Source organism: Pogoniulus pusillus, chromosome 6, assembly GCF_015220805.1.
Source record: "Pogoniulus pusillus isolate bPogPus1 chromosome 6, bPogPus1.pri, whole genome shotgun sequence".
In the NCBI taxonomy this organism is placed as follows: domain Eukaryota; kingdom Metazoa; phylum Chordata; class Aves; order Piciformes; family Lybiidae; genus Pogoniulus; species Pogoniulus pusillus.
Window position 1 is genome coordinate 14551442 of NC_087269.1, and position 133806 is coordinate 14685247.

General features: G+C 47.5%; 4 protein-coding genes and 1 long non-coding RNA gene across 7 annotated transcripts; 2 read left to right on the forward strand and 3 right to left on the reverse strand.

Moving 5' to 3' along the window:
* Positions 1-748: 748 nt before the first annotated feature.
* On the reverse strand, positions 749-12785 carry POLL (DNA polymerase lambda). 2 transcript variants are annotated; one of them, XM_064144535.1, is made up of 9 exons: positions 12449-12785; positions 11149-11292; positions 10587-10881; positions 9881-10049; positions 6075-6398; positions 5303-5476; positions 5036-5164; positions 2884-3052; positions 749-2519 (listed from the first exon to the last, which is right to left on the reverse strand). In XM_064144535.1, the coding sequence occupies exons 2-9, from the start codon at positions 11261-11263 to the stop codon at positions 2155-2157; spliced, it is 1740 nt and encodes a 579-aa protein (XP_064000605.1). In that variant the 5' UTR covers positions 11264-11292; positions 12449-12785; the 3' UTR covers positions 749-2154. The 2 variants fall into 2 exon arrangements, with proteins under 2 accessions (XP_064000605.1, XP_064000604.1); XM_064144534.1 differs by lacking the exon at positions 12449-12785 and adding an exon at positions 11936-12430.
* Positions 12786-12860: 75 nt separating this feature from the next.
* On the forward strand, positions 12861-20370 carry DPCD (deleted in primary ciliary dyskinesia homolog (mouse)). The gene is made up of 6 exons (XM_064144536.1): positions 12861-12968; positions 13206-13286; positions 13942-14066; positions 14898-15031; positions 18993-19095; positions 20166-20370. Exons 1-6 carry the CDS (start codon positions 12905-12907, stop codon positions 20268-20270), a joined length of 612 nt encoding a protein of 203 aa, XP_064000606.1. The 5' UTR covers positions 12861-12904; the 3' UTR covers positions 20271-20370.
* Positions 20371-23351: 2981 nt separating this feature from the next.
* Positions 23352-89160, reverse strand: FBXW4 (F-box and WD repeat domain containing 4). The gene is made up of 9 exons (XM_064144537.1): positions 88625-89160; positions 76732-76827; positions 73892-74077; positions 72645-72777; positions 70041-70135; positions 38833-38898; positions 24214-24354; positions 23924-24065; positions 23352-23681 (listed from the first exon to the last, which is right to left on the reverse strand). Exons 1-9 carry the CDS (start codon positions 88888-88890, stop codon positions 23565-23567), a joined length of 1242 nt encoding a protein of 413 aa, XP_064000607.1. The 5' UTR covers positions 88891-89160; the 3' UTR covers positions 23352-23564.
* On the forward strand, positions 88669-92354 carry LOC135176001 (uncharacterized). The gene is made up of 2 exons (XR_010302533.1): positions 88669-88758; positions 89664-92354. It is a non-coding gene; the product is annotated as an uncharacterized LOC135176001 (long non-coding RNA).
* A 24155-nt stretch (positions 92355-116509) lies between these two features.
* Positions 116510-125756, reverse strand: FGF8 (fibroblast growth factor 8). 2 transcript variants are annotated; one of them, XM_064145608.1, is made up of 6 exons: positions 125471-125756; positions 124673-124818; positions 124550-124586; positions 122310-122457; positions 118064-118170; positions 116510-116932 (listed from the first exon to the last, which is right to left on the reverse strand). In XM_064145608.1, the coding sequence occupies exons 2-6, from the start codon at positions 124702-124704 to the stop codon at positions 116645-116647; spliced, it is 612 nt and encodes a 203-aa protein (XP_064001678.1). In that variant the 5' UTR covers positions 124705-124818; positions 125471-125756; the 3' UTR covers positions 116510-116644. The 2 variants fall into 2 exon arrangements, with proteins under 2 accessions (XP_064001678.1, XP_064001677.1); XM_064145607.1 differs by having other exon boundaries at positions 122310-122490.
* Between the last annotated feature and the right edge of the window lie 8050 nt (positions 125757-133806).

The window sequence follows — 133806 nt, forward strand, 5'->3', positions numbered from 1 at the left end:
TTGGGGCAGGACTATGCCCAGCTCTGAACAAGGCCAGTTGTGACCCTGCCCAGCCAAGCCTGGCTGACGCCAAGGATGGAAATCCCCTGCTCTAGGCCTGGTCCCTGGGTGCATTGCTCTTCTGGGGAGAGAGTACTTCTCCTGGACCTGGGCCTGGTCTGGGATGGATCTCCTTTGCTCCTGGATAACCCAGACCAGCCCTCGCTGGCTCTGTTCCAGCCTCTGTCCATCTCAGCAGCCCCTGTCTCTCTCCAGCTTCTCTGTCTCCCTTTAGAGCCAACAGTTCTTGCTGCTCTTTCATGTGCTCCCTTGGCTTTCAGGCTATTTAGATTCCCCTCAGACAACCAAAGCTTTTCCATGCTCAGGAGACTGAACTGTGTTCCAGGCACAGAAGACAGAGCAGCAGCCAACTTCCATATACCCTCTTTGAAATATGGAAAACCTGACAGCAAACCCTTCCTGACTCCACACATGAAGAGTTCAGCCCAAAGCTCAGAAATTGCTCCTTTCTCTCAGCATGGTCAGTCCCAGCTCAGCCACGTGGGCAGCTGGGTGTCAGGACAGAGCCAGATCCTGCTCTGCCATGAAAGGATGGTGGCCAGCAACTCCCTGCTCTGAGAGCCAGCAGTGATCCAACAGCATCTACAATGCCTTCTACCTGCCTGTACTGAAAACAGGGAGACAGACCAGGAGGAGCTCCTGGTTAGAGGGAAGAGTTCCAACAGGTACAGGGCAGAGAGTAAAAAGATGAGAGACACGAAAGAAAGGATTTTTTATACTTCAAAGTTTCAAAGCAGCAAGACATGACAGAAGACATTCATTTCCATTAGGTGTTCAGCAGAAAGGCTGGGCTGAGAAATGATACCAGTGGGGTGAAGGTCTCCCCAGCACATGCCTCAGCCCCACTACTGCTGCCCAGCAGACACAGTTGGCACTGCAGCAGAGTGCAGAGCCAGGGTGATGAGACATCCCCCACAAGACAAGGGAGCAGACCAGGCCAGGCTCAGAAAATGGCTAAAAAGGAGGCCCAGAGTCCTGGCACAGAAATACCCACCATGGCACTCCCAGCAGTCCATGCTGCAGAGCAGCACCTCTGCCAGAAGGACCCACTGCAATACCCATAACAGGGACAGAGCATTGCAAGTCTCTGAGAAATCCATTTCCAGCACTTAAAAAAAGCTGAAGTTTCCTGAGAGATAAAATTCACTCCTGTGAACTGACTGTGCCAGCCACAAGTATACTCAAACACACACTCTATGATGACTCCATGGCTTCCACACATACCAAATGGAAAAGCTTAGTTCTAACCCAGGTGAGGCAAAACTATCTTCTTGTGTTTCTCTTCTCCAGGCCCCCTGTGCACAAACACAGCCCTGCTGAATTACACTTCCATTACATTCAAGCCCTCCTCTGAGCCATGAGGTCTGCTCCTCTCCTGCACAGAGGAAAGGGAGCCCTTGGGACCAGAGCAGAGGGTTCACAGCTCCACACTGGAGGATCCTCAGCATATGACCAGCTGAGAGTGAGCAGGTCCAGCACATTGGGTTCCTGGGTCTCCTTCAGGGCTTACCTGACACTGGGGGAGGCTGGTGGCAGTCATAGCAGCCCAGCCCTGTGCAGTGAGACCTACCAGAGGACACAAGTCAGATCAGATGAAGAAAGAACATAGCAGCAACACACAGGGACCCTTCATAGTTCTGGTAGTAGTGCTGCCAGCAATAGTGAGAACAGGAAAGATTGTTCCAGGGTGAAGCCAGACCCCTGCTACCTTCACATGTAGCTCAGGACAGATTTTGGGGTGCCTGTGCTCAGATACAGAAGAAGAAGCACTCCACTTCTTCTGTTTCCAAGCACTAGGAGAGGCTCAATCACAAGGCTCTGCATATCAGCCTTTTGAAGTTTCCCAAAGGACAGCAGGACCAGGGTAGCTGAAGGGCAACCTGTGGCAGCGCTTCCATAGTGGTTTCAACCCACAGCCTCTGCCAGGTGAAGTCAAACAGCTCTACCAGCAGCAGGGCCTTGTGCTTGCAAGAAGCCCCAGTTTGCTGTGGTATGTCTTAGTCTGTAGTAACCACAGAGCAGCACTGGGGAAATCAGTATCCTTCAAATCAGCAGCATGATAGCAGGCCCAGGGCGCTGGGTGATAACCGAGTGTCACCAGTCTCGTTCTGAGGGCTCCCGGTAGGGCAGCCCCAGCTGAATGAAGACATCTCTCTCAGTGGGAGTGGGCAGTATGTGGCCAGATGCCACCTTGGTGCCTCCAGGGCCTCGCACCACGGCCGAGCTGAGGGCATGCTCGGAGAGGCTCATGCCTTTGGTCTTGGCCAGGGCCCGCATAGAGCGGTTGAAGTGAGCCGAGCCGGTGAAGTAGAGCAGAGCGCAGGCAAACTCGCTGTAAGGCACCACGATGATGTCAAGCCGGCGGTGACGCTGGGCCGGCCCAGGGAGGCGGCACACCCCCAGGTACTTCTTCTGATCACCATTGTCCTCCTGACTCACCAGGTCATCCGTAAGGAAGCCTGGGGAGAGAGAACAGGCAGGAGCTAAATGGTAGAGACTGACACTCCCACTCCAACTCCCCACTGCCCTGAGAGCAGCTGAGATACCTCATCACAATGTGCTGTGGGACAAGGACCACTCAGCCTCGGTGCCAACAGCCTCACACAGGCATATGTGCTACAGCAGTATTCCCTTCTTTGCTGCAGACCTGCTGCTGGCACAGGGCCAGACCCAGGGGCAGCACTCTTAAGGATTTACAAGAAGCCCTGTCCTTGGGAAAAGCAGTCACTTGCCTTTCAAGAAATGCCACTCTCCTCACTGCCTCCTCAGCCTGGCCACACTAAGAACAGCTTTGAGCACCGTGTGGCAGCCCCAGTTTCTTACCACTTCTGTGAAGGCTGTCAAGCAGCTTGCTGAACACTCCACGGTGAGACTGCCCATCTGGGTGAGTGACCAGCACATCCACATCTCCACAGGTGGGCTTCCCCCGACGGTAGGACCCACATGCCACACACACGAGTCCAGGCTTCAGGGCCAGGGCAGCTTGTCTGACCTCCAAGCAAAGAAAAAGGGATGAGGAGTCAGAGATCAGTCTCTTCATTCCCTTTCCACCAAAGCAGTAAAGGATCTTGTGCCTGCCTGCCCTGCACTTTCAGGGCCTCCATACAGAGCAGACACTTAGCAGGCATGATGAACTGTCCCACCAAGGAGGCTGGCCCACTGTCAGTAGCCACAGGAGCACGGGTGGCCTCCATCCAGTCCTACAAGTGCCTAGCACACTGCCGAACAACACAATGATCTACCAAGGTGCTACTATCAGCTTCTGGGGGCACAGTACTGGAATTGGGTTAGGACAAACAGAATGATGCAGCAGTCATGAGGAGCCGAAGTACGGCAACAACTTTTGGTTTCTGTCACAGAAGTTTTTCAGCTCAGCTGTAGGCCAGGAGGGCAAAGCTCACTAGCTCTGCACACAAAGAGAATCACTCCAATACAAGATGGTCACACATCCAGAAACAGAGACAGGCTCACAGAGAATCTCTCCAGCAAGACCCAAGACAGCAGAAAATATGCAAGTGGTCCTTGGAGGCCACTCTTGACAGAAGCTCTGCTTTTGCAGGAGAGTTGGGCTTCCTGACCTGGTAAAAACACAAATGTCCTAGCATTTTAGACCAAACAGATGCCAGCCTGCTGCTGCCAGCTATACAGCTGTATAGACACATACAAGTGGAATCTCTTTAGGCTGGACCCCAGCTCCTGTTTTGTATGGACAGTGCTAATTCTGATGGCTTTATTCATTAAATGCTTAAGAAAAGTTCCCAAATCCTTGGACAGGAGTGAAGTATTCTTGGTCTGATTGTGCCAATCACCCTGCTGGCAGCAAATAATCAGGGGCTCAGCAATTCCCAGCAATGAGACCATCACAGAGGCTGGGGTTCAGAAAGGCAGTGTCCATGCCCACAGTCCTTTGTCCCTCTTAGGGATCATCCTTCATTAGCAAGAGATAAACTCATTAACCTTTGCCCCAGAGGTGCTCCAAGAAGCCACAAGCCTTTCTCATGCGAAGCAAGCCCTCCTCTGGTGTCCTTGCCCCCTTTCTGGCTTTAAAATGAAGATTTCTAGAAAACTCTCGGCCCCACCTGAGAGTCTAAAAGCTCCACAGATCTCACTGTGACAGGCAGCACAGACAGTGACTAATCCCTCATTCTCCTGAGCCTGGATCAGAGGTGTGTGTCTGTGTATGGAGAGGAGCGCAGTAATCCCATCAAGATAACAATAGGCCCATCCCCAAGAGCCAGCTCCTCGACCCAGCCTGCCTGGAAAAGGGACCACTCACCACCAAAATGCCTAATCCTGCACACGGGACTGACACCCCAGCAGGAGACTGGCAGGACTGTATTCTTCATGGCCAGTCCCTGTGGCCGAGTGACAGGGTCATGCTGGCTGCTGCTTCCATGGTGATCAGAGAGCACAGGGGTAGCAATGACAGTGTGTCCTCCAAGCTCTTTACTCACATTAGAGTACACTGTCTTAGCACCCCATAATCCTGGTGTGCTAAAGCAAGCAGCACCCATCTGCAAGCCCTCTGCCTCCAGGGAGGATATCTACGCTCTGTCCTCCCATGGACAACCAGATCAGAGGGTGCTCACAGGTTCCTTTGGAGAAGCAGCAGTAGGCAGATAGCTCAAGGGCTTCAACTGAAAGCAGAGGCCTCAGAGAAGATGAGAGACAGGAAAGAGGATCTTTGAACCTGCTCATTCCATCATGCCACATGCAGCCTTTTTCAAAGCACTGGGTAGGACTGACACCTGTGAGTACCCTCCTACTTGCCAAGCACTCTAACCAAACATTCCTACAGGGCAAAGTAGGTGCCTTGTGCGCTCATGCCCCCAAACCATTCCCCAAACACAGACCTTTCTCAAAGGAAAGGCTGAAGGGCTCAGCTACAACAGCGGGGGACATTACCACAGCACGCACTCTCCCGTCAGGTCCCAGCAGGTGCTGCACCCCGAGGACCCAGGGCTGAGCTACTCACGGTCTGCTCTATCTGTGCAGCTTCCTCTCGAGGCATGCGCTCCTGGAAATCGGTGTAGTGTTTCAGCCCCACCGCCTGCTGGCTGCTGAGCGTCGCCTTGCTGCGGATATCATCCAGCGTCCGGAAACCCTAGTGCGCACCGTGCGCACCGTGCGAGGACAAAGCCAGAGTCAGGTCCCATTCACAGACACAGGCAACTGGAAACTATTTGTGACAGTAACTCTCGAACCGCAGCCTAAGAACTCTCGTGTCAGGCACTAAACTCACCTGCTGGTACCACATCTGAGCTGTCTTGACCCCTGCTCCCCAGATGTTGGAAAAGAGCTCCAGCACAGGCACACTCTCACTGATGTGATCCAGCTTGCGCAGGTGCCCGCTCTCCAAGATCTCCAGGATCTTCTCCGCCATCCGTTTCCCAACCCCAGGGATTTTACAGGCTTCCTAGCAAGAAACCAGAGCCACTACTGGAAAAGTGAAGATCACAGACAAGCTGATGAGCTGCTACCCACTCAGAGCCTAGTTTGCCTTTCGATCAGTGACTGGTTAAATGGCAGGACTAGTTTTGTCTGATGGCGTCCTCTCTACCTCAGGCTTACATAGGCTATGTCAATTCACTGCCAAGTGGAAAAGGACAAGTACACAGAACAGAACTGAAACACCAACACACTGAGTGGCTGGACTCTCACAGTCAACAAGGCTCAGATCCAGTTAGTTTTATAGCTTATCTCAAACGGTGCCAGCTGCTGATGTTTAAAGGAAAGATGAAAATGTCCCTGCATTGCGCCTAAGGAAGGCATTTATCTCATGACTGCTCAGATCTAGTCCCAGACTCCACTTTTCTGTTGCTCTGGAAACATTGCAATTGAAGGGAACATTGAAGAGAATTCCAACTTGAACTTGCTACCCAAATTCCATCAAAGCCACCACATAGGAAGGAATTCCCAAAGCCTGAGGTTAAGCTATTCCATGCACAGAAAGAGGAAGAGATCAATCCCTGGGTATGTATCTCTTTGCTACACCACCCAGGGAAGGTGTTTACCTGGTAGGAGGTGATTGGTTTGTGGTAGCTCTTAAGGGCATTGATGGCTTTGGAGTAACCCAGAGCTCTCCATTTGTCCCCCTGGACAGAGTAGGCCTTTGCCAACACTTCCAGCTTCTCTGTGATGCATTGGTTGTGATTCACCTTCTTGCTGTTGGAGGACTGGGCACAAACCCACTTGCTGACAGGCTGGGCCACTATGGCAGAGCTGTCGCTGGTCTCCTCTGATGATTTCACAGGGTAGTGGCCAGAAATCAATGCTTCCAGATCTCCCTGGGTGACATTAGCATCTTCTCCTTCACTGTCTTCATCATCAGAGTCTTTCTTTAGGGAGAGGTAGAAAAGCAGCCATGTGAGAATAAGTGCATGCTTCACATATGTCCCCTTGGCATAGGCTGCTCCTGAGAGCAGGAAGTCAGAGCAGGAACTAACCTCTGGGGTATGCAGTGTGCAAGCTGCCATCTCTAAAAGCAGCTGGTTATGTACACACCACAGCTCTTCACACCTCACATTATACATGCACCCCTTGAAGCTATATACACAGCTCACAAAGCACAGGAGACTAAGACTGCTGTCCACTTGTGATCCGAGCATGCATGCACCTCCCACAGCCAAGTACCTGAGACCTAACCTAGGCACTGGTTAAATTAGCAAGTGCTGCCCGCAGCATGGTATGACAACGCAGAAACCCCTGGCTGAGGGAGATCCTGACTTCTTACTCGCACTAGGAAACCCTTCACTGGTTTGGTGGCTGCACTGACACATCTCTTATGTTGAGACTGCACCTTCCACCTCATGATGCAGATGACAGGAGATAGGCACTGAACTGTGTTACAGACAAAAATCTTAACAGAGTAGTAAATTACAACCCCCTCGTTTTCCCCATGGCTATCTGCAAGAGAAAAGGAGGAGGAAGGAACGACACAAAGGACTCCACATTCCTCAGTGACAGAAGAAAGAACCAATGTATACATTTGCTGATACCCTTAGCATTAGGATGCCTCTGTGTAGACCTAAGAAACAATGAGCCTTGGCTTCAGGTAATGAACAAAAAGTGATAGAAGTGGAAAGCCACAGAGAAGCTCTGTAGGCTGCTTTGTTCGTGGGGTCCCCCTCTCTCCTGACGTATAAACAGAGGAGTCCATGAAGGTGCAAGAGCTTCTGTGCTCTGCAAGTAAGCCTGAGTGGCACAGGGATGTTTGGGATCAGTTCAGCAATTACATGCGGCACACAAATCCTGTTAGGAGTTTCTGTAGAGCATCAGCCTAAGTAAGTCAGAGCCAAATTCTCACAACCTCTGGTTCTGCTGGCCAAGGAGGTCTGAAGACACAGTTTCAGCAAGACACAGAGCTAAAGTCTTCAGACAGAAGAGGCAGAATGTTTTTCTTTTGCAATCTTGTTTTGTAACTACGAAAACTAGGTCAGACTAAGAATCAGATAGACTAAAGTGCTTTTATTTGCCCTGAACCCCTTGAAACAGAACTCCCTTGAGGCACTGTTCCCTCTAAGAGCAGCAAAGCCTCAGAGCACTCAGATCAGTTAGTAAGCCCTTTAAAAGCATTTAAGGAGAGTGTTATCCAACCACTACCCAAACAACTCTGCAGATCAAGCATGCAATTCCCATCCTCTTGGCCAGCACTGGCATACAGACAAACAGCATATAAAGCCCTGAGTCTCTGTGCTTCACCAAGGCAGCTGATAAAACATGTATACAAAAGTCCCATTAGCTTCTAAGATACTCTGGGAGTCCTACAGCAGCTGACTTGAGGTGGGTAAGACTGAGATGCACAAGGTTTGTCCGGAGCACAGCACAGGAGCCAACATAGCAGTAGAAGTTCAGTAACACCAGCTGAAAGAGGGGTAAGCACCTTTGTTTAACAGGCCAGGGTTCAGCCAGTGCATAATCGGCACTGCCTGCAAAGGCTGCCTTGTGCAAAACTACTGCACCCAGATGTCAGTCATGCAGTGGTTGCTGCAGTCTGATCGGTAAGTTTCCTCACAGGAGTTTCCATCCAAATGCAGAACTCCAAGAACAGCTCCTGTTCAGTATCAAACACTGGTCTACTCATTGCGTCCTAGAGAACAAACACCCACTCGAGCTAGAGCAGGCTGTGCTTAAATCGAAGCTATTTCTAAGCTGAGGCTTCACCTTTATCATTGTAGCTGGGTCTCAAAAGTGGGTACTGTCTTTTAAACATATCCCATGGGTCCTCCTCCTCTCCTCAAGCTCATAGTCCTAAGCCTGGGACAAGGGATTTTACTGAAGCATCAAAAACCATTGAGTTTGTGCACAGACTAACAGGAAATATCATTGCTTGAGAGGATTTAAAAGCACAAAGGCTTCAGACTCCAGAAGCTGTCTGATCATCCAAAGGAAAAGTGAGCAGAAAGCAGGGCACAGAATCACAAAATCGACCAGGTTGGAAGAGACAGTATCACACAATATCACAGTATCAACAAGGTTGGAAGAGACCTCACAGATCATCAAGTCCAACCCTTTACCACAATTCTCAAGGCTAGACCATGGCACCAAGTGCCACGTCCAACCTTGCCTTGAACAGCTCCAGGGACGGCGACTCCACCACCTCCCCAGGCAGCCCATTCCAGTGTCCAATGACTCTCTCAGTGAAGAACTTTCTCCTCACCTCCAGCCTAAATTTCCCCTGGCGTAGCTTGAGGCTGTGTCCTCTTGTTCTGGTGCTGGCCACCTGAGAGAAGAGAGCAACCTCCTCCTGGCCACAACCAGCCCTCAGGTAGTTGTAGACAACAATAAGGTCACCCCTGAGCCTCCTCTTCTCCAGGCTAAACAACCCCAGCTCCCTCAGCCTCTCCTCACAGGCCTGTGTTCCAAGCTCTTCACCAGCTTCATCACCCTTCTCTGGACATGTTCCAGTATCTCAACATCTTTCTTGAATTGAGGAGCTCAGAAATGGACACAGTACAGATAACACAGGATCCATAACACAGACAGATAACACAGGATCCATAAGAGTACCAAAGATCCTTCTTCCTGATAAGTGTGAGGTGTGCTAGTAACAATTGCCACTAATTCAGTTACAAGAAGCAGCAAAGATAGGGTAAAGGCAAAGGTGATGCAGTTAAGAAGCAGTCAGCTCTGCCTATAGCACACTGGATTGTAAGTCTGGGGAGAAAAGACTTCCCCCCACGTACACATTACCAGCATCACAAGGCAGCTGCTGGGATAACTTTGCTGCAGATAGACTTCAATTATGCCAATGCCCCAAAAGAATTCAGCAAATTTAAGCAAAAATAGAAAGAAAGGAAAGAAACCTAAAGGAAGTCAGACAAGCTGACTCACAGCAGAGACCACTAATAACCCAACACAGGTATTTTGAGTACAGCAATACAACCGTTCAAGTGGCAACCTGATCCACTGCACGTGTCTGAAGAGGGTGCTTGCCAAGGAGCAGGGAATGGGTCAGGACAGCTCAGGCAGGAACACAAGATGAAATATCAGAGATGGCTTCCTGGTATTCTCAGGCAGGGAATGTTCCTCAAAAGGATGCAGGTAAAACATGATCACCAGAGTGAACCTTGGCTTGATCAGAGCACCAAGACTGTTTCATCTAGAATTGTTCTGATGGAGATGAGAATTTTAACACTGAAAGGGACAAAGCGAAGTAGTAACCACACTCACAGCCTGAGTCTATCAGCACCAACCCACTGAAATATCCAAACACCCTCCCTTTGCCCAGAAAACTTGGCATTGTATCCCTGCTCTTCTCCAGCAAACGCAGCATGCAGGATCTGCTCTCAAGAAGAAGGGACTGGACAGGAAATCTCACCTCAGCCAGCTGCTGCTGTCCAAGGGTGCCCAGGTCTTGCTGCAAGGTATCCTCAACCTGTGCTTCAGTATTTGGTTTTGCTGCTCCCTCATCTGCTGGGGACTGGATCTCTTCACTGCCCAAGGCCTGCCGCTGTTGCTCTTCCTGTAGTTCTCCCTCCTCCAGGTACCTGCCGTGGATCAGAAGCCTTAGTATAGGAGAAGGACAATTTCTCAGTTCCCCTGTTTCCACCCGTCTCAGTAATCTGTGATTTCCAGTCCATTATTCCTCACTGTCAGACTCTTTCTATGCCAAATATTTTGATCCTAATTTGAGGCTGCCTGATGCTCCTTTCCTTATTTCCTCTTGTACTTAGTTGGCAATTCTCTCTCTACTTTTAATATGCAATAAGGAAAAAGCAGCATTTACTCATCATCATTTTAATCTCCTTATTATGACTGATGGACTAGGAAGAGCCGCCTTTAGCATCTGTAGTGAATAACAGGACTTCTCTAGGCCCTGTTCTATGCTTTGCTACCACACAGAATAGCAGCTGGTCACAAAGTCACTAAAATTCAGTCTGTATGGGGAAAAGTGACTTTGAGTCATGCCCAGAGCAGATGCAAGGAGCTGCAACATGACATTTTGAGCAGGGTTAATATTTTAGCGTCTTTCAGCATAGGACAGCAGCACTACAAGGAGAAATGACAGCACGGCACTTGCCTACCTGCGAGAGATAAAGACACCATAGCCAGCAGTACTCAGCAGCTTCTGATCTCTGATGCAAGCACTCAGCCACGAGGCCTTCACTAGCTGCAACCCCGAAGGTAGCCTGGTTAATTTAAGGAGCCGAAAGGCCCGATCACAGTCCATATCTTCAGCCACAATGATGTGTGTGACCTCTGAGGACAGCTGGTTGTGTACAGCACCCCCATTCTGGAGAATCTGCTCATGGAAGATCTTGGCCCTGGCTTGGCCAATGCCAGCTTGCAACACATAGGCAGTGACTGGCTTCAGCCACTCTGATGAAGAAAACACAAGGGCAGGAGATCAGTGACAAGTGATGCAGTGGCCCCAGCCAGTCAGGCTAAGTATCTCACAATAAGACTTGATGGTAGCAACAGCAGCTGGCAGTGTGTGGACACCAGCAGGACACACCGCAGCAGCCTGGCCATGGCTTCTACAAAAAACACAACTGGGGGCCAGACATTCCAGCCTTTGGGGAAATGGCACTTCAAGTTAAAAAGCTAGGACAGAAGTATTGCACCTCACAGGTATCCAGGACTCACCCTCAGGTACTTCTGTTCCTCTCTCTTTTGGGATCTTTGGAGGGATGATTCGCCCTGAGTCATCCCTCACCTTCTTCCTTTTGGGAAAAGCTTTGACAATCCCTTGTGGCTCCATTGGCTTTATGTGAAGTTCAGCTGCAACTGCTAAGTACCGGTAAGAAAGAGCAAGTTTAATTAGAACAATGTTAAACAATCACAACGACTTAAGATTCACTCAGTTTGCTCATTGACTGCATTGATTTGGGCTTTGGGTTCTTCAGTTGTTGTCTCCCAAAAAAGCTTGCCCTAAGAGAGGCACCTGGAAACAAGAATTTCAGCCCATATTATCAAAAAGAAAGCACCCAAAAACCTTAGAAACCACCAAAAAGCTGTTGAAGAAGACCCTACTTGAGTGTCTGAGAAACTGCTAAACCTGGGCCCATATAATAGAAAGCATTTAATTAATTTTAAGACATTGGAGATCCTCCCTGCTGAGCCAAAAGAAGTAACTTTATTTTCTAGACGTTTCTTAAGCACATTCCTATGGAAAAGGAAACACTTCTGCCAGGGCTGAAAACCAGTCACCAACAAGGAGAGCTAAAGCAGCTGATCAAATGTTTCATACAGCCTCTAGAGGAAAAGCTCCAAGCCAGTTTCAGCAAATTAATAAAGATTAACAGTTGCAACTGTAGCTTTACCATCGCAAACCATGCAAAGGTGAACCTGGGAGCTTAACTACCAGCAAGTTCTGCATTGTGCTGCTCAAACAAAACCCTGAACAATCACATATCCCAGAAGCTCCTTTCACCTGGCTGCAGCATTAAGTCAATGTCAACTCGGTTTCCTTTCTGTGCAGCACTTCACGTTTTGCTTAAGGGTTTTCCCACACAGAAGACAGTACAAGTCTAGTCTAGAAGAGCTGAAAATGGTCCCATCTGGCCACATCTTCTCCCTGTGGCCTTCTTCTCATCCACACATTAAACACAATCCTCTGGAACACCATCCCAGAGCTGGGCTGGAGTCCTTGCTTCTGTTAGGGACAGTTGAGACTTGGGTTAGAAGAAATGCTGCTGTACCTCCTACAACTCAGATTCAGAGACATGTTTCCAGTTCCATGATATTTTGACCCCCCAAAAAACCCACTCTGCAAACAGCAATACTATTACACAAAGGGAGGACAAAAACAACCAAACAAACAGCTATCAACTCTTGCCCAAACTTGTAGGTGTCTACGTCCTACTTCAGGACTTGGAAGAGCGTTTTCCCAAGCAGCACCGCAACTCAGCTACGCCAAACCATGGACACAAGGTACCGAGCTTGCCTTGTCAGCATCCTCAGGCCAGCATCCTCAGTGCCACCGGCCCGGCTCTCCCCAGGACAACTGGCACTCAAAAACTCAGGGCAGGAAACCATTCCCCGAAATCGGGGGCCCGCCCCAAGGCCGGGGGGGTGTGGGGAGGCCGAGGGCCAAGGCGTGGGAGCGGGAAGCGCCGCGCCCCGGCCTGAGGGGCGGCGAGGGGACCGGCGCTTTCCGCACCAGCGGAGAAGCAGCCGGAGGTCCCCGCGGCCGCAGCGCCAAGGAGAGGAGGAGCAGCACACCCAAGCGCCCGGCCCAGCCCGGGGCGGGGGAGGCTGCAGCCCAGCGCCGGCGCAGGCACTGCCGCGGGGCCGCGCTCCCCGGCGGGCCGGACACGGAAGCGCTTCCGGGTGGCGGCCGGAAGTGTCGGCGCGGAGGCCGGAAGTGTCTGCGTTGCCGAGGCGACGGGGCCTGGGCGCCATGGCCGTGCCCAGCTGGCTGGAGAGGCTGCGGGCTGCTAGCAAGACAGCGCTGGTCCAGGACGGTAACCGCGGCGGCGAGGCGGGCGGGATGGCACTCCCCTGCCCCCGGCCCTGCTCCGTGCATCGCAGCCACCCTGAGGCGGGCGGGGGGAGGCAGCGCTCCCGGGAAGGGCCCAGCACCCGGCAGCGATGGGGACCCGACGAAGGACACTGGGACATGGCCCCAGACAGCAGCACGGAGCCATAGGCCCAGGAGCGGGTGTATTTTTATTTAGCCTCACCACCTGCCTTGCCTCTAGGGAGACGGAAGATCCACTACCTGTTCGAGGATGGGAAGGAGATGGCTGAAGAGTACGATGTGAAGAGTGGTCAGTTAGTGAGTAAGTAAAGCTCCCAGCTGGCCCCCGGCAGACACGGGGTGGGGCAGTATGGCAGTAGGTCTGCACTCGCAGGACTGGGGTGTTGAGGGACCTCCTGGTTGGGAACAGATCCCTCCTAGGTGGTCTGGGAGATAAGCTTGCCTGCAGCTGAATGGTGGAGGGGTGTAAGTACGGCTCAGTTGGCACACAGATCTTTCAGACTTCTACGGTGTAGCAGATCTCGCTTTAGCCCAGGATCTTTCCCAAACAGTTCACCTGTCACAACAGGCTTGGATGGAGTAATCAAGATCAGCATTTTGCATAGCTAGGCATGAAGGCTGGGGCACGTGCTGGTGTGAAATGTGCTTTTTGATGGCTTCTGTAACCACAGACAAGCAAGGCGGTGGTTATGGCATTTGTCCAAAACCACATCAGCTGCAGCATGGCACCTGTGGCAACCCTACCCTGGCTTCAGCACAGAACAGGAAAGAGACACTTTGTACAGAATTTCTGGCTTCAAGACTGGGCCAGCAAACAGATCCACTCACACCGCAGTGAAAGGGACAGGAATTAGTATGTGTATCTTCATATCTCAGTGTGCTGTGCAGCTTTGGCAGCCATTTGCTGGAGTGTTAAAAGAGGAGAATAATTGAAATCCTTCTTTTCCCTTCCACAGGTAGAAAATGGAGAGAGAAGAACACCCTTGGGGGCTCTGGCAAGTGGCAGGTTGAAGTGGGAGACCCAATCTCACCACTCCTGGGAGCACTGGAATCAGACCTGATAAAGGAAAGTAGCTCCAATGTATGTAAAGATCCACAGGCACCACTACACCTAAAACTACCTATTCTTATGCTTACAGTAGAAGTTAAGAGTGCAGATAACTCAAAGACCTAAGAGACAGCTTTAATGGGTGTAGCACTCAGCTACAAATCATCCCAAAGATGCAGGGTCGGGGTAGAAGGGACAGGGTGGGTGCTTTGAGAATCTTCAGCCTACTTTTAGTTTCTTTAAGTAGTGAAACTATACTGCTGTGTTGCTGGCCAACTGCTGTTCTGGCTTCCAGAAATGTAAGCTGAAAGGAAAGCTGGTGCCAGGACAAGTCCATGGGTGGAAATCAGAGGCAACAACAATGAAAGGCTGACACAGGCAGTGCTTACCACACTGCTCCTTAACATAGCAGAGCCTGTTTAATCTGCACATCTCACTGGCTTACAGGCAGAGGCTTTAGTCTCTCACCATCTTTTCTACAGACCTGAAACACAAGTATGGTCCTGCACAGCAAGTTGAGGCAGAGCCAGGACTGAATCTAGCAGGTCCCTAGGGTGAGCAGAGCTCACTATTTGGTTGCCTGTGAGGAAGAGGCCCCATTTTCCTTTAACCCTGTACTGTAAGACTCTCTTGCTGAACACTTTTGGCCACCTTCAAGCAGGGCAGGCAGTGCCCTGGGTAAAGGCAGAGCAGCATCAGCTGTAGGAAAGCAACACTCAGGCAGTTTGAGTTATTCACTAGTTCTCCAGTATGAAAGAATAGCTACTCTCAAGTGGAGCCTCTTAAGGTAGTAGAGGAAGAAGGGGGACAGGGATGAACAGAGACTGTTGGGGTGGCCTTGCTAAAGGTACCTGTTTGCTGTAGCCTGTCTTCATGAGGAAGGATACCCTGAGCAGCTTCCAGTGGCGGATCCGTAACCTGCCCTACCCCAAGGAGGTTTACAGCATCTCTGTGGAGAAGGAGCAGCGCTGCTGTGTCATCCGGACCACCAACAAGAAGTCAGTAAGGACAGCACTGCTGGTGCTTACAGTCCCTCAGGGTGGGCTGGCACAGAGGGTAGGCTAGTGATTGCATAGGGAGGTTGTCCTCTCTTGCCTTCTACCTCTAGTGTGCAAGGGCGTGTCTGCTGCTGCTCCAGACATATTTATGGTAGAGCCCCTCCAGTTCTGCAGTAGCCTTTGCAAACTTACTTCATGGTTCCAGCAGCATGGTGCTTGCTGTTCTTTCCCTGATAAATGCCATTCTCTTAGAAAAATAAAGAGCCTTACAGACCTTTTGAAGCTAGAGCATGCCCCCTCTTCTCACTCTGACACAGTACTTTGATCTAGCCATTGTATCTCAGAATGCATGGAGCTGCAGGATTCAAGAGGTACGGCAAAGCTGTGGGCACCCATGCAGGCAGACCTCCCTGTGTAAACCTGTTCTTTAGTCACAATGACAATGATGTCATTTGGCATCAGCAAGAGGAAAAAAAAAGTAGACTGAATCTGGAAAGGAAGCACCACAATATTCTGCTGAAACCTTTTTGAAATGGGAGGGAAAAAAATAGAAAAGGCTTTTAAGCACCATCTTATAGTGTGTCTCTACCTGGCCTCTTCTCATAGAATGAGACACACACTGTGCCCCAAAGCACTGACGGCCTCAGAGAGATAAGCCAGAATGAGCTTGGGAAGAACTAGCATGGAGCAAGCATTGCAAGAGCAATGGAGGATATTGGAAGATGAGCAAAAGCTACTTACAGACTGAATTAATGCACCGCTATGGAAAGCTGGGCATGCTGCTCTCTGCTTGCATTTCTTCTCCAGCATTGCTGCAGAACCGAGAAGGATAAAATCCACGGGAAAAATCAACCCTGCTGTTTCCCAGTCTGCCCCTTGCCCTCTTTAAGCCGCTCTTTGTGGCTGGCTGTAGGTGGTGCTGTTGGCAAAGAACTGCTCCACTTTGGCTGCTGTCAGATCGCAGAACCCGCAAGTCTCCAGGCAAGTGTCTGCCACATCAGAGGCCACGGCAAGAGGAAGTTTGAGCTCTGCAGATGAACAAACCTGTACGATCAAAAGCAGGAGGCAGCTAGACAGGAGGAAACCGTGAAAACGTCAAGCAATGGCAGTTCTAATACAGAAAGATGCTGGCTGGAATGCATGCAGGGGGATTCACAGGAGAAGAGTAGAGAGACCTATGTAGCAAAGATGAATGAGGTTCCCACCAGCCACCAGTGGATACACATGGAGCTAGGACGAGGGAGGAGTATGTGAGCCTAAGTCCAGCCACATAATACCACAGACATGCTTATCTACTCCCAGCCCTTCTAATCGTAAGGTATACGTAGGAACTTCCTTGCCTGTGTAGGTGTTGTAAGGTTATATTGTACTGCTGAGACTTCAGCCGTGCTCCACCTGACAAAGATTTTTTTGGTACCACTCTCAGGAAATCAGTAGGGTCCCCCAAAAGCAAGTGACACCCATGTGCTTGGGAATAATGGCAGGTGGAGTTGAAGGACCTGACAGGGGCTCACAGCCTGCACATGAAAGTTAAAGACTTTTAAAATTAAAGCTGGAAGTCACCTCACTGGGGACAAGAATGACTTTAGTGTCAGTAGGAAGAAGGGACAGACTTCAGCAACAGAACACTTAGTACAGGTTCCAGTATATCTTAAATCGTTTCTCCTGGGTCTTGGCCAGGGCAAAGCACCGCTCAGCAACTAATTCTCAGATAGCAACAAAGGCATGGAGTCCACAGAGAGAATGCACATCACTACAGGAGAGAAAGGAAGCCTCGGAGTCTCTCCAGCCCTTGGAAGTCAGCCACACTGCTTCTGAGCAAGAGAGCTGTGCTGCCTGCCAGCCAGAGGCACAAGCAACAGCATGCGCTGCCAAGTCACTACCGAGTAGCTCGGCTCAAAATTCTCAGCATACCAGTAGCAGTTTTCCTTACAGGCTGACAGAAAGTGAGTTTCCAGTAGGAAAATTATAGAGGTGACTTCACATACACACTGGATCTCGGGCCAGGACCCCGGCTCAGGGTGCAATACTGCTCTTGGCCATGGGGTGAGGGGCGAGAGCAGAGAATCTGTCTGCCTCAGCAGGGACAACAGCCCATCAGCTACCTTCCCAGCCCAGACAGGAGCTCTTCACTTCCACCAGTCGCTGCCGTTCCCTCTGGCCACGGCAAGGGCTGCTCAAGTGGGATTTGTTTAAAACCTCTTGCTTTAAAATAAATCCATTAAACTAAACTCTAAAAACAAACCCAGAAAGCCATCTCCCCAAACGCCAAACCTGATTCAATTATTGTAGCAAGAGGCAGCGGTAATATTAGGAGGGGGATGAGGGGGTGGCCAGGCAGATCTGGTTTCCTTTGATCTTGTCACAGAATTTAGTTTGAGGCCAGCCAAAGTCATTCTTCTCCCCTTCTCCTTAGTCCTGGGGCAGCAGAATACTGCTGTTTCATTGATGACTCCCAAGGCCCTTTGAAACAGTAGGTTTTTTTTTTCCTGTGTACTGCCTTTTTTTTTTCCTCCTTTTTTTTTTCCCTTTTTTTTTTTTTTTTGTCTAATCGGTAAGAAGTTAACACTTCCTTAACATGTCTTTGTGTTCATCTAATCTCTGCTGTTTAACCTTTGACATCTCCCTTATTATCCATGTCTGCCACCTTTTCCAAATACCGACAGCAGTGACAACACAGAATGGTCTGAGCCCTGCGGTAACAAGCTGTGTACATTCCTCCCACTGCACCAGGAGAGCCATTTGGCCTTTGTAGCTGTTTTCACCATGACTTGGAAAATAAACTGCAATTTGGGCAGAGGTAGCTAGAGAGGCCAAGCCTTACACACAGCTGGCTAAATGCAGAAGAAGCCTTCATGGCATGACAGCAGCCACTGCCTGTTCTCGCTCTACTCTGGGCACCTCAGTGCCAGCTACAGGCTAGTGCCTTGGAGGGGACTGCCCATGAGTGTGCTGGAAGAGACTAAGAACCCAACCGTACCTATAGACAGGCATAGGACCACCAACTAATGCTGGTGCAGCCCCAGAGAGAGAGGCAGCCAATGCAGGGCAAGCCATGCCAAGCAAGAAGGACTTTGGGCAAATGCAGACACAGGTCTACAAGGTTCTGGTCCTCAAATGTTTGGAAATCTGTCAGCTGCCCAGACAGCTTATAACCATAAGTTCTGAGGCATATCCCCATTGCTACCGAGTAAAGCACAAGGTTTGGTCAATGAAGAGACACAGAGTGGATAAGGAGCAGGCAAAAACCTCTCTGTCCTCCACTTGCATGTGAGACTTCATTGGGAGATTGGAACAGACATCAGGGAAAGAACAACTAGGGTAGCAAGGGGTGCAGAGGAGAACTATGGCCACCATGAATGTGGCATGGAGACTCTTGCAGAGCAGAGGCTCAGATGACTGTGGCAGCTACACCCTGTGCCTAGGGATATGCCCGAGTGCCATCGAAGCAGGACATTAGGAAAGCACTGCAAGAAGTCAAAAAGATAGGTTTAGGAAGGATTGCAACATAAAATGGTGCATCACTCAGGAAAGTAAGTTGCAGAGCACAAAGGCTCTGACAGGTATTTTGACAAGAGCTAATGGGAAATGGTACTTAATGGGAATGAAGGGCCATAAGCAGAGACAATGGCAAGGGATACCTCTTGGTAGGACTGAGGAGTCTGTCTCTAACCATGTCTGACACTACTCAAGGGCAAGCTGGAAGGACCAAGCCTCCTTTCACACACCAAAGCCCTTCAGGACTTTGCTAACTCCCAGTTTGGAGGTTTGCTTCCAGTGCTTCTGCCAGCCTGGGACCACTAGCAGGCACAGGACTTTGTGCAGGGTCCGCCTGCCAACCCTGAAACACCTGCTATCTTCATCTACATCTTGTAGAACAACACCCCCTGGCTTAGCATTGCTAGTTGGGAAATAGGAACCATCCCATCTTCCTCATATCTGTCTCCTCTCTCATTTGTAGGTACTACAAAAAGTTCTCTATTCCTGATCTGGACCGATACCAGCTCCCTCTGGATGCAGCTGCTCTCAGCTTCACCCATGCCAACAACACCCTGATCATCACGGTGAGGTTCTAGCCACATAGAACAGCACTTTGCCCTTCTCTGTGTCCACAGAGAAGCTAAAATTGTTACACGTGGGGAAATGAGGCAGAGCAGGGAGGTGTGCTGAGGGTCACTGATGCCCCTCCTGCTCTGTCAGAGGAGTTTCAGATTACACTGGGCATGCTGACACTAGCCAGGACAGTCCAGGCCACAGGAGGGGCCCTGCTTGCTGCTCAAGGTGACTTGGCAAGTGGAAGAGTGTCTGTCGTGCCCCATTTTCCACGTATCCCCTCTCTCAGACCTAAGCAAGCCTCTGCTCTCAGTGACAGCAAATTTCTCTTGCCTTAGAACATAAGTCTTAGGAGTCCGAGGGCCTGCTGCACTTAGAGGTCTCACAGTCTTAAAAAAATACAAATAAATCACCTGCTCCTTTATGTCAGAGGACATATAGGAAGGACACACTTCCATGCAAGAGCCTTCCACACCAGACACTTACTTGTAGTAAGGAGCAGACACTTTAGAGCATCAGGTATTTTTGTTCTTAAATGTGGAAGTCAGGTACCCAGAGAAACCTCACAGCAGAGCTGCATGTGCAGAGGAAGTAAGTCAAGAGAAGCACTTTGAGTCCTGGGTTTGTTTGCTACAGGCCAATCTCTTGCCAAAAAGCACCTGCACCCACCACTAAACTGCAGCTGGGTGAAGGAGAAGAGATGAACTGCAACTCTTATTTCTCTCTCTGACTCCTAAAACATGCATATTTTTATGTGCATGTGTAACATGTGTGAGCATACAGTCAGTGAGCATGCTAGGGATCTGTGGGACACAGCTTGCCAGCATTTTCCAGAGGGGTTGATGGGGGCCAGATCTCTCCTGGAAAGTTTTACCTGCACTGTAAAAGACACTCCAGGTTTCAGCACATGTCTCTAGTGTGACAGCACCACCTCTCCAAACAGGCCTTGGAGGCAGATGGTAACAGAAAGGCCATTCTTGGCAGGGGGCCCCCAGCTGTGCTGGTAGCACATGGCCCCAGCTGGTCTGCTTGGAGTAGAGGCTGAACAGGAGCGCTAAGGGCATTCCTCTCTGTCCTGCAGTACCAGAAACCAAAAGAGATCCTGGCTGCAGAAGAGCAGCTGCAGAAGGAGCTGAAGAAAATAAAGGCAGCTAACAGTGGGGATAGTGACTGCAAGACCCAATAGGCAGTGGCTGCCGAGAGGCTGAGGTGGGGGGCAGCTCTATGGCACAGCTTTCCAGTATTCATTTTGCCTTTTCTAATAAAAATTAGTCCTGTTAATAGAACCTGTTGGAGGAGTCTTTGTGGGTTCAGGGAGACTGCAGGGTGGTCAGTTGCTTTACTGCTTGGGCTGCTGATTCACACACACATTTATGATCCTTCTACAAGTTGTGGGAGGCTGCAGCACGCCAAGGAAATGCACCGTATCCACAGCCAACAGCTCTCTTCCCATCCTCTATGAGCAGAAGAGACATGTCTGACACCATTGCTGAAGGCAGTAACAAGTGAAAAATAAGACCCCTTCCTTACATCCCTTACATGCCTGGGTTATGCTTGGAAGCAACTTCCTCTTGAGCTGCAGTGCAAGGTTCTCTGTGCCATTATCAGGATGCCCTGGTGACCCTGGTACTGTGTGAACAGCATCCACAATTAGACCTGCATGGGCACAGCCTGTGAAACAGGGAGAAGAGGAGGATACTCATCTGCTTCCTTACCACCAGCCATGTGCAACCTGACGTGCAGGGCACAGGAACCAAAACACAGTTGCTTTGTTTGCATGGAGAGGAAAGCAGCAACAGACAAGAGTAGCAGTAACATGCTCCTTCCATGAGGGCATGAATGTGGCCCATCAGAAACCTGGCAGCACAGACAGCACCCCATGCACTGAGACAACCCCAGCAGTGTGACTCCAGCAACTCGCTCTCCAACAAGCAGAGCCTCTATTCTGCAGGTGCCATCCCTGTGTCTACATGTCCTTCCATCCCACTTCATATTTGAACAAATTCTACCCAAGACCCTCATACTTTTAAGGGAGCTGGTCATGGGCTTCCAGCATAGCTCCTCTGATGAAGACTGTTTTGAAATCACAGAAAATTCTTAGAGCCTGGGTGACATCTCTAGTTAGAGCCTTGCTGCTGGGTGGCTCTAGGACTCGTCTGCAGAGGCAACATTGACTGGCAGAGCTTAGGAAAAGGCCAGTGCACCAGTCCCACTTGCAGCTTCCCCATTCTTCAATGTCACCTGAAATATGAGGGTGTACCCTTCTACACAACAGAACTGGCACCACCACCATGAGGCTCTGCACCTGTGCTCCAGCCAGAAGGAAACAGGAATGCAGGACCCACCAACATAAGCTGCAGAAGGAAAATGGCAGGACTGGCAGCAGACACATTGCAGGAGACTCCTGCACCAGTAATACTTGTTCACCAGCTCAGCTGATACGCTCATTCCTATTCTGGGGCCTTGCCCAAGTCCCAGTGCAATAAAGAACCTCTCCCTCCCACCCCACAGTTACTCAGGTTCCTTTACAACCTCTCCCTGAGGACACTGCCAAAGACATTTAATATCTCCACCCCCTCCTCCCAATTTCATTAAAGGACTTGTAATACACCAGGGCCTGAGAAAAAACAGGCCTCCTACACTCCCAAGCTTTGCCAGCTTCCTCTCTCACTGGTCTTCTATCTCATACCTAATCACATGCAGAGCCCAAGGTTCTCCAAGCAACACAGCAGCAGTATTTAGCAACCCCTCTGTGTTACCAATAACCCATAGGTCCCCCTAGAATCACTATCTTGGGTGAAAAGTCTTTGAGATCTACAGCTCTGAGCTGATCAAAGATTGTTCCAGCCATAGCATCTTCTTTACAGTAGTAGGTCATTATTTGGGGCACTTACACATCAACTGCCACCTATACAAGGAAAACAAGTGGCACCATGGTCACTACAAGAGAGAGGACAGCAAGCAGGAATGAGTGGCAGAAGAGGAACAGGCACAGATCAGGAACTGTGATAGGAAGTTGCACTGGAAAGACCCTTCTGGGAGTGTGATCCTGCAGCAAAGCCATGCTTTTAGGTTACTCTGCACCCTGAGCTGCTGTCTCACATCTGCTGGAAACAGAGGGCTACATTCAAAAAAGTGAGAAGCTGGTTAATTCCACTCCCTCTCTGCTCAGACTGAGACTCCTGTAAACATCTTCTTCTAATTTTTGTGCATCACAAGGTAGAAGGAGTCTCTAAAGAGCAGAAATTATCTACTGAGTTCTAACAAAGCACCATGCCAGGTTCTTCACCCTAGAAGTGCTCCATTTGTGAGACAAAACCTCTCTCTTACCTATCCGGGACACTGAAACTCACAGCCAAGTTTGGTTCAGGCACCTCCTTCCCCACAGAGGACCAGACCCCAGACACTACTACATTCACCCACAGTACACTGATCTACAGACTTCCACATTCATCCAGACATGCTGAGAACTTATTCTACAGCCTAGCTTGGGTTCAGAAGGCTGATGCAAAAAGGAGCAGAGCTCACTTAGTTGTGCCTATGGGATCAAGGCCTTGGGGTTGCACTAGTCCAGTTTTCAGCTTCATTACACAGGCAGACAGTGAGCTGCAGATCTTACTTTTTGAATTATTGTTTGGAAAAGTGACTTGAGATCCAAGATCCCAGGAGCTGCCTTCAATGGAGCAGTGCCACAGACTCCAGCTAGAGAAAGAGAGATCTATTAGACGTGTAGACAGTATCTGAAAACAGGGCCAACCTCATCCCCCAGTCATGCCTCTGCTACCAGTGGGCAACATCACTGCCACTTTGGAACTTGAAACAAAAACATACAGTCTCTCTTTTTTTTCCCTTTAGAGTTTTATTTAGCAAAATGCAATTGTTTCAGCCCTGCCAAGTGCACAGCCTGACCTGATGGCCAGCTTGGGGAGGCAAACACTGTAAACAGGGCTGGCTCTGCTTTTAAGCTCAGTTCTTGCTCTCAGCTGTGAAGAACACCAGCAATTGTCAGGAGAGCAAGCGTGGGTGAAAGGTGGGCCCCACTCAAGGTACCTCTCAGCAAATCAGTCCACCCCACACACAGCCTAGGCTTGCCTCACGTGGCTCAGAGCTTGACTGATCTCAACCTGTCCAGCAGACATAGCTGACAGGGCATCATGGCTTACCTTGCCCTGAAAACACTGTGTCCACAACAACAAGAGAAAAAAAAGAAAAGAAAAAAGGGATGAAAGAAAAGTTATTAAACCAAACCTGACTTGCACAAAATAAAAAAAGGTAAAGACAATTGGACTTTATTTCTACCAACAGGCAGATGAGGCTGAGGAAATTAGGTCCTTTGTGCACTCTTCGTTGTAGCTTTCTGGCAGGCAAAATAATCCTTTGGAAACCTTGGGGACCATTCTCACCTCTCCTGCCCTCCAATTCCCTGAGCCAAGTGTCAACTCTTTCGAGCTGGGGTGACCAGAAGTAGCTGTGGTGTCCTTCATGGGGCTGTGAAGTCCAGGGCATGCAGGGCTGATGCCAGGGCAACATACAGATGGGTGGTACTGAAACGGAGGCAGTACACGGGGCTGCTGGTGGGTGAAGACAGGTAAAAGCTCTGCAAGAAAACAGGAGAATTGCCTTTCAAAAAGGTCAGCCCAAAGACCCCAACTGGTGTTAGAGACCCAATGGCCAAGATGCCTGAGCAAAGCAGGCTTTTCCCTATATACAGGTTCCCCATGCTGGGCTCACCGCAAAGGCAGCCTAGCATCCCCTCTCTCTTCTGAAGGGACACAGGCACCGTGCTGGCAGAGCACGACTCAAAGGCTCTGCTGCTGCCTGGCTGCAGCCAGCCCTCACCTGCAGGCAGCGAGTCTGCCGCTTATCCCAGAGGCGCACCACGCCGTAGTAGGCCGAGCCGCTGGCAATCATGTGGTTGTTGTCGCTCTGTAGGCAGTACAGGGCACTGTCGTGGGGCTCTTCCCACTCCTGCACGCACTTCCTGCAAGGGCAACACAACCCAGAGAGGGGCTGAGCTTCCGCTCCTCCACCACTGAGGCCCAGTTTGCCTGCACCTGAGCCCCCAGACACCACACTGGGAAAGCCCAGGAGCCTCACATGAGATGCAGGTGTCAGCAGGGTAGGCTCACCTGGTGCTGGCCCGTATGTCCCAGTAGCGAATGTAGGTGTCATGCCCACAAGAAAGGAGAAGGGAAGGTGTTTCATAGAAGACATCAAGGACTCCAGCTCCACAGTGGAAGTCAGTGCCTAAACAGGTCAACAGCTGACCACTGCAAGGAAACACAATAGCAGAAGAGTTATTCAGAGCAAAGCACCCTTCCAATTCAGCTAGCCAGAGCAAAGACAGTGTCACAGAAGTCTCCTAGACCTCATTTCTGTGATTTAACAGAATGTAAAAGGCTGTAGTTTTCCTCTCTCTGCCCCAGCCACTAACTGTCATGGAGGGTGACCAGTGCGAGTCAAAGCTGTGAGAGTAAGAGCCAAGGAATAGGTACAGCTGCCCCCAATGGGATTGTTTTCCTTGGGAGAAGTACTCTGAATAATGGGGCTCTGCTTCCAAGTATGACAATTCTCAATTTAGTCAAACTCCAGGTGATCTGCAACAGCCACTTACTTGGTCAGGTCCATCTCATTCCATGCTCTGTCCTTCAAATACCAGGGTATTTCCCTGTACCTTTGACACACAGCTCAGACTGACAGGCAACTCATTCTCTCTTGACCCAGTCTGACATGGCTGCTCTCCTCAAACCCCTCCAGTTACGCTGCACAGTGCAAACAGCATATCTAGGGCTGAATGTGACAGATCAAGGGCAACCACTCCAGGGCTGTCTGAGGACAATTTTCCAAAGGTTAGCTGCTTCTTTTGTTTGTTTGTTTGTGACTCCCTCCTCCTTTGAGTCCTTGCTTGCTCTGAAAGAGCAAAAGCAAGATCTCCATGAAACTCTAAGCCAGATGCTTTGTGGCTCTATCATTCTGTGACTTGTTCATACCCAGAACCAGCAGCTCACTATGTGGATAGTGCCTGGTGAGCACCTACCCTACCAAACTGAAAGAGCAAGCTTGAGCCCCTTCCCCAGGCCACATGAAACTGCATCAGGCATAGGGCACAGCCCATCTCCCGTATCACTACACCTGCCTCAACCACCAGCAATACCCAGCCATGGCAGACTCTTGGGGTATGATAATCTGCCCAGGTTCTTGAAATGGCCACCTATTGCAAACTCTCCTTTTTTCTCTCTTCCTCACACCCTCTAAATCAGAAATGCTGGGCACAATAAACCTTGAAACACCTGCTTTTCAAATCCTGCTGCACAGCCACCCCTCTCCAACAGGCTCTTGGTTCTCAGGACAATGAAGCAGTCCTGAAAGCCGATAGCACGGATCCCACAGTGGGGTCACTCCCAGCATCTCCCCCCATTATTTTGTTACATTCTGCTCCTTGATCCAGCATCACACAGTTCTGAGGCACATCGCCAAATGCCTTAATTCTGTCTGTAATCTGGGCTAAAGCCCTCGTCGGGGGGATAAAGACCACACAAAAGGAGAAATAGAGTCCCAGGAGATGTTAAAACAAGTAAACACCTTTGTGTCAGGAGAGAGAAATCGCTGATAAAGCAGATTAGCGCCTCGAGCCCTGGTGTCCCCGGATCAGAAGGCGAGCCCTGGCCGATCTTTGCAGCCAGCACGCTTCTATGATCACAGAGCTGGCGGCATGCTGGGGCCAGCCTGTTTCCCCACAGTCACTCTCCAAAGAGCAGATTATGTAGAATAACAATTTCTTTGTAGCTGTGTAATTCCCTCCATGACCGTGGCTGTGGGCAGCTACATTGGCCCTTGATGCCAGGCCCCTAGCAACCATTTAGAGAGGCCAACCAGCCCTAGCGATGGCCCCCCCTTGCAAACCTCTCGGACAAGCTTTAACATCAAGTGCATGAATTAATCCCCCCCAACATGAATCCAGGGGTGCTGGCTTATTGGACTTTGTGTTTCTCTAGGCAAGGGATCGAGAGGATTCCAGGCTTCAGCCCTTTGCAATCTTCTCACAATACATTAACCCTTGGAAGGTTACTTGCAAACCAACCCAGCAGCAACTCTGCACCTGTGTGCAGGTTGAGAGGTTGAAGCACTCAGAGTCTGAGCACTGGGAACAAGAGCTGTGGGGTCCAGCTGAAGCAGATGAGTCTTCAGCTTCCCCACAGAGTGAGATATGGATGGCCATCTCTGAACTCTGGCAATCCCCTGCCCTTCTCAGCACATAGATCACTTCATCTGCTGTTCTACACAGCCAGCAGAACAGACAGGCATGCACACAACTCCTATTAAGGGTTCCATAAAAACTCCATCCTGTGAGTTTTGTGTGGCTCAGACTAGCAAGACACACAACAGAGGAATGAGGAGGAATGAGCTGCTCTGCCAAATAAGAAGTCTTGGACTACCTGTGAGATGCATAAGAGGTCAGACTGCTCAAACTGCAGAGCCCTCTGTTAGTTGCCCAGACAGAAGCAGGGAGGTACTCCCAGCAGATGAGCCATCTCAGTGAGCTCTGGGCAGCACCACCAGCTTGAAGCCCTCTCCCCATTTCCACACCCTACTGCTTTTTGTTTCACCGGGTAGCCCCTGGGGACTGGTGCTCTGAGCACATGTCACTTCAAAGGAGGAAACTAGGACAAGCATCTGCACATGGGCCATGCAGACCAGTAGCACACCTGGTGATATCTCCTGCTAGCTGGCTGAATCCTCTTGGTGTTATTCTCCTCCACCATTTTTCCTGCTAAAACACCTTCAATATGTAAAGGACTATGTGAGCTCAGTGAGAAACACTGTGCGGAGGAAAGGCAGCAGGATGCAAAAGCACACCCAGGGATCTTTTACTCTGGGATCAGCCCTCTTCATCCTCTCAGGTGACTGAAGTGGGTTGCAGCAGATCTCACAATCTCCCACCCATCACATCCAGAGCAAGCCTGACCACACTAAAGCTTCTCTTCCATGTCTCAGATCAGACCTCAGTCTGCAGTGCTGTAAGACAGCAGAAATTTTTAATGGCAGCTTGGGTCAAAGGGACCAGGACAGGAGAAACCAGAGAGTCTGAATTCCTGCTTTCAGAGCTTTCTGTGTAGCACTGAATACCACTACCCAGGTGCCTTGCTGCCAGTGTTTCTCCATGCTTTCACACCTCAGTGCAATGGTATCCAAGCAGCCCAGCAGTCACAGTTGTCTTCATCCCTCCACTTCCTAACCTAAGCAACAACAAAAATTAAAAAACCTCAAACAAACAACAACAAAAAAGCTTTTATCTCTAGGCAGGAAAAGAGCACAGATACTTGCAAGTTATGAAGCAAAATAAACCTTGCTTTGCTGGTTTGTTAATCAGTTCAGTTCTCCTGCCTCAGAAACAGGTCAGCCAAAGCATCTTCTGAGTACGAGGTCCAGCCCCTGCATACAGCAGCAGTCCTCCAGCAGTTGCAGAATCACACGTTAGTTGCTACAGCAAAGCTCATACAATCTCACACCAGGGGAAAATCAGCCTGTTGTAGGCACACAAACCAAAATATCCAAGCCTTCTGGCACAGAAGATGCAGAACATGATGAACGCTTCCCCCATTTTTTCAGCAGATTAAGGTGTCTCTGGATCAGCTACCACCCTGCCAGGCTAGCTCCACATCCTCGCAGCGTACACAGCCACGCTGAGTCCATGCTGTCTGCAACCACAACACTCTCAGCCTTGAGATCAACACAAATTGTGTGTCCACAAGTTGGTCAGTTTTCATTATTTCAAATACTCCCTACCAACAAATCCCCAGTCTCCAACAGCTTCTACGTTCTAGGGAGCAAAATCCACAGCTAATTCTTAATAACCCATTAAAGGATCAAGATAACCCATCAACGGGCAACAGAAAAGCAGCAGATAGAAATCCATCAGTGATGTGCTGGTCTAACAACTTGAATGGGCAGACAATACCTACTCAATGAGAAATTTGAAAGAGGTATGATAGCTAAGAAACCTTGTTTCTCATCAGCTTGCAGAGATCATCAGCACCAGCTAAATGGAGCAAGGAATAGCCTTCTCCTTTCATTCGTGGGCCCTTTTTCACCCTCTGCACACCTTCCGAAAACCAGGTAGCTGATCCTCAGTGCTTCAGAGGCCAGTGTGCCCTGTCCTTGTTATGTGCCACTGTGGCTGTTCGAGCTAGATTTCTATCTCAGACAACAACAACCAAAAAAGAACAGAGAAACTTGGAAGTGAAAGAGCACTGAAGTCTGAGTGGAGAGGTGAACATTCCACAGACAGGCCATAAAATGGCAACAATGGATAGGTTAATATCCTTTCATTGGAGCATCAAAAGCTTTAGGTCTGGAAGCGCAGCTTGTACCTCACTTTTGCTTCACCTGCTGCTATCTTCCCCTGATGCTGTTTTGGCTGCTGCTTGCTGCTTCACTGCCAACTGACCCCATCCCCATCTTCTCTAAGATTACTATATTCTGTAATAGTTTATTCTGTCTATACTGATATATTTAGCTTAAACCACAGAAAAATACTATTTCATTCTTCTGACTTTTCTACATTCTGAGTTGTAGCAAACTTACTCTCTTTGGGGTACGTTTATAAGTTACTGGGGAAGTGATCCACTGTAATGCATCATAGCCACAAAGATTACTCAGCAAGTGACTGCAAAGCCCAAGCATGGAAGATGCACACCACCTTCCCACCATACCCTAGCCCTTCAGCAGTAGCAGGCAGGGGCTGTTTCACTGCCAGGCCTTCTTCAGACAAGCCAGGTAGTGCAGATGGAGGGAGTTTTGTTCTGTTTTCTGTACTCAACAACCCGAGCCAATAGTTCCAGAGTTTTGTCCCAGCACTGGGTGGCACTGACAGAGACAGCTCTGAGAACTGGTTCCTGTAAAGTCCAAGTTTCCTGTAAATGCCAATCAAGAACCAGAGCTCCCTGCTTCAGCACCTTAATGACAAATCACTCAGGCCAATGCAGCACCTACAGACACACAGGTAAGCCCCCAATACTGATCTGGAAACCATAGATATTCCTAGCTTCTCCGACTTTCTCTTAAGCATCCAGACAGACTAAAATCATATTGCCAGTAATCTGGTACCAGCCCACAAGGAACAGAGCCAGAGCAAATGCAGCAGCCCATTTTGTCCCCAGCACAGGAATGCCAGGTTAACACCACACTCAGGACTCTTTGCTGATAGGACAAGATGTTTAAACAAGTCCCTGTGCCTGGGAAACTATCGAATGGATAAGCCATAAATGAAAGGCATTACAGAGAATCCTTTGATTCACCTCCACCAATTCCCATACTCTTCAGAAAACAAGACTTAAAAAACCCTACTTTTTAAGCTATTTGTTTGGGATTTCTGTTTTTCACCCTTTCCAAGAGGGAAATATAGCCATAAGCACTGCTACCATGATACCTTCAGAAAACAAGAACCTTCTAGCCTGAAAGCAAAGTGAACTAGCAAGGAATGGCAGAAAGAAGCTGGTTTAAGTTGATTTTTCTTTTCACTGCAGCACTGTGAAGACAAACTAAGATAAATCATGGCAAAGCCCACGTGGTTAGTTTCCAGATAATGCATGAGATGCTGCTGTTACCAAGTTAAAGCCATGTACAGCCTCCCAAGCCACAGTGAATATTTGTGTAACTGTCCAGCTCAAAATTTCCATGGACTCCAGCTACCAGTGAAGTCTCAAAAGAAATCTGTGCATCCTTCCTGGTACCCTGCTCATTTGTTTTCTGGTCTTGGTCAGTTGTTTCTAATACACAAGAACTAGACTCCAAAAGCTGGGATGAAACAATGAACACTTCCCTCCCCTCCCCCCCCCCAATTTCTGGTGACCTATATTCAGTAGAAATTATATTATACAAATATGCAAATTCTAGGAAACTGCTGAATTCAGAACATCTGCTGAAAACAGATGTGCAAAACTGAGGACATATTTGCTCTGGAAACCTCATCTGCAAACTGTGATCATCCATCAAAGAGAAGGCGCCATTGCATGTAAGCAGGTAACTACTTAGAAACTAAGCAGAGCTCTAAACCAGTATCTTAATTCCAATAACTACTTAAATCAAGCCAGGTGGGAAGCATATACTTTAAAAAAGTGGAAAGAGCACTGTTCAGTTCAAAACACTGGGGTATTTGAATTGAGTATCACACAGCGCAAGGAAAGGAAATCCATCTGAAAACAATAATCCAGAGCGTGGCATTTGCACAACTTCTGTCATCCAATTTGGAGAACACACCAAATCCAAAGAGAAGAGCTGAGCTGTCATCTTTTCCAGGTGCTTTGCAACAGCAGCTGAGGCACCCAGGAGACACAACAGCTTATGCTAAGAAGGGAAAGACTTGGTCAAACAACATCAGTAATATCCATAGGGAGAAGCACAGGTCCACAACAAAGTTATTCTTCTGAGTTATTCTCCCCAGAGGCAACCCTTGTATTTAATTAAGGCTACTAATTCCTGCAGTGAGATGGGAGACTGGCTTGGAGAACTGATTGAGCACCTTCATGTGAAATGGCTCAGAGATGCTGTTATGACTGATTTTCAGGAGAAATGCCTCTTTCAGCTTCCTCAATGCAGCTGAAGGGGCTTGAGGCAGTAGGGGGGAATGACACCAACGACGGTTTAAGATTGTGTTGCGGGGGGAGACACAGAAGAGGGAGTTCTGCCTCCTTTTCTTCTGCTTTCTCTGAATTGGCCCACACACGCTTTAAATGGTCCAATAAAAAGATACAATTTCTTTACCTTTCCAGCTCTGGGACCCTGTGAGTTTTTGTTGTTCGGGTTCCCGTAAGGTTAAGTTCAGAGGATAAACTGACACACTGGGCTATGGGAAAAAGCCAGTTTCTTCAAATAAAGCCACAACAGTGCAAAAGAGACCCTGCTGGGGCTTTTATTTGGGAAAACAAACAGAAATGGCACCAAGCCCTTCTGCTTTACGAACCAATTTAACTATAAACCCAATGTTCTCTCTCTCGGGGGTGCAGAGGGGAGAGAGACAGGACGTGACAATAGTCCAAAACCTTGGGGCAACACAGAAAAGAAGATAGGACAAAAAAGGTTGTCTGTCCCCTTTTCTTTCTTGTCCATGGCTCCTTTTCTTAGCACACGTGTGTTCTTGCAAAAACGATTAGATTGCAATTTGTATAACATGGTGACCCCCAAATTCAGACATTTAACCCCTTTTCTCTGCAAAGAATGCCAAGAATGTCTTCTCTGTCTTTCTTTCCAACAGGAGGAGTAGGGGGGAATTCTCTCAAACTGTGATTTCTTGGGGGAAGAGAAAAAGAAGGAGGCGAGGAAAAGAAGCAGGGAATTCTCAAAGCCTCTCGCCTTTCGCCCCACTTGTGTGGGAACAGGCGGCTGTATTGCTCCCTTTCTGGACAGAGCTCTGCAGGTCTCCTTTAGTGGGCAGACAAAAAAATGGAGAGTCCAAATCAAAACAAAGCCATCTGTTTAAATGAGCCACAGCTAGCCAGTGGCAGAGGGGGTTCCTCATTCACTCCTTCCTATTCTTCTCTCCTGCCTCTGTTGATTCTCTCTCAACCCAGGGAAAAATAAAGATTGCTTTTGCTTTGGCTCAGAGGGATGAAACTGATTGATGCGCTTGGAGTGTCCAGCCCCTACTCACGCTCTCCAATTGTTCAGGGTCTTGTAAAGTTGTCATAAATACGCCTGAGCAGGAGTGCAAAGGCCACAGCATGCCCTGGACATGCACGTATTTGAGGGGCAGGAGCTGGCCTTCTACTCATCTGTAGTGAGACAGGCCCAAACTGCCATGGAGAGGAAAGGATTTAAGATAAATATCTAGATGTTCTTCCTCTTACAAGAGCTCCACTTTTAGGTTAAGATGCACCAGAGCCCTCCTCACAAAAGGAAGCTGGAAGAGTGCAGATTATATGAGGTGGTTCAGAAATATGATGTTAAAAAATCCCACAGAAATCAGTATCACAGTATCATCAGGGTTGGAAGAGACCTCACAGATCATCAAGTCCAACCCTTTACCACAGAGCTAAAGAACCACATGGCCCCAAAAGGTTTTAAGAATACATGTGTACCACAGGCAACACACTACACAGGCAAGACTGAAGCTATCCAACACAGCCAAGAGACAGAGCTCTAAACACAACAAAGTCTGCTAAAAGGAACAGTCAACCAAGAGACAGGCACTTAAAAGGCTCCCTGCAGCAGCAAGGTTTCTCTAGCACTACCTCAAGTAGTTGACCATAGACGTAGTGTCCAGCCTCCAACAACTCCCAAGATCTCAAGAACAAGGGAATGAAATCCTGCAGTTCAGAGCTGCAGGACTGGAGTAGGAAATCTCATATGTACAAGTGACTAATTCATGCCTGAAATAGGAGACCTCTTTATATGTAGTCTTGCTGCTCATGTCACAGCTGGGACTGACAGCTCCATGAAGATGTATCTGCTTTGCTCTTTGCTTAGATCTACATCCACCTCCCTATTTTTTCTGCCTTACTGCAGACAGAATGATTCCCAAGGACAAAATCAGAAATCCAAAGACAGTTGTTGTGCCAAAATAATTTAACATGGATCAACAAAAGGTCACCTGAAGACAGGAATTCCCCTACAACAGACTTCAACTCTTCATCAACCATTTTGAATTTCAGGAAGAAAGCATGGTGTTTGTGTTTCTGATTAACCAAAGGATAAATGGGGATACCTCAAACTAATCATTTGAAGGAGCAACCAAAGCCATCTGTAGACAGGATCGGGAAACAGCACAGGAAAACACCAAGCAGGAGAACCTCGGGAAAAGGGAATGAGCAGTGATCTGACAAAGAGCAACCATCCATAGATCACTCCACTGCATGAATGGTGGCAGTAGAAGGCATGTTTGCATTCACTTACCTGATGTAAGTGCATCCCAGAAAGCTGTTTAGCTCACTGTTGGGCAAGTTTTGGATTGTTTACTGGAATTTAAAACTGCACTCAGCCAGGACAGAGATGCTGAGAAAGAAACCCAAGCCTGAAAGGAGCAAGGAGTCTCTTTCCCACAAAGCCTGGAGATAATTTCTTCAGAAAAAGATGATACTTGGCATGATGAATCTACAGAAAATCAAGGCATTCTGCATCTACAGAATGGTATTATGATTATTTTGCCTATCAAATCCTGTGCAACTTAATCAGTGCCATGATAATACTTGCTATCATTTGTCTCTCCTGTTACCAGAGATACCCACTCACTTCTTTGCAACTGGATAAATTCAGTTTAAATGCCTCTGTGACTCTTAGGAGACTACTCACTTTTTGAAGTCAGTTACCTTTCATTTTATCTAGCAGCTCCAGTTCTGAATCCACCTGCTGCCTTCACTGAACAAACTCCTTTTGTTATTAAATTAGAGGGTCTCAAACTTGTTTAAACCTTGGATTTCAAAGCTATGGAGAAAATGGTCTTCTACAGAACTTATCATAGTATCATAAGGGTTGGAAGAGACCTCACAGATCATCAAGTCCAACCCTTTACCACAGAGTGCCACGTCCAACCTTGCCTTGAACAGCCCCAGGGACGGCGACTCCACCACCTCCCCGGGCAGCCCATTCCAGTGTCCAATGACTCTCTCAGTGAAGAACTTTCTCCTCACCTCCAGCCTAAATTTCCCCTGGTGCAGCCTGAGGCTGTGTCCTCTCATTCTGGTGCTGGCCACCTGAGAGAAAAGAGCAACCTCCTCCTGGCCACAGCCACCCCTCAGGTAGCTGTAGACAGCAATAAGGTCACCCCTGAGCCTCCTCTTCTCCAGGCTAAACAATCCCAGCTCCCTCAGCCTCCCCTCATAGGGCTTGTGCTCAAGGCCTCTTACCAGCCTCGTCGCCCTTCTCTGGACACGCTCAAGCATCTCCATGTCCCTCCTAAACTGGGGGGCCCAGAACTGAACACAGTACTCAAGGGGTGGTCTTGTTTCAGAACACAACACTAAGAAGACTACTTGTGCATCATAGGCCAATCTTCTATGTTAAAAGCTTTTATTGAAAACATTTAACCACTTTTATAACTGAAAACTAGCATTGCAGATTCTAATTTCATTTAACTACTTCCCCACTGAAAAAAAAAAAAAATACAAGCATGACAGAAGGCCAAGAAGGACTGGAATAAAACAGGAAAGCATCACTAGTGATCAGCTAACCAGGGTGTTCAGTGTTATACAAGGCAACTGTCAAATTACACTTAAGAACAGCACAAGGAGACCAAGTTTTAAAACTTTTCGTCTTTGTCGACAACTGTTCATGTTCACTCACTCAATGTCTCCAAAGAGCAACCAAAGTGGATGCAGATCAAGATACATCAAAATCTGAAAGACAGCAAATAATTCTTGCCCAACTCAGTGAAGAGACAGATGTAACTCAGCAAGGGTCCCATGGAAGCATGTACCAGAGAGACCAAGCAGCAGCAAGTTATCAAGCCTCATGCCAGCTCCTTATCATGGTAACACTCACATTGGTTCTTGGAGAGAAGAAGCACAATGCAATAGCACTAGAGGCAAACATGGATTAGTAACCTCCTCAGTAGCTGCCTGGCCAACCTGTAAGACTCCTCCCCACCCTGTTGCTGAAGGCACCAGTCGCACACCTGAATCTCCCTTCTCCTCCACTCACCAGCTACTGCCATGAACCCTCTACCTCCAGTCTCCTCAAAATTTATAGCCAAAGGCACCTGCCTTAAACACCTGAAGAACAGGAGAGGGGGCAACAGTCAAGAGACAACTCTGTATCTTCCCTTTCCATGCACTCTACATTTTTCCCCCCCATCTCTTTGAAAAAGGTGGCAGAGATAAATGGAGAACAAAGAAACAAGAAAAAGCTGCAGCTTTGGCCGACACCCTGCCTATTACTTAAGGGGGAAGGAACTCTTCCGAAAGAGGAGGAAAAGAAAAAAAATGTGCTCAGACACAATGGCTCAAAAGGCCAGGCAGCAAACCGGGCCACTTTGTACTGCTAACAAGGGAAACCTAATTACAGGAAGAGGGCAAAGAGGGACAGATAAAAGGGATACAAAATTTCAACATCTGTTGCCATAAAGGGATAAGAAGTGGGGAAACGCAAAGTGTCAGCTTGGTGTCAGTGACAGCGTAAAGCCACTTTCAAAGGGCTCGGGAGAGGGAGAAAAACCCAACAAGAAATTAGAGGGTTCTTAAACAAAAAGAACACTCTGCCAAAAATGCTTTCAAAAGGGGGGAGGAGATGGACAAAGACTGGATGTTTAAAATGTAGAGGAGCTGGGGTGGCTTTCAGGGCACAGCTAACTTTGGCTCAGTTTTCACAACAGCTCTCATGCCCTGCATTTGTCATGTTGTGTCACAGGAAAAGAGAACGAAGTACTTGTGCATTCAAAGTGTTCACAGTATGAGGACTACCATGCCAGACAACACAGTGGTCCATTTCAAGGTCTAGGCTTGGCAGAATAGCTCCAAAAACTGCTGCAAAGCGAACTCTGGAGTATCCTACCTATGAAGAAATATCCTTTGTAGTCCACCAACCTAGGCTAGGGAGCAACAGTTCTCTGTAGGCAAACGATTAATGTTACATGCTGGCCTTGGCTTTGTTTCCAGTGGTGTGTCACCCTCCTTCCCCAAGGAGTTTAAACTCCAACAGAGCCAGAATATGGGGACAGACATACAGACAGATCTGAAGATTTTTTTTTTCCTCTTGCTTGCCATTAACTGGCTGTTCAGATGAACCCCACATTAGCACTTGTAGTGACATATGAAGGACTCAGCAGGGAAAAGCGAAAGGGAGAAGAGGTCCCTGGCTTGCAAGTCAGGTAGCTGCCACCATATGCTTTACTAGCAGAGAGAGGCAAGGGGACTTGCAAGAAGTCATCAAGGCCTGATACTTGATGCAAGGGTACAGGTTGGTATCCAGTAGCCCACACAGCTAATCATTTTCACTTCCTGTGCAGACCTCTAATCACCAAAGTTACTCACAGCTGCCCTCAATCCACACACCTTGATCCTGAGTGGCAACATCCCCAGCAACTTCCCCACATCTAAAAGCAATCAGATGGCACAGTGTAGCACCTGTGATATGAGATATGTCCTCCATAGGTGCAGCTAGCTAGCTTCAAAAGCGTAAGGGAAAAGAAGAAAACCCCTCCTCATTAAAGGAGAAAGGGCCAGGTGTAGCAGCAGCTGGAATTCCAGCCATCAGAGACAGTGTCTTGGCATTACGCGGTCATTCCCCTGCTTTAGACTCCCCTTGACAATTGCTTGTTGCTGCCTGTTGTGGCTTTGATCCGACACCATCATTTCAGTGGAGTTAGAAATGAAAGACAGTTGTGGGGGTGGGATGCAGCAAGAGGCGTTTCCTTTCCTCATGAAAAAAAAATCTCTCCTTGCCATCCAACACAACCAAGCCCTTTTCAAAGCCCAGAACATACTTCCAGGTGAAGACATTATGTTCTTACTCGTGGAAGGGGTGAGAATGGCAGCTCCAGGGTCAGGGAACAGCAAAGGTCATAAATACAAACACATACCAGGACCAACAGCTACAAGCACCAGCCAAAGACTTATCTGGCCTGGAACTAAGACGATCAGTACACAAAAGGTTATTTAAGCTTTAAATCCTTTTGTTACGTGTTCCAGCTCTCAGCTGTTGGGGAAAGAGACCACCTACTCCAAGGGAAGAGAATGCCACAGAAACGGTTGCAAAGTTACACCCCCACGTAGTAAAATCCCAGGTCACTCAACTGACCAGTCTTGGATAGTACTAAACATCTAAGTGGACAAAAGAATCCTGTGGTTTTAAAGAACACATCTGAAGCATCGCTCTATTCTACCTCTTTTTTGACAAGAGCTTTGCCCAAACTCTGCTCTTACGGATAGCATCCTTAGGTTCACCCTTTGCAGGTCAGACTCTGGCCCTTGTGCCCACAAAGAAGAGATAAGCTGAAAACTCAGGGGGCCTGTCTCTCCCTTCCAGATGTTAGCAGGGAACACTGGGCACAGAAGGAGCTTTTCAGTCCTGAGTAGCTTTAAGATGGTTTTGGCAACCACTGGAGCCTTTGAAAATCAATCCAGAACTCTGCTGGGCTGAAAAAAACAAACAGTTTATGGAGAAGTCAAGAGCTGGAAGGACAGCCCTGCACTCCCTCACTATGAACAATCACATCAAGCTTCATTTGCTGGTTTCTTGGCTGTGCTCCCTACTCAGTCTCCTGCCTTGCACGTGCTGACAAGACTCCCAGTTCACACACAGGCCCCCAGAGAGGAAAAGACCCACTGGCATGGTGCATTCCAGCTGTGACAGGTGAAGAGGGAAGAATAAGTTTGACACTCCAGCCACTGCATCAGAGGCCCAGTGGCCTAGGTTGCCTTGGCTTTTTTATTTGCCTGTCACTCAGGCTTTGACATTATTGAAAGATCAAACTCCGTTGTGCCTGTTCATTACCTTAATCCCATTTTCTACACAGCTTTATTATCTCTTCAAGCTTCCTTGGGAAAGGCTGTCAGAGAGGCTGGGATGGGGGGGAGAGGGTTGCCTATCTCCTCACTCCTATTAGGTACCTCTGTTCAAGGACAGCCCTTGTGATTCTGTGACTTGATGGGCAGGAGTATCACAGCACAATCTGCATCCTTCTGCGGCACTCCAAAGGCACTACTGGACTAGATCACTGAAAAACATTCACCACAGCTAAATGTACTGGCACCACCTTTTGTGGGATGCAACATTTGAAAAGTCTTTATTTTCATTATGTCAGAGAAAAACAACTAGGTTTATATTTGCTGGTAATGCAGTTGACTCAATTTAAACTACCTGAACTACAGATTAGAAGGCAGCCAGCCTCAGGTTAACTCTATATCCACACCAATCATTCTCTACCTCCTTGACCCAAATACAGCTCTGCTGAGACACCTCAGGCCCTTTCTGCCATTCCACTCCCTTCTCTCCCCTCCCAGAGCCCACCAGCTCATCCCAATCCTGACAGCACTCCCTTGATAATCTGCGCTGTGCCACTCCTACCTAGGGCATACCAGTCCTCAAAAGCTGAGCTTCTGTTCAATAATCCTGCCAAATATTTGCTATCTGTCCATCACTACACAAAGACCCCCAGGCTGAGAGTTTCAAATTTGTCAGCAGTTGAGTCTCACATCAGGATATGAGACCAACATTTTCCTAGGTGCTAAGGTCAGCACCTTCACTGAACAGGAACTACTCAACAGCCCCAAACCAGAGGCCACAGCAATTAACCTCCTCAATGCCTATTAAGACAGAGAGAAGACAAGAAGCCTAAGTCACTTCCGTAGATAACTTGTTGCCACTCCTCACCTCCCAGAGCTACCAGAAACACCAGTCAGGACAAAATGAGTGCAGAGTCTATGTTTGCCTCTGGCTTCTGAGCACCACAGACTAGTGAGTGAATGGGAGGATGCAGACCACCTTCCTCGTCCCTCTTTCTCAGGCTGAAGTATCAACTGAGACAGATGAAAAGGAAGGTTCAATGGGCACGTTCTGACTGTACAGAAACCACGATGGTTGCGCCATCAGCTAGAAAAGATGGGAAGAAAAGTCAAGTTGCTCCCTACTGAACCAGAACTCCCCCAACACACCTTTCCACATGTTTGCTCCATCCCCTCTGTCCCACATCTCATGTTTAAACATCCCTTGCCTACACAGACTAGAAGCATGATTTTACAAGACCATCAGTATAGGATTCTTCATTGTTAATCACGTCTCCTGTCAAGTCCCTTCCTGTAACCTGAAAGCTTACTCACCTCTCAAGGTCCCAGATTCTCAGAGGTGAGGGGTGTCCACAGCAGGCTGTCCCAGTCACAAATGAGCTGTTGAAAAAAAAAACAGCAAATATCAAAACCACTAATTCTCATCTTCCAAAGAAATAGTGCATGAGCAAGATAGAGAAAACAGGCTACATGACAGACTCTGAATTCTGGTTCAAGACTATTTCAGCATATTCCATTGCAGTTCACCAGGGGCATGCAGCAGCAAATGGAGAAGTGCTCTACAGCTCTCCAGCAGCTGAGTTTCCCCAATTTATCAGGTCACAACTGCAAAGGATTTATTTGCACACATGAAGAGATTACCTAAGCCTATACCAGCTGTAAATTACAACAACATTTTCAGAACAGTGAGCACAGTACTTGGCACACTTCGTACAAACTCAGCTCTGTAAGCTGCAGAAAGACCCTATGGAAAATTCCCTCTAACTTCCCAATTCATGGCTCACTACTTCTGTTTGCTGCCAACTTCTGAGCAAAATCATGAACTGGCTGCAGCATCACAGGCCTAACAAATCACAGAAGAGACGTCTCCAGTCCAGTCTGCTTAAAGCAAGGCCAATTTCAAGCTGGATCAGGTTGCCCTTCCCAGTGCTCAAGCAGTCTCTGCAAGAAGCAGCACAGCAATCCTGCAGCAATATTTGGCTCAGTTCACACTCCAAAGCAAAGTTCATTCCAAGGTGCTCTTTGGCAACGCTATGTCTCTGCTGCACCTGCTAGCTTCAGAGGTTGTCTGACAGCCACTGGCCTCCAACTAGCTGATAAGACAGGAAAAAAATCCTTAAAACATGAAGGAGCAGGAACACCAGTGTTGTGGGTGTCCACACCATACTGCTTCTTCTGTGCCAACTTCCTATCCTCAGTCCAAATAAGAAAAAGCAGCTCACAGAAAGATTTCTAAGTAAGCTATAAATGACCTTGCACAAAACCACATTTATTGCAGCTACCAAGAATAAAATGCCAAAACTATGTTTAAGTCATTGCAACAAGGATAGCACAAGTGCAGGAAACTGAGCCTTCTTTAAATAAAAGCCAGCCCTATGCTTTGCCTAAACATCTTTTGCAGCATGACATGCGGCTGGCAGCTGAAAGAAGAAAGCAAAACAAGGGAACAATATCATGTCTGTAAAAATAGCAGTTTTCAAACATTCCTTTGATCCTCTACAACACTCTTCCTTTCAAAGTCAGAAGGCCTCCATGCCTCTACTGCATCAGGAAGGGATTCCTGCAGTGTCCTTGACTTTTGGGAAAAGCACTACCAGTGGTGTTGCAAGGCACCAAGCAGGAAAGTGGTACACATGCTCAGCTCAATCAAAGCCAGAGAAGAGCCGTGTAGAAGCAGGGCCAGAACTCAGAACTCCTCCTCGCTGTGTTTTAGCTGAGTAATTGAGGAAAAGCTACAGCTACAAAGCTTCTTTCTTTCTTTTTTTTTTAAACATTACCAGGAGGTGTCCACAAGTTCAGCAACCCCTAGATGCCACTTAAGGTTAGACAAGACCTGCAGCACCAGAGCTATTTCAAAGTCTCTCCAACCAGACAGTCTTACATGCAAAATTCCAGGTTCACTGGCAGTGCATATGTTGTTGCCTCTATGTACCGGTCACAAAGGGCTCCCTACACAGATGCTGCAGAGTGCACCCACTTTTCTTGAGGTGCTTCAATGTGTCCAGAGAAGGGCAACACAGATGGTGAGGGGGATGGAACACAAGCCCTATGAAGCATCTCAGGGTGTTCAGCCTGGAGAAGAGAAGGCCCAGGGGAGACCTTATCACCCTCTACAATCACCTGAAAGGAGGTTGTAGCCAGGTGGGGGTTGGTTTCTTCTCCCAGGCAGCCAGGGACAGAACAAGAGGACACAGTCTCAAACTGTGCCAGGCCGGCTCGATGTTAGGAAGAAATTCTTCACAGAAAGAGTGATTGGCATCGGAATGGGCTGCCCGGGGAGGTGGTGGAGTCACTGTCCCTGGAGGTGTTTAAAAGGAGACTAGATGAGGCACTTAGCGCCATGGTTTAGTTAGTTAGAAGGTGTTAGATTGGAGTTGATGATCTAAAAGGTCTTTTCCAACCTGGTTGATTCTGTGATTCCTCATGAAAGTTCCTTACCAAAGTCTAGCAAAAGGTAATTCCTGTTACTGTGCAGCAGTCAAGAGGACCAACTGAAAAACTCTGCATTATTTCATACATGGGAGCGGAGCTTCTGGTCAATGCCTGACTGTGTTTTAACATAGTGCAGGATGAGGGGGAACATCTGCCTTTTGCCAATATCTCCTATCTCAGAGGAAAATATGCAAAAGACACCCACTCTGAGAGCTCACTGGTCAAACCCTACGTCTGGAAAGCAGCACTTTGGTGAGGGAGTCCTTCAGCTACCATGCTAGGTGTTGGGTTCTGTCCCTCCCTTCCCAAACATAATCCATTAATAACTACCAAAGCCAATTACCGTGGTTAGAAACATAATAGCAGTCAGGGAGTCAGTCAAGCAGGCAATTGGGTGCTTAAGATTTTTCTTTTGGGGGACAAACTGACTGTCCCAGTAGAGAACACACTCACACGGGAGACAGCTCCCTTTGTGCAAAAGGTATGCACAAGGCTTTGATGGCTGCCACAGGTCTAAATTAGCATGGAGGCATACCATCAGGGAGAAAAAGGTGGGAGGAACAGCAAGGTCTAATCCCCACTCATGCTGTCAGTTCTGGACTTCAGTCTTCCCTCTTTAGCCCTTACTCCCCTACCCCCAGCCCAAAAAAAAATTCAAAAAAACAACCCAAACTCAAATCCACCTATGCATTAGATGAAGAGATTTCTCTCCAGCATTGCACAAAGGCCTCAGGGCCACAAAAAAAGTCTCTTCTAGGTAAAGCTGATTCCACTCAGTCAACAGGAATTTTGTCTCATACCTCAGCAGGATCAGGTTTGCATGCCTTATCTTTTAGCAGGTTGGAGCCCATTAGCAAGCAAAGATAAGACTTCTCTCAGAAGAGTGGGGACAAGAAACTGTGCCAGTGAGAAACTGTTAAAGGCTGGGAGCAACTAACCTGGACGGCTGGATTTTCAGGAATAATACAGGACCCCTCTTCACCTTGAGTCTGGTCTGCAGACAAACACTTTCAATCCCCCAGGCCTCTAAGAACTGGGAACCTTGCAGAAGTGCCAGTTTCACTTCAAGTGAAAAGGCAACACAAGTCAGCTGTGGTAGGTCTAAAACAAAATGCAAATTATCGCTAAACTTGTAAAGCTTGGCTCCCAAGCTTCCAAAATACTGTTCATCAGAACTGCAGCTTTCTACCAGGACTGATTCTTTCAGTTTACCCTCATTGAGAATATCTTAAGAGGTACAAAGCACACACCAAAACCCCTGGCCCAGAGAAGCAAAGACTTTGGTCTTCACAACTGTTCTTGTAAGCTGCCAAAGAGAAACAGCTCAAGCTTAATTGCTGGCTTACTAATTGTCATTTATTTTGCATACAATGCTTTCAGGGGGCAAACTGAAGAGAGACTGGATTGGGAAGGGAAAAGCACAAGATAGCCTACACGTAACTGCAGGAGTGACCTATTTCCCTGAAGTATACATGATACTACTGATGTACACAGACAGTTAGCAGATGTATCTGCATGCCATGCAAAAATCTATGTCAAAATTCAGATGGCCTTGCAGTCTCTTTCCCCCTCCACCAAGCTCTCCTCTGCCTTGTGAAAGCTGCTGGGTACCAGGACTACAAGTTTGCTCCAAAAGGCTTCTCTAATGGGAAAATGAGCACCATTGCAGAGCTTCCATCTCAAGTCATGTCTTCAACAGGGACTTCCCAGTGTCACGGGAGTGTCATGACAACAAGCAACCCAACACGGTATTTTCGCCTTCCTTGTACCAGGAAGTCAAGGGTTTTGCAGAGCATTGAGACACAGCTACTTCATATACAGCATGTTTTTGTTGTCCAAAGCAAGACATTTTCCAGTTCATCTAATACTTTGATTTTCTCTTTCTTGTTTAAAACTTCTCATTGAGAAGAGGAAAAAGAATACACAAGAACAAGAAAATTGCTTCTCTTGAAGCTAACCTTCTCTATGCTACAGAAGACACATTTCATTAGAGATCATACATCCCTCCCCCCCAGTAGAAACTGGGACAGGGGATGAAGGAACATACATCCTGGCAATACCATTGGAAGAAACACAAGAACTTCTCTCTGGCTTGCAACTGCTAAAGAAGCCATGGCATTTTTGGCAACAGCAGCAGTGCTTTGGCTACAGTCCAGCTGCAATGATCCCATGCCTGCTCCAAAGGTGCCAGCTATGCAGTTTCATGCCACCTGTAGCATCTCTTTTTACTCCATTCTGGACAGAACATTGCCACATGTGGATGAACCAGAGGGAAGGAGGTTGCTGCCCATCAAAACTTTTGGAAAGATGCTGCTTGTCATGAAGCTTGCAAGCAGTCTTAGCCTGAGAGACACAAACCCCATTGTACAATACATACCTTCCTCACTGCCAGCCCAGCCCTCAGAGCAGGCACTGCCTGAGCTAGGAATCCTGCAATGCAACATTAAGGGAGCCTGGGTGAAACAGGTTCTTTCCAATCTCTTCTCTCTGAACTTCCCCCATGCCCTAGGCTTGCTCCCTTCCCCTCTACTGTAAACAGATTGCTTCTCAAGTCCTATTCTGCTCTTTGGGGATTTCAAATCCAGAATCTGCTTGACACGTGCAAGAGCCTGTTTCTTCCTCCTTGCACACTCCCCCACCCCTTGGAACTGGACATCGTTGTTCCATTTTGGAGACTATTATATGCGGAGACTCATCAGACTGGGAAACAAAGAAGTTATTACTTGACAGAGCCCTGCAGCTGGGAATGTGGAAGGTGGGGGGAGAGGAGGGGGAGCACCCAGGGAGACAGGACAGGGGGGTGGCAGTAGCATTATGAAAGTGATTAACAGGAAGGACAGCTCAAAGATGTGAAACATCTCTTTTCAAAAGCCTCAAGTAGTATGAGAAGAGAAGAAGAGAAATCAAGTCCAAAACTGGCAGTGGATAAGAGAGGAATCGGTTGGTGCTGATGGTGCCATGGGTTAAACACACGGGTCTGTGGGTTTGTGTAGCCTTTGATTCAGCACTGACACGCTTTGGCAAGGGAGGCCACTGGAGCTGTCAAATCCTTCACCAACGTGCCCATCAATTGTATTCAGCTCTTCCCGACCTGCACTGGCATTTTAATTACTGTTGGGTAAACTAATTTGTACAAATGAAGGCAACTCTGCCTAATAGAATATGCAAGCTCTCTGACCTCTGACAGGCGATGACACAAGATACAAAGGAGGCAGAGGAAGGCTTTTTATCAGAGCCTTATTACTCTCTATTACTCCAATTAGTTAAGCTCCAGTGCTCCTAATTGGGGGAAAAAATTGCAATTAAATCAATTTTTGATGGGCTGAAAGTGGGTTACCGAACCGCCCTGCCTGTGAAACACTGATATTATAGCAGCAAAGGTCAAAGTCTTTGTCGGCACCTGTGGGGCCCCCACCTCCCCTCTCTAAGTCCCTCCGTGCCCCCCCCAACACACACACGCAGCTCGCTAAGGCGAATCATTAGAACATGTCATGTCTTATCGCGGCCGACACCATCCTGCTAACCTCATCAGTTGACATCATTACAGAAGGTAACTCCTCCAGCATGAATACAGTGCTAAGGTCACACAAACTTGATGGAGCCCCCGCTGAAGAGCCCAGGAGGCTGGGGAGCAGATGCAACAGTAACAACATTGTGAAGGGAGGAGGAGGGGGTGAGACACTCAGCACGGGGAGTTTTCATACCTCCAGCACCAGGCTTCTCCAGCAGACCAGATACGTACAACGCAAGGGAAACTGAGATAGTGCAGGGAAGCAGGTGCTCCTCCTGCTCTGAAATTTGCAGGAATTAAAATAAATAAATAAATAAAATTCCCAAGGGAAAAAAAAAATAAACAAGCAGCATCAGTTTAGCATATTTCTTCCTCCATGAGGAAGTGGGCATGACAAACATGGAAGAAGTTTCATCTGCCTCTGGCAGTGCTGGACAAAGTCAGGATTGAGTGGTAAGGGAGGGCTGCTGTTGTCCCTTCACTACCTTCAACCTACTTTGTGCCTCTCCTAGCATGGCCAGGGACCTGAACCAAGCACCTTTGGTATGTCAAGAAATATGTTATGACAGCTGTGTTACAAGGTAACGACACAGTAACCACAAAATGAATAAAAATCATCTGACCAGGCACTTGCAGCAAAAGTCTGGACAATGTTAATGGGCCAAAATCACAACATGGGTAGCAGAAGGTTATCTAGAAGAAAAAGCTGAAGAAGACAGTGAAACATAATGCCAACTGTCTGGAACCTAAAATAACAAGTGCTGGTTGCATTCAATTTACTACAACTCTGCACCATTCCTCAGGCTTTTCGCTCCAGATTGTTTTTCCATAGTCCTCAAGATCCTTCCCATCCTTCCAGTTCTGCATACCATGCTTCTCCTGCATCTCTGCCATGCAACATATCAGATCCAGATCTTCAGTGCAAGGAAACAAGGTCCCTAAAACTAACTTAGAGATTTTTTATCAGTGTTACCAGCTGCAACTCCAGGCTCAAGAGTACCCACAGTACACTTCATTAAAACCTGGTTGCAGGATTATGCCAACAGTCTCCTCAGGTCCCTGTACCACTGCAGACTTGGCACAAAGGGCTTCTTGAGTGTTCTGGAGCCAAGCTTGTATTTGAGCTCAACTGTTCACATGCATGTAAAATAGTTTTCATTTAGACTCAGTAACAGGACTGAGCTCACTTAAGCAAGCACAGACTCATTGCAGCATAGACTCATCTTGGTTCAGCAGTAATTAACATTGCCAAAGAGAGCCAGCAGCTGGAGGCAAACGACCAGGCTTGCACTGCAAGCAGATTAGGAAGTGCTGGCACATTTGCTGCTGTTTCCTTCAGCCTTGTGTGCATCCCACCGTGTCCCTCGAGGCATCAGTCAGCTCAGCGTTGAGCTGTGCTCCTCGTATGCATTTGCAAGTTGCACACAGAGAAGCTACAGAAGAGCTCTGCCATTCCTCACCAGGGACTCAGCACTGAGAGAAAAGAAAATACATGAAGACAACTGCACAAATGCCACATTTATAGCCACTGGTGCTCCAATGGAAATGCTGTGCTCTGGCAAGGAGCACCAGCAACATGGGCACAGACAAAAGGTCTAGTAACTCTTTTGCATGCTACCTCGAGCAGACCACTAGAAAGTGGTCCCCAGAGGGAAGGCATTTACTTTTTGTACTGAAGCACACTGCAGAGATGCTGGGTTGGAACAGCGAAGTCTCACATTTGAGGGGGAACTCCAGCACATTTGATAAAAGAAATGCTCATGTCATTGTCTCCCATGCTATTTACTGCATGCCTCGGGGTAGAGAGAGTGCCACTTTACCTCTCCAACCCTCTGTCTTGGCCACTAACTTCATGTCTTCCTTCAGACACCCATTGGCAGGAAATAAACCTCTAATATCTTCAAAAGCCCAATTCTCAGTATGGCAGATCAACCACCCCCACCCTAATAAGTTGCTTAGCAGGTACCAAACCTCTACCTTACCTTAGCTGCTTTTTTGTTTCAACCCATATTGTTTTCCCAGATCATCCCATAACCTTGTGCAGCCCTACAGCAGCTAAGTTTTGTGAAAGTAAATGGCCAGATATAGAATGTAAAGCCCATTTCTGGAGAAAAATTGAGCTCAGTGACATTATGACAGAGATTCCAGACAGGACACTCCTCAGTCTCTGACCTTGCCAGGCTTTTGCCTGGTATTTGCTCAAGACCAAGTTCTCTATATGAGAACTCCTACATCCCTATCTTTCTCCAGACCAAATGTAATCCCCAACTGATACTCAAGATATTATTGTTAATTACAGGAAAGAAGAGATTCCTTAACCATGGAAGAAATGTCATCCAGTATGTCACTTGGGAACTGGTATGAACACCACATACAAGAGGGAAAGAAACACAACAAGAGGGGCAAAAGGCCCGTGCCAACACTGTTTTGGCTGTGCATGCTTGCCAGGCATCCAGTGGGGTTACATCTTTGAAGTCGAATCATACAGAAACATGCCCTTGCTAAAAAGCCAGTTCTGAGTTTAAAAGCTGGGCTGTGTAAGAGATACAACTCTCTATTCCTACCACAGAAAGCTTTTTTGGAGAGAAAAAAAGGAAAGAAAAAAAAAAAAGAAGGATGAAGTCTAGGGACTACCAGGTCAGTCCAAGACTAGGTAGTTAAACATCACTACAGTAGGGTTATTTCAGCTTTAGCTTACCAGATCAAAACCTCACAGGATATTTTCAATTCTCACAACCTGTAACACTAGAAAGGCAAAGAAAATTGCTACTAAGGCTACATTTGTGTTGAGAAGTTATGGGGCTTTCCTTGCTTCATCTTTTGCAAGTGCAGGTAAAGCAATCACAGCTGGTATCTGCAGGTCAGTTAGATCATGCATTCTCCCTTCTACCATCACCAGGGTAACATCAGCCATCTGCAGCAACTTCATCGTGTGCTCCACTCCTGCTCTGCTCCCCCGACCAAATTCAAATACATTCTGACACAGACAGGCAAGACTCCTGCTAATCACCCACCAGACAGCATGCTCTACCTCCAACTGTTGCACATGCAATACAGTACAAGGGAACTGCAGGGTAACTTGATAAAGTCTTCATCTCGAGCAAATCCAGTGGGTTTTTTGGAACCAACTTAAAGGGAGGAAAAGGTGAAGCCGCTGTCTGAGCAAGCACAAAAACATAGTCCATGAAGAAAATACTTACAAAGGCATTAGACACCAGATGCTATCTGCTCCTGGGATAATACAGGGTACCTACAAACCATTGCACATCTCAGGCAGATCTCAGAAGACCTGGCACTCAGTTCTCACTCACCCATACACCCACTTAGAGCCTTCACACCCAGCACCAATCCCATCCCTGCTGGGCTCAAGAGCATCAGCCTTCCCTCTCACCCTGATAGGGAAGACAGTCTGAGTCTGACCCTCACCCACCTCTGCAGATCCAGCAGCCCCCTCGAGCTCAGCACTCTGGGCCCACACACAGCCTTACAAGAAGCTCTGAACTCCAGCCCTCGCTTTCTCAAAGCCTGCCCAGGTGTAAAGCTCCAGCGATTCCTTTTTCTTTGCCATTTTCCCTCCCTCCTCCCTTTCCCCCTAGCCCCACCAACACTTTCAGGCCACACAGTGAGCCAGGAGGTTGGAGTACATGAGGACCACTACAGCAGTCGTGCTGTTTCGGGCCCCCTCCCAACTCAAGACCATTTCTAAGAGCCATTTCATATCCTCCCCTCCGTGAAATGATTTCTGTTAATTGCCTGGTGGGAATCACTTATAGGTGGGGGAGACTCTCCCCCCACACACACCCTGGCCCCTAATTGGCTTATTGAAGTTTTAACGGGGCTTTCACCTGGAGAAGCTGGTAATTATTCCCTTCATTCCCCTCTTGCTTGTACCTGTAGCTTCACACTTGGGGCCTGCCTGGCTCCACAGGGGGGACTTTGTTCCCTCTTAACTACAGGCCCCACACAAATGGGCCCAGCAGCAGGAGAACGCAGCAAAGTGGTAATTTTCAGCCCGACATAATTAGCCAAGGTTCTTTCAGCCCAAACTGCTGAATGAGGAGGGGGCTGGCAGGGAGGGTGTGCCATGTGGGAATGGTGGGACACGGCCTGCTCTCAACAGGCAGACAAAGACCTCTCTGGGGCTCAGATCTGGGATAAGCAGGAGAAGGGGGTTGGAGTGGGACAGCCTGCCTGGCAGAACAGGGGCATGGTCAACGGTGGGATGCATGCCAAGGAGGTCAGCTCATGACAAGTATCTTTTCCTCAGCCCATGGAACAGGACAGTGCAGGATGCCAAAAAGCGGGTAAAGGAGAAAAGAGATCCAGTGATGTACAACAGGAACATGTGAAGAGGTGCACGCATGACGGATTCTTGAAGGCCTGGTGCAGCCTATGCTCCCAGGGCAGGATTTCTAGTCTGGTACCTTGGCACTGAGATTAAGAAAGGCAACAGACTTAGGGAGAGGAAACGGGACAGTGGAGGTCACAGACAGGATAGCAAGAACTGTCCTGAAGACAGCGTGAGAACTGTTACTGCTGAGGAAAAGAACAAATCAGGGAAGAGTCATTCACCTCCTCCATCTGCCCCACTTAGGCAATAATAAGCAAAACCAGGAGGACAGAAATGAAGGCTTCAGATTCTCTTATCACTAAACCATCTCCCATTAGCAAAGCAAAACAGCTTTTCATAGCAGGACCTCTCTTACACCCTTTCCCTCTTTCTGCTACAAGACTTTGGTTCTGTAAAGCCTACCAGAAAACTGCTACACGTAGGTTAACCAAAACACTTGGCTCCCAATACACTGTTCCTGTGCCACATCAGCATCCTGTGCCACAGTGCCTTTGTTGATTCTCAGGACTTCTTAGCAGCTATACTTTCTTTCTTTCTACCCTGAAGGCAGCAGCTATTGTCCTGTTTAGCCAGCTCCAGAGGTGTAGATTGGCTAAACCTGCTCAGCTGACCTGATGATAACAGCACCAGCGCAATGAGGTCTTTAAAAAAAAAAGTTAAGCTGTATTTTGAAAAATTCATCTTATGTCTGATTGCAGCATCCTAATGGAAACCAAGAACTGTCATAATCTAAAAGCTTGGTCCCTATTCTACAACGAAGAACTAATGGTAAGCAAGCAAGTGAAAAGATATCCACTACCTTCATCAGAGCACTCACTTCAGAGGGGTGCTGAGCAAGCCCTAGGAGGTGATGCAACCACATCAATCCTGAGAACAAGGAAATGAGATCCCCAGCAACTCAATACGCAGCAAGGAGACAGGCAGCACAACCTCAGAGCACACACTTGTAATTTCAAAGCTGCCTAAAATACACAGCTGTGACCCAGCCCAGCAGCAGGTTGCAAACAGAAGGAAGTTCCCTGGTTACACCTTATCATGCTCTGGTTTCTCCTCAGATGATCTGTATCTCTCACGTTTTACTAAACACTCCCACAGAAAGGTCTATTTTTCAATTTTACTCCTTTTTTTTTTTTTTGCATCCTTATCCAAGCTGCTTTAAAGTACCTGCCACAGAGATAAGGTCACCCAGATACTACATGTCTTAAGCTCATCAATGTTTAAGACTTTCCCTTAAAAGCAGCCTTTGACACTTCTGAACAAAATTTGCTTGCCAGGAAATCAATGTCAGCATCTGAGGAGACATCAAGGATAAATATAAGCAGGCTCAAGTTGACCAGGCCATTTTCAAGGCTATGCTGAGTGAACATTCCCAGTAGGAAAACACATGTAATGTTGCCTATGCTAATACCTTATTACAAACCTTGCAGTGTCCCAGGCTGCTGCTTCTTACAACCCCACACCCTACAAGGGGACATGTAAAACTTAAGTAAACACTCCATCTGCCACTGCTTTGGACAACAGTCTAAATACATGCCCATGTGAAGAACATGCTTGAAGAATCACGATGCAAAAGAAGAAAACCTCTCCTGTCCTAAAAACATTTCCTTTCTCATTTTTTCCAGATTGGGGATTTCCAAGGTCCATCTGAATATATTTTCAGACAATATTGAGAGTTTTTATTCAACATGCACTCTTTTAAAAATGCAGGTATATATAATGACAGCTTATCTAAACTTTTCCATAGAACATATGACAGAAAATGACTTTCCAATAAGCCAGCAATCCATGCATGCCAGTGAGGTCAAGGGGAGGGGAGAATCCTTTCAGATTTGCCAGAACAACTAAAACTCAAGAATGTTTCAGTTTAGAAGCAGGGGGTGGGAAGTCAGTTTTACTGGTGCCATAAGCCAAATTTTTTTGCCTTATTTCTTTTGCCATACACACACCCTCTTCAAATTCTACCTTGGCAATTTAGGGGAGTTTTGGAAAAAAGTGATCAGTGTGATGAGGAAGAGGAGGACTTCTCAAACATATACTTCTGTCATCTTCCCACAAAGGACGGCAGTCCTTTTCCCCATCATGCAGAGGCCGGAGCTGTACTTGTTCACACTTACAGGGGAAAGAAGCCAAGTCACTTAAAATCAGGGTACCTGATCTTCCTCCTCTGCTCTAAGATATTCAATTTCCAAATGAGTTGTTTGTCAGACTAGAAGGAAATAATGCTCAGAGGGTTTTAAGAAGCTAAAGATCAGGGGTGAAAGGGGACATGTGTGTGTACACAGCACATGCTGCACCCACAGTGGTCCAGGACAGTGAGGCATGGAGACACAGGTGCTCTGTGGAGGAGGCAAGCAAAGCCTCATCTGCATTTAACTCAGCCATGAAATGACTCCTAAAGCTTTCTTGCTCTGATCATTCCATTCCTGACACGGACACGCTTGCAACAACCTCAATTCACTTGCTCTTAAAGCTCTGGACAGCTTCCCCCTCTCCAGCTCTCCACTCCATGCAATAAGATTTGCTTCAGTATTTTCATGCTAAGTGTTTGGAGCATGTCAACTGTTTGCCCCTAAGCAACCAAAATGCTGAGTGAACCTCCTGTTCTCTATCTGCAGGTTCAGAGCATGCTTGGTTGCGAGCAAGCACTAAAGTGAGAAATCAAATCTGCCATTCAGGCCAGAAAAGACAGTCACTGCAGAGAAAGGCACATAAGATTTTGTTAAACAACCAAACAGAAGCACACATCTAAGGCATAAGGATGCTTAGAGGTCATTTCCCACCGATCCTGAACTACCCAATAACCTCCTGAAAGTTTTGAAGGAGCCAGAGCTCAAACCACCCTGGCATAAATGTACAATAAAACACACGTTCACAGCACAAGTTGTCATCTTCAGTTGTCATCTCTAATCAGGCTGGGCTATAAGCAAGGCCAAGAACTACTGAATTTCAGTGACAACTGAGATAAGCCAGATAAAGACAGGAAAGCTATCAAGCAAAACAGATGATGAATGGTCAGGGAAAGGACAAGGCAGGAAGTCAAGGAATAATTTATTATAATGCTTAACATCAGTACACTGGAATAAAAAAAAACACAGAAAATGGAGTATGAGGGAGAGAACTGCACTACTGGAAGGAACTGGGAAAAATCCTTTCAGGCTCTCTCCTGAGTCTGCAGTGGTACAGAGGATACCCTAAAGCACATCAAGAAATATCTGATAAATGAAGTACCACACTGCCTCTTGCCTCTCCGTAAGCTGCTAAGTGAAGCAGGACAGCCTGTTGGCAGTCAGTGCTTCAGCTCTTCAAAGAAGTCTGGAAGCTTTAGATGCACAGGCAGCTTTGTAGGCAGGAGTGTGAAAACAGTTTCCTTCTTTCCTTTCCATGGCCTGCCCTATTTGCACGCACTCAGAGTTTAGAAGGTTTCATCCAAAACCAGTTATTAATAGAACCACTTTCACTCAGCAATTGAAACACCCACATGAAGCAATGCCAGAACCAAGCTTGTTCACATATCCTCCACTGAAATGAGTACGTTACTCAAGTGTCACTGTACGATTCTTCAGCAAGTTAGGAGTATCCCAAGGCAAACCTTTCATTGAACTTCATCAGATGCATAGAGAAGATCCAAATACACAACCACCAATTCAGGTTAGGCTGCATCTCTGTGGACTCCAGCCAGAGGCTGCATTCCAAGGAAATTATGAGCTTACCACACCTCAGGGATGCCCATATATCACAGTATCACAAGGGTTGGAAGAGACCACACAGATCATCAAGTCCAACCCTTTACCACAGAGCTCAAGGCTAGACCATGGCACCAAGTGCCACGTCCAACCTTGCCTTGAACAGCTCCAGGGATGGCGACTCCACCACCTCCCCGGGCAGCCCATTCCAGTGTCCAATGACTCTCTCAGTGAAGAACTTTCTCCTCACCTCCAGCCTAAATTTCCCCTGGTGCAGCCTGAGGCTGTGTCCTCTCGTTCTGGTGCTGGCCACCTGAGAGAAGAGAGCAACCTCCTCCTGGCCACAACCACCCCTCAGGTAGTTGTAGACAGCAATAAGGTCTCCCCTGAGCCTCCTCTTCTCCAGGCTAAACAATCCCAGCTCCCTCAGCCTCTCCTCGTAGGGCTGTGCTCAAGGCCTCTCACCAGCCTCATCGCCCTTCTCTGGACACGCTCAAGCATCTCAATGTCCCTCCTAAACTGGGGGGCCCAGAACTGAACACAGTACTCAAGGTGTGGTCTAACCAGTGCAGAATACAGGGGCAGAATGACCTCCCTGCTCCTGCTGACCACACCATTCCTGATGCAGGCCAGGATGCCACTGGCTCTCTTGGCCACCTGGGCACACTGCTGGCTCATGTTCAGGCGGGTATCAATCAGCACCCCCAGATCCCTCTCTGTTTGGCTGCTCTCCAGCCACTCTGACCCCAGCCTGTATCTCTGCATGGGGTTGTTGTGGCCAAAGTGCAGCACCCTGCACTTGGAGCTATTGAACCCCATCCCATTGGACTCTGCCCATCTGTCCAGGCGGTCAAGGTCCCGCTGCAGAGCCCTTCTGCCCTCCAACCCAGTCACATCTGCCCCCAGCTTGAAGTCCACTCTAAATAACTGGCCAGCAAGCACTCATAACAGCCATGGTTTGTTACTGCTTCACACAAGGCCATCAATAGTAGAGCTGGGATGGCTTGGAAAAAATACAAAAATCATAAACAGAGCAGAGCATACCCAGAGGGAGGAATCATTCACTGTATAACCTGGTAAGACAGTCTGAAAAAAAATTCAAAACAGAACGAAGTGTTCCTTTCTCTGGACACAACATAGTATTGGAAAGGAACCTATAAAGACTAGAACATTAACAGGTTCCCATCATAGAATCACAGAATCAGTCAGGGTTGGAAGGGACCACAAGGATCATCTAGTTCCAATTCCCCTGCCATCCCAGGGACACCCTACCCTAGATCAGCCTGGCCACAGCCTCATCTAGCCTGGCCTTAAACACCTTCAGGCATGGGGCCTCAACCACCTCCCTGGGCAACCCATTCCAGGCTCTCACCACTTCCATGGTGAAGAACTTCCTCCTCATGTCCAGGCTGAATCTCCCCACCTCCAGCTTTGCTCCATTCCCCCTAGTCCTGTCATCCCCTGATAGCCTAAAAAGTCCCTCTCCAGCTTTTTTGTAGCCCCCCTTCAGATCCTGGAAGGCCACAAGAAGGTCACCTGGGAGCCTCCTCTTCTCCAGACTGAACAGCCCCAACTCTTTCAGTCTGTCCTCATAGGAGAAGTGCTGCAGCCCTCTGATCATCCTCATAGCCCCTCTCTGGACATGCTCCAGCATGTCCACATCCCTCTTATAATAGGGGCTCCAGAAATAGATGCAGTACTCCAGGTGGAGTCTCACCATAGCAGAGTAGAGGGGAAAAATCACCTCTCTTGACCTGCTGACTACACTTCTCCTGATGTAGCCCAGGATCTGGTTGGCCCTCCGGGCAGCAAGTGCACACTGCTGGCTCACGTTGAGCTTCTCGTCCACCAGCACCCCAAGCCTCTCCGCTGAGTGCTACTCTCCAGGCAGTCACTGCCCAGCCTGTACTTGTGCTTGGGATTGCCTTGACCCAGCTGCAGGACCTTGCACTTGGTCTTGTTGAATCTCATAAGGTTGGCTTGTTCCCACCTCTCCAGCCTGCCCAGGTCCCTCTGGGAGGCATCCCTTCCCTCCAGCATGTCTACTGCACCACACAGCTTGGTGTCGTCAGCAAACTTGCCGAGGGTGCACTCAGTGCCTCTCTCCATGTCACCAGCAAAGATGTTGAACGAGACATATAGAAGAGATGAGCTGCTCACAGAGAGAGCCTCTGCAAACATGAAAGAAACAGCAGTGCAGATGTAAGCTCCTGCCAGGGAAACCTTAACCTCCCCATCACTGAAAGCTGGGAAGGAACAGGCAGAAAAGAATCTTTCTGTACTTGTCTTGTTTCTTATCCTTCTCCTTCAACATTTATTGTTGACCACTGATGGACACCTAACACTGGGATAGAGGGATGCTGGACTGACCCACCATGGCCAGAAGAACATGAGAAATCTTGGATAAGCCATGGGTCATCTAGCTCATTGTTTTGTTTCCAGAAGCAGTACTAGTAGATGCTGTTTAGGAAGACCATTTAAGCTTGTTAACTCCATGTGGTCGTTCTCTTTGCTCTGTTCCAGCATCCACAATTGCCATACTATGGATTTTAGAAAGCATATCTCAACCTAGTCAACCTGCTACCCACAAATCTGCCAAGTCCTTTTCCAAACTATTGGCATCATTCACCCCCATAACTTTCTGGAGCAGAAAGCTCCATAAAAAAATGGGTGAAGAAATACCACCTGTTGCCCATTTAAAAGCCATTTCCTACTAATTTCAAATATTTCTAGTTCTACAACTGTAGGACCCATCCACACTCAGGGTCACCCATCACCATCTTACTCTCCATATTTCTTTTTTAAAGCTGGCTTTGCCAGAGCTAACCATCAGAGGTGATTAAATTCCAGCACATAAAGAACTTCTGCAATGTTTGACTTAGGAAAGATCACAAAAACAAGATACAAACTAGTAATGCAGCTACTCCTTTAGTTTTCCTCTGTTGAACCTTTTGGTTCACTGCCCTATTAAGGCACATCAGAGTTATCTACTTGCTTCAAACTTTGAGGCTTCAACCAGTCTCAATCAGTCCTAGAGCAGCAGGGACTCATGTCATTGGCTTTGCTTCAAAAGCTAGAGAGCCAGTATAGGTCTGAAGACCATCAGGGTCTCACAAACCATAGTGTGGGAAGCAGAAGACAGTAGTAGGAACAGTACTGTTCACCTTCACTCAATACTTCCAAAGCACTTAATATTTTCTACCACATACCAGGAGCATAAAATTCTTGCTCTACCAGACTACGAACTTAGATGAAGCAGTTTGCAAACAGTCCATGTTCCCAGATTGCTCTGAGACCATCAGAAGACATGCTAAAGAGGGATTATTTCTTTTCAGATTTCTGGAGCAAAGTCTCTTGCTTCTGCACTGCCTAAGAGCAGAAAATTCAGAGGGAGTATGTGGAAAAGGAAACCATGATCTAGGCCACACGTGCTCATCAACACACAATTTATGTGCAAGGCAGAAAATAAGAAGCAAGAGAGAATCTGCTCCGTCAGGCAGTCCTGCTCCATTCCCATCCCTCATTAAATCAGCCCAGACAGGCGAAGCAGGTCACTGAACAAAGTGCAGGTGCAAAGCTTGAGACAGCTGCACCAGGAGGCAGAGACCCAGCACAGGAATAGTAGCAGTTGTCGCTTGACCCATCTTAAGTCTGCAGCTGCTTACTCTGATCAGTTCACTTCTTTTAGTCTCATTTCTTTTCTTTTTTTTTTTTCCCTTTTTTTTCTGGAGGGAGGGGAAGAGGTACACAGATAACTGTCAGATTTCTTCTTCCTCTGAAGAAAACAAGCTGTTGGATTCCAGTTTGCAAGCTTCTATTCATCCCCCACAGTAATAAATCTCTAGGACTATAAATCACCTTGGTACAGGCCTCTCTTCTCAAAGGAAATGGGCTCTCTCTCTCTCCATTAGCTACCCATGTCTACCAAGTCATTTCATGTCCTCTTTGATAGACGGCTAGACTTCTAGGAACAGGCACCCCAATCTCAGAGGAGAGAACAAGGATTTACTAATTAGACAGGGCCACGCACATTAAAAGCTGTCTTTAATCCTGGCATCAAATTAGTCGTGCAGCTGTGAAGTGTCAGGATGCCCACAAAGTAGCACAAATACATCCCACATAGGCTTATGCAGAGATGGTGAATGGAGAGTCAAGAATCCACAACAGGTCTTTAGAGCAAGAAAGTATCCACAGCAGTTGTGGTTTGCAGGTAGGAAAGGTAGAACAGACCTGACAAACCCTAGATGATGAGCTACAGAACACAACAGAACACACTACAGTCAATACTACACAGAGACCAGATCTTCCAACCTGCCTTCCTGTCTGGAAGGGTCTTGTATTGCTCTGAAAATAAACCAGTAGCAATATATCCAAGGAAAGAGTCATAGCCACACAATTCCTTCTACATTTCTAGTGTCCAATTCCACTCACAAGAGAGATGCAGAATGACAGCTACCCAGGGAAGCTGAAGCTTAGCTACAAGCAAGAGGCATTCTGATATGCTGTATATTAACGCATATTAGCACAAAAGCCACACGCAACACACTGCAGAGAAATTGCCATTCTTCAACAGAAACAGCTCTCCTTCAAGTCCAACTACCTCCTCTGTGTCATCTGCTTCTCTCCAAACTCCAGGCTTTCTGATCCTGTTTCTGTCTCCTCACTACCTCACACAGTATTTCCAAGTTAGTTTAGTTTACTCAACTAGAGCCAGACTGATGCATTTCCTCATTTTTAACAGTCTGCCAAGCATGTTTTGCAAGAATTGAAGTGTCTAGAGGAGGATGGGATGCATCATCCTGATGTATGTCACATCTAATGCAAGAGAATTCCATCTCTGAGCTTTTACAGCATTTTCTCTAGGTCTGAAGATATTCCCATGGGCAGTGCCAGGCACTGTGTCAAAATGCCAACATTCAGCAGCAAGGATTAAATCAGAGATTTATGAGTATGAATTCTGTAAATGCATATAACCTGTCACCTCATCCTGGACATGCAGATGACAAAGCTTGCCCAGGATGAAGGCACTGCTGCTGTAAGCATCCTCCAGCTCTGCTAAGGGACTACTTTATTCACAGACAGGACACTTCCTTCAGCAGTTTCCTACAATGTACATTTCTGTGCTTATATATTGACTCTTCTGAGCTGGAATAGGAAGTTTTATAACTGTAGATTGACAGAGCAACATACACTGCACACCACATGCCTGAAGCAATTCTTTTCCTTTTTATTTTTCCTTTTTAACTCTTCTCTTCTGAAAGCCCATCTGAGAAATAATCCAATCCCTGCTTGGAAAAAAGAAACCGTGTCCCTCTACTTCTAATCCAGAGATGCAGTGCAAAACCTTGTCCCTTGAATTCCACACCCAAGTTATTTTTAGCACCCATTTATACATAAAGATACACATATAAACAGTATCTATGCACATATAAAGAGCAGCCATGCATGCCTGTTTCTCAAGCTGGCACAAACTATTTGGACCACCAAGCTATGCACAAGCCCCAGCATAGCCACAAGACATTTTATTCTAGAAGCTCCAGTCAGAGGCAGAATTGCACAGCCACATTTTGACCAAGAGCTTTGCACAACACAGACTTGATGTGCAGTGTGAAAAAGGCCTAAACAGACTCCACTGATCTTAGTCATGAAACATATTCCTATACTTTAAACTAGTGCATTTTGGGTAGAATCCACAAAATTGATTCAACAAGCACTAGCATCACAAGGTTGCCATCACCTGCATCCTCCTGTAACCTTTTTTGTTTCCTTCAGAAAAACTAGGACTAGCACCTGATCTCATGTGCACACAACCATCAATTCCTTCTCCTAACAGAGGCCTGGTGCTTTACTATGATTCATCTCCCTGCAGCAGTCTGAAGCCTGCACTCCAACACATTCAGTCTTTTCTTATTTCTCTCCCAAATATATTTTCTCCCTTTTAGAAGAACTGAGGGCAAGGGAGAATCCTCCAAAGAGGCCCAGTGCTTCCCTCCTGGTAATGAAACCCTGTAATGGAATGCCCTGCACTCCAATTAGGAAGAAATGCTAATTTTCTCCAGTTGAGCACCCCCTCTAGATGTATCTAATTTGTTTCACTGCTTTCATCTCTCCCCTCCATCACATTTTCATTTAAAGGTTATGATCTGTTTGTGCCCTTCATGCCGCGCCCTGACAAGACACCCCTATGAGAGGTTGCAGGGGCCACGTCGCCTTCCTAACCCCCTTCCCAAACAAAAACCAAAGCTTTTTTCCCTCCACTGCCTCTTTAAGAGATGCAGAAAGATGAAGGGGAGGAGCAGGGAATTGGGAAGACAATAATTAAAAATAAAAAGTAAGCCATCTTGCCAGTTATGTTTTTGGTTGTTTCCAACAAAAGGTTAGAGACCTTTGCACCATGACCAACATCAGTACGACCAGTGCAGGCCAGCTGGGAGAAACAGCATTACAGACCTTTGCTACTCCTGCAGATCCATTTTAGGAGCAGATGCTATGCAAGAATACCCTTTTGAAAAAGGTTTTGAGATGCTGGATTGTTTAGATTTTTACAGGGCTGGGGTATACATTCTCTCCAATCACAGAGAGAGTCTGGTCAGAAAGGACAAGGAAAGTTGGCTTAGCTTAGAAGATCTAAATAAAGCTATTCCCACTCCTCTCTAAATGGGTTATGCCTTGTTCTGAGAGCCTATCTTCTGAAGTTCCTTGAAAAGAGTACAGGCTTGAGCTGGGTAGTGTGAGCTTTGGAACAGCTTTTCACAGCACCCATAAATTCGTGCTGCTGTAGATTCTGTATGGCTGTAGGGACACCTGGAAATCTGCAGGGCAGATCCCATCTAGGCACAGTGACTGCCCAGAAGAGCCTTCTACATGTAGCACATGAGACAGGTATTCAGATCAACATGCTGTTGTCACACTACTTCCCATTGAAATTTGAACCATTTTCACCAAAATATTCTTTTAGAAAAACAATTTAAAATAAATGTCCAGTCACTAATTTACATCTGTTTCCTCCAGTGAGTTCCCTCTGCAGCCTGCCCAACAATATCTCTAAAGTGGAAGGTCTTCTCTACATGCCTATCCTGATCCTAAATCCATTCATTACTCATATTTGACATCTGCCTTCAATTCTCTCCTCCAATTCTCATCCATTAGAAAGAAAGTCTCTGATCTACACTTTCCCAACAGAAGTTTCATCACACATCTGTTGTCAGATACCCTGCAAGTTGAAAGCACTCAAAGAACCTCTTTGGAAGAAACACAGATAAGCAGTTCCCAAATGAAACGAAGTGGGAACTGCTGGGTTCTTCTGTGCCCTGCCTGGAGCAAGTACCCTCTCAGGGAAAAAAAAAAAAGAGGAATAGCTGAATACCTTGCCCAAGCTGTGCATTCAGCAACCTGTTCCTGGACATCAAGATTAAGCTGGAAAAACAGCAAGGCTGGGGTTTGTTATTAATGGGCACTTTGCTAACACTGTCCAAGATAGCCAGCTCCCTCCCAATCATTTTCCTGCTGCAGCCCCTCAATTCCGTCAGTCAGAGCTAGGAACTCCATTACAAGCTATTTCCTCTCTACGTTTGCCAGGCCTCCAAAAGCTTCTGCAGAGAGCCCTGACGATCCCCCTCCATCCTGCCCTGCTCCACAGACGCAGCTCCCTCCGTAACTCGACAGAGACCACAAACAGGGAGCAGGCAGGAGGCACACAAAGATTTACTCTTCAGAGATAGCACCCTTGCCCTTTCCTCCCCCCCAGGCCCCCTCTCTATCTGGTCCATGCGAACAAACCCCGAGTGGGAAAGAGCGTTTGGAAGAGGCTTGTGTCTGGGCCAGCCGCCTTTCATCCACGAGATGCCTCTTCCCCTTGGAAAATACAAGCATTGTGTGGAAACATTTTAATATATTCATGCACATTCCTATAGCTCGCAGGAGCGAGCGGGTCCCAGCAGCCTCCCCTGCCTGCTTTCCAAACGATGTGGATAGGCAGCGACGCACTGGGAATGCCACCTGTTTTCTCGAATGCCCGCGAGTATGTAAATGGTGTGGGAATATGCAGGCCAAGCGCCGTGGGTTTATTGTGCTGCAGAAAAGATTTTACTAATTACTTGCCTAAACTCCAAAGCAGTACGCTTGCTGGTTTTACAAAGCGGGAGAGCAGGGAAGGTGGGGGTGATGGGAAGAGGAGGAGGAGGAGGAGGAAAAAAAGAGGAGGGGGAGGGCAGGAAAAAAAAAATTAAAAAAGGACAGGGGGAGCAGAGAGAGGAAAGAAGGAAAAGGAGAGAGAACGCAAGGGATGCATTTCAAAGTTTCCCCAGCAATTTGATGGTGGGGAGCTGGGCCCAATGTGAAATCATAGAGGTCAAAGGTGGGTCTCCCTCCCTTGTGAGAAAGTGGTGAATCAGGACGGTTTATCAAACGATCATTTTCTTTTGAAACTGGGAGGCAGCGGCTGGGACAATTCTGCAGATGTGCTTGATGAGTTCGGGACAAAAATGGGCTGCCGCCTCCTCTCCCTCCACCCCCCTTTAAGGTCTCCCATCAGGGGTTGCTTCTCCCTCCACTGCTTCCAGGACCCTCCCCTCCCCTTCTTCAGTGGTCAGCTGAGACCCCCACCCACTGATCGCCTTTGTATTCCTGGCCTTTGGACACACTGACGGGGCCCTTTATGAGACCCCAATCAAGACCCCCATGTCACAGGTACCTAGTAGAGATACCAGACCCTTTTCAAATGAGGAACAACAAGGAAAATATGCTGGCCCATTGTCCCAGCATGGCACCAAGGGAGATGAAAGGGACAGGCTGCTCCCTCTCCACAGACCGCCTGCCAATCAACCCCAGTTATTAAGGTCACGATGTGGAAATTCTTTTGACCTGCACCTAATCAAAGATGCACCAGGGCCTTTTGAGACAACAAGGGGTAAGGTGGGAGGGCAGGCATCCCCCCACCCTCCCCACCCATAAATACAGTGGAGTTTCTAAAGAGAATTTAGGAGGAGTTACCCCAGTTAGTGCCGTGGCACACTTGCCGCAAGTACCACCGGGGCAGCGAAACAAGACTCCATGCTAGCATCCACTCTCAGGAGAGCTTAGATTAAAAGCTTTCCTTATTGAAAAGTTAGGCTGAGCAACGCTGGAAGCAGCTCAGAAGTCACAATCAAGGACTCTGTGTGACAAGTAGCAAGCATCCTCTTTCTCATTCCCAGCAGCTTTGGTTAGTACAGGCTGTGGGTTTCACCAGCACCACCCAACACTGGGCCCTACAGAAGAAAAGCTCAGTGGGCATGAACTTATGAATCTCCAAAAGCTGAAGCACCTGGAAGCCTGGATGGATGCCTGCAGTGCAGAGCAGACATTCTGAATTCCCCTTGCATTATATGGGATGAAGAAACTAAGAGGGTGTTGATGGTGATAGTTCTTAGGACTATGCAAAAATCTCTCAGAGAGGTGTTAGTGCTCACCTGCAGCAACAAAGCAATCGGGTGAGTGGTACAAAAGAGAGCAGGGGCCAAATACAATCAGAGAAGCACATCCCACCACACAGCTCCTGAGCACTTAGAATATGGGCAAGATCATCCACCCCTGAAAAACTGTTCTGTGTCTCTCGCTATCTGAAAGTCATCACCATACACTCAGTTACAGAACAGTTAAGACAACCTGGCAACACTGACAGCTTACAGTCTGTTACAGTTCACACAAATCAGGGGGAAATGCCTTAACCCAAAACATCATCAAAAATCCACAAACATTTATCAGCACATATAAGAGGCTTCTGCAAGTGCATGATTCTGAATGAGGTGCTTCAGAAAAGCCGTATGTTATAAATCATGGCTATCACTGGCACACACAAGACCAATCTTGAAGAAGCAGAAACTTTAATTGGTATCATACCTACCACCATACAGGGAAGACCTTTTCTGATCCTACTGTCAGATTGCTGCTCACATCCTGTTGGCATCCTTCAATGCCTATCTGGATCAAGCTTTTAGTAAAAGGCAAGGAAATGCACAGTGGTGGTAGAGTGAAGGCATAAACAGTGTTGACAGTCACAGCAACCAATCTGTAGGTTTCGTTATGCCAAACACTTTGTTCATATGTTGGCTCATTTTCTTCTTGCCCTTTCATAGGGTCACAGGATGTTAGAGGTTGGAAGTGACCTCTGGAGATCGAGTCCAACTCCCCTGGCCAGAGCAGGACCATATAATCTAGTGCAGGTCACACATGAACACATCCAGACAGGTCTTCTCTAGAGCAGAAAACTCCACCACCTCTCTGGGGAACTGTTCCAGTGCTCCATGACCCTTACAGTAAAGAAGTTCTTCCTCCTATTGAGGTGGAACTTCCTGTGATGTAGTTTACATCCACTACCCCTTGTCCTATCACAGGGCACAACTGAGAAGAGGCTGTCCCTTCCCTCTTGACACCCAGCCCTCAGATATTTATAAACATTTATCAGATCCCCTCTCAGTCTTCTCTTCTCCAGACTAAAAAGACCCAGGTTCCTCAGCCTCTCCTCATAAGGCAGGGCTCCAGTCCTTTATCATCCCGTAGCCCTCCACTGATTCTCTCAAGCAGATTCCTGCCCCTCCTGAATTGGGGAGCCCAAAACTGGATGCAATATTCCTGGTGAAGTCTCACTATTGTGTAGCAGAGGGGAAGAAGAACCTCTCTCGATTTGCTTTTATACACTTTCAGCTCACGAAAGACACCATTTCAGTGCTATTCAAAGTTCCCCCAACTCCTCTCAGAAGTGCAGCTGATCAGCGAGGACCAGCTGAGCAGGAGGTGCCAAATAGAAGTCTCCACAGGAATTTTGAGTCAGAGAGTCACATGTCCTACTGTACTGCTTCTCCACTGCAACTCGGTGCCATTCCCTTGCTCCTTTGCTCTTACACAACTGCTGAAGCAGGTGGAAGACAGTTTTTCCTTATTGATGTTAAACCAGCCAGCTCCTATACCAGAAATTATTTAGATACAACACAACATAGCTTGGTTTAGACTACTGTAATCCAAGATCCAAAGGGACACTTCAAACCAGCTATCTCCTCTACCATTACAGTAGGATGCAGTGCTCAGAGCAGACATGACTACAGCACTGCAGCACAGAGAGACAAGTTTCTTACTTCAGGACAATATCCTTCACTATTGCCCTCCTTTCAAATGCCAATTTGACAGCACACCAGGGTCCTGCTGTCCTCAGAGTGAATCAACTTTACAAGGACTAGGCTGCTATCTTAGGACACTACAGCTCCACTTACCACCTCAGGGCATGGGCTCACATCCTGAGCCTGGTTAGAAGCATCTGCACCTGGGACTCTCACCATGCAAGAAAGGTCCACCCCTTTCTGTCCATCTCTGCCCCTCCTACGACGAAAAGCAGCCCTTTGAAACTCAGGGGAGGGAGCAGACACCGCTCTAATTGTAGGAGTGAAACCTGGCATCCTCTTGCCCATCTACCTTTGCATTGTTTCTGATTCTCTTTGAACCTCTGGTACTGCTTGTCAGGTCGCTGCCCTCCTGAGAGATCAGAAAAAAACAAAATGGCAGTGATTACTATTGTACACCAATTTGCAAGCTAAAAAAGGGAGAAAAAGAGAGAACAGCCTCCGTGTGTCAGGCTTTGACTGAAGCAGCCTGAAAAACAAACCCTTAATTTAAATGTTAATGAAAGTGCTGAAGAGACATCAGAGGCTTTCATTTCTCTACAAGAAGCAGAATCATCAGGACCAGAATTTATGGCCCACTTCACCTCCCCTCTCCCCTTCTCTGCTCCATCAGTCAGAGAAGTTAGGAAAGGAGAAAAAAAAAACACCCTAATTTTAACATTAACTCCACACTTCCACCCTGGGATGCAATTGCTAAATTATCTGTTGGCAGGACACTGATCAAAGGTGGAAAAACAAAGGCACACTGCACAGTCAAGCAAAGGTAAACAGCAGCCAAGGTCTAGTGAAGTTGCCTTCTCCCTCTGCAAATTTAAAAAGCTAAAAAGAAAACGATCACAAACTGAAAATAGAAACCTCAAACCATAAGGCTGCCAGCCCCCTCAACTAAATTTCTTCTGTCACATCAATTAAACAGACATGGATTATCCTGTGCAAACCAAGCAGCACAAGAAAGATGCTTCCCCCAAGACTTCCAAGACATAAACTACCCTCAAGAATGGGGAAAGATAAGACAAAAGCTTCAGGGGGAGAAAAAAAGAAAGAAAAAAAAAAAAGGAAAAAAAAATTAATATGCAGCACAGCTCTACAGGATTCAAAACAGATGTGAGTGAGTTCCAACTCAGCTATTGTCTTCCAAAACCTGCTTCACCTGCCCACAACCACTAGTGAGCCAATTCACAGAGTCACAGAAAATACATACATTAGAGTATTGGCCAAAAGTTACAAAAAGGAACTATTGTCATAATTTCTGTAAGCTGTAGAGGGCAAAGGAAAAAGGCAAAAAAAGGTTAAGTTGCAGTTTTGCATTCTATAGAAGTGTTGGCATACATGTTTGTTTCTAGAGGAAAGGGAAAAGGGACATGTTCATGTGTTCAGCCATGTGAAGAAGGCCAAACAGAGTCGTTGTCACACAATTAAAGAAGGTAAAACAAAGTCTTCTTCCTCCCAACATCAAGGGAACAATCAGGGCACATGGATAAGACACAGGTGTCATTCTAGCTCCAGAGGGGAGAAACTGATACTCATTTCCTGCTCTTCAGCTTTGAGGTGAAAGAGCACCAAGTCAGTTATGACTATTGCATATCTCTAGAAATCCACATCCAGATCACTCTCCAAGGTCAGTAAGAGATGGTAGTTAACACCACTACTAACTCTGCAAGTCCACCCTGGGATCTCACAGTTGAGCAGGTTCTTCCTGCCCTTGCTTAAGAAACAGCTGCAGGTCAGAGACCCCTCTCAATTATTCAAACCAACCAGGCTCTACAGAGATCCCCAAGGACAGCAGAGCTATTGCTGCCTGCTCTTTCACTGGCAATGCACAAACCAGAACAAAACCCAGTAACTCATCCCACGTCCTAGCAGGCTTGGAGAGGTTCACTCTGCAAACACAACAGGTCTCAACAGAGCACTACTACAGCCAACAGCTCAGCTTGATATGCAATAGGGGATATCTTCTGTGGAGCAAGAAATGCGGGTGGGGGTAACATTATCAAATGCTTTCACTGCTGCACATTAGGGTTTCAATCGTACAGTTAAAAACACTGTGAAGCTGCTCTGACTCAAGTGAGTTGTTTTGCTCTATTGTAATCTGCATGATGAGACTGTTTCTCTTTCACAAAAGTTTCCAGATAACCACTAATGAGAAGCCCTCAGAATTAATCATTTTGACTGTGCCCAGTGGAAGAGAAGCCCATTCAGTCAAGTTACCTGTCAGTAACTCTTCTCTTCCTTCTTTTCCCCACCAAGTTTTGGGTATGTTTTACAATTTGTCTAAGGTTGTCCACAGGGGCAGAGATCTGCCCAGCTATTACTTTCCCATAATATTCCATGGGAGAAGCTGTCAGGTTAACAGAGATTCAAACTAGCATATTAAAATAGAAGATTGTCAGGCCTTAACTACAGCACTGCATAAATAGAAGAGACAGAGCAAGCCTGGCTTTTTTAATTCAACTGCTCACAGAAGGAATTATTTTCCTTTAAATTAAACATTCATCACAGATAGCCAGTCCTTAGAACAAAAACTTTCCTCCTGTCTGGAATAAACCTGAATACTCACACCCCCAAAGCACATCTCTGCTGCAATAGGGCACATTACAGCTGCCTGGCATTGCATCACAGGTTTCCTAGCACCTATAGGTGCACACTGAAAGCAATTTTTGTGCCTCCATCATCTCTTTTCTTGCTTCAAAAGCCAACAGACATGATGGGAAGAGCAGCTCTTATAATAAATGTTGTTTAATCTGTATAGTAAATGCCAGTGGCCAGATGAAGCAGGAAAAAGCCATCTTAGATTTCTGAATCCAAGATTAATAACGATTTTAACATCAAGGTTCCCTTTTCCCTTTCCCTTCCAGTTTACACGTTTACAGTTTACAAAATAGCTAAAAACATATATTTTTTTTTTCTTAAATAAACATTTTAGTAGTACAACACATATTGTAAGTCTTATGTCTCTGCATCCAGAAACATCAGGCAGTTGGACCTCATTTTCTCCATAAACCTCACAATATACAGTATGCAGTGGTCACTTCTCTTCTGTGGCTGCTGCCATGTCAGGGAATTACAAAGTATGAAGGTGGTGTCACTATTCCACTAGAGACCCCTGGGTTTGTCTCACTTTGCACGTTTGCATTGGTCCACTGCACGCAAGCTTGCCTTAGTCCCTGAGCACACATAAGTCACTGCAGCAGGCACCAGTAAATGAAAGTTTAACATCAGCATGATGCTGAGTTCAAAAGGCAAATGAACTCAGGGCAGGGAAGGGATTGCAAGCAGTAAAGAAACATGGTTTAAGGGTATAGAGCCTCAAGTGCAGCATTTTACCAATCCATGGAGCAGCACAGCTTTGGAGACCAATTTAAACATTGCTGGAGCAAGCTGAGACACCTAATTTTAAGGATTCTCTCAAACTCCTGTCAAGTCCCTGACATGACAGGCAATGTGGGACCTACTGTTAAAGACACATCAACCAGCACATCTAAGCAGAAGACCTGCTGAAAGCCCAGAAGAAACACAGCAATCTCTCCATCTTCACTATCCTGCGGGGCACTGTTAAGGATCTCCAGAGCAATAAAGCTCCAATGGCAAGTGGATGTGAAGGCACTTCCACGGCTGAAAAATTTATCCTAAGGACTAAGCACAGTTCTCTGCACAGTAAGAAAAGATCCAGTGCTCTTGCTACTGTTTTAGCCTACTTAATCTCCCTTACAGGGACCATTCTGTCTGCAGATCCTCCAAATGTCCATCCTGGCATCACTACATGAAAAGCAAGGAACCCCCTAACACCCTGTGATCCTGTGAAGCCTCCTGCCAAATTCAGCACATCTGCAGGAGGATCCATGTAGCGACACAGGTAAACTGTGGACAAACCTAAGCACAACACCCAAGAAAAACACCTGAAGACAGAAGCTGCACTTTAAGAGCACAAGTCTCTGAAGTTTAATTGAGATATACACACATTGTCCATGAGAGCAGCAGAGCAGCAAAGTTGGACTACAGCAAAAAACTCAGCTATGGGTCGGGAGCACATAGAACCTTCTAAAGAAGCTTCAAAGAGAGGGAGATTTTACCAAAAAGCAAGATGTAAAGTTTCAGCCTTGCCCATTAACAGCTGAGGTTCAGTAAGAATACAACTCTAACTACTCTAGAGAGTCTTAGATCTGGAAAATCTCCAGGTCAGGAAACTGCAGCCTCTCCAAAGTGCTTCTAAATGGTTAGAGCTAGAGCAGTACTCCATGCTCCTACCCTAGCAAATACAACTGCTTTGAGTTGTTCCCAAGCTCTGTGTCTCCACAGTAGCCACAGCTAGGGGGTCCTCAGCAACGATGGGCCAAAATACTTAGGTGGATGGAGCCCAATTCTACAGCAGTCCTACACCAGCAGAACTATCCAATCTTATGGAGTTATGGAGGAGCACAAGTGAAAAAGGAGAGCCAGAAGGGCAAGTCAAATGTTTAGGAGGAAGTGGAGGTTATAGGCCACGTTCAGCCTCACTGAGGTTGTGTATCCAAGCTCTGGAAAGAAAGATGGGGACTGCAAGGGAGGAGAAGTTTTGCGCAAGTTCCTAAGGAGCACAGGGAATACACATGGTGAAATAATGGGCTCCTGCAGGTAGAACAGACACCACAAAGCTCCCCAAACCAGACCTTGCCAGAAACCAGATATTATCTTTTTGATACTCACTCTCATTAGACAGCAAGCAATAAAACCTATTAGTGAAAAATTCATCCCCCCCCTGCCCCCTGCTCCTTGCCCTGGCCCTCCCCCACCACATGCCCTCCCTGCTCTGATCCTCTCCCTCTTCTAGGATAGCTGCGATTTGTTCTGAGAAGCGACAGGTTTATAGGTTAGCCGACACCTTCCCTCTGTGGAATTTTAATTAACTTCTCCCACCGCCAATATGTTAAGGAGCAGGGTTTCCATTATACGAGGTCAGCAGCGTGTTTCAGGCCCTGCTATATCAGCCGTCAAATTGAAGAATTAATGACGTGTCTAATTGGCTCTAATTTTCCACACCCCCTCCCCAAAATCTGGAGGGGTAAAGGGGGGTGGTACAGCAGGCTGGTGGGGGAGGCTGGTATAGTCCACAATCTCACAAAAAAAAATTGTGAGCGCACAATTTAAGCCCACTTGGTCATAGGGAAGCTGTTCTGCTACCTCCCATTTATCACCCTGCAGGGAAAAAAAGAGAGGGGGGAAGACTGTGGGTAAATATTGTGACAGAGTATGCACAAGCATGCACATCATGGAGAAGAACACTGTCCTGACAAGAGGCCATCTCAGTAGGTCATCACTTAGGACTAGGAAGCAGCATACCACTGGGCTCTAACCAGCCATGGTACTAGAGCCAGAGCCTATCTGCTAGAGATGGGGCTCTTGCAGCACGGAAGACAGCAAAGATGTTCTATCTAACGTCTTGCAGCAGCATTAAGGAACATGTCACTTCTTGAAAAATCCTGTTTCAAACACTTGAAGCAATGGGTTGAGGGAATGACAAAATCGTATCAGGCATTGAGGGTCATTTCTTTGATAACACCATGAGCTTCACATCACTAAATTTCTGCTGCCTGCGAAACCAAGCTCAGGGATCTAATGCAGACAGTAGTTGTGGGAAGTACTTGGGTTTTGCAGAGGCCTAAAATTCACTAGTTGCAGCCATCACATGGGCAGCAACAAGGAGCTCTTCCTCGAGGGAAAAGTCTCTTGCATGCAGCAGACCTGCAGTGAACCAAGAGGCAGATTGTTGCTAGTGAAAGTAAGATTTTAACAGCAAGAGTTTAAGTTTCTCAGATCTTTACTTCCTCAAGAGCAAAAGCACTTAAAAAAAAAACACTTCCGAAGATTCTGGTGTAGATACTGCCCTTGCTTCTCATGCTGAAGTTGTAGTAACATTATGCCCAGGAGTACAGACAATAAAGGCTGGAAAACCTCATCCCTGAAAGCTACTTACACCTTTCCCAGTTCAGCATACTCAAAGAAAATCAAACTCTAATCATTGCACAGAGCTCCCAAGCAGAGACGTTTTCGTTTGGCATCTCTTCTGCCAGAGAATGAGAATACAAGTTGGCATCTTTTCAGTACAGAAAACCTCAAGAGGATCCAGCTCATTACTTCTAATTAGCAAGTCAGAGCGTTTGCTCTGCGAGTAGGAACTAACAGGTCCCACCTGAGACAGCAACAAAAACTCAGGGCTATTGTCAGTTTCTTTATGAGCAGATCACTGTTAAAAGGAACAATGACCACATGACCTTCCCCAAGCTCCTGCTGCAGCCTCCACCCAAACTGAGTCCCAGAAGTGTTATGCTGGTGCCTAAGAGAGATTTATAGACACAACCTGTCCAAGTCCTCTCCTTCTGTCTGTTGGAAATTAGGAATAAAGAGATCTCAATTACCTTAATAACGGGCTGATAGCAATGGACCACACTCGATCCTCTGTCTGCACTGTATGTAGACACTGCCCAACTCTGCCTGCGGACAGGGACCAAACCTAAAGAGAGAAATGTATGTTATGCCACATCATTCAGAAGGTAGGATGCATATTGCTGTTGTTGTGCTGGAAGAGCTGCCCAAACCACCATGCTCACCCTCCCTGACATCCTCTCCCTGAATTCCTATTACTTAGTTTTAAGGAGAAAAGCCAATCCCTGGCAGAAAAAAACACACTTAAAAGTTACACAAAGATTCAGTTTATGAGGATGGCCTTCCATCCCACTGGTAACAGGAGAGAGCACCTCCAACACCACATGATCTCTAGGGCAGCACTCACAGAAACCCCTCACCACTCACAGTTAAATAAATTCTATTTGTTCAAATCTCTGCTGTTCTCTTGAACAGCGTAGGAAGGTTTTGCACCACGCTGAAAAATTTCTATTCGTATCTACAAAATTAATCATTTGCTATCCTGTAAAATACTTTTCACAAACTCATTCCCTTTCAACCAAATTTCTTAAGTGTATGCCAGGCTATTTTCAAATAGGCCCCCCCTTGCTCACTGACAACCTGAGAGAATCACTTCCTTCTCTCGCCAGTGCATGCTGAGGCACATGCCTTTCCACCAGCTTACCACTTCCCCACCTTTGTTTCCCAGCCCAATAGATTCTTGCTGGGACCTCTGTCTGTGGCCTTCATTTTTTCCACCTTGCCTTCATTCTTGGCCAACAGTATTTTAGCCCCTCGCTTCTCTGTAACTCGCTCCCAACGTTTCACTTCAGGATTTCAAAGATGGGAGTGCCCTATTTGTTTGTTTGTTGATAATGCCCAAGATTGCAGGCTATTCTTGTCAGCGGGGAATTTAGCACCTTGTGTCAGCAGAAGAAGCAGAAAAGCTTAACTCTTTTAAGGCATCCCTATCTCCTACAGGTTAAAAATATTGCTCAGAGAACACTATCTGCTGCCTATCACACAAGAATGTACATTAGCAGCTCTTCAGAGCTTAGTCCTAATCAACACTCAGCAGAGCCCTCAATAGCTTAGACACTTAGAGCCCCTCTAAAAGGCTGGTAGGGATTCCCTTCCATTCTCCAAGAGTCTCATTCACACAAACACGGCAGCCTACAAAAGAGATGATAAAAAATAAGAGGTGAACATCCCCAGAGCCTATACTGGAGGGAGCACTGGGTGGGTAAGATCTCACACTATCTCCAAGAAAAACAGCCTTAAATTCCTCTCTGGCCTTCAGGAATTTATTCTCAAGGTCAGGGAGGTCTGTCCTTAGGCTGGCAAGGAAGCAGCAAGACGACACTCAGCAAAGAGGCTCCACAGAACAGAAAGAAGTAGCCTCGCTAAAGCGTGAGACAAAGCAGCATCTCAAGGCTTTGCTTCCCAGGAGGCAAGCAGTATCCCCAGCAATGCCCTTTGCATCTGAACACTGTTCTTCTGGGAGTGCCTTTATGCAGCAGTACACCTATACAGAGCAATCAACGAGAACAAATAGTGCAAGGTGTGTGGCTCAGCAGCGCATCAGATGTTTACCCATTACCATGGGCATCCTATAAAACCTTGAAAGAGACTTTTCAGTGGCCCAACTTCCCCTCTTGCAAAACACAAATGGCAGTTTTTCCTCTTATCTCCATTAACGTTGTATAACATGTACCTGGGACCAAGAGTATCCACCAGCCTACCCCAAACAGCAAGGAAAGCTTTGAGCACACTGTAACCACTTCAAACGATGCAACAAGTGGTTGTGAAGATGCTACAGGTACTGCATCATGCCAGCAGGACAAGGGTTAAACATCTACATGGAGTCTCCTAAAGTGCTAAACCAGACCTGGTTACAGTTCAGGAGAACAACTTTCCAAGCCCATTTAAGAATACAGCACTGCCAACCAGGTCCAGAGGACTAAAATACTTAAAAAAAAAAATAAGAAGGTCCTGCCTTGAGAACAAATAAACAAAAATTAAGTGACAGGATTCAGTAATGCCAAATGAAAGAGAAAAATGCGAGCTAACAGGATTCACAGTCTAACTTCACTCCTGGTTTACAAACCAACAAGCAAAACAAACAAAAACTCCAAAGCAAGCAAACAAAAAAAAGCAACATCACAACAAAACACATAAATATATTACAACTCCATAGATTCAGAAAAGATATGCTGTCCCTTAAAGAGATCAAATATACAACAGAGAGCACATGAAACAGCACTGCATCACAAAACAAGGATGTGCTTGAGATATAGCATACTTCAGACTAAATGGCATGGATCTTGACTACAGTGCTAGACAGATGTACAGTGAAAGAAGCAAAAGATCAGCTGCTGCCTTCTGTGCTTCCTAGTTTAATCCAGCAGTTGATGCCATAAGGTACTGCCAAACATCTTTCTTAAAAGCATGGCATAGCAAGCTTCTCTTCAGAGATATGAGCCTATGCCAAGACAGACAGTGCTCCTGCACACATACAAGACAGGGCTCACAACAGTTCTGCTGACACTTCAGCACTCATGGCACAAGATGTCTGAGGCCACCTCTGCAGCAGCACCTGCTGGAATGTCACTGCTCACCTTTGCTGTTCTATCGCGGGAGCCGCTGACAATGTAGCCACCTTGGAAATCCACACAGCTCACCTCCTGTTCATGTGCAGAGAACTTGACACTATAGGAGCCACGGATCTTGTGAAGGACAATATTTCCATCTCTGAAAAACAAATCCCCAGGCAGGAAGTCTGTATCAGGTGCAACTCCATTGGACATGGACTTTTTATTTGTGCTTAGCAGTGCCACAAAAAAAAGCAGGACTGATCTCTCATGGGAGGTGAAATTCACGCACCACTATTAAACTCTCCACTCCTCTCACATCCCTCATCCCCTTGCAGCACAACATCTGGCCAAAGTCTGCTCTGCTGCACAAGTCTGCTGATGGCTGTCTTTGCACCCTTCACTTTTAAGTTGCAGAAACTACCAGAGCAGCCATTCCTCCTCCTACAGCCTTGAGCTTGCCAGACTTCTGGCTGAATGCTGAATGGCTGAGTAAGGGAACAAGTTAAGTGATTATTCTCACCCATGGCCAAGCTTCAACTTTTCATTCATTTCAGAGCAGCCATAAAGGGCATCGTGCTTTGAATTAGCTACAAAGACACTTTGGCTTTTTTTCAGCCAATATGGTTACTGGAATTTTAAATGTCACGCTTTCAATTTCACCTGAATTTTGGTCCACAGGAGAGAGTTTTAAGGTATCCAGGGTAGGCAGTCCTGCTTGCATCTCCCAATTCTATACTGAAGTGTTGTGTGTATTAATAGCAGAAACTTTCTAAGTAACAGTTCTGTCAGTTGCTGCAATTGAAAAAGGCCATTCAAACGCAAAATTAATTGGAGAAGTGTGTGTGGTGCTGGAATGCTTGGCAGTTTTCCTTCTCTGCACAATTACATCAGGACATACACTCATCTCTCAAAAGCTTTGTGCAGCACTGTAGCCTCAGTTAACCAGCAGTTCTGAATATTAGAACAAAGTCTAGCTACTCATGCTCTAACAGTGAAAGAAATGAAAATTGCACATCAGTCAGGACTGCCTGATCAGTCAATCCTAATTCAACCATTCTGTGGACATCTACACAAGTGCAAAAAAGACACTTTATAAGATCAACAGCATGAGATTCATCTCCTCCATTGCTGTAATAGAAGCTTTTTTTGGTAGTTGAACACATGGAGACTGTATAGCAAGATAGCTGCCTCTGCTCTGGGCTGGAGTTGCACAAAACCTTTCCAACAACTTTACTGCCACATTCCTTGCCTCCTTCATTCACCCAACTTACCCCCCTCCACTGACGATGTGGGAGTTGACAAGAACAAAGCGACATACGTCCTTCTGGTGGCCAGAGAAGATAGCCTGAGGGTGACGCTGCAAACCTGTACCATCTGGACGGAGCCGGTAGGCATGGATGTTCTCTGCTTGAGACAGGTAGAGATACTCTCCATCCAGCTCCATCCAGGGCAGCAAACTGCAAACAGACAGCAAGTTGTGGGGGGCAGCAGCACAGGAGCGTGAGAAGAAAATTAAACAAAAAACCTCAGATACATTACATATGTAAACATATCAACAAAAACAAACATCCACTGAAGAAAACTGTGACACTGGAGCTGTTGTGCTGGGTACATGCAAAAGTGAAGCTGAATACAACAGCTTGGTTTTTCTAACCAAGAGCTGAGGAAAAGGAAGTATGGAATATCTGAAAGAGAAGATGGCCAAAAGTATAGTGAGTTTAGATAAGAAAAAAAGTTAAAGTTCCCTGATGTCTCTTCAGGAGCCTTGCACTTGTAAAGAAACTAGACTATCAGGCATGTGTGAGCTACTTCTAACAGAGCCTTCAATGTGAAGTTCTTGGTGCAAAGTCAGTCCTGATCCAGCACATTATTTGCTGATGCCCATCTGAGACCACAAATCTGACACTGCTTCACATCTGAGCAGGGGAGTAGGCCACATCAAATGACAAAGGTCTTCTTACAGATAGGAGCTGCATTCTCTGTATGTTGATAAGCAAGCAACAGGGTAAGCCTGAAGCCACCCAAGAATTCTGAGCTCATCCTGTAGAGGAGGCATTTTTTCTACATTCACACCTTTTCTACTGCTGAGCCAAAAAGCAGCTGCAGAGCAACCTCTTGATTTTTCTCATCTCCCAGAAGAGCACACACACAGTTTCTGCCCCTTGGTAGCTATGGGACTGTGGCAGTTCCTACAGATGTGTTCTAGATCAACAACACTGGACAGGTAAAGGAGTGGGTCCAAGGTATTCCAAAGACTGAAGTTACAAGTAGAAAAGATTCTTTGCTTCCTGGAAGACCAAGAAGAGGAGGAGACACTTCACTCAGTGTGACGACTGTCATGACAATAAATTTATTTATTCTTGAAAGAAAAATGAGATACAGAAACAGAAGAGTCTCCAATGCATACTTAGGCAGCGAGATCTTTGCTCAAAATCTTGCTTTTGTGCAGCCACCAGAGAATCAGCAAATAGGCTTTCTGGATATGGCAAGGCCAGATACAAAGAGACATAAGCTTCTATCCTACAGGTCATGGACACGTGAAATTATCTCCACTCTGCAGTTACTGTAGAGTACACCAACACCCATGCAAATACTGAGCAAAACCATAGAGCAGCTTTTTTTGTTTTCAAACTATTCAGGAACAAACTGTTTTGAAAGCTTGTGGCTTCTCATAAACACTCGTCTCCCTCTTTGATTTTTGTACAGATTATTCATCCTCCAAGGTCATGATTTTCTGTCAGGAGAGCTACTACACAGAGCCACACCTGATAGCAGCACAATAAGGAAACAGAAACAAGCAAGAAGACAAGACTGCTTATTAGATAGAAGGGCCCTGCTTGCCTGCATTCATCTCTGCTAACAGGCTTTTAGTCACGCAGACAGCAGTTGAGCATAGGTTATAATGGTCATCTGGGACTTGGTCATATGCATGGAAAAAAATTAAAGGTATCTTTAGAGCAGTAGCTTTGGTTTTAGGAGGGCTTTGATTTCCCCTTCCTTCCTCCACTCCTACGCACTCCTCTAAAAGCAAGTGAATATCCAGCTTACCTAGACTACAGCCAGTTCCTGTGGCTCTCTTCCTGTTACAGTTTAGCATTTTACCTTTTTTCTATGGCTTTTTCATAAGGAGAAGTAACAAATTTGAAGTGGGATAAATGAAAAATTAGGAGATGCCATTGGGATGGTGGCCTCATTAAATCAGTCCTTGCCTTTTCACCTGGGAAGCTGGTTTAGTAATGATCTCTAACATCCACAGAGCCTGTCTTCACAGATGGTTGCAAGCACTTCAAAGGCAGGTATACAACCTGCACCAAAAGTCATCCTGTTCATTACATCTGTTCCCAGGACTTTACACAAGCAGTGGCACATTATCCACGACTTCAATCTACACAGCACAAAAAGGCATGAAAGCTCAGTAGCAGCTCCCTGTTTTTCAGCAGCTAACAAACCACAGTCTTTCTCATTTTCCCATCAGATGATGTGAAGGCTGAAAACTCATGTTCTGTTCAGACAAGAGACCTACCTTATACTTTGATTTGAAAACTGAGCACAGCTTTGCAAGCAAGAATTTAACAACTGTCTCCTCTCATCGGTGTTAAATATATATATATTTTTAGTGGAAGAGAGAAGCATAAGGTAGAAGAGCAGCAACTAGCATTTTAGATTTATACATCCAAATCCAGGTCCAGGACAAGGCATGGAAGACAAACCAAGCATTTTGAGAACACGCAGATCCACATCTGTGATCAAGGTGTGGTTACTGTGAGAGCAGGGTAGAAAATTGGTCATGTTATACAGCAACAGACAGGAATGTAACAGTGTGAGTATGTAGTAAAGATTGCTAAATGTAATAAAAACTGCACACATCAGAACAATGACAAATTCAATCTCTTACTAAGAAAGCAAGTCTTGACTCTAGGGTGAATCCCTAGGGCAAGACTGCAACTCCAGCTGCACAACATGCAACTAGCCAAAATAGGCCAGTGGCATCACTTGTAAGACCCTAGGTATCCCAAAGAGCAGAAAACACCTCATTTAAGGACACAGATGCAAACGCAAGGCCACATGGCAGCTGACACAGAACAGAGAAGAGGAGAAAGGAGCCACTTGCTTGCATTTCCATTTCAGGAGTGTCTCTCTCCGGCAGCGTCCATGCCTCCAATTCTGAGACACTTTCACCCTTTCCTTCACTGGAAGGCCAGCAAACCTGCAGATGGAGAGATGGCATTAACAAACAGGACCAATGCTAAATGGACAACAAACACACTCAAGTTGGTCACTAGATATGCTGCCACTCTAGTTACACAAGTGGTGTACTGGCAAACATTGATGGTGCCTGAGACACACTAGAGCAAGCACATTTGTAGGAGTTAAGAAAGGAACACTGAGTGGAGTGTGTGCTTACCAGCAAAGAAAGACACCCCTTGATGATCACTAGTGTAGGAGCCTTATCAAGACCTGATCTAGTACACTGAATGCAACACAGGTTCAGACAAAACATAATTAAAACTAGATCATATGGAATGAAGCTACCAGAAAAAAAAAGAAAAAAAAACAGGAAACAAGACAGCACTCTTTTATTAGAGACTAAAGAAAACCAGTTAAGATAAAGGCAACACCACACAAGAATAGATGAAGGAATCACTAGTTAGGAAAACACTAATACTAGAAGCCAGAAAAGTGTGTCTAGTCAGAAGACTAGTAAAGAAACTACTCCAGATATCACTGTCTAACAATCACATAACCAGACATGATAATTAGAACTCAAGATGCATTCAAACTAAAGATGAAACCTATTCATCTGCATAAACACCCAATGCACACGTGTCCCAAGACAGATCATCTTTTGCAGCTGCTCACCAAAGCATAGAGAATTCCATCACATGCTGGAAAAATCTATACTTACAGTCAAAGTTACTGAAAGAGACCTACAGGTCATAAGCACTATTGGGATACAAAAAGTTATTGGGACGAGTTGAGATGAACCAAGATCAACACAACCCCAAGTGACAAAAGGTAGGTACTACAGAGACCTGGGACCAAGGTCTCTTCAAAGCCTACATGATTATACCCAGTTCAAGCAGCTGTTCAACATCTGTTCTGTTTCCATGGTTCAGGGTTGAATAAAGAGATGAGGGAAAGGCAGCTTTAGCTCCCATCTTTCTCATATCATAAATGTAATTATTTAATATCCCTGGTGGAGCTGTTTAAGTAGAAAAGATCAGAGAAGTACGAAAAAGGAGAAACTCTTGAAGTCATCCCTTGTAACCAACAGTTGTGAACCACTTACTAGATTACAAGAGTTTGCCCCCCTTTAATGGATTTCTCAACAGCCAGTGTTACCAGATGCATAGAATGAACAGAAGATCCTTGACAAATGGGTACTGGTGCCTGATTGGAACCCATTCACTCCTCCCATCTCTACTGTGCCCCTACCCTACTACCAAAAAGTGGGATTTTTGGGTACTCTATCATTTTTAAAACAAAGATTAGCTCCCTGTAAATAAACATCTCCTGTGGTTGTTAATGGATGTAGGAATCTCTAACCTGGCCCTGGGGCCTGGCCAGATTTTCATTTTCCCAGCCTTCCTTCCATAGCCTCAGGCTCCTTTTTTTCTATTCACCCTTCCCTCCCCTTTTCTATGCTTTCCGGCACTTAGTCACCATTATAATTTGACTACATTCCTGGGCATGTGACCCATTTTAAACAAAAACAGAAACCACACACAGAAAAGCTTCTCGTCCCCTCAAAAACTTTGCAACTCTAAGTTTATGATCAGCAGAGACATATCAAATGAAACTGATTTTAGGAAGCTATGAGGTCTTTATTTCTCCTAATCATCTGAAGGGGGGGGGAATGGAAGGAAAATTCCAAAAAAACTCCTATTGAGTTAGCCTGGGCTGCAAGAAAAGGAATTCCTAATTCCTTTTTTTCAAGGGAGCACTTGCAGGAACTCGTGGGGCCAGATAGCGTCTGAGATGTGGAATGCACAGCACTGAAAAGTCAGGTCAGGTCCAGCAGCCTCCTCATTGCTTATTACTCTCCCAGACAGAGTTCAGGCTCTCCGCCTACATCCAGTTCTATTCATTACTCTCAAATACATCTCCCTTCCACACTCAGTGCTCACTTAAGTTCTCCCCATGTACAGATTTTAAGTCACCAGCTTGCAGAGTGATGGAAAACGCACTCAGGCCACAACCCCCTCCCAATGCATACTGGCCCAACCAGACATCCTGAGCTCAACGCTCAAACCCTACTAAGCCTACATGTAATTTCCAAGGCTCTGAAAAAAGGTGAATCCAAGGTCAAAAAAGCAGCCTCCATATCACACTGCTTGTCGCTTTTCTAGTTGAGGGGGACAGGCCTTGATCGTCTTGCTGCTGAAAGAAGAATTTCTGAAGAGTCACACATTAGCTTGGCTCAGATTAGCAGAGCACTGCTGTAGCTAACCCTGTACAGGTTGGGTAGGGAAGACCATATGGGGCAAGTCTGGTGAGGGTTTGTTTGGTTTATTGTTAGTAGATATATAATTCACCCAGCTGCTTCTTCCACACAGCAACTCTGGATCCACCTAATTTGACCCATGTTTTGAAACACCCATCTTTTATCTCACAGACATTTTGTTTATTCAAAACAGAAGCAAGAAAGGGGACAGAACATGTGGAGGCCATGAGAAAGGTGATGTACACATTGGACTGATACATCCTGAACTGGTGTTCCTCAGGGCTCAGTACTGTTGCTAAAGATGTTAAATAGAAGTGGTCCCAATCTTGATGAGGTGATTGAGTGCGCCTTAAGAAAGTTTGCAGAGAGCACCAATTTGGGACTGACGATTTGCTTGAAGGTAGGGAGGCTTTACAGGGAGACAGGGACAGACTGAGGTCAGTTGTATGAGCTTCAGTAAGGCCAAGTTCCAGGTCCTGCAGATGGACCACAACAGCCCCAAGCAACACTACAGCCTCAGGGAAGAATAGCTGGAAAGCTGCCACGTAGAAAGTGACCTACTGAGTACTGATCAACAAGCAACTAAATATGAGCCAGCAGTGTGCCCAGGTGGCCAAGAGGGCCAATGGCATCCTGGCCTGTATTAGAAACTGTGTGGCAAGCAGAAGCAAGCAGAACTAGGGAGGTGAATATCCCTCTGTGCTCTGCATTAATGAAGTCATGCCTCAAGTACTGTATTCAGTTTTGGGGCACCTCACTACAAGACAGACTTCAAGGTGCTAGAGTGGGTTCAGACATGAACAATTAAGCTGGTGAAGGGTCTAGAGAACAAGTCTGATGAGGAGTGGCTAAGGGAAATGGCACAGTTTAGTCTGAAGAAACGGAGGCTGGGAGAAGACCTTATCATTCTCTACAACGACCTGAAGGAAGGTTCTTTTGAAGTGGGCGTTGGTCTCTTCTCCCAAGTAATTAATGACAGAACAAGAAGGAATGGCCTCAAGCTGCACCAGGGAAGGTTTGGGCTGCACAGCAGAATTTTTTTTTTCACAGAAACAGTTGTCAAGCATTGAAACAGGCTGCCCAGAGAGACAGTTGCATCACCATTCCCAGATGTGTTTTAAAAGGCTTGCAGGTGTGGTGCTTGGGGATACGGCTTAATGGTGGACTTGTTAGAATAGAGTTAATGGTCGAACTCAATGATCTTCAAGTTTGTTTCCAACCTAAATGATTCTATGATCCCTCCCCTTTGTCAATACCAGAGCAGCAGAGTGAATTGCAATGATTATCAAGCATTGGTCAGAGACATTTGACCTCCTATACCAGACCAGAAATTAAAGACCAGACATGAAATCAAGTGCTGAAATATAATCTGATCATTTGATTTGCTTCTTCAACAGCATCTCCTTGAGCACCTCTCACAATATATCCAGAAAAGATGAATAGCACTGTAGTGCATGAGTGCAGTTCTCATAGAATCAACCAGGTTGGAAAAGACCTCCAAGATCATCCACTCCAACCTATCAACCAGCCCTATCCAGTCAACTAGACCATGGCACTAAGTGCCTTATCCAGTCTTTTCTTGAAGACCTCCAGCAATGGTGCCTCCACCACCTCCCTGGGCAGCCCACATCTTGGAAAGATCGCCATATAAACTTAATCAGCTGATAAAAAAAAGCCTTCTCTCCTCCATAAAGACTGTTTTGCTTCAATTGTGATCAACACACTTTCTATATGTGCAAATCTTTAAGAATTGTTCCACGGTGACCCAGGAAAACCAAAAGACATTACACATACACACTGAGTGTCTGATCTAACGAATCACCTCTCACTGCAGCAATTGCACTGACTCAGGAGACTAAAGCATCTTATGAAGATAAATTCAATATAAAATGCTGAGGAGAGATCACTATCTATCAGGCAGCCAATACCTTGATTTTTTCTAATATTTGATGAAGCAAAATACTAAGGCATGCGCTTAAAATTCAGTACTTGCTACATGAAATCAAGATTTTAGCATTCGTGTTCTCAGAGAAGCCAACCAACAGTGAAGTTCAAGACTAAGGCAAAATCACTGAGTAAGGAGTGCTATTTTCACCAGGACCTACACAGCCCTGCATCAGAAAGCAACTGAGGTATACAGCCTGACATCCTAGGATGACAATAGGAAATACAAGATGAAGTAACCAATGAACACTAAATTGTGAACACTCAATAAAACTCAAGCAAAACATTCAGCCCAGAGACCATCTCTGCTAGGGCATCACAATTATCAACAGCTGATAAGTTGCAATATGCAAGGCTAACTTTGTTATTAGCAAACTAATCCAAAAAAGCACTCTATCAGGATCCCAAATCATACAGTTAATGCATGACCTGGGCTAATGCATGTTTCCAGTTGCATGCACTCTTTAATAGAAGCTCTCTTTACAAAGTCTTTGCTACACTAAGAAAGAAGTTGAATGTTTCTTACAGCCTGAGAAAGAGCTCCAAAATAAAAAAACATTCCAAGCAACCTATTATAAAGGATTTTTCATTTCCCCCTTCCTAACACCCCATCCTATGAAAAAAAAAAAAAAAAAAGTTAAATTATTTTGCTCAAATTATGGATTTCCTCTCTTTCTTGGCAGAGTTACCAAAAGAAACATAATATTCCTTCTGGAGCCCAGTTCTCAGCTGCTGAAGTGAGAGACTGGGACTATCCCCCCACAGTACCACCGACCCAGGTGACCTCAGCCACCGTGGCAATCGATGGCCTGAGCCCCAAAAGAAAGTAACAGAAGAAATCACTCAGCCACAGACTAAGCAAATCTCCTCCTAAGGCTTTACCTCCAACAGTTTCTGCCTTCGAGGATCCCCTCCCCAGCCAAACTGCTTTACCACCAGAAATGGTTATTTCTGCAAGAGATTCTGTGCCTTATGGCATCCTGGGGAGATTTCTACTGGTCGTGTACAATTTCAGCATGTGCCAAAGCAACAGTGCCTGCAACAACATATACTGTGTTACAGAAGATTACACCAACGTGTCATACTGTGTATTTTCCCAGCTGCATGGGGCATCCTAACCCACCAAAGTCTTTCACATTTTGCTACATTTTAAGTGCTGAAGAGTTCATCTGGTAATGCAAGTCTCGGAGACCTGCTGAGACCAAATCTCTTCTGTGGACAAAAGCTGCTCTCTGCATAAAAGCTGTCACCAGCCTGCCTCCAGGTCTGACTGGAAGGGTCATAGAGAGGAACAAATAGGTCACAGTGGCTAAGCCCCACTTTCAACCCTGGCCCTGCGGCAAGGATGGCTAACATGGGGACCAACTGCACTTATTTGTGTAATTGGGGCACACCTGTTGAGTGGCAGGGTCTCCATGCAGTTAACAACTCATCGGCCACCAACAGACAGCAGAGAGGGAAAAGCTATTTATGTCAGGAGCTCCTGCTGCTGTCCTCAACAAGTCAGCCAGTTTTCAAGATGTCTCTTCTAGGACAAAAATTCCACCTGAATTCCTTTAGCATATGACCCTTTTTTAGCTTATTGCCAGGTTCAGTTTGTCCTCTGCACTTCCCCTGTTCCCACTGAACATGGGTTCACACACTGAGATGGAAGAGAGCTCTGTAGACTGTTCTCTCCCTGTTCTTTGTCTCCTCTCGTGTGTCTGTGTTACCTAAGTTAGCCATTACTGGGCTGTGCAGGTTTACGGCCCAAACTCATAGTTCTTACGAACAATTCACTTGCATGAAGAAGCCAGAGACTCTAACAAGAGTCTCTGCCAAAGCTGCAGGCAGATTTCTGTGCATGCAAAGCCACACACATTCACAGACTTGCCCAAAGAAAAAGAACACCACACTACTATCAAGACTGAGACAGACCACTCTGCCATCAGAGGCTCTCTCCTTTACAAATTATTGCAATGAGACCATAACTAGAAACTCCAAGAAGGTCTGACCTCTCTCAGTGGCTTATGTAGGCTTTTTGAAGAGGAATACTGGGCTATTTCAAAGAATGCATAGCCATGGGAAGACCCAAGAAAACCTACTGCTGATCAATAATTGTCATGTGCATTCTGGTCCGAAAGAGTAGACCACCAGGGCAGTACTTGGATAAAGTGAAACAACTCAGAGCTAGTTCACTTTTGCAGGTGATAGGAATAATAGTCATTACAAGCACGGCACATCTTTTTAAGCCCTGAACTAGATAAGATTCTCCTTCCACTTTGAACTTGTGAAGATTTGAAGAGACGAGTAGGAAGGCCTGAAAGAACTCTTGCAAACAATTTAATATTTCCTGAATGAGCAGTTATGATTTTCTGGAGCCACTGTGGCAGATCACTCCTGCCCAAAACAGCTTAAGACAAAATAAGAATGAATAGAGCAGGAGTTTCTAAACCCCACTGACTTTTCAAGCACAAAGTTATAGCTGTGTACCCTCTTCCAGGCTTTTGCCATTATTGCAATATTCTCCCCAGGGCACCGCACTCTGCATCATCTGCACCAGTTCATGGCCTATTTAATTTCTGACTTAAAATAATGAAACTTTGGTAAAACAAGTCTTAAAAGATGAAGGAAACTGAAGCAGCTTTACAGGCATTCACACTTCCTCCCCCTCCAGTACTGAAGGGAGAGGTCTCATATGATTGCTGCAGTTTGCATTTAGATTTGACTTGCACAGATTGGCCATTTCCTGCTCCTGCAGGTGTATATATTCTTCCAAGATCTGGAGAAAACACAGCTTTTATGAACTCACATAAATGTTGTTCAAGCTCTTAAATTGTACTCAAAGATGGTAAATTTACTCATGGTAAATTCACCCATTAATGAATCTGTTTCTCTGATCTGGAGAATATAGCACAATCCTAGTGGGCAAGGTAGAAGAACAGGAGACAGGGAGAGAGAAAACACTGTGGAACATCTCTATATTTTGAGAATAGCTATTAATATATTACAAAGAGCATGCTGTTGGGTTATTTAGGTTGCAACTTTTAACTTGCCCTCTAAAATTCCTTTGTAACAAAAAGGAAATAAGTTTAGCTTTACTCCTTTCTTCCATGCTTAAAATAAAGAACCACCTTGCAACAAGCCCTTTGCCTCTCCGATTTCTTCAGTCCAAGGTGGTCCAGCAGTCAGGCATTATTGAATGAAGACTTAAAGCACTCTCGGCTATTCCTGGCTCTGACACTGACCTGCTGCACAGAGGGCAGCTTGGTTGACATCTCCCTGCCTCCCTTTTCCCTCCCAACTCTTGTTTACCCTGGCTATTTAGGCAGCAAGCTCATCAGGGCAGAGGCTGCCCTTGCTGGGCCTGTACAACAGCTGACAAAACAGATACAGGCTACCAGACAACTGTAATATCACTATGATCACCCAAAACCCCAAGGGCTTCGTGCTACTGCTCAGCTACAGTTTAGCTGCAGAAAATGTTCTCAAGACTTATTTTTTTTCTGTGATATGCTGTCATGCATTTCTGGAATAAAAATGTTCCATTCACCCTAGGTCACAAAGACAGGGCTCAATTTTTTCTACAGCTGCTCCTACAATCGAGTGAAGTAAAAATCTTCAGCACAGGGACTATCTTTTTACCATCCCCATGATAAGGTCTCATTGCAGTACAGATCTACATATAAAATCAAAATGACTATACAGAAAAAAATGGAAGCCTCACATAAAGAGACTTGGAGGTCAGGTGCCAAGAACCATATTCATGTAAAACTCTTCTGTACTTCAAAAATAGTGACACAATATTCTATTAAGCATTTACTTAGTGATGAATCCAAAAAGAAATTAAGCATTTACTTAGTGATGAATCCAAAAAGAAACAGCAGTTTCAACACTAAGAATGTGCCTTAAGAATCCAAGTTAGGCCCTGCTGTCCCTTACAGAGTAGCTCTTATTTATGCAAAAGTGATGATCCTCACCCCCCAAAGAATGAAGTGCACAGAAACATTGTTCAAAACAAGCTTCTTTCGTCTTCTGCAAGTGCACAATTGAATCAATACCTTAAATATTTAACTTTGCTTACATCTGCAGATGGCAATTAACTGAACCTAACCAGAAAAGCCAAAAACAATGTGGTGAATATGCCTTTCAGCATTACAGCTAGTGCCTAGGAGTAAGGCCACATATTGCTTTGCTAACATTACCAAATCATTGGTAATTTAACATTGTTCAGTCCTAAGTATGTGTCCTCAGATCATAGCTGGCAATCTGTGAAGATACATAGTCAGGATGAAAAGTAGATCATTTCAAAATTTAAATCAAATTTTTTTCAGGTACACAATGATTTCCCTTCTCCATGTTGCTAACAGCTAGGGGGTTGTAAAGAGTTCATTACAATTTTTTCCCCTTCTTTATTTTGGCATAAAATTTTCTAAGCACGCTGACTGTGCAACAGTTGTTTCATACAAAAGCTAAAGTCCGTTCCCTCTGATCTTCTTGTTAAAATCACCTGAATATATATCTAACAGAAACAACGTTCTGAAGGAATAGTGCAAATTTTCAAGTTAATTATCCCTTTTTAAAAACAGGGAAATGGGGGGATGAGTTTCACAGCTATCATACTCTGGACTGAAATATATCTCTTATTTACAAAGCATTAACAGATGGCTCATCAAAAGCCCCATTTAACAACAAAAGTTATCAAACTGTTCTGAGATGGCTTTTGTTTTAAGCAGTAAATATTCCCTAGTCTAATCTTTAACTTATGACAGCCTCCCAGGGACCATCAGTTTTAAGGTCTAATGTTAGAACCATTCCTGTTATGTAGTTAGGCACGTTTACCACAAACGGATCCAGTCTTTGCTTTCTCAATTGCAGGCAGTATCGCACAAAAACCTCTTAAAAGCAAAAACCAGTGTTTGCTTCATGCACGTTATTCACAATGTGCAAAAGAAGCTTCAGATCTTAAGTGAGTCAAAACAAAGCTTGACAAATTAAAGACTTACTCCATATCATTAAGAAAGCACAGTTATCAAGAAGGTCCAGCTGTCCATCATCATCACCATTCTATTTACTCAGTGATATTTCAGCTTAAATACCCACTCAGCCCACATTTAACCTTCAGTGAGCAACCTGTTAGGTTCCTGCTTAGAATTTCTGTGTGCCCAGAAGTTATGTCAACCAATCCCCTCCAAGTTGCATCCACTAGTCAAGTAAAATATAACCTCTCTGCAAATCCTACTCCCTCAACTGCAAGAGCAGCAGTCTTGGAGGTTGCTCTTGATCTTGGAGACATGCATGAGGAGCGAGTGATATGGAAGAGACATGGCTATTTAAAACCCTCAAGCTGCCACAGAGGCTATTAAACTCTTCTTCAGTTAAGTACAAATTTTACAGCTATACCACAACTCAACACATGCACTCACACTGGTTCTTCTGGAGCTATACAGATACCCAGACCCCTCAGCATTGTGATATGCCCTTATCTTTTATCTGTTGCCAGAACTGTCTACTCTCCTGGAGCAAAAATGCAATTGCCCCCAGATACGGAATCTGCACACATGGAAATCGAGCGCTTGGCTTCCAGGTATTCTCCATGGGATCTGGCACAGTATTCCAAAGAACTGAAGATTGAACCTTCCATGAGGTTAAATGTAATTAAAGGATTCATGCTTCAGATATATCTCAAGGTGACTGTATAACCAGTTTGTAATGTCACTTGTGTTACTCACAACTGAACTTCCTAGACCAGGGCAGTGCTGACCAATGCTAAAAGCAGCACTGATTTGCAGACCTGTTTAAGGAAAACTTGAAAATAGGACTCATAGTACTCAAAAAGTACATCCTAGAATTACCCAAAAAATAAAAAAAAAGGCAACCCCAAAAAAACAAACCAGAAAAAAAAAACCTGACCCACCACCAAAATCTGTTCACAGCAAACCTAACAGCATTGAAATCCCTGGGATATTAGGATATTCAAGTAGCCTTCCTTCCTCTTAAACCCTCTGACCTAGCAAAATTCTTCTGTACCCATTTATAGACCTGCATTCCTTTGCAAAGGGAAGTGGTGGTCCTTACAAACACTGCACCTGCTTTGCAGTACACCTGATCCCTCCTGCAAGTGAAGTAGCATAGCCTCACCTTATTCTTAATGAAAAATACAGAACTTCATTTCCTCAGGAGACAAAATCATACATCACAGTAGACAGAGTCCAACACACAGCTATTCTGCAGTGCAGATTCCTGCTGACTTCCAAGAGAACTTTCAGGCTGTGGAGACTGAATGTATTGAAGTACTGGGCTGAAAATCCAAACAAACGATCTTCAACACTACCAAAGTTTTGCTCCTGACAGCAGGAGCCTTACTTTTCTCTCTAAAAGCTGTACTAGTGATGAGATACCATCAGAGACAGCAAAATATGCCTCAAAACCTGTGACCCCCTCTTTTGATTTATGTCAACACAGTGTTTACTGAAACAATACTGAGTCACTGGATGACAAAGTCCTGGTCTGGGAGCTAAAGAGAAAAACACAGGGAGAGATTCATAGATCTTAAGCACACAAACGTCCTCTTGGGATCCCTAAAACAGCAAGGAAAATCCATGTCACATAGTGTTCCTTGAGTGGAGTTTCATATGCTAAGCAAACTCGAGGAAGAAAAGGCAATCATTGGGTCCTTACCAACCACTGCCAAGGTCCAAGCCACAGAAGTACTTCCTTTACAAAGATGCTAGGGTCAAACAGTAAAGCCAAGAGGGCTCACACCTGTTCCCAATCTATGATGTGATGTGTGCTGTTGAACTAGGGGGGGAACAAACAGGAAAAATAACCTCTGTCCACAAAACTATGAAAATTCAGGAGCCAGGAGGGGCTCTGTGTCATGAGGGCTCTTGCACCTAATAACAGATGTAAGGAAAAGCTTTCACCCTTGGCTAAAAGTGCCAGCCTTTACCCATGCCACTAGTCCAGGCCTTGCTCCCTTGCAGCTTCTTCAAGACTACAGCTGGAATCGCTGGTTAGAAACGAGGCAGAAGTTTGGGACGAGGAGTCACCCCAGCTGCACAAGACGGCTCATACAGTCTCTCCATGCTCCCACCTCCCCTAGCTTCAAGCCCCGAGCCTACATGTTCTGTTAGGAGGAGTCTGAAAGACCGAGAGATTTAGAGAGAACCTCAGGCCTCAACACCCGAAGGCCGCTCCCAGCAGGCCCGGCGCCGAGGGTGTCTGCAAGTCCTTGCCATGCTCTCCCTCTTTCCCCCGGGAACAAGAAGCGCCTCCTACACAAGCCCCCCAGCACGTAGCGCAGAGCCGGGGTCAGGCCCCCTCCACCTCCTCCCCGGGGCCGCCACGCGTGATCCCTCCCCTCCCAGGGGCGGCCCCGCTGCGGGCCCGGCGCCGCGGCCCTTCCCCTGCCCTCGCCAGCCCCTCCTGGCACAGGCTAGAGCCGACGCAGCCGCGCTTCGAGAATAGCTCCCCCTTCCCTCCGCCTCCTGACGGCAGCCAGGAGCCCCCCGTAGCGACTACGCCAGCGGCGCAGACCGCCCCTTAGCAACCAGCTAGGCCGCAGCAGCCCCGGCCTTTCCCAGGCGCCGCTGCCGCCTCCCCCCAACACTTCCACCGGGAAGGCCGTTCTTACAGGTCGGTGCCGAGCTGAGTGAAGCCGGAGTTGAGGCAACCACGAGCTATCCTCCTCCACAGGAGATCGCGGCTACTGAGGAAGCGCAGGCGGCGGCAGACCTGGGCCAAGCGGCCTAAGGCCTGCGCGTCCAGGTAGGAACAGATGAGGAGCAGCAGCTCCTCGGGTAAGGCCCAGAGCGGGGACGGGGGGCAGGAGGAGCGGGGGGAGGCTGCCCGAGATCCCCCCTCCGCCTGGGGGGATCGGGGGCTGCCCTTCCTCCCCATGGAGCAGCAGCTCCTGCCCCTCCTCCCCGGGAGCCGGAGCTGCTGCTGCCCGGGGGAGGCCAAGCCATGGACGGGGGCAGCCGCTCCCCAGTCACATGGGGCAGGAGCCGCTGCCTGTCACTCCCCCACTCCGGGGGAGGAGGAGGCGACTACCGGAGCGGGAGGGGGCACGGGCCGCGGAGCCCACCGTCGTTAGATAATTAATTCATTAACGGGAGTCGCTGGGACTCCCCTTGCGCAGCTGCCCGCTCCCTCCCTCCCGCGGCCAGGCGCACGGGGCTCTGCTCTTTTGAGCTGGGAATAGTAACATCACCTGAACCACGTATTCGTTAATAACGTGAGCAATTAGTGGTGGGAACCAGATAGCCAGAGCATCTGCTCCACCACCTGGAGCAACCCCAGCTAGACACTGCGCCCCTGCGAAGGAGTGTGAACAGCAAGGTAATTAACGCTCATTAATTATCCTTGAGCAGGGTCAGGAGCGCCTGTCATCCACGAAGTGACAGCAGGGGTCATCTGGTGCTGCACAGCAGTTTTCAACACTCCCAAATTCCTGGGCCATTGTAAAGTCTTCCCCACCTAAGAGCAGTTGCTTCTGCAGAGGAGTTAAGGCTGGTTTTTCACAGGAGCCGTTTCCCATTCCAGGGCTCCACAGAGCAGGGTCTGAAAAGTGCTCACACTTCAAATGAATATGTACATCTGTTTGTACATATACAAGCACACCACAGTGAAAGAACAGCTCATAATAACTGAGTCATTGTTGCCATCCACAGGAGCCTGGAGTACTGACAACACTGAAGGATTCTGGTCCAAAATGGAAAAGTAACCCACCAGTCAGTGGAGAAGGAAAATATGAGTCTAATGCTGTGCTATTCTTCCTATAGCACTTTCCATTCTACAGATGCCTGAAATGCTTGGAGAAAACTCTCCTTTCAATTTAAAAAATAGATAAATTATAAGAAGTTCATCATCTGCCTAGAATGCTTTGAACAGGTATCACTTACCCACCACAGTCTACATGTCCTTTTGCACAGTGGAGTAGGAAAATATTTTAGCTTATAATGAGGTTACCATAGCATAGAGCTTTTTTACATCCTGTTCTGGAAGGTCATCTTGTCAGTGTAATCTCAAGCACTCAAATATTCATATAACTAAATCACCAAGTCTGTCTGGTCCATTTACAGTCTCTAAGTCAAGAAAGTCCCAGAAGGCAGTGAATGTTTTGTCAGCCTTTGTAATGAATGAATCAGGTGGCCCAACTAATTAAAAATTTCTCAAATCTACATTTGAGTTGAGGAGAAATAACACACATAAGTAGCCAGTTGAAAGTGAGGCAGTATAACAAATTTTGGTCAACGTGAAAGATGGAAACCTGGTGTGAGTGCAGTGTTAGATCAGCTTAATATCTTTTGGAATACATTAAACTTAGCTCTTTTGTAATAGACTTCAGCAATGTCTGAAGCTTTTTTTTTTCTAATTGAATGACTTCTCCATCTTAAACTGTTCTTTAAAGCCTAATTTATTATCAAGTTGGTCTTTCTTTAGTAAGATCCTATGGAGACAGCTTGTGGACTCTACGCTCTTGCATGTTTTAGTAGCTACCTGAACAATATTCCAAAGTCACTATTAGCAAAGCTTTTTGGAAGGCACAGAGTGTGGGGCAAGAGACGAAGAATGCTTATGGCTGCATAGCTCTGTGTTAAGTCTAGGCATAATCAGATTGTACGTATTTCAGTCAAGCCAAATGTAAAGTCACACATCTAGAAACAAAGAATGTAGGTCATACTGAGGGGATGCAACTACTCTGCAAAGCTGCAATTCCATAAAGACTTTATTAAGATGAATAATCAGCTGAAGGTGAGTTCCTTCTGCAGTTCTGTGACCAAAGGGCCAGTGCTCTCTTGGGAAACAAACAAAAGCCAGGAGATTCTTTTGGTTTTGACTTTGTTGTGACTGCTTTGGAAACAATTTGTCCAAGCCAACATTTCAAGAAGGATGTTAAAAAACCAGAGGAGCTTCAAGGAAGAGTGGTAAGAATAATTACAGGACTGTCAAACGTGTTTTATAGTTAGACCCAAAGTGCTCAGTTTGTTTAGCTTTCTTAAGAGGTTAAGGTATGAGGTGATCATACCTTATGAGCACTGAGACAGGAAGGTAAATCTGGTAACACCAGGATCTTCTGTTTAGCAGACAAAGAGATAGGATCTCTTGACAGAAGGTGATGGGAAACAAATTCATAAATAAAACATGCTTTTGTAGTGAAGAAAATTAACTGTTGAAACAGTTTACCAGGATTTATGGTAGATTTATCATTATGGGTTGTTTAAAAAATAAAAAAAATAATACCAATTGTTTCTTTCTCCCTTGGAGAGAGAGTGTGGCTAGACCACAGCTATTAAACTTAAACCAGGAATTCACCTGGTGACTCAGGATATCAGACTGTCAAAGAGGTCCTTTCTGTCTCTCTTACTCTATGGAGGCAATGCCTGCACAGGGCACATCTCCCTGCCCAGTGTAACACCCACATTCCAGTGTATGACAGTCTCAATCTGTGGCCGTGCCACTTTGCCAAGGAAGCTACTTACAGAATCGTAAAGGTTGGAAAAGGCCTCTCTCATCAAGTCCAACCATCAACTCCACCACACCTAGTAAACCCTGTCAGAAAGCGCCACGTTTTGGTACAGTACTTATAATTGGTATGTCCTTTCAGAAAGATCCTGGGTCTAACACATGCAGTGTGACCCTCTGGGATACCAGGACCAAGATATGGCCAAATGCCTCTGTAGAAGTACTCTCCAGTTTGTGACTCAAGATACAACCAACCATGAAATACTTGGCTGAGATGAAATGCATGTTTGCATGCAGGAGTCATGGGGAAGATCAAACATGCACCAGATAGGGTACATACAGTACTATAAATATTTTTTTGCTCAAAACACAGATACCATTAATTATTTTCTTTGGGTTACTTAAGAGGGAGGGTTTGCAACTGCATGCAACTTGTTCTCAGGCATGGTTTCAGCTACTGTGACTCCTGTGGAGGTGGCAAAGCTGTGCACCACAGGCTAAGAACTCAATGGAATTAGTCTTCCCAGGAGTGCCAAATTAAGTGTGTCTGTGTAGGTATCTGCAGGAGCAAGAACCAAAGATTCTGAACCACTACTGAAACTGTAGCATGATTATTTCCATTATAATTGTTCATACTGTAATAAAGGACTGAGAGCAGTATAATCGTAAAGCAAATAATGTATCCTTCCCAAATTTTAAGGTTAAAGATCCCAGTCCTTTCATGGCCCACAACCACTCTGAACCTCTAGAAATGAGGTAGAGTTCTGTGCTAAGTAGAAAAATATTCCCAGCATCATTGTTTGCAGGGTTTGTAAGCTAAAATCGGGAGGCTTATACCTGTAAGCTTGAGCTTTAACAGTGTGAGTCAATAAAATCCAGCCTGGAAGAAACATCAATTTGGTATCTGCCTTTTTTTTCCCCCCTCTCCTTAAGGGGTTTTATTGTTTGCAGTGCCCTCAAATACACCTTTCCATCTAAAGACACAATCATGTGGACAACTCTTTGTTTTGTTTTTCCTTCCAAGCAGTGCTTTTGTGTATTTCTGAAACTTAAGACACCTCCTCTGCTACTACAGTACTTATCTGTAACACCATCGCTTTGAGGGATTAAAGCAGGTTACTTGTTACACACTTAGATCAAGAGTTATCTGAGTAGAAAGTCTATCCTGTTAGGGTTGGCGGAGTCTGTTTTTGATCTTTAGTTGTTTTGATTTTCTCTGAGAGCAAGTAACATGTTATTTTAACTTCTGAATAAGGTGTGCTACCTGACTGTGTCTCTTCTGTTTGGCAGAAAGGATTAGAAACCTCCACGGAACTTGCACTCTATTAAAGCAGAGTGCTCACCATTGAGAACCAAGGAGCTGAATTGTTTTCAGATTATATGTGTGTGTGTGTGTCTTTCCCACATCAAAGACTTTGATGGAAGCTGTTCACGCTATTGTCAGGAATGCAGGGATTGGCACAAAGGTAGGTGATTAGCAAAATTGCTTTTCTGCAGGAGAAGCACAAAAATTATCAAAGGATTAAAGAGGATAAAATCAAAAGGTTATGCTGAATTTGGGAGTAAATTTTCTCCTTTTTATCCCAAATTATACATATCGATTTGGTTTTACCTATAGAAGTCTGCCAGAAGAAATCAAGATTAGAAACTATTTGGTATGGGTTCTGTTAAAGGGTAAAGAAAAAAAACTTCTCTTAAAAATAATCCAAACAGACCTCATTCTTTGTGCTTCCAAACCACATTTACGGGGAGCTTTTAACGTGTGCTAAGGGTAACCAGCCAGCAGCCATCCCTACAAAGTTCTCAGCAGCCACAGAATTGGGACATTTACTTATAATTATGCTGAAAAGCATGAGAACAATTCCATAAATTGTTTTGTCATCAGTGATGCTCTTTGCCTACTTTCCTCACTACACTCTTCTGACAAAGATACTAAAGTGAGGGGATTGCTTTCATTATCCACTAGCTGGGCACATGCAATGCTTTTGTATTTTGATCAGCAGCTGAGTTGCTTTAATGGTTTGGGGGAGGGAAAAAAAAGGCAATAAAATTGGATTCTCGAATATTTTAGTGTGTCAAAATGTATCCAAGACTTGCAGAAGCTCTCTTCCTTGGCAAAACTTCAGTCCAATTAAAAAAGTATCACTTCCCATAGCCAGCAAAATTGTCTCATCTTGCTGCTTCAGACTGTGTTTATTGTTCATTTTAATTTGAGCACTCCTCCGTTATTTGCTAAGTACCAGCCTTATACCTACTCCTTGTCATTGCATTTCAAGCTTTGTTTGTTTGTTTTACTAATCTGTTATTTTCTGGAAGTCACCCAGAATATCTTATTTGTTTTTAACCTCATTTATCAAAGTATTAGCTAAAGCATCTGTTCAGAAAATGTTCATTTTAACTGTTTTCCCAACAATGACCTTCTTCCTCCCCCCCAGGCCACATCAAGTTGTCACTCACCAGACAGCTGTGGAATTTGGAATCATTCCTTTTAAACGCTTTACAATTCCAAATGGTAGATTTCTAATGGCACAATATGATTGCCACAAAGATCTTTAAATTTCCCAATCCTCCAGGCTTCAAAGGCTGGACGGTCCTTGATCTCCTGAAGGAATGCTTTTGAATCTTTTTCTTTTATAGGGGCTACCTATGAAGATATTTTAGGGGCTTTTTCCTTTCATAGGTAGAGCCTGAGGAACTAAGTATTCAAATACCCACTGGCTTCTCTGGGAGGAAGAGCAAGACTTTCAAAGCTGTTCTTCGAGATTTTCAGCTCAGTTTTCATTAATTTCGCAGGTTGTTCCAAAACTTTAATTTAGAGTGTTTACAAAGCAGTGTAAGAGTATCCTCAATGTAGCAGTTACTGTGATACTGTTTTAGCCTGCATCTGCCTTCCATCGACTTGGCTGCTTCGTGCAGCTCTTAGCTTGCCAAGAGCAGGTCTGACTGTCCTGACTCACCGTGTGCCCATAGACATAAAGGGAACTCTTGCTCTTAGAGAATGCTCCACTGTCATATCACTTACAAGGTATTAATTTGCTCAAGGAAATTGAGCAAGCCTAATCCTTCAAGCAGTTTTGGGTCTGACTTGACCAAGCAGCCAACATGGAGCCTAATTACCTGCAACAACTACAAATTTGCAGAATTGCTGGATTTCTAGGCTCTCTTCCCCTACAGCCAGAGGCAACATTTCACTAGTTGTCCTTCCTTGCACAGTAGGATTTCTTGGTCAAGAGGCTGCCATTTTTCATTTCTTGCTGATTATTTCTGCTTCATCATGTCACTGAAGCACAGAATTCATCAGTCTGAAGTTAAAAGATGTATAGTGCAGCAACAGGAATCCAGCTGGTCCTAGAAACTGACATTACTTCTATTCAGTTTCTGCCAGCTGTAAGGCAGATTTTTTGCTTCTATCCTCTTCATGATTCTGTGATTCTATTAATGAAGTCTACATGTGTATAAAAAAGTCCAGAGTCCATACACTGTAGGTCTTAGTCCTGCAGTGAAGCACCACGGTGGTGTAAGGTCTCACCTATCAGTGGGGATAGTTTGGAGCCTTCATCTGTAATCTCCCTGGGGACAGCACTGTGGTTTCCATGCTGCTACAGTGCCTTACGTGGCATGACCCCTATCGTGACTGCAGGCTCTTACTTATTATTACAAGGATCAGCTACTGCTCTGTCACTGGGGTAACTGTATGCTTAGATATCCTAGTATTGCTAGTGCATGTTATTTTAAATAGCCCTCAGACCAATCTCAGGTTTTGTGATGAGAACAACAAACTGCAGGAACAACTAATTACTAGCCCAGTTTATGGGTCAGGGAACAGGCCTTAGATCCTAATTTACACAAGTTTCTTATGATCATGTAAGCCCTACCTCTCCAAGAGGTATTCTTGTTTGTTTGTTTAGATCACTTTAAAAAAGAAATGCCACATCCCAAAATAGAGAATGTTTTCCTTTGGAACTGGGAGCAAACACACTTGATGGCTTTAACATCTGCTGGACAATGCATGGATGAGTGCTGGGCACCTCACACAGTTTTGTGACAAACACATGTGCGTACAGCATGTCAGATTATAAATCCAAGAATAAAGAGTCATTAAACCCTCCCTTCTCTAACCCACCTGCCATGAAAACAAGCCTTTTGCTTTTATCTATTTACACAGAAAATTAGTCTTGAGAAGGAAAATGCCAACATTCCGGGGATTCAGGTCAAAATCTCCTCCTCCAGAAATGGGAACCTGTCAATTAAACAGAAATTGTCTCCCTTCAGGACCCACAAGCCACCCCATGCACATATGCCACCCAATGCACACATGTTTCTGTTCTTGCTAGAAACCAAGACCTCACAGTCCAAGACTATCACAGTAACATTTACAGCTGTCCTTGGCTTGATCTGAAACCCTGCATAATTCTCAAATACCTTTTCTGCTTTTGTAGCCTGCTGGTGCCTGGTAGAAATTTTGGGTGCATATTCCAGTAAGATTAGTTTGCTACCTAGTGGAGCATGAGCCCCCACAGCTCCACCATGGGTGCAAACCTTTCTGCTCTTGGAAGGGAGGAAAAGAGAAAGAGCCATTTGCGTTTTGGATCAGCTCTTACCAGAGTTCACTTGGGTGCCATGAGTGATAAATTTGGTCCTGTTCTTTTCTTCCTCCAGGCTTGCAGCAGACTTACCATTGTTAGTGTGTCTGAATTATTAGTAGCATCTCAAAAGACATAAGCCAGGTTGTTTCAAGGTGCACATGACCCTGCAGAGGAGAAGGGGCTTCCCACTTACAGACATCAGTTATGATCCAGAAAACTGAGTTTACCAGTGTGTGATGACTGACAAATCACACTGCTGCTCATAGATTATTCTCCTCACATGTAACTGCTTCACCTGTTTAGGCATTGTAAGCCTTGTAGCTGCACTTTGAGCCTTGTGACTGCATTAGTAATACCAGCAAAATAAATAGCTTTTTAAAAGGTGTAAAGCCTGCAGAATTTTTCCTCTTGCTTGTCTCTCTTACTGTGCACATGAAACAGAAATGTGCCTTCTTTTTTTTTTCAGCATGATCCCCTGTGCAAGGACATCAGTGAAGATACCTACATGCTTATTTTCTCTTCCAAGCTCTGAAGGGCAAGGCCCATTTGCTGCCTGGGTGCCCTGGCAGGTGTTTGGATGTGCAGGTGTGTGCAGAGGCAAAGTCCTGAGTGCAAGCACAGACAAAGATTCAAATACCAGGGCCTTCAGCCTGAACCTGACACTGCCACTTTAAAACCAGAGACACGGACATCAAAGTTTTCTACTCCTCAGAAGGAATGGACTGTTTTACACCCTTCCAGATGATGTCTCTCATCTCTCTGCCTTTCCTGCAGCCTTCTCTCTCACACACACGCACACACACTTTTTCTAATGCCATCCCTCCCTCTCCACTTCAAACCATGGGAAAAAACTAGGAAAAGAAGCTTGCCGACTAAGGGACCGTTTCACTGCATTGTGTTTTCCAGCTAGACCTGAACAGACTGAAATCAATTCAGCTCTCTTTCACTCTCTCTTTCCCTCCCTCTCCCATGTCTTTTTTTGTTTCTCTTAGATCGTGCTCTCTGCCTTAAGAAAGCTCAGTTTAGTTATATCCATCCCCATAGCAATCAAGTGACCAGTGTTTTTTTATTCCTTGTGAAAACACAGTATCTTTTTCATGGGAGTCAGGTCCTTCTTTGGTTTGAAATGCTCAGTGAGCAGTGGCAACAACCTGCAGAATCTTTGATCAATTCTCACATGTCCATTTGAAGTATCTTTAGTAGACCCTTCAAAAGAAAGGGGCATGGTAATTAATATTTTAATATAGTGGACCAGCCTCTCATTTTGTCATTGGCAAGAGGCCTGATTTAACAGAAGCATGCAGAAATACCTGTAGCTGATCTGAATCACTGTGTGCTCTAAAAAAATATACATCATTAAAGCTGAAGTCCAGCTGTTGCTGTATTAATATCCTCTGCTTTCTATTTGCTCTTACTTCTTTTTGGAAGGTTTCAGCTTTCATCCTGAAATTTTCCAGGCTTGCTCCCAATACTGAGTTTATAACTGCAGGGTAAGAACCAAAGGAGAATGCAAGAAGGTTCACTGGAAATTTGAACAGGCGAGATTCAGCACAGCAGAGCCAACAGCCCAAAGAAGGCATAAGAGTCACTTTAATTTCGATTGTACCACCTGTTGACAAAGGGACAGAATTAAGATGTACATGCAACCTCACTGTTATGCCTTCCATCCTTTGGAATGGTTAATTATGCATTTGGCAGTCCCTTTACATACTGCTTTCTTTCCCCAGGTTGTGCAGGGTCTCAGGACCAGGATGTGAAGTTGCTGTAAACAAGTTTCACTGCATTTAGATTGCTTTATACTAAAACAGAGCATCTCCCAAAGACAACACAAAAACCTATTCACCTGGCCTATCCAGAACTTCCAAGACTTAACTACAAAACAGAAATGTCCAATGAAAGCCAAACACCACCACTGCAAAGCAGCTCATGTAAGAAAAATCAAGTGTTGCAAAGTTGCAGGTTATCACCACCACCCAGCAGGCAGGTGAGCCTCAGTGAGAATTTTATAGCTTGGCCTAAAAAAAACCAGTTTCCTATTCAAACTGGACTCAGAAAGTCCAGCCAGCAGGTAATGACATACCAAGAGCTTCTTCTCATGTAGCTCAGCTGACCACAAAACAGTGAAGGCTTGATATGCTTTAACAACAGCTAGATCAAAACCAGCACTGCAGGGTGTACCTGCTTACGAGTTACAAGGTGTTCACCTCAGGAAATGTCATCCATCACTTGGACCTGAGGAGGGCACATCCAGTTTAGAAACTGAATTGTCTCCTCCTGTGCTATCTGCAGTTTCCAGCTGGAGGGTAGAACAATGCTAAATACAAGCCATCTCACTAAAACCTGCCTTCCAGATTGACAAGCTCAAAGTCAGTTGCCTGCCTGTCTGTCTGTCACTGCCTGCTGAGCAGGTGTGAAAGCCAAGCAGAACTGTTGGGTGCTCAACGCCACTGCAAGAGACATTTTATTCAGGTACCTAAATACTGTTTTCAGCATCTAGCTTCTGACTCTCAGCATTGCACATAGAATCATAGAATCAACCAGGTTGGAAGAGACTCCAACCTGTCACCTCAGCCCTATCCAGTTAACCAGACCATGGCACTAAGTGCCTCATCCAGTCTTTTGCTTGAACATCTCCAGGGACGGTGACTCCACCACCTCCCTGGGCAGCCCATTCCAATGCCAATCACTCTCTCTAGGAAGAACTTCCTCCTAACATCCAGCCTAGACCTCCCCTGGTACAACTTGAGACTGTCTCCTTGTTCTGTTGCTGGTTGTCTGGGAGAAGAGACCAACCCCCACCTGGCTACAACCTCCCTTCAGGCAGTTGTAGACAGCAACGAGATCACCCCTGAGCCTCCTCTTCTCCAGGCTAAACCAACCCCAGCTCACCTGCCTTTTGCACTACTTTGCTGTAGTATAAGCACTAATACTACAATTCCAAGTTATTTCCCAAGCAGCACAGCCCAGTGCAGGCTGGTTTACCTCTACCACCTCGTATACCTTGGTAATAAGCCTTGCAACTTAAATGAGCAAAGATTTATAACCAATATCTTAGAATCATAGAATCAACCAGGTTGGAAGAGACCTCCAAGATCATCCAGTCCAACCTATCACCCAGCCCTAGCCAGTCAACTAGACCATGGCACTAAGTGCCTCATCCAGTCTTTGCTTGAAGACCCCCAGGGACGGTGCCTCCACCACCTCCCTGGGCAGCCCATTCCAATGGCAAATCACTCTCTCTGTGAAGAACTTCTTCCTAATATCCAGCCTGTACCTACCCTGGCACAACTTGAGACTGTGTCCCCTTGTTCTACTTCAGATTCACCCAGAATGTGGCCTGATTATTTTCAGCCAGCTTCACAGTTTTTCAGAGATGTATTGAAGGAGAAAAAGAGATTAATTATGACCCTAATTTTATACAACACAGACTCTTTGAGGTAAAGGTATGGAGGAGCTCTGCCATCCAGGTCAGCACACCAACATTGTTTCTGTGTTTACAAATATTCTCTGCATTCAATAATCACAGCTTATTGAGTAGTTTTCTTACCTATGCATATATGTACAGGAACAGACAGTGTAACAAATTCTACACATAACTGCAGAAAAGGGCAAATGAAATATTGTACAGTGAGGAAATCCTAGATGATAATAGATACTCAATATGAACAAAAGCAGTGTGAGAGAGTTCTCGCTACTGCAAGGTACTTTTTATCAGTGTTTAGCAAACTTAATCACACAAAAGTAACAGTCTCCTGGAAGGGCTTTTTTGTTGTTGGCTGATTAAAACAATGAAACAAAACAAACCCAACACAAACTCAAAAATGAGGCAAACCTTCCCTATATTATCTCTGTTGTGAGTGTATTTTCAGGAGCAGTTTCCCAAAAGCTCAGTCTCTTACACGCTGTTGTTTCTTCTGCCTGTTCTGTCTCCTTGTATTCTAGCATGATATTTAAATCTCAACTGAAGCTATTTCAAACACTTATACAAGCTGAAACTGCCTGGCAGCTCTAGTAGTCCACTTCCAGGATTGCTGAACTTCTCCTAGCTTGCAGATAATTGTCGTGATTGTGTGTAAATGCCATCTCTTGGGACTCCTGAGATAGATACTGCAGGAATGCAGTTCTCCTGGAAGTAGCCAAAAAGCATCCAGTTCCCTGCACATTTCAAAACATGTTAAGGGGGAAAAAAAAACCCCAAACTCTTTCTCTCCATCCAGACTCTCAATTATGTCCTCAAAAATCCTTGCAAGACGATTGAGAACAGGTGACACACTCAAAAACCAAACCAAACATAAAAAAACCCAAACAAACTCCCCCCAAAAAGTCCACCCACAAAACAAAACAAACAAACAAAAACCCCAAATATGAATGTCAGCAAGATAACAGGGAAGAATAAAGACATTTTCCCACTCATACAAACAGACAGAGAAGAACAGCCTTCTGATCAATCTGAACTTTGCACAGGAGCGTAAAGGCAGCAGATGAACGTTGCATTAGAGAGGCAGAGGAGAGAACTACAGTGAGAAAGCAGAGACGGTGTGGAGACATTTTCAGGGGGGTGGCAGTGGGGCGGGGGGAGATGATTCGTTGGGCTAAGTGACCTTTTCCCATCCAGCAATTTCTTCTGTCCCAGTGCAGAATGACAATGGGAACCCAATGGCAGCACAATCTAACATCCACGTCCCTACCAAAAGAAATTTAACTCGACCATGCGGTACTGCCGCGGCCGCGGGATGCTGTGAAACAAGCCAGACCCAAGTTTCCAACTTGCCTTCTTCTGTTGTTGTTATTATTGCTGTTTGTTTCCATTCACCCCCTTTTATTCTCCACTTTTTTTTCTCTGTCTTGACTCTGATGGGGGCTCTTTTTGTGCAAAACAAGCCCTTCTGATCTCTTTGAAAGGCCAGCTCTTGTCATTCTTCCAGATCATCATTGTATGACATGTTTTTATATCAGACTGACAAAGGAGCTATTTGATCAGGGGGTATGGTGTGTGATTGTAAGAAATTCAGCTAGCTGGTGGCAACCATTGTTCCCCAAAGCGGCTCCCTGACCCCATTCTATTCAAGGAAAAACTCCCTTGGAGTGGCCTCTATTCATTGAGTAACACCAGTCCACAGTCTCACTCCAGGAGTATGCTCAATTCAGAGGTGTGTCACCGATATTGCCCATCAACCAGCCTTTAACTCTTTCATCAGCATTAGGTTTCCAACACAACAGCTGTTATCATAGGATGAGCTGGGAGGGGGGGGGGGGGGGGGGGGGGGGGGGGATGGTGTCACAGTGCATTCCAGCTCACTGGAGCTCTCCTTATCTTGGAGAAATTTAACCTTCCTTTCAAAAGTTGCCTTGGAAAATATCCATCTGCTGCTTTCTTCAGATTGCAGCTCAAGTAGTTTGCCTTCCCGTTCCTGTGCCCTAAAATGTCCCAGTTACTCAGCTAAGGATCTTGGTGCTGGCTCAGGCTAACAAGGGGCTCTGCATTGATTTAAATGTCTTTGGATTTGGCCTAAAATGATCTGTGACCTTCCTGTGTCCCAACCCCACAAACTTTCATCTCCCAAATTACCTTGTACTCGTATATGCACCCATGGCATCAAGGAAACTACTGGCTGTAACCAAAAGCACAGATTCGAGGCTCAGCTGTCTCCCTGAGAAACACCTCACATCATCAGCAGAGAAAACCTGTGGCATTCCCAAGAGCTCCGAGAAGACTGCTAGCTAAAACTGCTCCTTGTTTCCTTGAACAGTCCTCTCTGCACAAACACAGAGCCTCCAAAACCCAGTGAAATCAGGGCAAAAGCTCCCATTGGGTTTCAACAGCTGTGGATCAGGCCTACAGTGCATGAGATGGCAAACAGCTACAGATTTGGCACCACAGTGATTGATGGGTTTGACTACTATTTGGAGAACTGTCTAGATTACAGGAGTAAAACTGGCTGGTCCAGCTCAAATGAAGGTGCAGATGTCCCTGGGCTGTACCCTGAGGAAGTCACTGAAGCAAACTAAGCTCGCTTTTTCCGTTTTAGCATGCCTCTGCTGCATCTTTCAGTGCAAAAGTCTTTCCCCATGCGATGAGCACATCCAGTGACTCTCACAGGCCATCTGTCTCTTCGCATGGATTGCCTTGTGCTGGGAGCAGTTACTTGCACGGCCTCCTGGCAAACCCTTATCTTATTTCTCCCTATGGAAACACAGCCTTGCTTACGGCATCACCTCTGGACCCCCTCTACCTTCCTTAGCCTTCCTCCTCTGGCAAGCATCCTGCCCGGGCTTTGGGATCACCTTGATAGTGCTATCTCCAGGACTGGATTTGTTAATAAACTCGGGCTCCCTCTGCTGGGACACAGCACACAATACTTGGCGGGGGGGGGGGGGGTGTTGAGTTTCTGTCTGCAGGACAGGATTCTTTCACTGCTGGGCTTCTGCCTTCCTCCCCCCCATGACATTTCAGTAGATGTCATGACGAACCCTGCATTTTTCTCCACTGGGTGCTAACGGTGGAGTAAACAGCAATGCTTCACACTGCAGCATCCTTCACTGCTTGCTCCAAAACCTCCGTGAAACTTGCATTAAACTTCCAGTGACCTGCGAAGTGGTTTAGCACCATCTCTGTTTTGCACAGGGGGCAAGAGGAACTCAGGTGGCCAACCAGTTGTTTCATGTCATGAACTGAAATGTGTGATCCACTCCTCTGTCCATTGAGACACACATGTTCTCACACTACAAGGCTGGATTTAACCCCTCTGAGAACAGTCCTTTAAAATGCTTCTGCCACCAACCTACTCTCTAGCAGAAGAGCCTTTTTGCAGCAACTCCAGAAGACCACAAAAGTTGCAGTGGACTAGGGAAACCCTCTCCTCCGCTCACCTAGGACCATGCTTTGCAGCAAAACCCAGCTGTGCACACAGAAAGCTGCTTCTGCTGGGCTGTGTCTGTGCAGCTATCTCTGCATTGCAAGTAGAAGGCACTCCCCTGCTCCAGCAACAAGATGCTAAGCTGCCACCCAATGATTTAAAGATTCAGATGTAGACCTGTTAGCCAGGCATTCCCAGTGTGCAGGAGTGTAACATCCCTAAGTGCAAGCCGTTAGCAGGACAAAGAACTAGGTTAACTGGGGCGGCTAAGCCAAGGGGAATGTGGGTTAAATGTGAGGAAAAAGGTCCAGGTGAAAGTGAAAGCTGCTAGGAAAAAGAAGCAAACGTAGTCCTGGAGCAGAATGGGCAAAGCTGCAGAGACGACACTTCAGTGAGATTTTCCAGTGGGTCTAGGACTCTTCCCATCTGGTGTCTATGGACTCAGCATGCTACATTATATCTATGACCTTTAATCCACCTCTAGCTGCTGTGCAGAATGTTACTGCATCAACATTTTCCCCAACAAAAACTGCAGTGTAGCTCGAATTAAATGCATTTCCTCAGCAAAGCTGCTGCCTTCATCGCTCACGTCTGTGCTTCCTGCCCAGAGATCACTGCTGAGGCTAAGCAGGCTGGCCTAGATGCTTTACTTTCAAGGAAGGTCAGACATTTCCCTAGCTGCTCCATACAGGCCAGAAAACTCAAGGAGACCTGTTGCCTTCCATGACAGCTCTCATCAGTAAATTGGGCACCCAGCTTGCAGCTAAATCCGTAGTACTGCCTGCAGCATCCTGACCTTCATCCTGCTGCCTGCAAGCCTTGGCTAAACCTGAGCCTTCTCTGTATAAGCTGTTGGCAGAGGTATAGATTCACTGCTTTGATGGGGAAAGATCTGCTTCCTCATTATTCGTCCCTTAAATGATAGAGCAGCAAACAGCTTCAGCATTCCTACCTCCACAAGGGCCAGCTGTAGGTTTAAATCAGAGCAAGCAGCAACACAGAAAGGTTTCTGGGGATGAGGGCTCCATCCTATATTGACAACTCTTTTCTTCTGTCTGAACACCAGCACTTGCCCCACCTTTTGCCTGACCTTCTTCAAATAACAGCTCCAAACCTACTTCAGGTAACAGCAATGGCAGCATGCACGGATGCACAAAAACCTGCAAGAGAACACTCTCTGGAATAAGTCAGTGCACTCAGAGCTTTCTTGCATGGATGGCAACTGGGAAGCCAAGATACTTCCCGGGCAGCGGAGCAGATGCTGGTGTCCAGCATCTCCCCAGAGAAGTCAAGGAGCTCCACTGGACCGTGCACCAGGATGGTGTGCATACCAGTCAGGCCAGCCCAGCTCACCACGTCGTGGAGTGCATGACTCTCAGGTGGAGCAGGCAACGGAGGAGTAGCAAGCAGAGGGTGCTGCCCAGCAAACTAGCCATTGACTAAAGTAGCCTATTGGGGATTCACTCAGTTTCAGTAACAGAGGCAGCAAATTTGTATCCTCTTTGTGTCCTCAAGGTGAAAAAAGGACTAGAAGCGCAAGTGCCTGGCTGTCTGCTTCTGTATTCCCTTTACTCCCCACCGACATTCATTCCCAGGGAATGTTCTTTAGGGAGCATAGAGGTGGAACTCGTAGCCCCTCCTTCCCTCTCCTCTGGCAAGCCCAGCTGCAGGGAGGGCTCCTTTTCCTTCTACCTTTCCAGCTCAGACTTACCCACACTCCTGCCCACTATATCCCTTTGCTCACATTGCTAGGGAAGCTTTCCACCCGGTAGGCAGCAAATATGAAAGATATGCCCCATCCTCACCATGCATAATGCACTGATGGCTTGTCTGAAATCCCAGCTCGCAGGGCCTCATCACCAGGGCAAAATTCTCAGCTGTGACATTCTCTTTCCTGCAGGGAAGTTTTATCCTCATTGAAGCTTAAGGCAAGCTGACTCCCCAGGGAGGCCCAGATTTGTTCTGGGGAGCATGGCTGGTGACTGGAATGCCCAGGACTGTAGCAGCCCGAGGGCTGTCAGATCCCACCAGAGTAGCCAGAGCATGGCCCATGAGGAGGCCACCTCCACATCAGAGTGCACCACTAAGGTGTTCAGCCTTGCACTGGGAACAGTACACCTCCTTCTTACGGGGCGGTTGGTGGGGAGTGCTGGTGGAAGACAAGCGGCTGCTGCAATGGAGGTAGTTGTCAAGTGCAAGCCGTCCCCCTGCACTGGTGTCAAGTGCACGGAGAACCCATGGCTCCATGGGGAGAGGTGGTGAAACTCTCAGCTCCTTGCAGTGATCACTCTGAGAGGGAGTGAAGTGTGGACACTTCTCTAGGCCCCATGACAGAGGCTCAGCATGTGTCAGCAACCCCTGCTCTCTTCTCTCAGTCCCCCCAGCCCTTTGAGGGCTGGGGATGCTCCTTCACCATCCAGCAGCAATCAGGAAGAGGTCTCCTTATGATTAACCAGGTCACACTAGCAGTAGGATTTGGGTCAGTGCAGCAAATGTTTGTTGCACATACTGCCACGAGCCACAGCCTTAGGAATGTGCACTGTCCAAAACACCTTCCCCTCTCTCTGCCTGGCTGTGTATCCTCCTTTTTGGGTCACACCTTAGTAAGAGAGATGAGACAGCAGCTCAGATTCTGCAAAACCTTCATGCTCTCTGCTGTAACTGTGCAGGCTTAATGTAGGAGAATTGCACTGAGGATAATTAGGTCAAATCAACCTCTGCTCACATCTGAACTTATCCAGAGTGATTCTAGTGAAGTCAGAGAAGAACAGCTATGGCTTTACCTATCACAGCTGAGAGCAAAAAATAGCTCAGGCTTCACCAAATGAATATTTGAATGACCAGAGATGGAGCCCTGCTGAGCAGGCACAAATCTCAGGATTTCAGGATTCATTATAAAATAAATGTTACCTTAGCTTTAGAGATGTGCTCCAACACTTGCAGCAGGAAAAAGGGGACGGGAGACTGTAATGGTGTCTCCTGTGGGGACCATCCATACCTCCCTTCTTTAAAACAGACTGGACTTACAATGGTCCTGACTGAATGAGGGTTACAGCTCTGCAGTTGGCTTCAATTGCTCTGCAAGAACCTCCTGGAAAACACCAGCTCTGAGCAGAAAGCTGTCATTCCAGTGGGTGGTCACTGTATCATTTCTTCTCCCAAGATCCTGGACACAAGCAGGCCAATACCAGACTCCATCACCAGATACTGCAGCCAGAACACTTGGCTACACTTCACAAGAGATGCTGACAGATGGGAATTAGCTTTAGACATCCTTACAAGAGCTTGGAGAGACCTGGAAAACTCACTTGCAGTAGCTTCAGAAGCTTGGTTGGGTTGGATGGCACTGTCAGCTGGAAGAAAGGAGTTCAAGATCAAGTGCCATGGCTTGAACTGAAGTTAGGCAACTGTAAACCAAAAAAGCCAATAACAGTGAAATATGGAGTTCCTGTGGCATACTCTTCCTTTGCTGTATACCTTCTGAGTGAAAGCCACAGTCCTTGTACTGAGCAGGATCCTCTCATCTGAGTACTGCAGAAGACTGGGGTGGACATTCAAAGTAATCCCCATGACCTTGCAATCTGCTCAATTACTAAATCAGGTTCTTCCACTCAGGACATGGGACAGAGTCCATTCTTCAGTCAAAGCTGGGGAATCAGACATGAGGTTTAGAAAGAGATCAGTTTCATGGGTTTGCACTTCATTTACAGCTCAGGTTACTGCAGATATACATTGCTTCCCCCATTCCATCACTTCCATGCCTTTCCTTGGCTTCGGGCAGATTGATTCAGCTCTGCCAGGACTTCTTTCAGATCTTAATTTTTCTGTGCTCTCTCCTCACTACTTCTCTAAAATGGGTCTATGCCACTTGCTTTCATCTCCAGCTGGTTGCTCTTTGGGGCTCACCCTGTGTCTGCACAAAGCCCAGGACAACATTGGCTGCTGTGGCACAAAGCACAAGAAGGAATGAGTATGTGAGACTTTGGCAAAACAGCCCTGGAAAGTCTGTGCCCACTTCTCTCACTGAATTCTCTGATGAGGGTTTGGCTCTGTTTGCATTGGCTGCTGAAAGCTAAGCCAACCTGATGATGATGGAGCATTTTTTATGTCTATAAAAAGCCCCACAACAAAACCAATCATTTCTGTTTATAACTGACCTTCCCTTCTACACCAAAAAAGTCTGAGCAGCCAGAGCTCAGCCGGCTCCAGCAGTTGAGAGGCACCCATCACCACCTCCTGGAATGGTGCATTTAGCAACAGCTGCGGCACAGTGAGACACTCAGGAGATGCACAGACCAGAACTGCTGCGTTCAGCCCAGTTAAAGACACCAGCTACAAGTAAAATATTTGCTCACAGACCCTAGGAGTGGGGAAATTTGGTTGTAAGGTCTCCTGCTTACCCCAGATTTCTCTTTTTTTTTTTTTTCCCCTTTGTAAGAATCAGATTCTCCTCACATGGATAGGAGAGAGAAACTCTGAACACTTCCCGGGCTGCAGGACTCACTACACAGGCACAAGGGGAGTCCAACCACAGCCCAGCCTCTTCAGTAAGGCTGGCAAGGTAATCACAGCGTGGGAGACAGCAGAAATACTTTTAGCATGTATCTGATGAAATAGGCAAAGTTGCCCTGCTTGAACATGGAATATCTAATGCAGCTAATTACAGAAAGCATAGGCAGTGCTGGGGTAAGTACTGGTGGGACTTTGGGACAACTGCACCTCCTGTGAAAATACAGCAAAAGAATAGCACTGGGAGGAACTGGATCTGTGCTTTGAGGGACTTTGCAGGAAGAGCTTTGAAACATCTGCATGGATGTCAGGTGCCTGCGTCCCGCTGAAAGGCACTAGCACCCAGCTTCAGAACCAGTGCCAAGGTTCTGGCAGGACCACAGGTCCCTGCGTGCCCTTAAAAGCAGAAAAATCATGGTGTTTTATGCCAAAGTGCTCACTTCTCCCCCTGCACCACTCTGCTACTCAGCGCTGTTGGAGTTCACATTTCACAAGGTCAACCTTCGCAGCACATCCTCTGTGTTTTCAAAGTCTTTCCCTAACAGGTGGCTGTGTCCCTCCTCCTTGTACATGCTACAGCTTGAATCGGCCACTTTGATCAGGGGCAAAATATCCTGGGGGGAAAAAAAAGCAAACCCTTGATGTAGCACCAGCAACATGTTTGAACCAACTTGCCAGTGTACAGCAGAGACCCAGGGCCTGGAACAAGAGACAGAAATGGATGAAGACCTGACCAGTAATCTTAAACAACACACTGCCTGAACCTCCAGACTCACAGAGCATTTTATAACTTTCAGAGAGATACACACAGACAAGAGTCTGCATTGCCTACCAGCAGGCACAGGTCAGAGACCCAAGCTGCTCTGGAGCCATCCTCAGGCTTGCTTATGCTGATGGGAACTACTCTTTCCATACGGGCTCTGGGCTGGGTGTGCAGGTATCATAGTATCACAGTATCATCAGGGTTGGAAGAGACCTCACAGATCATCAAGTCCAACCCTTTACCACAGGGCTCAAGGCCAGACCATGGCACCAAGTGCCACGTCCAATCCTGCCTTGAACAGCTCCAGGGACGGCGACTCCACCACCTCCCCGGGCAGCCCATTCCAGTGTCCAATCACTCTCTCAGTGAAGAACTTTCTCCTCACCTCAAGTCTAAATCTCCCCTGGTGCAGCCTGAGGCTGTGTCCTCTCGTTCTGGTGCTGGCCACCTGAGAGAAGAGAGCAACCTCCTCCTGGCCACAACCACCCTTCAGGCAGTTGTAGACAGCAATAAGGTCACCCCTGAGCCTCCTCTTCTCCAGGCTAAACAATCCCAGCTCCCTCAGCCTCTCCTCATAGGGCTGTGCTCAAGGCCTCTCCCCAGCCTCGTCGCCCTTCTCTGGACATGCTCAAGCATCTCAATGTCCCTCCTAAACTGGGGGGCCCAGAACTGAACACAGTACTCAAGGTGTGGTCTAACCAGTGCAGGTAGAAATGGCCTGGATGACTTGTGGAACATCTGAGCACCTAAACTAGATAAGCACATCTTTTCAGGCTGGCTGGCTTAGCAGTGCCTATAGAAGAGAGCTGGATGCTGAGCAATACTCACATGTGCAGGCTTTGAATGACATGATGCTCCATGAGTACAAGGGGTTGCCCTACAAACAGTGGTGGCTACCCACCAAGAGCATGGTGCTGTGGCAGCAGTGGCCTGACGGCTGCCACCTCAACCCAACAACCCACCCTTTAATCAAAACGGATGGAAACACTGATAACCACTTTACCTGCTCTACTGGTGTGCTCAAATGTTTTTCTGAAGCAGATGCTGTTCCCAAAGTCGGCTTTAATAGCATTTTGTGAAACAGGTTGGCTCCTCAACTGCAGCCCCAACTGCTGAGAAATCAATCATTACCAGCAGTTAGCTGTTTGATGGTTAACAGCCTGAACCCAAGCCAAACTGGTTGTTAATTGGGCTAACAACTGATTTCAAGGGGTTGTTTTGCAGGTCCAAACACTCCCAGCAATTGTCTTGGAGTTGTAACTAGCAGCCAGGTGGCAATTAACGGAGCAGAGGGAAATTCACAGGCCATTACCAAAGGGCCAGCTCCCAGCTGGGCATCTGCTTCTCACGGGGCAGTATGGAGCACAGCCGCAGCCCATGGCCCAAGCAAGCAAGTACAGCCAGCACTCAAGGTCCCATAACACAACTCAGCAGCCAGAATTTTCCTATCAATGTCCATCCTGGGTCTCATCATCCTGCACTTCAGATAATCCAGCATCTTTTGTTTGTTTGTTTTTCAGATGTTGCAAATTGATTTTCTGTTCTTATGTTTGCTATGAACTTGCCCAGGGACCTCTTCCAATGCTGCTTCAAATCCCTTCTCAGGACTCTCTTTTGCTGGGGTAACAACTGGACTGTTTTGCCAGCTTATGGCACCTGCTTCTGCTGACCCTACAAAAGAACACATCTTTAGGACAAGGGCTGACATTTACTCTGTGAGCAGTGCATAAGAGAGGAGACTCCAGGCATCAAGATGTGCACAGGGGAAAAGATTTGGCAAAATAGCAGCAGCAAGAGTGAAGCTAAGTTTTTCCCTTCTCCTTCTATTAAAAGCTTCAAGAAGGGGGGAGAGGGGGGAATAAAAAGCCATATTGGCAGAAGAAGCCAGGCAGGAAGTGAGGACCCTTCACAGTGGCATGATCACAGCTGAAAGGGGTTACTCCATGTCTGTGAACAGAGGACGTGAACAAAAGCAGGGGCATAGATTAGGTACCCGCCGAACTGGGAAGGCTCTGTCAGCCCTCACCATCCTGTTCTCAGTGCACAGTGATTGATAGCAGAAGCTCAACAAAGAAGTAATACCTAGGCAAGGCTGGAGTGATTCTTCAAAACACAGCTAAGCCTCCTCTAGCCTCTGAGCTACGATTCTGCAACCACAGTTTACATCTTGGTCATCACATCTGACAGCCTGGAGGAACATTCTGGTGCTAGGTGAACAGAAGAGATGCTGTAAGGACCATGAAGCCCCAAAGCATCCTTTCTGCTCCCAGTACAGCAAATCTAAATTGTGTTTCATTGCAAAGTAGTCTGGGCCATTAATCAATCTGGAGTAATGGATGCAATCTTTAACTCATCCACGCATGAGCCCACTCTCATCCTCTAGCTGATATGGCATGGTCAGTGGGTGGACAAGGAGCTTTGGTAGAGCCTAGCACCAGTTTCATGCTGATTTTGACCCTGAGAGCCTGCAGCTTCACATTAACCAAGTCCAGCAGCTCAAAAAAATGCTCCTCTGGTGCACCAAGACACAGCTGCAAAATCTACCCAGGCCTGTGTCCTCTGGTACTGACAGCCCATAGACAGCATTTTCTCACTCCAGGAGGAAGGCAAACGGCAAAGGTTTTCTGCAGCAAATCACAGTAGCCACCCCAAACTCCTGGAGGGTAGCCTTCAGCCTCAGCCCCAAAACAGAATGTGGCTGTAGTTACCTGGGCCCCTGCCCTGAAGATTTCCAAGAGGAAAGCCTGGGAGGTGGCCCCATTTCTAGGGGTACTATACTAGCAGTTAGTGCTGTAGGAGTGTGGAGAGGAGGCAGAGATGCTGCAAATGGGAAGCAGAGTGGAAATGAGGAGCAGATATGTAGATGTTTAGAGCATCCCAGGTGCTACAGAAGTGCTAAATGTTATTATCATGGCCAGGAAACGTGCTGTGAATACCCACCATACTCCACATCCTTTTGCTCTGCACCTTCTACAGGCTCTGCAGCCAACTTTCCCCATCAGCCCCATGAAAACAGGAGCCAGCTCAGAGTTGCCTTTGGCCACAGCCATTCTGAGGACAGCATGGTCAGAAGGGCTAAGCGTAAAGAAGCACACAACAGGGCAGCTGGGTCTGGTTCCCATGTGGCCAAGAAAGCTTCATGCTCTGTCACAGCAGGATACAGTCCCCCAACACATGTAATTCAGCAGCAGGGTGGAAAGATTTTCCCCTACATGTAACTCATTTTGTGGCCACCTTGCACCAGGTTACCCATCTCATGAGCTCCTGGCCCTGAAGAGTTGTTTCGCTGGGAGAGCTCTGAGCTCTCTCTTCTGCTCCATCCTATGCCTTCAGGATGCTTCTGAAGTGCTTGGGACTACAGATGGGTCTTACTGGCACTAAGCTGAGTGTGGGGCAGCTCTGAGACCTCCCCACTGGCAGGATGCAGCCTGCCAACAAGCCAGCTTGATTTGGAGTGGCTGTGTGAAAGCAGAAATATGAGATCCCCCACTGAGCCCCGGCACATTCCCGTTTCTGGCTATAAACCTTCTTCCAAGGAGGGGTCTTTAGTGAGCAGTGCTGAGATGATCCACAAGCCGCAGCCATCCCCCGCCCCCCTCCCCGAGAAGAATTGCCCTCACACAAATGAAATGTGTGTAATTAATGGGCAGGGGGCTGGACAGGTCCGAGATGAAAGCGTTTCCTGGACTTGTCCTTCATTTGCATGGTATCAGAAGCTGTTCAGAAGGTGTGACTTTTCCCACAGGGAGCCCTCAGCTCGGTGGCACAATAAGGCCAGGACTTCTTACCCAGAATTAATTAAAGGAGGGGGAGGGGGATGGCAGGGAGATGTTTGAAAGCCGAGCCTGATGCAATAAACAAACACCCCGGTCCTCCTTCTCAAGCTAGGGCATTCCAAGGGGACTCGGGTGTGCTCCAACCCTGCCACAGCATTTTGCAGCCCACCCTGCTCAGTGGACACCCTTCCTAGATCAGTGATAGCACAGTTGTCACTGGCTGGCCCTGCAACAAAGACCAACAGGTTTTGCACAGTGAGAGGTGATGGAAAAGCAGACAGCATCTGTCAAATGGTTTGGACTTTGGTGGATTAAGTCCTAGTGCAGTTCATGCTCAGACAGGACAGATCTCCCACCACTTTGATTTACCCCTGGCTAGCTGCTGTGGGCACATTTGACCAAACCACAACTCTTCTCTCTGCCTGCTGTTGTCCCGGTGTGTTCACCTCTCTTTCACTTCTTACACCCACTGGCTGGACCAGACAGGCTTCCCAGTCTTATCTCATGAGGCAAGATCTCCCAAATGCTGCTCAGTTCCACTGTGTTCAGATCTCATTGCAAAGCAAAGTCCTGCATGGGCAGGGACATGCACACGCAGCCTGAAGCTCAGGACCGGGCAGCCGAGAGTCAGGGCAGTACAGGTCCTCTTCTACTTCAGATGCCACCTCCTTCCAGCCAATGGCAGTAAGCAGACCACAGTGTGACATAGGGGTGGGGGTGGTAGGGACAGGTGTGCTCCCAGCATAAGGACTTTGATAGCTCACAGCAAAGGCTTCTGCCCAAAATACCCATACTAACAAGATGAGTTGATGGAAGCAAACATCTACCTCCAAAGCCTCCTGTCCCCAGCAATTAATGTCCTGCAGTCCTCAGGGTCTTTGAGTTGCTGTGACTCTCAAGCTGGGTCCACACATCTGCTGCGGCTGAAGGAGGAGGGAAAAGTTCCAGGTTCCCGTGATGATGATTGACACTGAGTGTTCAGGAAGAACAAGCAGAAACACCAGTGACTGTGTCCACCTCCCTGTCTGGGTGGTGGGAGCTACCAGCCCTGGAGGACCACATGTTCAGGACCCAGGTCACCAGAAAAGCATAAACTTCTCCAGCCATGCCAGGAACTAAGTAGTATCACTGCAGAGACAGGGTATGAGGAACCATTAATTAATTCACTTACTCATTAACTAACTAGGAGTGGGCTCTTTAATCTTCCAAGTAAAAGTGAAACAACATTTGCTGGCTGGAAGCTGGAGCTGTACAAACTCAAGGAATAACAAAGCCCCAAGACTTAGTGGTTCCAGGCAGCACAGTCACCCAAAAGGCCTTTAATGAAAAGGGGCTAATTAAGCACAGACCAATCGAGCTGCAAAAGCAGGGGTCCCTTCCCAGGAGTCAGCCCTGGGTGCCTTTGGCAAAGGCAGGCTGCATCTAAGCAGATGTCTGCCCATCTGCATGGAACCAGTCCCGCCCCTCTGCCACCCTTACCTGGAGCAGCAACCCAGCACAAATTCACCCAAGTTCACAAAGCCATTAGGAACAGCAATTAGACAAACTAATGGAAGAAAAGGAGTCATTAAGGTCTATCAAACGCCATTTCTGCCTGAGGAAAGGCCAGGAGCCGTTCACTTTAAGCTCCTGTAGTCTGGAAACCACCAAATGTGTTCCTCCTCAGCACAGATGGCTCCAGGCCCTTGCAATCCTTGCAGACCAACAAATGCCATCCATGCTGTCTTGCACCCCAGGCACCATCCATGACCTTTGTGATGCAGCAGCGATGCTCAGACTTAGAACATGGTTGAGTGCTCAGCTCCTGGGTGTCCCTTCTTCAAGTTAGTGATATATATTGAGAGTTCAGCCCAGCCTGCTGCATCAGCCAGAGGATGGCTCCTCCTCACACCCCACAGGCAAGGGACAATGCAGGTACTAAGTGATGTGGGCACCTCCTAAAGACAGCAGTACCAGCAGGACTGGCACCAGCAGTGGCAAGACTCTCACTTTGCAAGACTCTTCATTTCTGCAGGTTTGGGTTTTGTTTATTTTTCTTTTAAACACATTTAACAACTTCATTCTTGCATCTGTTCATATCTGAGAACAGTCTGTATCTCAAACCCCTGTGAGCTTGCTCCTCTGAGCAAGAGCCAGCAGGGCTAAGTATCCATCAAAGGAGGGGGCTCAACAGCTCATTTTGCACAGATACCAAATTCATCCAGACCAGAGAGACACAGATATCACCTTCAGTCTTGGAAAGCCTCATCTCACACTTAAAAATGGTGACCAAGGCTCTATTGCATCATGTCCTCATCCAACCTGCAATGGGCCTGTTGTCCCCACAAGGCAAGGAGGTGGCATCTGCCAATTCGTAGTGTCATAAAGGTTAGAAGAGAGCTCTCAGATCCTCAAGTCCAGTCTTCAAGCCTTCAACTCAACACCACCATGGCTACAAAACTATGTCCCAAAGTGCCATGTCTACACAAGTTTTGAACACCTCCAGGAATGGTGACTCCACTGCCTCCCTGAGCAGCCTGCTCCAATACCGACTCCACTGCCTCCCTGAGCAGCCTGCTGCAATACCGACTCCACTGCCTCCCTGAGCAGCCTGCGGCAATACCTGACCATGCTTTCAGTAAAGATTTTTTTTCCCAATATCCAATCTAAACCACCCCTGGCACAACCTAAGGCCATTTCTTCTTATCACTTGTTGCTTGGGAGAAGAGACCAACACCCACCTCCCTGCAGCCTCCTTTCAGGGTGTTGTAAAGAGCAAGGAGGTCTCCATCAAAACTGGAACTTGCTGCAAGGAAAAAACATGATTTCCCAAAGGGTCAAAGATCTCAGGGCATCCTCCCACTTCTCACATCTGTTCTCCTGGGAAGGAGTTCACATGAAGCAGCAGCCTCAGCCCCATCCTGCACCTCATTGTCCTCTGCCCCTTCCCAACTTGCATCTCCAGCCCCAGCCCCTCCCTGGAAAGCATCAGGCTCAATTAGACTAATACAAAATTTTAATGCACATATTAAATAAATATTTCAATCATTTAATATTCAATTTGTACACAACCAAAACAAAACAAAACTCCTCAAGGAAACAGAAGGAAAACAAACAAAAAAAAAACTAACAACCAACCAAAAAGGGCTTGGATGAAAAGTCACTCCTGGTTCTGATTCCTATCCAGTGTCTTTGTTTGCCCTCCCCTGAAGAATAATTGCTTTAACCCTTTGGAGAGGGTCGCAGTCCCAGGGCAGCATGTGCAGAGCTGGGCTGGCTGGGGATGCTCACTCAAGAGATTTAATGCTTTCTTTGGGGTTTTGAGTTTTGAGATTTTGTTGTTTGATTTTTTTTTTCTAAACAGAAGATTTGGCTTCTGCTGTCAACACAATCAATCTCAAAGAAGCTTCTCCTTTCCTAGGAGAGCAAGGGCAGTGATATTTCTCAAAGGGCAAACCTGAAAGAGATGGTTGGCAACACAAGTGCCAGCCACAACCTGAATGTTAGGACAAAACCAGCCCAAAAATGGCTCCACAGAAATTTGTAAACTTTAATTTTATGGATGAAAACTTCCATCTGATTAAAAAAAAAAAACAAACCAAAAAACCAAACAACCAAACCCAAAACTCCCCCAACAAACAAGAAAAAAAAAGTAATTCATTTTTTTTTTTGGTGAGAAGTTCACATTTTCCATGTCAAAAATACCCCAGAACATTTACCAGCCTGCTCCACAGAAGCCATCGCTCACTGCCTCACCATAGTAGTTTAAAACAAAGCAAATGCTAAAGATGCTCTCACAGGTAAGAGGTACTGAGTCAGTTCAGGACTTTCTCTGAGGTGTCCATTTACCCCTGTCCCCTCCTGAGAAAAAAAAAAGTTGGGAGCTGGAAAGACAGCAGTGTTTTCGGAAGGATGCAAGCAGTTTCCAGCAAACCACCCACTCGGCTGAAGAAGTAGGTGCATCTGAGGAAGGAAAGCATCCAGCAGTCCTCTCCCTGGACATCTCAGTCAGCTCCTAACAAATCACCCAGGCTGCAAAACCCACCTGAGAGGCCTCCAGCCGCCTCGGAAATAAACCCTTTTCCTTTTCTGACCTCTCCCATCTTCTCCAGTAAGTGTTGATTCAGCTCATTTAAGCAACACATCACTCCCAGATTTGGATTTCCTTCCCCCCTCCCCCCTTTTTTTTTTCTTGTTTGTTTTAAATGATTTTCCCCCTTCCTTTCACCCTAGAGCTACCAAAAAAAAAACCAACACAAAATAAAGCACAACCCCAAACAGACTAGAACATTTCTAAGTGAAGGACTTTTCCCCCCTTCACCATTCTTTGAACACTTTGTTTCTGTTAAAGTTGGAGTACAAAAATAGAGCCTCTCTCTTCTTCTTCTTCTTTTTTTTTTCTTTTTATCTTTGTAAAAAACAAACAACCCCCACCCACCCCATCCCCCCAAATTATCAACAACTAGAGCAGGTAATCCTTTTTTTTTTTCCCTATTTTTTTTTCCTTTTTCCTCCTTTTTTTTTCCCTTTTTTCCTCCTTTTTTTTTTTTCCTTTTTTCAAATCATCCTCCCCCCCCCCCCCCTTTTTTTTTTTGTGTGTGTTTTTTTGTTTAGTTTTGTTTAATACCCATGTGGGAAAGTCTCTACACACAGTAGACCGACTCAGAAGAGAGGCCTCCAGGAGGGGTGTAGGCAGGGTGAGCAAAAAGAGGCACATCAAGGACCCACCCTGGAGCTAGAGTTTCTAGTCCTTTTACTTCTCCGGTTGAAGGGGTAGTTGAGGAACTCGAAGCGTCTGTGGGGCTCGGTGGTCTGGTGTCCCTTGGGAAGCCTCTTCATGAAGTGCACCTCCCGTTGGTGCTGCCGGGTCTTGGAGCCCTTCCGCGGGCGACCCTTGCGGGTGAAGGCCATGTACCAGCCCTCATACTTGGCATTCTGCAACGCTGTGTAGTTGTTCTCCAGCACGATCTCTGTGAAGACACAGTCCTTGCCTTTGCCATTGCTCTGAGGAGGGAACAGAGGAAGAGATTTAAGCAATGGGCTCTTGGTCAGAGGCATCTTTCTCACTGCTCCAAGGTGTCCCAGAAAGGAGACAGGGTGATGAGCAGGGAGCACTCAAGCCAACAGAGAACAAGCCAGCTGTCCTGCAAACTGAAGCAAGTCTGGGTGAGCCTGCAGGCACCTGCCAATTCATTGTGCCATAAAGGTTAGGTGGCAGCAGGGTTGTGGTGCTTGTGGGCAGCCAAGGGCTCATTTTCCCCACTTTTTCTCCTGCAAGTCAGATGTGCCCAAATCTGCTTTTCGTCAGAAAAGCTGTGGGGAGTAGGCATTGTAGCATGGGCAGGTGCTACCCACTGCAGCTCACATCTCCAGTGTGATCCTAGCAGTGGACTGCAAGACTCAAGTTGGCTTGTCTCAGCCTTCACCTCCACTGCATCCACACAGAGGTTTTTACGCACTCCCATCCTGCTCCCATTCATGCCAGGACTGAATTCCACCATTAGCACAACCAAAAGCAATTGCCTTCTCAGTGGCAATTCACCCACTTATCCTATTCCTCTTTGGGAGGGATATAGGAGGGCCCTCACGGGACCAAGTAGGTGACTCAGGAATGGTGCCTACAAAGGTAGGAGCGTGGGAGGGGACCCACATTGACCAGCCCCAAGGAAATAGTTACCACAGAACAGCCTCTCAGACAACTGCTGTCCAGTCCCCTCTGCCCCTGGAGAGGGAGCTTCGAGGCTCAAAGGGAGCGTGACTAACTGAAGCACACGGCAGGCCTGGCCTTGGGGCCAGCCTCACAGAGCATCTTAACATTCCTGGCACTTGTACCATGTAATTGGGGAGAATAGCCCAGCAATCCGCCTATTTGTTCAGGGAGAAACCAGGAATACTCCTCACGTGGCACCCGCCTGCCTCCCTTGCTCTCCTCCTCTCCCATCTTCTGGGCCGCAGGATGCTTCACCTCCTTGCCCTCCAAAGGGTTGCATTGGCTGAGCCCTCAGGATCCCCATCTCATCTCCCTATCCCTACCAAAGGGCTACTTATTGGACAAGAGCTCCTTTCGCAGCACGCCCTGCTTGGTGCCCACAGGGCACCTGTAGCTCTCCCATGCCCTTAAGCCCAGCACTCTACCTTGCCGATCAGCTTCCCCTTCTTGTTCATGCAGATGTAGAAGCCTGTAGCTGCCCCCTTGATGCGCACGCGGCTCCCAAAGGTGTCGGTCTCCACAATGAGCTTGGCTGAGGAGAGCAGCAAGAGGAAAGACAGAGAGGTCAGGGAGTCTCTGGGATGAAGCAGGTACAGGAACAGGGACCAGCACACAGTGGGCAGGGAGGCAGCTGGACCAAAGTGCCTCAAGGCATGAGGTTAAGAGACAGCCTTTTACCCCTCTATGCTGCCACTGCACCCATGTATGACTTCAACCATGTCCCTCTGCCATCTTGAGCCAAGCTGGGTGGGGGCTAAGCTCAGTCTGGCCTACTCTGTGGGGGTTCAATAGTTCAGGTGCCACGGAGGTGTCCCAGAAGGGAGACAGGGTGATGAGCAGGGAGCACTCAAGCCAGCTGTCCTGCAAACAGAAGCAAGTCTGGGTGAGCCTGCAGGTGGGAAACAGGCAGGCACCTTCTGAAAGTGCACTGCATGCTGCCAGCTGTCCCCAGCCCAGGGGACATCACTCCATGCCTCTCTGCTGCGCCAGGGCTGCAGGAGAAACAGTGACTTTGCAGCTGGCAGGGGAGGCGTGAAGGGTACGGCCATCCTTTTAATGCCTTTCACCTTTGCACGAGTTGAGAGGGCATATTGATTTGGTCTCAGTTTTTTAATGGAGGCATCGATCGACTTCCGAAGGAGCTATGCAAATCGCCGGGTCGATGGGCCGCCTATAAATAGACCTGTCACCTTCCCTCCCTGCCTCCGCCCTGGGAACCTGAGCCCCGAAGCCCATCCTTCCCTAGGGAAGGAGGAGGATGGGGATAGGACATCCTTCTCCCCGGCCCCGCAGCTGCCGTCCCCAGAGGCTGCTCCTTTCCCAGGGGCAAATCCCAACGAGGATTCTGGCTACCTGTTTGCACCTCAAAAAGGCCATGCTGGGCCAAGCACCAAAGATTTCCCCATGGCACTGAAAAGCTAGCTGAGATTGTTCCATCTAACCACCATCACCTCCTGCACAGCCTCAGCCCTTAGTGAAGTAAGCACTATTTGGCAAGGTAATTGGAGCACAACCCACAAAGCATCCAAGTCGGCAGCCTTGTTATGGGAAAAAGTCCACTAACACTTTATTTCTCCTCTCTCGTCTCTACACAAGGGCTGTTCAGTTCTCTCAGGACTGTGATGCACCTCAGCTTGTACAGATCTGCCCCAGGATGCTCAGCTGCCAGCAAGCCCCCGCTAGCAGTGGTGTGGGGTGGGGGTGGTTTGCAGGAGGATGCTTTGAATGGCAGGAAGCGGTTGTGGACACATGTACAACCTAAATCACACCTTGGCCTAGGAGCAAACTGATGCTTTCTGCATTTGAAGTGCCCTGATCCTGCACCTCTCACAGTACAGGCATTGCTGAGGGTAATGGAATCAAGGGTGGGGACAGTAAGTAGGTAGTGTTGGATACAACCAAGCTGAGCAACAAGAAGGGTATCTGAACAGTTGCTGGGGCAAACTAACATGATGCTGCCATACAAACCAGGCTCCATGTACAGGCAGCACCTTCTCCCCACAATGCCTCCTGGCAACATCACCCTGCAGCAGCTTTCATCCCCAAACTGCACTGCACCAACAGCTCCCCAGTCCTAGCAGGGCACAGTCTGGACTTAGAGCTGAGAAATTTGGGAGAACCAATGTCAGGTTGTGCCACCCAAGCACCAATGCCTGTCATGCACTCAGCATCCCCAGTACCAGTAGTGACACTCAGCAAATGAAGAGCTGAGATTGTGACCCCCTATTTATCTATATTGGGGAAAGGGAGGGGAATTGATCTCAGAGGCAGTAAAAGGTTTGAGGAGAATTGATTTTTCTCTCCAAGAGATAGAAAGAGCAGGGAGGGAGGGATAGACAGAGGAGGGAGGGAACAGGGAGGCCTCAGCCCCAGTGAGCACAAAACCCCACTTTAAAGATGCACATCACTTCCCTTTTGGCCTTTTTTTGGCCCCATGATTTACAGCCACTAGCTGGATTTGCTACCCCACATGAGCCTGGCCAGCACGCAGCTCTGGCCCCACCAGTTAAGGTTGAGGACAACCCGCCCCTGGGGACCTGCACCCCCAGACCCCTGCAAGTGACCCATGAACCCCACAAACCCCAGCCTCAAACATCAGAAAACCCAGCAAGCTGGTTGGGAGCTGCGCTGGCATCCCTGGCCACTCACAGGGTTTAGTCCAGACTGCAGCCAGCAGCAGTTTGTTTGATGGCCAGGAGGGATGAGCTGGGCTGCACCAGCCACCCACATTCCCTTAGAATTAAAAAAAGCCAATCAAATATTGACAATTAAGACAGATAACTGAAAACGCCAGACTCGATGTTAAGTCGGCTGTAAAAACGTCAGCGTGGGGAAAGGGTCATCTGCAAAAATAAATCAACCCCTTTTACATACCCACCCCCAAAAATGAGAGGGGGGGGGGCGGGGATAAAAGCACAAGGGCAGGCTCAGGGAGGGAGACTCTCTTCTTTAAAAGTGGATTTCTAAACAACATTTGGGGGGAGTTCTTTTTTTTTTTTTGATGGGGGGGGGGGGGGGAGCTTAACATTTTCAACTCTATTCTTTCACTTAAGTGACAGATTTATCCCAGTAAAATTATGTTCAATGCTCAAACTTTGAAGGGAAAGTGGCTACGTAAATGCTGAAAAAATGCAGCGAGACACACTTGATCCCCCAACTGGACTGCGAAGAGGAGAAAGTATTCAGGAAATGTTAAAAAAGGTGAAAGTAAGAAGCGTTTTAATAGTTCTTCCAGACATGGGGGCCTCCCTAGAGATTCATATAGAACAATCCTGAACCTCTATTTTAACATTTACAGACTTGCAACTCTTTAAAAACTTTACATCTGAAAAACTGCTTGTTCTCTTTCTGGTTTAGATCAGTCTTCATTTGCCTCCTTAGCTCCTCAACTGCTTAACCTTTTTTATTACATTTTAATAGAGTTTTTCAAGCCGCCACCACCACCACCAAGTCCCCTCCTTCTGGCCTTATTTAAACCTGGTCGTTATTTAAACATGCACTAACTGCCTTTTAAATCCAAGCCTTATAGGTCTAAAACAAGGCAGGATATTTTGCCTGGGAAATTAGCTAATGCCCTTGCAAGCCAGAGCAGCTCTAGGATGGGAATAGCTCGTTTGGAAGATTAATGCTGGATGGATGGAATATCGTATAGATGGCATTTGTGCTTCGCTTGAACTGCTAAAGACCAGCATGAAATTTCCAGCAAAAACACAAGGAAGAAAGGAAAAAGAAACAACTGAAGAGGAAGGAAGAAAAGCATTTCTACTAAGCTCCCCAAGCAAGAAAGGGAAATTGCAGCTAATGCCCAAGAAAAACAGTTGTGATTCCTACACACAACATGCAGGAGCGCAGGCGCTGCACTGATCCGGGTGCAGGATCAGGTCTGGTGGTGCCGGGACTCACTGGCCCCGCTGACCCCTGCACAGCGTTTGACCATCCCAATGTGTCATTAGTGCACACGATCAAAGTATCTGGGCTTCGAGTGTCCCCAGAGGGGGGAATCAGTCCCCTTGCCCTGGTGTGGCAGAAGGTTTTGAGAAGGGTTGCCAGGGCAATGGCAGAGGGGCTGCAGCATAGCACAAAGCTCTCACGTTCATTAGTCCCCCCTCTTTTTACCTCTGGAGATGCTGCAGCATCTTCACCTATAGCCAACTGCCTCCTGGATCCCTCCATTTGGGATTTGTTTTGGGAAGGGAGGGATGAAGGACTATGACAGGAAAATGCTGCTTCCCTAAACAAAAACTGTCTGAAGGCTTCTAAAGCATCCATTCCCTCACACACATCCCTTTCTTTTTCAACTTTCATTTCCATTCCTTTTCCAAAACAAATCCTCCAAGACACCCAGCCCTGCAAAGATGTGGCCTGCAATAACTCGTGCTGCTCAGCAGACCACAGCCCCAAGCCCTCCGAGTCAGGTGCAAACCAAGAACGAAAGAGAAAGGCAAAGCCCATCCTTCAAGCACTGATGCCCTCCCTCAGCACGGGGAACCTGCCCTCACCTTGAATCACACAGCCACTGATCTCCGACCCCTAAATTCTCCCTTTACAAGTCACCAAGAGCCCAATGATTTTAATGATTTCTAACAAACAAGACGGAAATCATCAGTTGCAGCAGCGGGTTGCAAACACCTCCCCAGCTCCCCTCCACCCACCCCTGTTGCGTGTCCTTACCGTGCACATCCCCATCCTCTGCCATCGCATTGATTTTCTTGTTGTCCAAGATCTGCACATGTTTCCCACTGGTCCGACTGTACAGCTGGTAGGTACGGACGAGCCGCCGGCTGAGCTGATCCGTCACCAGGCTCTGCTCCCTCACATGCTGTGTAAAATTAGGTGGGGACTGAACAGTTACCTTTAGGAAATTAAAAAATATACGACACCATTATAATCTCTACTCCTCAGAGGGGTGAATGGGCTTGAGCCAAGATCACTGGCCTCCAGCCGGGCTTTACAGGGAGGCACAGAGACGGGACCACGGTGGTAGCTTCTGTACCAGCAAAGCTCTCCCAGGAGAAGGAGCAAAGCTCGGGGGTGTAGAGTCCAGAGCTCTTTATGGAGCTGTGCCTGCTCCAGAGGTGCCCAAAGCAGAGTGCAGGCGACTCGGTAGCACAACAGGGCTCGGTGACCCCAGAGGCCTCCCCAGGACTCGTTGAGATCAGCATCAAGACTGGGAGCTGAAGGGAGTCCACAGTGAGGGGATATGCAGGATGCCATTGAGTTGCCCCCTACCCCTAAGGGGTCAACACATTTGCCTCACATCCCTCTCACCCCTGCAGGAACATTCTACTGGTCCAGCTGTCCTAGGTATGTACCCCAACTGCTGCCCCATCGGTTTCAACGGCTGTCTTTCCCCTGGGTCCCAGGCTCTTTATGTGCTCCCAGACACCCCATTTACAGAGCTCTTCAAATACAAGTTCCCCAGAGAAGGTAGAGCTATCAGTTACAAGAACTATAAGGAAACCGTGCCCCAGCCCTAGGTGTTCAGTGGCATCAGAATCTGAGGATACCAACGTGCTACCCGTGCAAACATGTCCCTCATCGTCAGCCAGCTGTTTGATGCCAGCAGCGGGGTTGTCCCTGGCCCCGCGGGGCACACCAAACCCGTTAGCCCCAGAGCCGCAGCTGACCCCTTCAGAACGACGCTGATACTCCTGGGCTTTAAATGATTTTTGGGAGTGGCGAAATCTGCTCCCCCCTCAGTCTCGGCTCGCAAGCTTGCACAGAAGTCTTTTCCCCCCTCGTCTCAAATCCCTCTTTTAAGTCTGGAAACTTTCACTGCTCCCTGACATTTATAAAGATGTATTCTGAGCAAATGTTAGGAGATAGCTCCTTTCAACATCAGAAGGCTGAGACTACCCCCTGCCACCCCCATGTCAAATGGGAAGATTTCCTCCCATCTTAAACAACAACAACAAAACAATAAAAGCAAAAGCCGCTACTCTCCCAAAGCTGGCTTTATAAAGATATCTCCCCTTGTCAATGTCATCTCTCTCCCTCCACTTCTGCCTGTGCATGTGTGTTTCCTATAGACGAGTTTTGGATAATGCAGCAGGATTCTCTCCCCAGCTCTGATGAGGGTACCATGTGGAGGAGAGGTCAGTCATTAGCCATGCTGCTATTTGGTCTCCATCCCATACTCCAAAATATTACAGCTATGCTTTTATACAACTGCACATTCCCAGTGCTTTGTTCCCTTCACTTTTCATCTGGAAACTTGATTTTTTTTTTCCTCCAAGCTTCCAGGAAAATTTTAAGGAAAAAAAAAAACCCACACCAAAAACCACAACAGCAGCTTAAAGGGCATTTTAAACAAAGCTTCTGCACCTGCGATCTGAGGAATAATGGGGGTTTGCCCCAGTCTGGAGGTGCTCCATTTGCAGAGACGAGAGCCTGCCGGTATGCGGGTATTGCCCGGGCTGCTTAATCTATTCATGACATTTCTGTCTCTAGCGATACAAACCAGCGGTGCTGAAAGTCTAACAGTTTTAAGCTCAGTCAAACCCCACGATTTTGACTAAGGTTTTAGTAGGGGTGAGATGCTTCCCCTTTTAAATCCCGCTTTACTTTAAGGATGAAGTTGTATAGGAAAAAATCCCCAGACAGGAGGAACAGGGGTATCCACGGTACCATTTAGAGTCGAGGAGGGACACCTAAAGCTACTTCAAAATAACCCTATGCAACTCCTTGAAAGCGGGGTGCTCCCTGCCCGAGTCTCCCGCACTTTATTTCACAGCCCAGAGAGGCTCTACCCTCCGCCTCAGCTTTTTACAACCAGGCGACTTTTGTCTCCCAGGTTTTGAACTGTGCCTCCTCCCTCCTTCCCTCCAGAGCCCGAGGCGCTCGGCAGCGCCCGAGGGGCATCCCCCATCCCCGAGGGGCGAACAAAGCCGGGCGGCCAGGCGGGCACTTACCTGGGCTTGCAGGCAGAGTACGAACAAGTGCATTAACCTGGGAGGAAGAGAGAAAGCAGGAGAGAGGTGTGAACCGGTGGTCTGCGGGCCCGGGGCGAGAGGGCTGGGGCTGCTGATACTCACACGTAGCTGAAGAGCGAGGAGCAGGGGTCCATCACGGCGCCGGTGCGGGGCCGGGAGCCCGGGGCCCGGCGGCGCGGGAAGAGCGCCCGGGGGGGCGGCGCGGCACTGCCTCGGTTTCTCAGCTTCTCTCGACCAGCCGGCACGTCCTCACCCCAAGGAAAGGAGGGCACAAGCGGCTACAGAGGGGAAAGCACCCCGCCGGCCCACCCGCCCAGCCCCTGGGGCGCACGGCCGGCGGCCCCCCGCCGCGGGAGCCCCCCGCCCCGTTCCGCGGCCCCGCTGTCGCCCCGGGAGGCGGCCAGGCCGGCCCGCACCCCCGACGGCGGGGACAGGCGTGGCCGAGGGACGGCCGTTGCCGCAGAGGGAAGCCCGGCCGAATTGCTGTTCCAGCTCCCCTCCCCAGCCCAGCGGTACCTGCCGAGGCGGGTCAGGTATCACCGAGCCCGGGGGACTGGCACTTAGGGGCCGGGATCCGTAGGCAGCCGCCGACGGGACGCCCTCTGGACCCCGTGCCTCAGTTTCCCCATGCGTAAAAGGGGGTTTAAGGGCTGGAAAAAAGGGAGGGGGCATCGGGACCGCACTTGCCCGCTAGGGTCGCCCCTCCGCGGGCGTGGTGTGGATTGGGACCGGGCTGGCAAGCCCTCCCGGGACGCGCCAGACATTAAAGGGATTACCAGAGTGGGATGGAGGGGGCCTGAGTTTCGAGAGTGAGCGCGGCTGAGTAAATACCGCAGCCGAAGTGGGGAGCGGGCAGCGGGACACCCTCCACCCTCTGAAGCATCCCTCCTCGGAGCTTACCTGGTGGGACGGAGGCACTCAGGACCGGCCCTGCGGGGCCATAGGGCCGGGCGGTGGCGGCGGGACGGGGCTCAGCCCCGCAACCCGGTCGAGGCCGCCGAGGGCTGCATTGTTCCGTCGAGCCCCGGCACTCCCGGCCCCGTCACCTGTTGCGCACCGGGGCGGGGGCTTGCGGCGGGGCTGCGGCGGGCGGCCCCCGGGGCCGGTACCTGGCCGAGGCCGGCGCCGCCTGCTCGGCGCTGAGTGACAGCTGCTAATTTGCCGGCCGTGCCCCGCTGCCGGTCCCCGCGCTCCCCGCGCCCTCCTTTATCTTATCAGAGCCCATAATTACAATTGCTATTTTGTTTCCTCGAATCAGCAATCAGCGCTATCTGCCGCCGCTGGAGAGGCAGCTCCTGTCAGCCGGCCTCTGAGTGACAGAGCGGCGGGGCTGCACCGCCGCACACGCACACACACAGCCCTGCACCCACACACACAGCCCTCACCCGCAGTCTTGCACCCACACACAGAGCCTTCATCCACACACAGCCCTGCACAAGCACACGCATGCATGCAGCCCCTCGCAGGTACTCCCTGCTTGCACATGCATACAGCCTTGCCCATGTAGCCCCCTCCTTCCCACTCACACCCCTCAGACACACAGCCCTCCTGCACACACTCTGCACCCCACAGCACAGACACACTCTCCTCTTTGCTCACCCCAATTCCTAAAGCACTCCCCCCAACCCTGCGCACACACACAGGCACATGCTAGCTGCAGTCATAGGTAGGAGATTTCTCTCTCTCACCACACGCTGACATCCAGCTCACACCTTTTGCCCCTTGCTCAAGCACCTGGTGAGCCCAAACGTGTATGCCACTCTGCCTCCCCTCACCATGCACTCTGAGTTTCACCCCAAAATGCTGCCTACAGTCACCTCAGATGATGGCTTTCCCAGGGCTGCCATGGTCTCACCTGGTCCTGCCCAGCATCATCACTGCCAAGGGGTGTCGTAAGCAAACAGGAGCCTGAGTGCTGCCCAGTCCAGGGCTGGCTCAAGGAGACACACAGCCCCTGCCTAAGTATTGTCAAGACACAGCACAGGGTGATAAACTGCCCTGTACTGTACAAAATTTCCTGCAAAATTCTCCCTTTATGCATCTTGCTTCCCTTTTTCTTGGTGTGGAGTGCTGGAAGAATGTTACTGAGTTTTTCTACAAATTGAAAGAAATCTTCTGCCCTGCATGCGTTTAGCTGGAAGACTTCAGGAGCACCACAGGAACATGCAGGGTGGGTACTGAAGGTGCTCAGCTGAAGCAGGAGTGGGTTTCCACAGGCAGTACATGCTCACACATTCATCTCATCCACCCAGTTAATGAGCTCAGAAGAGAAACTCTCCACATCGAGCCATGCAAACAGCTGATGTGCCATAGTACAGGTAAGGTGGCTCCTCAAATCCACCTCTCTGGGTTGCCTAGGGAAAACAAGGCAAAGTCAGAGCAGGCAGCACTGCATATTCCCCATGCTCTAAATTCAAACAATCACCTTTATGTATATATAAAGCTAAAGGGATTTAGGCACTGCTTCTTTCCTAAATGCTGCTCTTGCTCACCAGCAGCCACCCCTGCTTCACCTCCAGTGGGTGTAGGGTTGGGCTACACGTTATCCTGCATGCCCCACATCATGTTCCACAGCACCATGTCCAGAATAGCCCAGGCTGCCTTAAACCAGGAGATTTATGATGTCCCGTGCAGGGTCAGGGGCAGCAGCAAGCTGACAGCCTGCATGCCCCTTGCCCTCAGCAAACAGGCTCAAGTGCCAGTCATGGCTGTAAAATCAAGCCGGTGCGGGATCACCCAGGCGCGGCCACACTTCATCTGACAGCGAATGACAGATGATGCTCCTGCCAGCCACCCTCAGGCCCACAGCTAAAGTGTCTACAGCCCCTGTCCTGTGGGCAGGGGAGCAACAGGAGTGGCTTGGTGGCAGTAGATGAGGACAGCATTGCCACTGCCAGGCTTATGCCACCTCTGCTGCTGTCTTGGCTTTTGGCCACAATCTGCTCTTTGAAGGGAAGTTGAGTGCCCACACAGAGGCATTTGCCTTCTTCTCTTGGTGCTTCCTAGTCAACCATAGGGTGACCTGTGTCTGCATCAAGAATCACACAAACACACACACATCCCCAACCCCATCCCCCAGTTTGCTTTTTCAGTAAAAAACAAACCTTTTCTGAAAGTCTGTGTCCTGTGCAAGGCAGCACAAGGGAAATCAGCCTGCCTATCAGCTCCTTCACAGGCCATCTGAGCTAAGCCCCCTGGTCCCTTCCATCCCCAGGCACTGAGGTTAAATGGGCTGTCTGGCTCTCCTGTGGAGCAGAGAAACTCTAGATCAGCACTCCCAAAACCAGCTGGGCATCAGGCCAAGCTGCTATGGAGCTGGTGGAAGAAATCCTCTCCTGACAGAAATACCTGGGGACCTGCTGTGTCCCCAGCACTCCAGGCAGCCATCAGACTGTGGTCCCTGGAGTGAGCTACCAGCATGGTCCCATCAAGTCTCAGTACCCCACTGGCCCATTGTCCTAATGTGCAGGACTGGGATCATATTTAGGCTGAGCGGGCACAGGAGCATCTGTCTCCAAGAGAACAGTTTGTATATTACATGTTTTTCAGGGATGATAAATGCTGCAGATGAAGCACTGGCAATGTGAGCTGCAGCCTTCTCACCCCCTTTCCCATAAAGCTGAGGATGCTCAGGCACAGCTGCAGAGCTGCAACACCAAGAAGCAAGAGCTAAGAGAGGAAACAGGACATGTAGCCAGCCGTCCCAGCCTGGCTGGGGTCCAGGTTTGCTTCTAGACTTTCCCCACATCTCCTCCTCCTGTGCATCCCACATAGGCTCCCCTGGCAGCCAGGACCATGGAAGTAGCTCCTGGAGCAGCCTAGACTGCATTCTAGCAGTGGGTAGACCAGGAGAGGATTTGAGGAGATGGAGGGGCAGCAGGTGAGGGAATGTAAAACCCAGGGAGAGGGCTGCCTGGGCCACTGTACAGCAGAGACTGAAAAGAGTGCAGCAAGTGCTGTGGGAGTTTCTACCCATTCTCTCCCTGACCCTCAGCACTGCATCACCCTCACCAGGGTCACTCCAGCAACATCCCTACTATCTCCCAGGATGGCCCTTCACGTATCTGAAAGACACAGCTCAGATCCCAGCTCTAGCTCCCAGCCTGTTTCTTGTAGCACATCATTCCTGCCTGGCCTAGCCCAGGTCAGCAGTGGGCCGTAGCACTCATCTCCTTTTTCAGGGTAAGAGACGGCAGAGCAAGCCCCCACTCCTCACAAGAGGTTAAAGCCATCAAGGTGTAGCTGTTATCAGCTCCCCACTGAGCATCAGCCTAAAGTATCCCCATAAGTATCACTTATTCCAGAAAGGCAGAGCCAAGAAAAGTGACACCAAGTACAGCTTTAGGACCAACCAGTCCAAACTTGGACAAATGCAGACAAGGGCTCCTAGCAAACTGGGAAGAGGCTCACAAGAAGAGGCTGGGATAATCTGGGGTGATGGGTAGGCAGCAAACTATCTGCAGGATAGTGTGGCTTGAATATCTCTTTACCCAGGGAAACTACAAGGCAGAGAAGCAAGATGTTGCTGTCACCTGCCCTGCAGGGCCAACAGCCACTTCCCTGCTTTTGCCAGGCCAGGGACACAGACAGGACCACAGCGCTAATTCCGGATGATGGAAGAGAGCAGCACCTGCAACACGGAGGGTGAGGAGACCACCTCTGCCGGCACAGAGAGCTCCAAGAGTTTGCAGAGCAGTTGCCTTTGAAAGGGTAGTAGATGGCTGGCATGTGGCTGGGGGTTAGCCAAAGGCTGGGGTACAGAAAGAAGAGGACAAGGGAGCACAGGCAGCACTGCTCTGCACCCAAGCATCTCCTTCCGAATTGAATGCAAACTAGGATCCTGTACTACTTGTACAGCTGTACCTAGGGGATGCTTGGTCACAAACCGTCTTTTGCCACCCCGAAATAAGCACATGGGGCTTTCCCAGCAGAGAGAGAGAGATGCCAGCCTTCTCCATCCTCACCTTCCCAGCCCCAGCACCCCCAGCCCTGTCCACTGATCCTTCACAAAGGGACCACAGCATTAATGGGGCGTTTCGGAGGCAATGGCAGCTCCTCTATGGCTGAGCAGCATGGAGCAGCCTGAGGCGATCCCACCACTTGCCATTAACCTGCTCCCCCCTCAAAGGGAAGGAACTTGGCCAAACCCCACCGGGATGTGTTACATGGGAATGACCTTGTCTTTGCTACCCACAATACCAAGGTAGCCCTGGGGCAAATGAGGAGTGGGAAGGGAGACACAGCTCATTCACAATTAGTTTTCCTCTCTATTCAATTACTAGTAGAAGGGTTGAGATATGTTTTGTGGGTGGTGGGAACATCAGAACAGGAGACTACCCCTGTATTCTGGTTACAGTCCCCTGGAGCTATACTCATCTCTGTTCAGGACCAACCTGGATGAGGTGACCCTGTTGGTTCCCTCTTCAGCAATCTGCTCCAACAACTTCATTTTGGGGAACTGGGCTCCTTCCTCTGCCTTCTGGAGACTATTTAATCATCTCCTGCCCCTCCTGCTCAGCAGCTTTCTAGAAATGTGGCCTTTGCTTCCATAATTTCACATTGTACTCCTGTACTGCTGTCAATATTGGCTCCATCATCCTCCAGCGGCTGTGTGCTGACTCCCAGGCAGTGATACTTGATGGATCAGAGGAGTCAAAGCTGGGCTCTTCTTTTCATCTAGGCTGGGTGATTTGGAGGAGAGCTCACCACCCACATCAGTCTGTCAGGGGTAGTTCTGGGTGGCTCAGCATGTGGCAAGCTTTGCTCCTGATCCTCATCCAGGGCAGTCCATGGATGCACAGAGGGATTTTCCACTGGTTTTAAGCATACACCTCACAGCAGCGTTTGGCTTTGCCAACACCAGCACTGCTTTCATCCCTGGCATCCATAAGCACTACACAGGGAAAGCTCAGAGGTGGACACAGCTAAAGATCTGTCAGAGCTCAGCAAGGCTAGGAGCCTTGTGGAGGGGCACTGAAGAAGAAGTTCACCCCCAGACCACATTCAGCTGCAAGGAGAGATGGTTCTGCAGAAACAAAGAAACAAAGACCAGTGAGGGCAGGTCATGTGGGAGCCATTCAGGGAGAAGGTGACATCCCCAGCCTGGAGTGATTTAAACCCCAGGCTGGGCATTCTTGAATAAAAAAGCAGCCCGACCAGGAATGGCCATGACACATGTGCATGGGGAAGGGGTGACATGCATGGACATGTGGATGAGTATGTGTGTGATCATGGCATTTAAGCAGCTCTAGTTCATTCCTGACCCGTTGTGTAGACTGAACATCATCTTCTGGCCCTGGCTGCCCATTTTCCCCAGCATCAAAGCCCCAGAGCAAACAGCAGTACTCTCCTCGGGGGTCTCCAGCCACACACCATCAGGTAGGACTGGGAAGGAGGGGGTCAAAGCCAGGCAGGGTGGGATAGGGCTTCACTGGCCACCCAGGAAGGTGGGAGCTGTCACTCAGTGCTGAGGATCCCTGTCTTTTCTGTGAGATGGCCTCAGAGGCACCTTCAGGGCCACGAGGAGCTGAAAGAGATGGAAAATGCTTGCCCTTCACTGCCCAGCTTCAGCCTGGGCTCCCAGCCAGCCAAGCCAGGCAATTTGGTTTTGGTTTGGGTCCTCTTAGGAAGAAGACTGCTGCACTCAGCCCACGGGGGGGTTAAGCCTAAAACTAACAGCAGTCGTTTGGGGGGGGTGGGGGGGGTGTTGTCCACCGGCTGTAACTCTACCTTCATTTGTTTGCTTACAGCATCCACCCAAAATGCCCGTGTGTGTCTCTGGGCCCCTGTGTCAGTGGCAGCTGAACTGCTGACCCCAGGAGTTTGCAAAACACCAGGGTTATGGCCTCTTTGACATCCCAGCCCAGCAAAGCCACAGCTCATCCTGATTCTGGCCCTGGGGAGCCATTCCCCAGGGCACTCCACACTGCTCTGCAAGAGCTGGGGGCACAGAGGGAAGCAGTGGGCCCAGTGAGAGTGAATGAACCCCAAAGAAGTGGTGATTTGGGCATGCTCATGGCATCTGATGCTCCCATTGCTTGACCACACCTTGCTGGTCAGCTTTGTTGACCTAACCCAAACTCATTCTTTAGTCTTTATCCAAGTCCAGCACTCCAGCCCTTGTCATCCCTACCCTACACTAGCACAGAAACTATGTCCCTTTCCAGTTCTTATGTCCAGGGCCATGTCTGGTCTCTGTGCCACCCTGTACAACTCTGTGTTTTGAGAGGGTGGAGAACACATAGTCACAGCCAGACCCTGGAGACAGCCTGTAACTGTCTTTTCCCAAACATCAGCTGTGGTAGAACACTTCACAGCACCCTGGAGCATGGCCATGTCATGCACAAGATGTGCAAGCTTCCATTGTGATGCAGATACCATCTTCAGGATATGCAAGGATGGGCCCAGTCTAGGTACAGCAGAAAGCATCCAGGGATTTCGGGTGGGGTTTGAGACCTTTCCCATGACTCTACTCACACTTTCTCACCAGGAGATAAAATCCCACTGCTAGATCATGCTGTGTCCTCCCATTGAGCTGGGTACAGGGAGGTCTAGCAGGGCAGACCTGTCACAGACAAGATCTCTGTCTCCTCACTCATTTCATCCTCCTTGAGAGTCCACTGGGAAAGCAGGGGCTAGAGGCATGGAGAGGGTATGGGGTTTCCCATCGACCTTTCTCAGAGCTGTCACCAGCAAGGACACCATGGAGAGCAAATCCTGCCCATGCAACTCAGGGCTCTTCCACCACTAGGGCTGAGAACATGGGATGTCAAGGTCCCTGAGCTCCCTGCAGAGAGGTGCCTCCCTGGGCGGGGCGGGGGGGGAAGATCCCTCTGGAAGATCTTTAATCCTCTTGGGGCACAGGTCTGTGCAGACGCTGTACCCGCTGCTGCCACCAGCCCTGGCAAAGACAAGCAGTGATGGTCCTGCCAGTGTCAGGGACAGCCCAGAGCCCAGAGCGATTAGATTCACACCTCAGAGGGGTCGAAGGGCAGGACACCTGTGACCTCTGGGTATCTCAGCTGTGGCTGTCGAGTGCAGAGCTGCTAACGCTGCCCTGACACGTGGCAAGCTGCAGGAGGGAACAGCGCAAGATGGCTGTGATGGAGCTTTGTCCAGGCTGTCTTGCCCTCTACCACAGACCAACCACATTCATTTTTAGCACCTGTTCTACATGTCTGTGAGTTTAAACCCAACTCTTGGCATCGTCTCTGCTCCAGCATCACCCTGTGCTCCTCTAGCACCTTCTCCATGTATTCTGGCCAGTGCTGTGAAGCTGGGGACACACATGCCAACAGCAAGCAGACACACTGAGCAGTTATCAAAGCCTGTGAAAGCCCAGAGCAGAATCTGACCATAAGCAGCCTCCTGTGCTAGGATATGCAGCTGGGAACAGCCATGGTAATTCAGCCACCATCACCTGCCATGGACCCAAGACCTGGAAGAGCACCTTATTTTTCCACACAGCAGCCAGCTTAAAGCACACTGTGGCACATGCAACACATGACAGAGCACCAGCAAGCAGGATAGTATCCTAGACCAGACCTGAGCTTCAGCTTCAAAAGCAGATGAGGCTGTTCCCAGGCAGCACTACTCTCTGCAAGGTGTGTTGATAGGACAAGGATAGAAATCATCAGCAGCCTGCCCCTTCCAGACCCTGCTGCTTTCTACCTTGGTTGCAGTGCATTCCTGGCTCAGCTTTGCCAGGGCCAGCCTTCACTTTAGGGTGCCAGTGCCTGCTTGAGGAAATAGCAGAGGTACATGTGCTCACTGCCTGGCAAGACGGAACAGAGACAGCACAGTCAGATAATGCTGCAGAGAACAAGACACTCTTCATGCCCACCATCGTGGTGCTCCTGGCTGGGGGTGACTTTACTCGTCTCTTTCCTCGTTCCTGCTGCTACCGAAGTTCCATGCACTCCATGGCTCTCTGCCCCACTTCAGAGACCCATTGCACCCTGGGGTAACGGGAGATGCTGCATCTCTAGGGGTGCCCCACTGGCTTCTTCCGCAGCCCGGCCAACCATGCCTCAGAGGAAAACAGTGTCACCCCAGTTCAGTGGGAAGCAGCAACGGAGAGCTCATGGAGCAGGGGACCAGCCCCACCTACAGCACGATTACTGCTACGCCTCTCAGCTGCCCTGGGGCCGAGTTCTCACCCGTGGAAAGGTTTAAAAAAAAAGCAGTAAAAAACATACCTCTGCTGGGGCAAGACCAACTGGGGTATCAAAAGGAAA

Coding starts and splice junctions, on each gene's coding strand:
- DPCD (XM_064144536.1), top strand. CDS start 12,905: ATGGCCGTGCCCAGCTGGCTGGAGAGGCTGCGGGCTGCTAGCAAGACA. Junction 12,969..13,205: donor GACAGCGCTGGTCCAGGACG/GTAACCGCGGCG, acceptor CCTTGCCTCTAG/GGAGACGGAAGATCCACTAC. Junction 15,032..18,992: donor ATCCGGACCACCAACAAGAA/GTCAGTAAGGAC, acceptor TCTCATTTGTAG/GTACTACAAAAAGTTCTCTA.
- FGF8 (XM_064145607.1), bottom strand. CDS start 124,704: ATGGACCCCTGCTCCTCGCTCTTCAGCTACGT. Junction 118,171..122,309: donor AGAGGATGGGGATGTGCACG/GTAAGGACACGC, acceptor TGCTCTCCTCAG/CCAAGCTCATTGTGGAGACC. Junction 116,933..118,063: donor AGGGGAAGCTGATCGGCAAG/GTAGAGTGCTGG, acceptor TTCCCTCCTCAG/AGCAATGGCAAAGGCAAGGA.
- FBXW4 (XM_064144537.1), bottom strand. CDS start 88,890: ATGGGGAGGAAGGGCAGCCCCCGATCCCCCCAGGCGGAGGGGGGATCT. Junction 70,136..72,644: donor CCCGCGATAGAACAGCAAAG/GTGAGCAGTGAC, acceptor TTCTCTCTTTAG/GTTTGGTCCCTGTCCGCAGG. Junction 23,682..23,923: donor GGCAGACTCGCTGCCTGCAG/GTGAGGGCTGGC, acceptor GTTTTCTTGCAG/AGCTTTTACCTGTCTTCACC.
- POLL (XM_064144534.1), bottom strand. Junction 10,882..11,148: donor AGGAACAGAAGTACCTGAGG/GTGAGTCCTGGA, acceptor TTTCTTCATCAG/AGTGGCTGAAGCCAGTCACT. Junction 5,477..6,074: donor AACCAATCACCTCCTACCAG/GTAAACACCTTC, acceptor GTTTCTTGCTAG/GAAGCCTGTAAAATCCCTGG.